Source organism: Phascolarctos cinereus, unplaced genomic scaffold, assembly GCF_003287225.1.
Source record: "Phascolarctos cinereus isolate Bilbo 61053 unplaced genomic scaffold, phaCin_HiC Scaffold_5;HRSCAF=322, whole genome shotgun sequence".
Classification (NCBI taxonomy): Eukaryota; Metazoa; Chordata; class Mammalia; order Diprotodontia; family Phascolarctidae; genus Phascolarctos; species Phascolarctos cinereus.
The window spans coordinates 242425903-242537372 of record NW_027555958.1 but is presented as its reverse complement, the minus strand read 5'-3'; the positions used below and the strand labels follow the sequence as shown (position 1 = coordinate 242537372).

The 111470-nt window shown below is 40.2% G+C and overlaps 3 protein-coding genes across 8 annotated transcripts in view; 2 read left to right on the top strand and 1 right to left on the bottom strand.

Moving 5' to 3' along the window:
• The first annotated feature begins 17259 nt into the window (after nt 1–17259).
• On the top strand, nt 17260–76579 carry BLTP3A (bridge-like lipid transfer protein family member 3A). 2 transcript variants are annotated; one of them, XM_020999657.2, is made up of 21 exons: nt 17260–17559; nt 39650–39812; nt 39915–39953; nt 42516–42607; nt 44329–44518; nt 45387–45527; nt 47894–48064; nt 48562–48751; nt 55971–56057; nt 61673–61843; nt 62198–62346; nt 63030–63171; nt 63506–63699; nt 64121–65589; nt 68273–68466; nt 69508–69662; nt 69757–69907; nt 70748–70995; nt 71604–71712; nt 71835–71941; nt 72486–76579. In XM_020999657.2, exons 1-21 carry the CDS (start codon nt 17516–17518, stop codon nt 72609–72611), a joined length of 4332 nt encoding a protein of 1443 aa, XP_020855316.1. In that variant the 5' UTR covers nt 17260–17515; the 3' UTR covers nt 72612–76579. The 2 variants fall into 2 exon arrangements, with proteins under 2 accessions (XP_020855316.1, XP_020855315.1); XM_020999656.2 differs by having other exon boundaries at nt 68270–68466.
• On the bottom strand, nt 73350–83458 carry TAF11 (TATA-box binding protein associated factor 11). Of its 5 annotated transcripts, none has more exons than XM_020999658.2 (5): nt 83163–83458; nt 79145–79287; nt 78656–78743; nt 78237–78333; nt 73350–74866 (listed from the first exon to the last, which is right to left on the bottom strand). In XM_020999658.2, exons 1-5 carry the CDS (start codon nt 83355–83357, stop codon nt 74640–74642), a joined length of 750 nt encoding a protein of 249 aa, XP_020855317.1. In that variant the 5' UTR covers nt 83358–83458; the 3' UTR covers nt 73350–74639. The 5 variants fall into 5 exon arrangements, with proteins under 5 accessions (XP_020855317.1, XP_020855318.1, XP_020855321.1 ...); XM_020999659.2 differs by having other exon boundaries at nt 73350–74843; XM_020999660.1 differs by lacking the exon at nt 73350–74866 and adding an exon at nt 76861–77586.
• A 12893-nt stretch (nt 83459–96351) lies between these two features.
• The window catches only part of ANKS1A (ankyrin repeat and sterile alpha motif domain containing 1A), a 244726-nt gene continuing 229607 nt past the window's right edge, over nt 96352–111470 (top strand). The window contains 1 exon segment of the mRNA XM_078155409.1: nt 96352–96581. Within this exon segment, the coding sequence (XP_078011535.1) occupies nt 96406–96581 (176 nt within the window). The 5' untranslated portion in view covers nt 96352–96405.

Sequence of the window (111470 nt, the reverse complement as noted above, 5' to 3'; positions counted from 1 at the left end):
GTATTGGCCGGCTGTGTTTGTGACCAGTGAGAGTATGATTAGAATTTTGCACATGTTTTGGTAGTAAATGAAATAGCAAGTGAAGATGTTTTCTGGAGTATTTTTCACCATCCTGATGTTCCATTTCAGAAGCAATAGCTAAGTGGATCTGTGCTTTCACCAAGGGTATAAGTCACAGTCCATTCATGCCTGCCCATCCTGTGCCAGTCTTGTCCTTGTCCTCCATCTCCTAGAGGAAATCTGTTCTAGGAGTTCCCCCTGACATGCTGGGTACATGACATCGGTACATACCTGTGAGGCCTGTGGGTGTCTATTGCTAATCTTGACCTTAAATTTTTTTTAAGTTTTTATCTTTTAGTACTGCAGGTCATTTCCTGATATAACAGCACCCCAGTTGAACCCTCCCTTATGATAAAAACAGTTAGGTGATACAATCCAGCTAATGCATCTGACAACACACGCAGTGTTCCACACCCATAGCCCCCTACCTCTCCTGAAAAGACAATAGATTTAAAACTCAAAGGGGCTTCAGAGCCCATAAAACCCGATCCTCTCCTTTTATGGGTGAGAAAATAGAGGCACAGGGAATTTAAATAAATTGTTCATGGTTACAGAAGTGTAAGTATCTAGGGCAGGATTTAAAGCCACATCCTCCGGGCTCAGAACCTAATGCATTGATCATATTATTTTTTTCTGGTTATACATTTCTTTAAAGGCATCTTTTATGCCACTTCTTCATAATTACTTGTTAATGCATGACAGTCTGCTTCCAATCACCATATGCCTCTCCATTGTCCTTTGGACAATCTTCAGCTTCAGTTCTTTGGAGGCTGGTATTCCATAACGTAGGTCTACAACATCACTGAAAAAATTGTGAAATTTTTTTGAACAGGCATTTGTCTCAGTTAGGAACTGGGAGTCATTAAATCACTTCATGATTTCCTAAATGCAAACTAGCCTACTCTCCTTTCAGATTCTGGGCTTAGCTCATTGTCTATTTGCAGTTTTCATTCAAGATGTATGTACTGATATGTGAACTCTATTCAACTGCTTGTTATGCTTTGTACAAAAAGTGATAATGGAAATTGACGAAAACAGGAAGGAAGCATCCTGGAAAAAAAAATTATGTGCCTTGATAAGATAACAAACAAGAGGATTCACAATGACCCAGAACAAGGAAATATGGAAAATGATATGTAGGTCCAAGGAGGTAGTGCAGCAGATAGAGTACTGGACCTGAAGTCAGAAAGATCTGAGTTCAAATCTAACCTCAGACACTAGCTGTGTGACACTGGGTAAGTCATTCAACCTTTGTCTTCTTCAGTTTCCTCAACTATAAAATGGTAATAATAGTATCACCTACCTCCCAGTGTTGTGAGTATCAAATGAGATACTGTTTGTAAAGCATTTAGCACAGGGCCTGGCACGTAGCAGGTGCTTATAAACGCTCATTCCCTTCCCTTCCCTTCTTGAGCTTAGCTATTTCTATGAGTATGTACTAACCGTGATAAATTGGAATTGTAACTGTTAACAAAGAAATATATTTTCTTTTTTTAAACTTTATTAATTTATTTTGATTTATCGACAATCACTTCCATAAACTTTTGAGTTTTACATTTTTCTCCCCCTCCCTCCCCAAGATGGTGTGCAATCTGATATAGGCTATATATATATATACATATATATATATATATACACACACACACACACACACACACATTCCTATTAAACATATTTTCACATTAGTGATGTTGTAAATAAGAAGTAGAGCCAATAGGAGGAACCATCAGAAGGGGAAACAAAACAAAACAGAAGAAAAAAATAGCAAATAGTATGCTAAAGAAATATATTTTTAACCCTTCATTATGAAGTACAGGACTGATTTATTGCCACTGAATTATGTTTATGAGTATAATTTTGATCCAAGAACAATAGATTGTAGTGTATGAAAAGAGAACTGTGATTTCAGTCTTAGGTACTTTAATGAAGATGTGATTTAGTCTTAAGTACTTTAATGAAGCAGCAGAAATTTAGAGGAACTTGTCTGCTTCCTTATTTGTGAATAAATAGCTTTAGCCACTGGCATACAGGGCATAAATAACCATTAGACTACCATTCCAGTTGCTAGTGCCTTTATAATCATTCAGGATCATTTACTTCTGAGCTGCCTGAGAAACAGGATGCCATGCATGCAAGCCTGACCTGATTTAGTGATTTTGTATGGAAAAAGTCTAGTGGTAATTAAATGTTTGACCTAGTTAACTGTACTTCTAAACAGTATCATTCAGGGTATATCTCCTTTTCATGGATAAATCTCCTAACATCTCACAGGAAAGAGTGGTGGATTTGGAGGGAAAGCACGTGGTTCAAATTGATTGTGGGCAGGTAACCTCATTTCTCTGGGTGTTGGTTGGTTTCTTCATCTGTAAAATTAGAGAGTTGTACTAGCTGAGCTCCCAAGTCTCTTCCAGTTATAAATCTTTGATCTTAGATATGCTTAGATATCTTTGGTGAGCATGAGGAAACAAGACTGGGCCTTTGTTGATTTGTACTTTTACCCAAGGTGCTTTTCCCTTTGTTTGTGATATATATGAAAATTCAATTCAACGAAAATTTATTAACACTAGGACCCTATGTGTCAGTTGATACAAAAATATAATTTCACTTTGAAATAAAATTTTTCATTCTATCATTTCTATTTTCTTTGCCTTATGGATAAAAAAAATGCACTTTGTCAAATGACATACCTTAGTTCTTTGATGTCTTCTTGCATATATGTTTTGTTTTGTTTTGTTTTTTGCAAGGAAGTTGGGGTTAAGTGACTAGCCCAGAATCACACAGCTAGTGTTATATGTGTGAGACTGGATTTGAACTCAGGTCTTCGTGACTCCAGGGCCAGTGCTCTATCCACTGTGACACCTAGCTGCCCCTTGATGTATTGTTAAATTTCAGTCCTTTCAGTGTAAACTTTTACTATGGGTAGAGCATTGGCACAGTGCTAAGTGCTAGGAGAACAAAGACCAAAAATTATGTGGTCCCTGAGCTCAAGGAGCTTACAATCTACTTGTAGGATAGGACCAATACACAGAAAAGTATGATACAAAGTAATTTGAAGAGGGAGGACAAGCAAATGGGGGGGGGAATGGGGAACAGGTCTAAGGGGAGAGGGGATTTAAAAAGTTGTGCTTTAGTTGAGCCTTGAAAGAAGGTAATGGTTCTAACAGGATTCTGAAGAAGTACATTTATAGAAACTTGTCTTAATAGAATACATCCCATTGATAACCTTTTTTACTTGTGTCCTTTACACTTAGAAGTTTAGTTTGTTTTTTCAGCAAGTTACAGATATATAAGATGTTCCAAAAATCTTACTGCAGCTCTAAGCTTTAAAAGCTTTAATAGATTAGAACTGAAACTTTTGGGACACCTAATATTAATACATCATTTTCTAATTGTTCCCAAGAGGCAGCATGGTGTAGTGGATATAGTCCTGGACTTAAGGCCAGAAGATCTACCTCTGAACCCTGCCTCTGATATATCATAGCTATGTAATCATAAGCAAGTCAAGACTCAATTTCCTCCTCTATAAAATGGGCATAACAATGCACTTACCTACTTCTCACAGGGTGGTTATGAGGAAAGCACAGTATAAATATGAGCTATATTGCTTCATAGTCAAAGGTCACCAGTAAGGGCAAATAGTGTTCCTGGAGCTTTTTGATAGATGAAAAACACAAGAAAGGAAAAAACAGAGAGGGAAAAGAAACAACAAGAATGATGCATAGGATAGAGTTGTAAAGATGGAAGCAGCGCTAGAAAAATTCCATTGTGGCCTTTCCTTCTCAAGCAATGCATCAAGGAAAGTCTGAGCCTTATTCCTCTTCTTCAGAAAGCCAGCAGAATGATAACTTCTCCACAGATTCTGGAATCAGGGTAGTGAGTTCTGTTCTCTACCTCCCCTGTCAATCATGTAACTTCTACAAAACACAAACCACTTGAACTAATTCTTTATTGGTACTGTTAAGCAATTGAATAATGATTAATGAATCAATATCAGATCAATATCAAACTGGAAGACTCTCTAGCACCCTATTCCTGTCTCTCCTACTCTTTTTTTTTTAATCATTGACTTGAAGTCATAAATACCATGTTTTATAAAATATGTGAATAATATGCAACTAAGAAGAATAATTAAACATAGATTATAGAATTAAGCTACCTTAAAAAATTCCAGTGAGCTAGAATGATGGGCTGAATCTAATAAATTGACATTTAACAATAATGGATTTAAAGTCTATGCAATTACAACAACACTAACCCACCACCTCACACAAACTATTGATGCCAAAAAAATGGAAAAGGTAAAGACAGTGACTTTGGTTATTACCATGTCTCACAAAAGTTTAGCCAATCTGAAGCAGTTTCCACAACAAGGAGGCCATCAGAGCCTGGAAACTATCTCAGCCAACCAATATTTAAATTGTCAATCAAACAGACAAAGACAAAACCAGATTAGTGTGCAAACTCACTGGTAAAATATTGTGGGGGAAGATGGCAGAAGACAAGGAGTGTTACTATGCAGAACAGTGAAGAGCAGTAGAGGAAAAAATAGGAATATGATCAGAGTAGTGTGAAATCCTACTAAGTTAGATCACACAAGAGCATTTTTATATGAAAAATCCTGGACTCCTCACTATCTCTCACTCCCCATATCTGATCTGTTGCCAAGGCTTGTCAATTTCACCTTTTCAACATCTCTTGAATATGGCCCCCTCTCCTCTAACACTGTCACCACTCTGGTGCAGGCCCACATCACCTCCCTCCTGTACTACTGCAGTAGCCTGTTGGCAGGTCTGCCTACCTCAAGTCTCTCCCCACACACCAGTCTATCCTCCATTCAGCCACTTAAGTGATTTTCCTAATGCTGTAGTCTGATATAGTGCTACCCTGCCCCTCCCCCCCACAAGCAATAAACTTCAGTGGCTTTGTATTGCACCCAGTAACAAATACAAAATACTCTCTTTGGCATCCAAAGCCCTTTATAACCTTGCCCCCTCCTACCTTTCCAGTTTTCTTATACCTTACTCCCTCACATATTTTCTTAAATCTAGTGACACTGGCTTCCTGGCTGTTGCAGAACCAAGACTCCATCTCTCGGCTCCCAGCATTTTCTCTGGCTATCCTCCATGCCTGGAATGCTTTTCTGCCTACTCTTCAACTACTAACCTCCCTAGCTTCCTTTAAATCCCATCTAAAATCCCAGCTTCTTAAGGAAGCCTCCCCTGATTCCTCTTAATTCCAGTGCCTTCCCTCTGTTAATTATCTTCTTTTTATCCTGTATATATCTTGCTTTTTATACATTTGTTTGCACATTGTCTCCCCCATTAGACTGTGAGTTCCTTGTGGGCAAGAGCTGTCTTTTTTGCCTCTTTTTTGAATCTCCAGCACTTAGCACAGTAGTAGGTGCTTACTAAATGTTGATTGATTGATTGAAACTAGGGGGACAATAAAGAAAATGGAACAGATTTATCAGTTCTAATAATCTAGTCATCAGTGATAAAAGTGTCACATTTTGTTGTGGTCTGAGATATTGAGAACCCTCAAAGACCAGAGTACAGGCCAGGTCATCTGGAATGAATTCACAGACTCAAGCATTCTTTAGGTCAAGGTGGCAAAGATTTATTGTTACGCTTTTCAGCAGGCAAGGATTCTTAAGGAACCTGCAAGAGACTGAGGATGGAGCTAGGGTTTATATGGAAAAGGGCAAGGGAAAGGGATGTCAGGGACACTGATGAGGTAATCTAAAGGTCCAGGTGTCTTTGGGAGCTATGGATGAGAAAGTACAGGGAGTATACTGGACAGGGAGGGAGATGACAGAGGTATGGATCTTGGGAGTTTAGCAGGAGAAGAGTCCTTGGGCTGGCCAAGGACAAAATTCCTTGGGCTGGGCAAGGCACCCCTCTCCCTCTGTCTTGATGAGAGAATGCTCTGCAACAAGGGAAAGCTTTCTCACAAGATAGGAAGTTACTAAAGAATTGGGAGGCTTCCAGAGACATGATCTGAGGGATGGGGCCTGAGCAGCCCAGCACTCTCTCACCCAGCTTTGTGTAGCTGTACCAGGGAGAGAGATAAGGGTAGTGCTGAGGCCCATGCATGAATAACTGCTAGGCACAGTGTCCTTGGGCTGGAAAGAAATTGTCAGAGACAGTGTTTCTGAGACTAGGGAGAAATTGGGGTCCAAGTACAAGCACAAGCACCCCATCAATTTGACTCTATTTTGAAGTATCTATGGTATCTATGATGATGTGGAAATCACACTTAGAAAATGAAGTTGGGGGGAAAAAATGCCTGGCCTAAACCAAATACACACAAGAAGAAATCCATGCTGAAGTCATCACAATTCTGAAATTGATGGTTTCAATTTTCATGATATCTCAAAAAGGGGAAGATGCCAAAAAATTTGGGAAAAAAATGGATAATATTATTATCAAAAATAAAGTTCTCAAAATGGCATCAGCTACCAATCTATGTGTTTACTTTCTCAAGTATACTTAATCTTTTATATCAAGGGTATCTTTTAGGAAAATGAGAAGGGAATAGGAAGTGGTTCAAAGATGATTTTTTATGGTAGAGCACATCTTCACATTTTGTTTTGTTTAGTCATTTCAGGCATGTCCAACTCTTCGTGAACCTATTTGGGGTTTCTTTGGCAAAGATACTAGGGTGGTTTGCCATTTCATTCTGCAGCTCATTTAGCAGTTGAGGAAACTGACGCAAACACAGTTAAATGAATTGCCCAGGGTCACTTAGCTAGTAATTGTATGAGGCCAGAGTTGAACTCAGGAATACGAATTGTCCTGACTCCAGGCCCAGTACTCTATCTACCCAGCTGCCTTATCTTCACATATACACAGCTAAAAGATGTAGTCATAATAAGATCCCAGCATATTCAATGTTTGTTGATTACTATCCCCAACCCAAATAAAAAAGACTCATTAATGTAAAATATAGCCTTAAAAGTCTTTCCTCCAATTAGCATTTTTCCATGTATGTTTTAAGATTCCTTAATAGATATAATATAACATAATATCACAGAGAAATCTTTGTTCAGGGACCCTCTGATTATCAATACCAAGTGAGGCATAAAACAGGAGTTTTCTCACCTTTGTACCTTTGCTCACAAATGTCCTCTTCACCTTCTGAATTACAGTCTTTGAGAGCGTGTCAGTAAGAATCAACAAGCATTTATTGAGCGTTTACTATGTGCCAGGAACTGCACTAAGCTCTGGGAATAAATGAGTGGGGGGAAGGAAGGGAAAGGGGAGAGGAGAAGAGGACAGGGAGACCAGAAGAAGAGAGAGAGAATATGCCCTCAAGGAGTTTACATGTTAATGGGGAAAGACAAAAAAAAAAAGGGAGCTGGAAAAACAAGGGAGGAAACTTGACTGGTGCCTGGTAGTCCCAAGGAATGTGTCACAATATAGCCTGGAGGGCACGTGCAGATATTCTCTACTTACTTCCAATCCAGCCATGCATGTGGGCTTGGTGAGCCTACTTCTAGCCGCGAGTGACTGAGTAGCTGGCACTGTGTGGTGGTAATGAGTGTCTCAGTTGGCTAAGGAGCCAGAAAGATTGATGACTCTTGAGTCACTGAGCCATAATTGAGTATACTTGCAAAATGAGTAGTCCTTTCAATGGACCATTTTTGCCTTTTTTTTTAAACCCTTTCTGGCTGAGAGTGAGCTGCCAGGTTTGGGGCGGCTGGGTGGGGTAGGGGGGAGGTGATGGTGCGGGAAGGATAGACCTATATCCACAGGTGTGCTGGTAAATATTTAACAATAAGCTCTCTAGAAAATGCATGTGATTTTGGTTATAGTTCCAAATTGCTTTCCAGAATTGCTGGGCCAGTTCATAACTCTACCAATAGTGCTCTACCAATATTGCAAAGTTTCATCTGCATTATTAACATTTTCTCCATCACTTTTTCAAGTCTAGACAATCAACAAAACAATAAATCAAGCCCTGAATTGTTTGCTACTAATTGATTTCCCAGGTGTAAATATTCACGTTGAAAATTTAGCAATTATCCAATATGGCTACATGATATCCTTAACTCTCTCCCACTCAGTTGCAATGTGTTCAGAGTATGTGTTGCTTCTTTTTCTTTTATGTTTGTTCTTTCTACATCTTAGGAGAATAAGTACCCTAAGAAGATTTTCTTGGCAAAGAGGGGTTTTCTTGGCAAAGATACTGCCATTTCCTTCTCCACTTCATTTTACAGATGAGGAAACTCAGGCAAACAGGATTAAGTGACTTACCCAGGGTCATACAACTAGTGTCTGATGCCAGATTTGAACTCAGGAAGCCTGGCACTCTGTCTACTGTGTCACCTAGCTGTCCTACTCCAAACTTTGGCTTTGCTTATATCCTTCTCTCCTTTCCCCCAAATTCTTGAGTTGTGGGTTGAGCACATATTCTTTATTCAGTTAACTTCAAGACTTCAATTAGAATTTAAGCCCATTGTGAGTATGGATTATTTCATTCTTTTTACTTATTTTTATTTATATCCCTGGCAAGTAATACATGCTTATTAAATGCTTGTTGATGGACAGATTGACCTGTGATCACATTGATGTGGCAACTCTCTTCACTGGGACAGACTAAAACCCATTTATGCATTCTCATCCTGTGCACCTCTGCCTGTGTCTGGCTCTAAATCTCCCATGGGGAAGACAGGTACAAATGCATGATCGGTAAACCTGTGAACTGTTCTAGCCATTCTGGAAAGCAGTCTGGAACTATAACCAAAATCACTAAACTGTACATACCCTTTGACCCATGGTTATTACTTCTAGGCTTAGACAACAGAGAGATCAAACACAAAGGGAAAGAACCCATTTGTGCAAAAATTTAGCCTTACTTTTTATTGCTGTAAAGAACAGGAAACAAATGGGGTTCCCATAAACTGGAGAATGGCTGAACAAATTATGCTATATTAATATAACGGAATATTATTATACCATAAGAAATGAGAGAGAGAAAGGAGAAACCTGATTAGAGAAACCTGAGGTTTGTATGAACTGATGCAGAATGAAATGAGAACAATTTAAACAGTAACTACAACATTATACCTCTTGTTGCACATAATTACTTGTGGATAATAGGTGGCAGCCTATTGATGATCATTTTTCTTTGGTTGACCTGAAATGTCAGTTGTGACATTTCATGACTTGCAGCCATCTAGTATCACTGGAAGAATATTGGTGTCATAGAGATGGGTTTTTCTTTCAGAGAAAAGCTTGGGACCATTAAAAGCAGTGCACCATCACTTTTCCTCTTTTTCCTATTCAATTCTGGGCCCACTATAAGACATGACAAAAGAGATAGTTTCAAAGAAACACAAGAAGACTTGTATGAACTGATGCAGAATGAATTGAGCAGAACCAAGAGAACAATTTATAAAATAACATTTTAAGGACAAGCAATTTTGAGAGAGATAAGAATTGTGATCAAGGCAATGACCAACTGTATTTCCATAGGAGTAATAATAAAGCATGCTACTTACCTTCTGACAAGTGATAGATTCAGGATGCAGACTAAGACATATATTTTTGGACCAATGTGGGGCTTTATTTTGCTAAACTATGTATATTTGTTACAAGGGTTTTGTTTTTCTTTTCTTCAATGAAGGGGGGTGGTGGAAAGAGAAAGGGGTAAATGATAGGGTTGCTAAAAAAAACAAAGAAAAGAACATCATTGTTTTTTTAATGCACAGAAGAGAATAGAAGGGAGGACAAGAAAAAACAGACAAGCAGGACAGCTTTGAAAGTTACATGTTTAATTTGTCATATAGGTAAAAAAGAAAGTCAAGATATACATAATAGAAATTTGTAGGTTTGTGTACATTCCTTTTCTATTTTGTATGTGGAAATGCTCATTTTATGTGGTATTTGAAAAATATAAATTTTCAATTAAAAAATATGTTTTCATTTCTATACTCTGCATAACTCAGCAACTCCTCCTTCTTTGAAGCTTATTCTGTCCAAATATGTCACCCAATCCAGATCCCAGTGGCTATTTCTTCTTTCACAAGGACTTCAGTACAAGGTTCGTTTTCCTCAATGCCCATATTTGTTCTTACCCCAACTCCTACCCTTATACTATACTATACTTTTATACTATACTATATACTTATGACTTCAGCATATATTTTGATATTCCCTCAAACACCCTAACCTCCCAGTTTCTTAAACCATTCACCTCCTTTCAACCATTCAAACCATTTCTCCTCTCCATCTCAATTACACACAAGGATGGGGATAAACTTCATCTTGCTATAGTCCCCCAAAAGTTCCATTTTCATGGTTAAGAACTCTGAAATTCCTTTATCTAGGTGTGACAGGGATTGGTGCACTTGTGGAGTATATTGGTGTCCTCAGCTAATGCAAATTCCCCACATGGAGAGTCTGAAGGTCCTGCTTCTGGGAAGCTAAAACCAATCCCAGGGGCATCTTTGTCTTGTCATATCATCACTTGGTGACAAGCTCTTAAAAATCTTCTAGAGGACTTTCCACCCTTTAAATGCTGAAAGAGCTTTTGTTGTTGTTTTGTTTTGTTTTTTGATGAGGCAGTGGGGTCACACAGCTAGTGAATGTTATGTGTCTGAGGCCAGATTTGAACTCAGGTCCTCCTGACTCCAAGGCCGGAGTTCTATCCACTGCACCACCTAGCTGCCCCTTAAAGGGCTTTTAATGGACAGTCCTCCTGGCATGGGCAGTACGATGGCAGGGAAGGAGAGAGGAGAAAAAAAAAAGTGGAGAACAAAAGCCAATAATCCTAACCCTTCCTCTATCTTTCCCTTCCCAGAAGGATCAAGTTTCAAATTTTTTACTGGACAGCCCTCCTAGCATGGACATTACAAAGGGGAAAAGGGAGAAGGTGATGCAGTGGATAAAGCACTGGCCCTAGAGTCAGGAGGAACTGAGTTCAGATCCGCCTCAGACACATAACACTCACTAGCTGTGTAGCTCTGCCAAGTCGCTGAACCCCAATTGCCTCACCAAAAAAAAAAAAAAAATAGAAACAAAATTAGCTTAGCCTTTCCTCCCTTCTTCAGAAAGACCAAATCTCAAGTCTCCCAGCCTGGCCCATATGACAGGTGATGTTACGTCTTTGCAGTTCACAGTGGGTCTCCTAATACAAGATAATAATAATAATGAACCAGAGGAGTACCAAGAACATCAGAGTCAAAGCACAGATAATGACACCTCTGATACAGTAACAGATTTCTTCTCCTGATGTGAAGTCGTGACAGTGAGCAGAAGCAGCTCCTGGAACAACAGGACCTTTACAGGAACACTTCTGACAGAGTCACTAATTCTTCATCCTTCAACAGGGTCATCTGTAGTAAAATGGTTGCGGTCATAAGTCTCTTGCACAAAGTCTGTCCCAAGATCTAAACTGATACCCAGTCAGTATTCCCTGGTCCACCTGCTAAACTGTCTTCCTCCCTGAAAGCCACATCAGAAAAACGATATAAAGTATGTACCTCCTTAGAGGCTTCTGTGGAGGGTCTGGCCCCTTCTTCCACTGTGGCTAAATAAGAACTCTCCTTCACCTGTATCTAGGGACTTAGAATTATCACCAAGTCAACTAAGGGATCCCTTTTATTCCAGGTAAATACACACCAACCATAGTTATATTGCAACAGTTTCATCTCCCCCATGCGATTGGAAAGTAAGACTCTTCCCAACAATAATTCTCTTAGTCCTGCCATGCTGTTTCTGGGACGGAGTTTCGCAAACTGTACTTGAGAAAAAGAATCCTAAACGTTGAGGGAGAGCTGCTTCTCCAAGGCGTATGGAGCTCTCTTAAGGTGGCAAGGCCAAGGCCAAGGCCTCTGTCCTAGCCAAGGAAAAAGACATAAGAAGAAAGAAAGAGTTAACCAGAACTATGTCTAAAAACAGTCCAGTGGCAGCTAGGTGGCACAATGGATAGAGTTCTGGCCTTGGAGTCAGGAGGACCTGAGTTCAAATCCTGCCTCTGATACTTACTAGCTCTGTGACCCTGGGCAAGTTACTTAACCCCAAATACCTCGCCAAAAAAAAAAAAGTCCATTCATATCAGGCAAGTCTTGCATTGATTCGTCATAGACATGTGACCCATAATCCTGGGAGGTAGGATACCTGACATGAGTAGTCAGGGACACAACGATGGAGTTGTTCATTAGTATGCATAGCCCTCTGGCTTTGAGGTGGAAGGGTGGCATTTGGCTATTTTGGGAGAGGTTGAGGGACACTTGGATTAGGAATAGAGGCCTTGTCCTTAGTGAAGGGGAATATATGGTCCTGTACTCAGTACAGCACGGTATCACCACTCAAATGTCCAAATTCACACTGGACTCATTCAGCCAATCTATTCTGTAATAGCTCCAACCTGATCGTTTAGCGTATGATATCTCTGATGTGTGTTAATGTTCCGCCCAAAACAACTGTATGTAGTTGGAGGCATCAGTAAAATTCTTCTATTGGTCTTGACCTCGTAGCCTTTGATTGTTCAGTCCTGTGCTCTCCAGGACTTGGCCAGACCCATGACCACTGCCCAGGAACTAGTTTAGTTGAAGATCTTCTCTGTCTCATTGCTCAAGACCCCATCCCTGTCACTTGTCTGCCAGGCAGCCTGGAGCTCGGTTGCCTGGAAGGACTTGCTACCATTCCCTAGGGTTTCCCCTGTTGCTAGATTAGTGGCTACTAATATCCATTTGAATATCTCTCCCTTGTAGAGGATCTAGTCATCAGTTATCTAGGCAAAATGATGTTCTTCAGGAGCTAGGTACTTATAGGTGGGAGCATTGGAGGAGGCAGAATTCCAGGGTCTAGAATGGAGGCCTCAATTTTTGATGTAATCATTACCTGTTTGTGAAGAGCATTAACAGCAGAGGGACCCAGGCAAGCATGATTTCGAATGGACTATTTCCATTTAGCAATAGAAGCCTCCTATGGCTTACTGATCTTGCTAGAGGGTCTATCTTGCATCACTCAACCCATAATAGACAACTATAGACAAAGGGTAATTGTATGACCCAGTGTCATGTATTCAGTAGCAACTAGGGCCCAGTAAGAGGCAAAAAACTGCTTTTCAAAAGTGGTACAAATGAGTAGCTGAGCTCTAGATAGCTAATAGTGGCTTCTTGTGGATACCCCTTGGTGCTGGCCAAGGCTCCACTCAGGCCGTCTTTGTGGACAGAGACCTACTGAAACATGGTCCTTTCAGGGTCATAAGGATAGAAGGGGTGAGATTGCTAGACAGCTTGCTTTAATCTTCCAGGGATGTAGCTTGTTCTGGGCTCCATTTGAAGAGGCAAACTTATGGATGACTTGGTAAATGGGAGCCATTAGGAATCCAAGTGGGGAATGTGGGTCCTATGAACCTAAAGAGTTTAATAGGTCTCTGGACTTCCTTCTCAGATCGTGGGGAAGCAAGTGTCAGTGGCTTATTCTGGACCGTGCCGGGAGGCTTCCTGGTTTTTCCTATCCACTGTATTCCCCAAAACTTGACCAAGCAGGCTGGACCCTAGATTTTCTTAGGGTTGATTTCCCACTTTGTCTCTCATATGGACTAGAGCTGATGGCATCAGAGAAGAGAGAAACCACATTTCCTCAGGGTACTGTAGAATCATGATCTTTATATGACCATAATCTTCTGTCATCTTATTTTTTCCTATACCTTACTCTTCTTAAAACTATTCTTTGTCCTCACCATGACCTCCATTCTCTCTCATTATTTCCTAGACTATCACCTTTGCTCTGACTTACTTTCCTCCTTCTCAAATTTGACCCTTTCATTAACCAGTTTGACTTTATACCTCTTTCTCAAATCCCTAGCTCCTCATCACGTGTCACACTGATCATGCCTTTCCAAACCTCAGCCCTCCATCTGCCTCTTGTCCTACTCACGTAGAGTCTTCTGAGCTCCTATTGATCTGATCAGCCACAGTTGGACACACTGTACCTTGATCCCAACATAGTGGTGTCATTTTGGTCTTCTTTGAGCAGGAAGGACAACAACAAACCAACTGGGTGGAGAAGTCACAATAGTGATGACTGGGTCTGCTACAGATTCTTGTTATGTAATCTCAATAGGGCCCTCCTTTTAATCCTAATTGATTCTGTCCTATTCCCCACAGAGACTGTTTTAAACCTCTTCTCTCCTTAAACCTCACGGGACAACCCTCTCTCCACCCTCATGGTTAAAACCTCTTCCTCCTACTTTACTGACAAAATAGAGGTAGTGAGTTGTGAGCAACTTTTCCTCATGTCTTCATTTCACAGCTTCTTGTTATCATCCCGTTTTCTCCTCCTCTACTCCAAGCTTTGATAAAGATGTGGTCCTTCTCTTTGCCAAGGCCAGGCCTTCTATGCTTAATACATCCTTTTCACTCTCCTCCTGCAGATTGTTTTCTCTCTAGGTTTTCAGAACCTTATCCTTTCCTGATCATTTCAAGTCAACAAGAATTTATTAAGCACCTAAGTGGCAGTCACTGTGCTAAGCACTGGGGTTAAAAAGAAAGGCTAGGGCAGCTAGGTGGCACTATGGAGAGACTGGCCCTGGAGTCAGGAGGACCTGAGTTCAAATCTGTTTTAGACACTTGACACTAGCTGTGGGACCCTGGGCAAGTCACTTAACCCTGATTGCCTCAGAGAGAGAGAGAGAGAGAGAGAGAGAGAGAGAGAGAGAGAGAGAGAGAGATATGCAAAAAACAGTTATGGTTCACCACCTGCCTCTATGACTGCTTCATCCCAGTCTCCTTTATTGGATGTCTCATAGACATCTTAAATTCAACATGTCTAGAACTGAACCTTCCCCTCCCAAAACTCTCTCTTTATCCTAACTTACCTACTGTGTTTGAGGGTACCATCATCCTCCCAGTCACCCAGGCTTACAGCTTAGATGTTATCCTTGGGTATCATATTCTCCATATTCTTCTCTGACACTGCTACCACCCTAGTACAGGCCCTTATCATCTCATGCCTGGACTATTAAAAGCTTTCCGATTAGCCTCCTTTTTCTCAAATCTCTTCCCACTCTAGTTCATCCCCTACTCAGCTATCAGAGTGATGTGACCATAACATTGCCCTGTTCAGTCTTCCACACCCCCCCACCCCACTTTAGTATCAAATATAAAGTTCTCACTTGCCTTTTAAAGTCTTTCACAACCTGGTCCCTTCCTAAATAGAGGCTTCGGAGTGGTCTATAAGCCTTTTTCATGTCTTATTGTGGGGTCATATTCTCTAACATATTTTTCACCATCTTTTCTGTACACATTTGCCCTAAGCTCAGAGTATTAAAGTATATATTGACTTAAATTGGAGGGTTTTTTTAGAAGTTCCATTCCCTTTAGAAAGGGGTTCTTAAACCAGGGTTGATGAGTTTACTTTTTCTTAAATGCTTTGATAATGTATTAAATATATTTGATTTTCTTTGTAATCCTAGGTGGTACAGTGGATAGAATGCTGGGCTTAGAATCAGGAGTAGACCTGAGTTCAAATCCAGTCTTAGACACTTACTAGCTGGGTTGATCCCTGGGCAAGTCACTTAATCTTTGTTTCAGTTTCTTTATCTGTAAAATGAGGATAATGATAGAGCCAATCTCCCAGGCTTGTTGTGAGGATCAAATGAGATAATTGTAAAGTGCTTAGCAAAGTGCTTGACATCTAGTAAATGTTATATATGTTTTAGCTATTTTTATGTATGTTATTTTATGCATTTAAAACCTTCTTCTGAGGAGAGGTCCATAGTCTTCCCCAGTCAGTGAGTCCATTGATAAGCATTTTTGAAGTGCCCCCTATATGCCAGGCACTGTGCTAAGTGCTGGGGGTACAAAGAAAGGGAAAAAAAGAACCCAAAACAAAGAAAGGCAAAAGATAGTCTCTATGACTCATCTTCTGCAACTGGTGTTGGCAAGTAAACTGTAATTGCCTTCCTAGTGATCTTTTTGCTTATTCTCATTGTGACCCTGGAAATGTGAGATGATCAATGTTTCTTGTCTTTGGACAGGTGATAAAACCAACTTTTTAATTTATTTATATTTGAACTGGACCTAGGATTTCAATGAGATGAGGAACTTCTTGTGGGGAAGCTCCCTCTATTATGTAGGTCAGTACCTGTTCTACCAGCTGACGTCTTAGAAAGTTACTGGGGCACTGAGAGATTAAGTGACTTTCCTAGCACCACCCAGTCAGTGACTATCAGAGCAAGGAATTGGGTCTAAGTCTTCCGGAGTCCAGAGCCTAGCTCTAGTTTCTACCTCTATCAGTGTTGATATGGACAGCCAGGTGGCACGGCGGATAGAGTGCAGCCCTGGAGTCAGGAAGACGTAAATTAAAAACCAGCCTCAGACAACAGCTGTGTAACCCTGGACAAGTCACTTAACTCTGTTTGCCTCAGTTTTCTCATGTGTAAAATGAGCTGGCAAAGGAAATGTCAAACCATTCCAGTATCTTTGCCAAGAACCCAAATAGTGTCACAAAGAGTTGGACATGACTGAACAACAACAGTATTATGATTCAGTTCAGCATCAAATAAAATTATATACACAAACACATACATCTATATAGCTGTATGCAAAACTTATATGCAAAAGTCTTAGTACAGTTTTAAGCTTTAATAGCTTAAATCTTAGAGCAAAACTGTAGCAAGATTTTGGGGACACCCTCTATAAACCTCAGTTGTTTTGTTGTTGTTATTGTGTGTGCTTGCTGGTCATTGGACATGGATCTCACAATTAAAATACCTACCATTAAAGTAATATTTACAGATCTAAAAATAATCCGATGTGATTCTTAGCCCCTTCTGCCTCTTTTTCAGCCACGCCCCCTTGGAAGTAGACGGTAGCCTGCTAGAAACTGAGAGATATTTTGCATTTTTTTCATTTCACAGGCTGCCGAAGAATAATTTATCACCAAGAAACCAACCTATACCTGGAACGAGTCTCTCTGGAACGAGTTAGGCTGGTTTTCAGAAAACAGTGTAGTCCGAACCGTACTGAAATCTCCTCCCTCTCCTCCCCTCCCCTCGCCTCCTAGCTCCCTCTGCCCCCTCCCTTCTCTTCTGCCCTCCCCTCCCCTCCCCCCTCCCTATTCCTTTCTCTCCTATCTCCTCCTTTCCCCTCTCCTCCCCTCTCGCGTCGCTGCAGGCGCGCGCCCTCCACCGCCCGCTAGGAGGCGCCTCTGGGCGCGGACCGGCTCGGCAGGACCGGGCGCGAGCTCGCTCGGGCCTCGCTCCCGTGCAGGTCGGCGCCGCGCGGGTGGGTGGGATCGTGGAGGAATCGCGGACGCCGGGGAAGCGAGGGTGAGGCGGTCGGGCTGGGAGAGCGGTCATGGCGACGACGGTGACGGCGGCGACAGCGGCGGTGGCGGCCGGTCTCCCCGGCAGCGGCGAGGCACGGAGGCCGCCTTCCCCTCGGGACTGAGGTCGGGGCCACCCAGGCCCTTCCCTCCGGCCCGGTCCCGGCCCCGGCATGGCTGGGATCATCAAGAAGCAGATCCTGAAGCACCTGTCCCGGTGAGAGCCCCGGGCCCGGGCCGCCCCCTCCCCGGGTCCCTTCGCGGGCCGGGAACCCCGGTGTGGGCGCACGGTGCTCCCCACCTGGCCCTCCTCCCGAGTGTGAGTGTGTGAGTGTGTGTGAGTGTGGGTGCATGGCAGATCCTGGCACCCACGGTCCAACCCCCCGCATTTTACAGAGGAGGAAACCGAGGCCCACAGAGGTGAAGTGACTTGCCCCATAGTCCCACACAGGTGGAAAGCAACAGATTCGTGATTTGAACCCAGGTCCTTCTTCCATTGCTTCTCATTACAAAGTCTTTCTAGGGGACTCCCCCGCCCCGAGCTGCTGAAGCTCCTCACCCCATTACGCCCAGTCTTTTTGTGGTCCCACCCCTACCCTTCCCTTCTTCTGCACTGCCCTTTCGGGGCTGGGTGGTACCATGGAAAAGTAAGGCAGATCTGAAGGTAGCGGGCCTGAATTCAAATGCTGAGTTTCTCCCCCCGCCCCCCCCATCCCCGGGTCCTGTTTCTCCGGGCGGTGCTCAGGATCTCTGTAAGACGAAGGGTTGAATTAGACGTCCTCTTTTAAAGCCCCTTCCAGCTCTAAATCTATAAATCTATGGTGCTATCTATGTATGTATGATTCTAATGCTCCTTCTCTGCGGCTTTCCTCCCCAGCAGCTAGGCTCTTGCTCTCCTCCCGGTCTTAGCGCCCGACTGTTTCACCCCTCGCATTTGAATTCCTGTCGTCCCAAATCTTCATGGATTTTTTTTTTTGCCATTCCCCCAGGCTTTCCTGCATCTGGTATTTATTCTGAGAAGCTGCCAACCTCTACTTCCACAACCCTGTTGCATCACCCTTGAAATAGAGGGTGTCCCAAATGTCTTAGTTTTAAGCTTTAGTAGTTCTGTATGATCCTGTCTACATGCTATTCCCCCTGTCCCCCTTCCTCTTTTACTCATTTGTTAGATTAATTAGAGGTAGATCTTGTGGGGTAGGGGACAAAGTTTGACAGCCTTGCCCTTGGAACTGGAACTCTTTCAAGACCCTTGTAAAAAGAAAATCTGATACAGTTTTGTAGCCATTTATCAAGCAATGATTTGTCCCTGGGAAATCTTGTGGTTGAGGAGAGGTGGCAAACACAACGGTATTTTGATAGGCAACTGTGGGTCTGTCCCAGCTGTTACATTTGAAGGTTGCCAGAACTTGTGGCAGACTTTAACTTCGATTCTCTAATTCATGTCAGACTTGATCTGACATTGATTTAATAATATCTTTAACTTTGGGTATCTGTTTATATTTGGAATATGGAAAGATTTGGTGACTGTCTTAGTTTGGTTCCAGAATGGTGAGTCTTATCCAAGAGGAAAAGTTAAACATTGTAACCAATACCAATCACTCAGGCCTAGCACTAAGACCGACCTTATTTTTCCACGTTTTACATTATGGGTTGTGATAAATTGGTTTGATGAAAATGGAGTGAGATTCTACCGTTGCCTGGAGCATCGTCTTCCCTGGTTGACGTGCTGGTCTGCTTGCTATTTTAGATTCGGATTAGTGGTGAAATCTGGTTCTAACTTTTGGTAATGGACCAAATAGGGAGGTGAGCTAGAGCTGGAAAGGCCTTTATTTAGATCACCATTTTCAGATTAATGGCCTATGTATCTTGGGAGAGGCAGAATCAGGAAGACCTGGGTTCAACTTCTGTTTCTGGCATAAACTGGTTTTATGATTTTGGGCAGATCACTAAACCTTTCAGTGTTCTAAGCAACTCTCTAAGACTTTATATTGCAGAACAATTTCAGATGTGCACTGGTGGTTTTTAGTATATCTGTGACATCAAAAGTCCAATCTCCTTCTACCCCTTCCAGCCCCAAAAATTGTTTTACCTAATCTTAATTTGGTTCAATTTGTTTAATTCTGCAAACAGTTATTAAGTATCTGCTATATAACGAGTACTTACTGTTCTAGGCACTGTGAGAAATACAAAGTTTATTTAATACACAGACTTCTGCTGTTGTGGAGTATTTTACAGTTTCAGAGGGTCAAATTGCCTTTGGAAAATTGTATCATTCTTTTAGTCCCCCTCAGCTTCTCCCTGAAATAAGGGAAAGATGAGCTCCTTAATACTAGTGTCCTTCCAGTGTTAAAAGACTGTGAGTCTTGAAACATTATAGCTTCTGAAGGACTGAAAATGAAACTCTCCCAAAGTACAATGGAGAAGCAAGCATATGGAGTGTATGAGCAGGCTTGCAGTAGATTACCAGCAGGGAATTGTGAAGAAGTAAAGTGAAGAATGTTATCAAAGAAATGTATAAGCATAGAAGACGATGGGCTAGTCACATGGGGGAGAGAGGAATGACAGGTGGACAGTTCATGTGCTCTCTGGTATGCTCCTGTTGTCAAGAGAAATGAGGACAGCCCCCAGGACATTTAGTAGATCCCTTGTGGTAAAACTATATGCTGCAGAGGTGCAGGTACCCGTATGTTTATTATGGGAAGAGGGTAGTGGAGGTAGGAATAGAAAAAAAAAGGCATGTTATGAAGGACTGAGAAGGTAGAATAAACAGAATAAAATCCAATTTTAGCTACTAGATGTGAGAAGTGAGGGAGAGAAAAGAAGTCATCAACAACAACAAGCATGGGGTTGAGGATACTAATAATAATAGCTCTCTTGTAAAGCATTCTACATATATTATCTCATTTGAGCCTCACAACAACCCTGTGAGGTCGGTGCTCTTATTATCCTCATTTTACAGATGAGGAAGTATCCAGTATCCAAGAATATTGAGGGTGAGAGAGGGCAAGTGACTTGCCCAGGATCAGACAGGAAGAGTCTGAGGTGGATTTAAACTCTTGCCTTCCTGACCTCAGGTCTACAACTGTGCCACCTAGTGGCCTCAAAGATAAAAATGAAACAGTACTTGCCCTCAAGAGAGCTGCTTATAGTCTATTAGAGACAACATACATACATAAAAAAATACTAGGGTTTTGGACATGGTAGACTGGGTGAATGGTGGTACTGTTATCATATAAGTAGTGAAGATATAAGGAAGAATTTGTTTAGGAGAAAAGATAATCTTAGTTTTGGACATGTCCAGTTTGTGCAGGTGGGACATCCAATTAGAAAGTGCTAGACCTGGAGTTGGGAAGACCTGAGTTCAAAGCCAATCTCAGATACTTACTGGGCAAGTCATTTACCCTCTATTTACCTTGTTTTCTGTATCTGTAAAATGAGGATAATAATGGCACCTAGCTCACAGGGTTATTGTGAGGCTAAAACTCAATATCTGCAAAAGCACTTTACAAGCCTTAATGAGCTATATAAGCAGTTGGGTTTTTAAAAAATCTTTAGAGAGAAGGTAGGCGGTGGAGAGGATCAAAAGAGTTACGTTTGTAAAATACTTTACAAATCTTAAAATGCTATATAAATATTATTACCATTATTGATATGGCAGTTGGAGATGTGCATCTTGAACTCAGAAGGGAGATCAAGACTGAAAATATTGATTTGGGAGTCACCTTTATGAATGTGATAGTTGAAACTGTGCAGTCAACAAAATTGCCAAGGACAAGAATATAGTGAGAGAAGAAGTTGAAAGACATGATGGACAGAACTTTTGTAAGGGGTTGGTAAGAGGCAGAGGAGCCAGAAAAGGATACTGAACAGAAACTTTTAGAGAATAAGTTGTGTGTTGTTTTTGAAGCCATGGAGAGAGTATATGACATAGGGAAGGGAGAATATGCAGTAGGCTGAAGTGGTTAACCTCATTAAATGCTGCTAATGTATTCTCGAGTGTCAGGTTTCTGGTTGCCTTAAGTTTGAGGATAAATGAAAGAGAATACTAATACTGAAAGGTTCAGCACAGGCCAAATTACAGAATCACAGAATTTTATTTTATTTTTACTTTTTAAATCATAGTCATTTCCAGACATGTTCCTTCCTCTTTACATTTTAAACCCTTTTTTCCCACAAACAGCTGAGCGAAAACAAGGGACATGGCGATCACATCTGACAACATGTAAAACATCCTGCCCTTATAATTGTTACTCTCGGGAGTGGTATGTTTCATTTCCTGTTCTCCAGGAGCATTTTTTTTTTGGTGATCATTTAATTTTTCATTGTTTTAGTCATTGGAATAAAAGAATTTTAGAACTTAGAGGTCATCCAGTCCAATGTATACATTTTTCAGATGAGGAAGCCGAGGCCTATGGAAGTTAATTGACAAATTTATACAGTTCATTAGTGGCTCAGGAGTAGAAGCCTTGACTCCACTACTAGCCATGTGCTCTTCTTATTATAGTAGAAATGAATTATTTTCCCTACTTTTTATGAAGAAAATGTTTTTTAGGGCAAATAATCAGTAGTGTAAATTGATTTGAATTCTCAAGAAACAAAATCCTTTGAACATAGTTGGCCTGGGTGTGTTGGGGATTAGAAAGGAGTTTTTGTCTCTTCGGCACTCAATCAGTTGTAGTAGCTGAGGAGGCTTTTCTCTGGGAACTGTTCTAGAAGTGGTACTGCTGTAGGTGCCTTGTAGGTAGGTCATGTTCCTGAAAATCATATGGTCCTGTTTGCTAGGCTGTAGCAGGAGTATAAGACAAAAATTGTCCAAGGATTCCCTGATAAGTACTACTTGTACCTTAACAGCCAGCGTGGTCCCAGTCCTTCCTGGTCCTCTTCCTTCCTGAGCAAAAGCTTTCCAGGGACTGCATCCCAGAAGCACCAGTGCTGCAGTGTGTTGAACTGCCAGTGCCAGGTACAATAGGCTCTAAACTGTCAGTGCAGGGCCAGAGAACTAAGGAACAGTGGGAGTGGGACAGACACATAAGTATGGGGGGCTGTGTAGCACTCCATGAAGCCTGAGGGAAAGAGCACAACACTCAGCTGGGACCAGTTCTGACCACCCAAAAGTGAGTTAAGGCAGAAAGACCTAGGCTGGTGAACCATGAGGAGGCTGAGATACTTTGAGATCCAGCACCCAAGGAAACCACAATCAGAGGGGATGGAGTTAGGAAGTGAGTGATAATGAAAATAAGGGAGGAAAAAGGACTTGAAAGTACCAAAGATTTCAGGAAGAAGAAATCTCAAAGACCTTGAACATAAACAGGTAAATAAACAGAAAAAATAGAAGGAAATATGGCCTACAAATCTAGTAAAGGAGTTCAGGCATCTGTGGATAAGTATTTCAGAATAAAGAGAAATGAGACAGAGGACTATGTGGAATTTGAAGAGAGCGTGGAACTGCAAATCACGATACACTGTTTCTGAGTAGTTTGAAAGAGAAATGAGAATTATGAGAGCAGAATTTATGTCCTGCACAGCAGAAATAATGAGCAGAACAGAAAAACTTGAATCTGATGGGAAATCTCACCAAAAAAAAAAACAACAAAGAAGAAACAGTAGATTGGGAATGTCTAGAAGAAAAAAGCAAAAAAATAATATTAAAAGAAAATATGTTCACTATTCAAGCAAAATATACTGAACTCAAAGACAGAATGCATGGAGACAACCTAAGGATCATGGATCTCTCAGAAGAACACGACAGGACCAAAAAACCTTAACACTATAATGAAAGAAATAATAGAACTGTCTAGAACTTCTGAACATAGAAAATTAAATTCCAACTGAAAGAATTCACAAATTACCTCCAGAAAAAACAACACAACTCAAGTCTACAAACAATAAGACACATAATGGTTAAACTTAACAATTCAATCCAGAAACCACATGTTCTGCAAGTCATCTGGAGAAAGACCCTCAATACAAAGAAAAGGACCTTTGAATAACATAAGACTCTTCTTCAGTCACTGGAATAGGAGGGAATAAAATGTGTGGCAGTGCCACTCAGCATGATTTATCCTGCAAATCTGTGTTTAACCTTATAGGACAAAAGATGGACATTCAGTAATAAAGAAGAGTTTGAAGTATTTTTAGAAAGAAAACCAGAACTGAAGAGATTATTTACTTCGCAAACACCTCAAAATAAAAAAGCAGCAAGCAAAGACAGCAACAGAGTGACAACAGAAAGACTGGTAAGAACCATCATTCTAAATGTATGCAAGGAGACAGGGGTGAAGTCTGGTAGAGCTGACAGTGAAGAGGTGAAGGTGACCTCTATGGTCCCAGAAAGAGAGGAGTCTCTGGAGGAGTGGATGAGGAGGAGGAGGGAAAAAATGAAAAGGGAAGGGAAAAGAAGGAGGTCTTACTTTAAAGATAGGAGGGGTTTCCATGGATGAATGCTATTAGGAGTGTAGGGCATGAGGACTTTACACTGGATGAGGCCTGAAGGATTTGGTGCTTGAAAAGTCTGTTTGTCTTGGGGGAGGGTGGAGGTAGATATGAAACCCCTGGGGGTAACCAGTACCCAGAGGATTTTATACAGCCTGAACACTGGGAGCTTTCCAGGTAAATGTAGAAAAAAGGTCAACAAAACTAGGTATAAATCATTGGTGGGAGAGGAGAGGTACCATGGGGCTATGTCCCCTCTGACATCTTGTTGGCATTGTTCTGAGAGTGAGGCACAATAAAACGGAGGAATCCATGGAGTAAGCCCTACCAGGCAGTGGCAGAAAGCAGCTAGAGGGGAGAGCCTAGAATGAATTCCTTGGAAGCTTTGATTATAGGAAGAATACAGAGAAAAGAGAGAGACCAGATTATTATAGTGGTCATGAATCAGAGAATGAAGATCTAGAGTAAACGGAAAGAAATGGATAATGATGAGAGTAAGAAATCCTTTTTGGAAAGGGGCACACAAAAAGAAATGTAAAAAAAAGCTGATGAACAGTACTAGCTGAAAGGGAGGACAGGAGTGGGAATTCTACTTGACTAAGAAAAAAGGAGGGACAAGAAATATATAACCAGATAAAAGCAAAAAAGAGAGAGAAACACAAAGGGTAGGGGGTAACAGATGAGAAGAAGGGATCAGAGGTGAGGGGAAGAGAGCCAGTGAGAACAGGGAAACTTTACCAAAAAAAAAAAAAGAGTGAAGTAACTGAAGGAACATAATATTCTGTTTACAGCAGAAGGGAAATTTAAATATGAATGGATTAAACATTCAATAAAATGAAAAAGAGTGACAGATTGAATAAGAAAATAAAACCTTACAATCTGTTCTTGTTTGTGCAAAAACTTTTCAATTTAATGTAATCAAAATTATTCATTTTGCATTTCATAATGTTCTCTATCTCCTGTTTGGTCATGAATTCTTCTGTTCCCCATAAATCTGATAGGTAAACTATTCCTTGCTCTCCCAGTCTGTTTATAGTATCAGCCTTTATATCTAAATCATGAACCCATTTTGACTTTATTTTGTTATGTGGTGTGAGATATTGGTCTATTTTACAGTCTGTTCTTACAAGAAACATTTAAAATACAAAGACATATACAAAATAAAACTGATGGGTTGGAAAAAAAATTTACTGTATTTCAAGTGAATAAAAAAAGGAGTTACCATCATACCATCAGACAAAGCAAAAACAAACATTCAAAAAATAGAAAGGGATAAAAAAGAAAATTATATTTTGATGAAAGGAACCATAGATAACAAACCAATATCAATAATAAGCATATATACTCCAAATACCTTAACATCACATTAACTGAGCTTCAAGAAGACCTAGACAATAACACAGTAATGACAAGAGACTTTAGTACTTCTCTATAAGTTTTGGATAAGTCCAACAGAAACAAGAGGGAAAACATGACTGAACAAATTTTTGGAGAAACTAGAATTAAAAGACTTACGGTCTTTTTAGTCTTTTAAGGTCTTTTAAGTCTTCTTAATGGGATAACAAATGAATGCACATATTTCTTTGCACAACATGGGTCTTTTACAAAAATTGACCCTGTACTAGGACACAGAGATATAAACAAATGAAAAAAGGCAGAAATAGTTAATATAGCCTTTACAAAAAGGAGAATTAATAGAATGTGTTTATTTTGCCTTTCCAGTCTTTTGCTTTTAATTTTTTCTACTTTAAAATATTTTATTTTTTTCCAATTACATCTAAAGATAGTTTTCAGCATTTATTTTTATAAGATTTTGAGTTCCAAATTTTTCTCCCTTCCTTCCCTCCCTGAGACAGTGGTAATCTGATATAGGTTATACAGATGCAGTCATGTTAAACATATTTCAACATTAATCATGTTGTGAAAGAAGAATCAGAACAAAAGGGAAAAATCACAAGAAAAAAAAACAAAAAAAGTGAAAATAGTATGCTTCAATCTGCATTCAGACTCCATAGCTCTTCTCTGGATGTGGATAGCATTTTCTATCATGGGTCTTTTAGAACTGTCTTTGATCATTGTATTGCTGAGAAGAACTAAGTCTATCATAGTTGAACATTGCACAATGTTGCTGTTACTGTGTACAATGTTCTGCTGGTTCTCCTCATTTGACTCAGCATCAGTCTTTCCAGGTTTTCTGAAATCTGCCTGCTCATCATTTCTTAGAGTGTGCATATATTTTTGAGGACTCTGGACAATAATGGCACTATCCTGCCCTTCCCTTCCCAAGAGTTATGGGTTTTCTACTTACCTGGTATACCATAGCCCTGTCCTTGAGAAAATTATCTGCCTGCATGATATGCCCTGTAAAAAAATTGTTTTGCAATGAGATAATAAAGGCAACATTTTTATTATATTAAAAGAATCACATTCAGATATATAAGAATCACATTCAGATATGTAAGAATAAGCAAACTCTGATAAATGGTCAAATGACCACTCTAAAGAAGAAATCCAAGCTATCAATAACCATATAAAAAATAGAAATCCAAATTAGAACAGCTTGTTTTTTGGCTAGGCACTGGGGTTAAGTGACTTACTCAGGGTCACACAGGTAATAAGTGTCAAGTGTCTGAGGCCTCATTTGAACTCAGGTCCTCCTGACACCAGGGCCAGCGCTCTATCCACTGTGCCACCTCACTGCCCCTAGAACAGTTTTAAAGTTCTACCCCACATACTATTTGGCAAAGTTCACTAAAAAGGAAAATGACAAGTTCTTAAGGACCTATGGAAAAAACAAGTTTATTAATACGCTATTGGTAGAGCTGTGAACTGCTCTGGCCATTCTGAGAGCAGTTTGGAACTATGCCCAAAAAGCTGTTAACTGCATATACCCTTTAACCCAGCAGTACCACCAATAGTTCTGTACTCCTAAGACATCAAAGAAAGAGGAAAAGATCCAAATGTTGTCATTCACTTGTTTTCAGTCATGTCCAATTCTTTGTGACCTCATTTAGGGTTTTCCTGGCAAAGATACTGGAGTGGTTTGCCATTTCCTTCTCCAAATGTGCAAAAATATTTATAGTAGCTGTTTTTGTAGTGGCAAAAAATTGGAAACTGAGGAGGTGCCTACCAATTGTAGAATGGCTAAACAAGTTATGTTATACAAAAATGATGCTTTGTGCTGTTAGAAGTGATTAAGGGGACACTTTTAGAGAAACCTGGGAAGATTTGTGTGAGCTGATTGAGACTAAGTTGAGCAGAACCAGAAGAAGAATGTATACAGTAACAACAATATTGTGAAGATGATCAAATTTGAAAGACTTTGGAGTCCTGACCAATACAGTAACCCACCATGGTTCCAGGGGACTCATGATGAAACACACCCACATCTGCTCTCAATCTGCACTAAGTCCATCACCTTTCTGCTCTGTAGTAGGTAGTGGTGATGAACTCAGTGCAGATTGATACACTTTTTTGGACATGGCCAATTTGAGAATGTGTTTTATTTTGTGACTTGTTTGTAGCAAGGGTTTCATTTTCTTATTTTCTCTTGGGTGGGGAGAAGGTCAAGGAGATGAGGCAGATCTTCACTTGAAAATAAAATACAGTTTGCGTTTTAAAAGATGAAATAGGGGCAGCTAAGTGGCATAATGGATAGAGCACCTCCTGGAGTCAGGAGGACCTGAATTCAAATGTGGCCTTAGACACTTGACACTAGCTGTGTGACCCTGGGCAAGTCACTTAACCCCATTGCCTAGCCAAAAAAAAAATGAAGTAAAACATCACTCTATTTTAAAAAAAGTCACTTTACCTTGCCATTTCTTCAAGTAGTCATCTATATTTTCTTCCTTTCACAACCGAACTGCTAGAAAGGGTTCCCTTCATTTATTGCCTCCATTTCTTCACCTCCTAATTATTTCCTAATCCCTTTTAATATGACTGTACTTGATTGAAACTGATCTTACAAGCCATTGTTCTCTTTTTAAAAGTTTTATTAATGCCTTTTGTTTTTTATATCATAGTCATTTCTGAAGATATCTGTTCTCCCCTCCCAACCTTAAGATTGGCCTTCAGTTTTAACAAAGAAAAAAAGTTATGCAAAACCAGGTGACAGATCTTCCCTGTGTGCCAGTTTGTACAGTATTATTAGCCTCTAAATGCAGTGGTCTTTTCTTAGTCTTCTTTCTAATTGACTTTTCTGCAGCTCCTGACAGTGTCAACCACCCTGTCTTTCTAGACATCCTCTTCTTTCTTGGCTTCTGTGACACTTTTCTCTTGATTGTCCTTTATCTGACTATTGCTTTTCAGCCTCCTTTGCTGTGTCATCCATCCTTCTACCACTGTGGAGGCATCCTTCAAGATTCTACTTTGTGCCCTCTTTTCTCTCTGTATTCTCTCCCTTGGTCATCTCATTAGCTTCCATGAGTTTGGTTATTGTCTCAATGCAAATGTCTCCCAAATCTCATGTCTGATTTCCACAATGGCATTGCCAACTGCTTGCTAGATAGCTTCATCTAAATTTCCCATAGGCATCTCAAATTCATCATGACCTAAAAGGAAAAAAAGGAAAAAGAAAATTTTTTTATCTATATTTTATTTAGTGTTAATAAACCTAGGAACATAAATTACTTGAGGGAGAACTCTATTTGACAGGAAGTTACTGCGAAAATTGAAAGGCAGTTTGGCGTAAATCAACTTTTAGACCAGTATTTTACACGGTACACCATATTTAGCTCAAGATGGATATGTGTAATGTAAAAGGTCATACTATCAAAAATGTTGGAGAAAAATAAAATTAGGTACCTTTCATAGCTATGGCTAAGAGGAGAATTCTTAAGGGAGAAGGGAATAAGCATTTATGTAGCTCTTACTCTGTGACCGGTGCCATGCTAAGTGCTTCACAAATATTGTTTCATTTTATCTTCACAACAACCCTAAGAGGTAGGTGCTATTATTATTCCCATTTTATAAAAATGGAATATTTTATAATGAGGAAATAGAAGCAAACAGGTTAAGTGACTTGACCAGGGTTATACAGATAGTAAGTGTCTGAAGCTTGATTTGAACTCGTCTTCCTCATTCAAGGTCCAACCCTCTATCCACTACACCACCAGCTGCCTCCCAACCAAACAAGGGATAAAAATGATCACAGCAGATAAAAGAGGAAATGATGATTACATTAAATTTAAAACAAGAACAAAATCAGTGCAACTAGGATAAGAAGGAAAAGTTTCTATTTAGGAAAAAAAATCTTTACATCAAATATTTCTGTTAAGGGTTTTATATTCAAGATATATAAGGAAATAACACAAGACAAAGAGTTCTGTTCCTCAGTAGATAAGTGGTCAAAGGCTATAAACAAATAGTTCTCAAAAGAATTTCAGGCTATTAGTGATTTTCAGCCTGAATAGAATTTCAGGCTGTTATGTGAAACATTGCCCCAGATCACTAATAAGAGAAATTCAAATCAAAAAAATTCTGAGATTTAACCTATATAAATTAGTAAAGATGACAAAAGCTAGAAATAGTCAATACTGGAGGGGTTGTGGGAAGACAAGCACAGTAATATACTGTTGATGGAGCTGTGATTTGGTCCAAACATTCTGGAGAGCAATTTGGAATTATACTTAAAAAACCAATTAAGAAGTATTTATTAAGGATGCACTATGCTTTAGGCACTGTGTTGGGGGCTGCAGATGCAAGGCCAAATATGAAATTGTTCCTCTTTCACATTCCATCAGGGAGGCAACGTGTGTGTGTGTGTGTGTGTGTGTGTGTGTGTGTGTGTGAGCACGCACAGATAAAATATCAGATGATTTAGAGAAAAGGAAGCACCCCTAGATGGAGAGATCAGAAAAGGCTTCTTGTGGCAGGGGGCTTGTGACTAAAATGTCCATACCTTTTAATCCAGTGATACCATAGTTAGGCATATAATTCCTTTTTAAAAATTTTTTTCAGTTAATAAGCATTCATTTTCTTTTCCCTCTCACCTCCTTCCTAGCCCCCATTGAATGAAAAAGAAAAAGAAAAACCTTAGTAACAGTTATCCATTTTATCTTTCCCTCTGCTTGATGACTCCTAACCCTGTTGTTCATCCTTACCATGACTGCTAATCCTGCTACCTCTCATTTCTTTCCCATGCCATCATCATCCCTTTATTGCTTATACTTTATTCTCTTCCCCGTCTCTGCACCTTAGTGAATTAGTTCAGTTCTACACTGTTCTCTTCACTCGTCCTTTGACCCCTTATCCTGTTGATTATCATGCCTTGTGATAACCCAACCTTGGATTATTCACACCGTCCACTGCCTTTGTTTATGTTCATGTACTGAAAAACAGAGCTGGATAAAATCATGAACCTGCTCTGACTAGTTCCACTACAAATTTGTTATATAACCTCAAAAGTGCCATCAGTGCAACAAGATAATCCTTTTATACTACTCTGATAGATTCACTTTACCACTCATCACTAGTTATTCCATACCTTTTCATTTCTCTTCAGGCATTCTATGGCATGCCCACTGTCTCAGCTAATTAAAAAAATGAGACCATTTGCTTCACTGCCATTATTTAGAATAAGGATTATCTATATATGACTACAGAAGAGTTAGAGTAACTTAGGTTTTATTTTATTAAAATTGTTAGCCTTGTATGTATATACTCAGGCTTAATAGTTTGCTCATTTCGAATGGACATCTGCTAAGAATGTGAAAAAAGTAGAGGGGACATGATGGATAGTATTACAAAAGTTTGTTTTTGAAGATAATTCTATCTTCATGCATTTTCCCTTAGAAACAAAGTTATGAGTAGTAGATAGTTTCCTAGGCAGGGCTGTAACAAGTAACCCATAATGTATTCAGCTCAACTGTAATGGTGATATCCTTAATTCTAAAAATAAAATAAAATAAAATAAAATAAAATAAAAATGAGTTTCCTATGATATAGGACCAGCTAAGGCAGAATTTTGAAGTCTACAGTTTCTCCTTGGAATCTTCCTACCCCTTGGTACTCCTCTTTGTAGACTCATAGAGCCTTCATGATGCTCTAAGCCTTCTAGTATTTCATTCCATTTAGATGCTCCATTTAAAAAAAAAGTTTCTTAATCTTTTTTCTCCCCTACTTAAAATTCCCATGAGCTTAGTGGATTGGCTCTTATCTGATGGGATAAATATTAGGAGACTTCTTAAATTAATTTATATTCGGTGAATGAATGTGAGCCCCTAACCCTTTTCAGAAATATTTACATTTTTGAAACAGTGATTTAACTGCCCCAAATAAATCTCCAATTTAGTGGCATTTCAGATTATATAACTAGGTGAAATGACAAAATTCAGGCAACTATAGTTGGAGGATTTTTCTAAGTAGAAAGACTCTTATATTGGCAGGCCAGCTGTGCCTTAGGGGAGCTGTCTCTGATGTCAGTACTTATAACTTATTTCTGTTGTTAATAGCTTATTCTCTTCCTTCACTCCTTAATTTGAAGATTCTTTAAAACTTGCAAGTTTTTCTATGATGATTTCTGTGAGAATGGTGAGGCAAGAGTTGTAGCTATCAGTATTTATAAATTTTATATCAGTTAAGGACTATTTGTTTATGGTTTCACAGGAGCAAAACTGCCTAGAGGGATAATCTTACCCAAGGCAAGCAGATGCTTCTTTCAGCTAATGTCAGTACTCTTCTAGCAATTGCTAGAGGTATACTTCCCAAGTTTCTCTTCAAGCTTTCTCTTATCAATATAGTAATACCTATTTTAAAAAACAATATGTTGTTAGAAGACTTTTCAGAGGTAGGAATTGATCTCAGAGATTTAGGGTTGCATTCTAGCATTTATATTCCATCCTTACTGCACCTCATTAGGACATTCTTCCTTAGAAATATAATGACCAGGGGGTGGAGCCAAGGTGGCAGAGAAGAGGTAGGGACTCATTTGAGCTCTTCCCAAAACTCTTCCACACACTTTTAAATAATTCCCTAAAACAAATTCTGGGGCGGCAGAACCCACAGAAAGACAGGTGAAACAGTTTTCCAGCCCAAGACAACTTACAAGGTCAGCAGGAAAGGTCTGTCACACAGGTGAAAGTGGAGCACAGGCCAGCACAGGCTGCACTAGTGCTGACTGAGCCCCAGCAAGCCAGGAGCAGGCCTTGGGAGAAACTGAATCAGCAGCAGCAGTGGCTGTTTCTGGAGCACTCATCCCACAGACAATAAAGGGGTTGAACAACTTCTCAGAAGGAGATTATAGGATCTCTTTGCTGAAACTGGGGGCAGGATTCTGTGGCTTTGCCCATACTTGGATTTGAATCATAGACCTGGGTCTTAGTCCCAGGGTGAGGAGGAGTACTAGCACACCAGAGCTTGCAGCAGCAGTGGAACAGAGGCTCTCTTCACAGTTCCAGAGCAGACAAGAGTGCTTCTGGTTGTTCATAGACCAGAGTTCAGGCCAGGAGAGTAGTATCTCTCTTTAGATCATACCACCTTGGAAAAACTGAAAACTTAGAAGTATTTCTGAAAACAGCTGCACAAAACCCCAGAAGCTTGGAATAGTATGCCCTCTACCTGGAAGCGGAACCCTACTTTAGCAAAGAGTTAGAAGCCAAGAAATAGGCTGTAAAAAATGAGCAAACAACATAAAAAAAATCTGACTATAGAAAGTTACTGTGGTGACAAGAAGCTCTGAACACATACTCAGAAGAAGACAACAAAGTCAAAACTCCTATGTCTGAAGCCTCAAAGAAAAATATGACTTGGTCTTAGGCCATGGAAGAGCTCAAAAAGGATTTTTAAAATCAAGTAAGAGAGGTAGATGAAAAATTGGGAAGAGAAATGAGAGTGATACAAGAAAATCATGAAAAAAGAGTCAATAGCTTGGTAAAGGAGGCACCAAAAAAAAAACTGAAGAAAATAACACCTTAAAAAACAGAATAGGCCAAATGGTAAAAGAGGTACAAAAATCCAATGAGGAGAAGAATGTCTTGAAAGCAAAATTGGCTAACTAGAAAAATATACAAAAATTCACTGAAAGAAAAGAGCTCTTTAAAAAGTAGAATTGGCCAAATGGAAAAAGAAGTACAAAAGCTCACTGAAGAAAATAATTCCTTAAAAATTAGAATTGAGATACCCTTTGACCCAGCAATACTACTTCTAGGGTTGTATCCCAAAGAGATTATGCAAATGGGAAAAGGACCCACATGTACAAAAATATTTATAGCAGCTCTTTTTTGTGGTGGCCAAGAATTGAAAATTGAGGGGATGCCCATCAACTAGGTATTGGCTGAACAAGTTGTGGTATATGAATGTAATGGAATACTATTGTGCTATAAGAAATGATGAGCAGGTGGACTTCAGAAAAGCCTGGAAAGACTTATATGAACTGATGCTGAGTGAAATGAACAGAACGAGAACATCATACACAGTAAGTCACATAACACGGTGATTAACTTTCACAGACTTATCTCTTCTCAATGATACGAGGATCTAAGACAACTCCAAAAGACTCATGATGGAAAATGCTATCCACATCCAGAGAAAGAACTATGGAGTCTGAATGCAGATCTGAAGCATACTATTTGCTCTCTCTCTCTCTTTTTTGTTTTGTTTCTTCTTTCTTGTGGTTCTTGCCATTTGTTGTAATTCTTCTTTACAACATGACTAATGTGAAAATATTTTAATAAGAATGTATATATACAGCCTATATCAGATTGCATGCCATCTTGAGGAGGGGGGAGGGGAAGGAGGTGGAGAAAATTTAAAACTCAAAAGTTTATGGAAGTGAATGTTGAAAATTAAAAATAAATAAACTAATTTAAAAATTATATTGGCCTTACATATCCATGAACAATAAATATTACTTCAGTTATTTAGATCTGAATTTATTTGTATAAAAAGTGTTTTATATTTATGTTCATATAGTTCCTATGTCTGTTTTGGCAGGTATACTCTCAGGTATTTTATACTGTCTAGTTATTTTAAATGGTCTAAAACAATATTGAATAATATTGCTGACACAGTGTCATTTCCTATTTTTCTCTTTTGATTAAATCTCTTTTAGCTTTAACTTTGTCTTAGATCATGATTGCTACTACTGCTTTTTTTACATGATATATTTGACTCCTTCCCTTTATTTTATTTTTGTGTGTATCTCTCATTTTTATAGCATTTCCTGACAGCAACATACTGTTGAATTCAAAATTTTAATCTGCTATCAGTTTCCATTTTATGGGTAAATTCATCCCATTCACATTCTAAGCTATAGTTAACTTGTTGTGTATTTTCCTCCTTCCTGTTTTTCCTCACTGTCCTTCTCACTCCATTCCTATCCTTCCTGGCTTCTCCACTTTATTTTTACCTGCCACCTTGCCCTCCTGTTCCTTAACCTGTGGACCTCTCCAACAGTCCCTCTTTTTCACTCCTCCCACCCTATCCCCTCGTCCTCTTGTTTCTTTCTGAATTTAGAAGACTTTTATACCTTTCTAGATATATATGTTGTCCCCTCTTTAACCCATCTTGATGAGAGTAAGGTTCCAGTACTCCCCCCCCATTAGTTTCTTCTGTTTCAATTTTTCCTTTTGTGCCTCTTTTGTTTGAGATAATTACTCCTTTTTATCTCTCCCTACAGTTTAATTTTTTTAGAATCACCCCGTCATACTCAGCTCAGCCCAAGCCTTTCTTTCAAACTATCCAAATGAGAATAACAGTCATAAAAGAACTAATAACATTTTCATATATAAGATGTAAATGATTTGACCTTATTGAACCCCTTATAATTGGTCCTCAATGTTTTCTTTATATTTCTTCTGGATGTTATATGTCAAATTTCCCTTAAGTTCTGCTGTTTTTGTCAGCATGTTTTCTTTTAATGTAATTACTTCTTGCTTCTCTTCTTCTGCATTGTTCTGTCCTCCACTTCTGTGTATTTGAATTCCCAATCAGTTTGTCTTCTCTTCTGTTTCTTTGGTAAGATGTGTCATTGCAGATTCAAGTTTTTCTATTCTGTCAGTTATTTCTGTTGTGCAGGCCATATATTCTGCTCTTATAATTTCTCATTTCTCTTTTAAACCACTCAGGAACAACATGTCATGTTTCTATGTTCTCAAATTCCACAGGATCCTCTGTCTCATCAAATATTGAGTCGTTTTCCTTTGTCTTTACAATATTTCTTCACAGAGGTCTGAACTATTTACTACATCTGGAGATTATATTTTCTTCTGTTGTTAATGTTTTCTTTGTTGTTTATCTGCTTATGTTCTAGGTCTTTGTCTTTTCTTCCTCCTGAAATGTTTTGTAATTTCTGTTTTTTCCCCTATTTTTCTCTATTGCTCACTTTCTGGCTCCCTCCTCTCTAATGGTGATTTCCTTAGGGACTGCATCTCAGAACATTTTATTCTCCTTCCACTCTAGGAAAATTATAGTTTAGCCTAGGTCTCGGCTCCAAGTGACTTTTAGGGTGACATAACTGATCCCAGCTGGATGCTGTGCTCTTTAACTAGGCTTAGTGGAGTGCCTCATAGCTACATACAGTGTCCTGTCCTATTAGCTTTGTTCCTCAGTTCCCAGCACTAACAATTCAGAGCACTGTCACTGTCATGCTATTGCAGCTGGGGTTGATTTCTGTCACTTAGAATTTGGATCTAGGGCCCTGGGAGAGGATAGGGTTGAGGTGTATGGTTGAGCTCTTATTTCTAGCCCAGGTACATATTCTGCTTCTTTCGTTCTGTTCCTCTGCTCTCATACAGACATTTTTTTTTTGTGAGGGCAATTAGGGTTAAGTGACTTGCCCAGAATCACACAGCTAGTGAGTGTTATGTGTCTGAGGCCGGATTTGAACTCAGGTCCTCCTAACTCTAGAGCTGGTACTCTATCCACTGTGCCACCTACCTGCTCCGTTACAGACATTTTTTGCAACAGCCAGTGTGAGGACATTGGCTGTCATGGCCTCGGCAAACTTCTGCACTTTGGAGTTTAGGCCAACACAACACCGTAAAGAGGGAGGGGGAGCAAAGTGTATTTTATTGTAAGCCCATGGTTCAGATCAGTGCAGAGGGTTGCTGATCAAGCTCCTAGGGTTTTTTTTTTAACCTACTTTTGGGTCCCTGGTGTCTTGGACCATAGAGATAGTTGAAGTTGCTTCATCTTTAGTGTTTAATTTCTGTTTTGGAGAAGTTTGAAAGGTTATCAAGATAGAGAAGATGTCTAGTCCTCCATCTTGTTGGTCACATGAACCTGGGTCAAGTTGCATCGATAGCAATTCTCTCTCTTGTCTAGTCTGTTCTACTGATCCACTTTTCTATTTTTAAATCAGTACCAAATGAAGATTGCTGCTTTATAATATAATTTTGAGTTCTAGAAATGCTATTCTCCCTTCATCCATACCTTTTTTCATTATCTTCTTTGATATTCTAGATTTTTTGTTTCTTGAAATGAATTTTGTTATTCAGTTCTATAAACTATCACATTGGCATATAAATTATCTTATTGGCAGAGCCAACCATGAGCACTCAATATTCCTTAAGCTATATATAAATGTGTGTGTATGTATACATGTATACATACACATATAACCTACATATGTAATATATATCTATATATGTTATCTCATTTGATTGTCATACTAGATTTCTGAATAAGTGCTACAGAAATTATAATCTCCATTTTACAGATAAGGAGTCTGAGAAAAGTTAAGCGATTTGTCCAGGATCATCACATAGCTAGTAAGTGTGTGAGGTTGGATTTTTTGCTCTATCTATTCTATACCATATACTCACAGACCCAGTAGAGCATAAAATCTGCTAAGTCTTAACATGTAAAAAAGTCTTTTAAGTATGTGTCTAACAACAGACCAGTTATCTGCCTAACCACATTCAGAGTGGCTTATTACCAGAAATTTGGCCACCAGATGGCTAATTTTGGGGCCATGGCAACTCATGAAATGTTGAGGGGATTGCCAACTGTGTTGTTGAAGGGAGCTTCCATAATGATTAAATTATAGACCTTTCAAAGTATCAAAATAAAAATCAGCTGAAGCTCATAAGATCTCCATGGTAGGTCATGGTAATGAAGGAAGCCAGGGAAGCTAAGAGGTAGAAATAAAAGGGCAGAACATTCCAGGCAAAGGGGTAGACACTCAAAAGTCATGGGGACTGGAAAATGAGTGACATATTTAAGGAACTATGATTAAGCCAGTGTGGGTAGAAAGTAGAGTGTTTGAAGGGGAGTGGGGAATGGTGAATTAGATGTTAGAAGGTTGAAAAGGTAAGATGGGGTCAGTGGATTGAGGAACTGAGATGTTAGGATATTTGAGAGAGTATCAGTATGTATATTGCACTCCGCTAGAATGAAAGCAGGAGAGTGAAGAGAAAGAAAGACTTTGAGCAAGGCACTGAAATCATTGAGCCAAGAATAACAATGTCCTGGGAGGCTATAGACTAAGATCTTGATTGGGTGATAAAATATGGGTAGTTAAACTCAGAGCTGGAGAGGTTGCTTAATGAAGGTGGTCTTGGAGCATCTGGAATTGGCCATAGAAAGCAAGGAATATTCTAACTGCCCTGCTATGATAAGTTCATTGGGGTTTTGTGAGAATAAATTTAATTGGTACTAGAAAGGGTGGTAAGAGAAGTGATGTCATTGGGCAAAAGCCACTTCTCATTGAGGGCCAGAAGATAGAAGGAATGAGAAAGAAAAAAGTCTTTGTTTTGGACCAGACATTCTAGAGGGTACAGTGGAAGGAGCATGTAGGTTTGGAGTGAGATATTAGGAGCAGAATTTAGGTGGACAGGCATGAAGGAGCCCTGAGTTGAGGTTGGGGGAATGGGGTTTGACAACTGGTGGTTCAGGATTTCTGGGATAGGGTGAGTAGGGATAGGAGTAGGTTAACTATCAATCAGTGAATCCAGTAAAGATGGTTAGCATATCATAAGCAACAGATGACTGAACCATTGTGGTACACGAATGTAGTGGAATAGTTTTCTTTTTTTTTCTTTCTTTTTTTTTAATCTCTGGCATTTAGTACAGTGCCTGCACTTAATGAATGCTTGTTGATTGGTTGGTGGATTGATTTGAAGTATAGAATTGAAGTAAGAGGGAGTTTACCACTGATGGCTTCCATTTTTGTAGTAAAATCTGAGGACTTTTACTGAGAGGGTATTGTGGTAGCATAGGTTGCTCAAGGAGAAAGGGGATTTACAACAGATGTTAATGCAGATGAGGATAGCAAGGCAATTTGAAAAGAATGTAAGTGATGAGAGCCTATAGAATTTATTTCCTATTTTGTATGTGAGTGACATTCTGTTGTAATAAACTTGGTAGACAATCTGACCCTTTCCATTCTCTCTCCTCCAAAACACACACACACACACACACACACACACACACACAGCGTCAGTTGCAGAATATGTGATCTGGAAAGTCCTCTAGAGTAATTCTTATTTTGTGTAACCCCCTTGTTATATAGATGAGAAAGCTGAAGCCAAGAGAGGGAAAGTAGTTTGCTTCAAGGTCACAGCCAGTGATCTTGGCACTTCAGATTGGCCGAACTAGATTAGAATTGAGATCTCGTTCCTGTACTCTTCTCATATACCACATTGTTGCAGTTCAAGTTTTTAAAAAATGCTAAAATCTAATTCTCATTTTGTAGGACTTGAAGTAGCTAACATTCATTCTCCTCGTAAATGTGTTGTCTGTTCACATGTATTTACCACTTGACCAGTGGAGGCTTGGTTTGAAAATTAATACTCTCTAAGATCTATAAGTCAAGCAAGCTATTATCCATCAATTGTCATGAATATAGCAGTTTCATTTGTTTTCCTTTTAGACTCAATATTTCTGCTTTTCATCATGCCAACTTAATCACTTTTCTATAATTGAATTCATTAAACTTGTACCTCATAATTTCTTTAATAGTTGATAATTTATCTCCTTTCCTATATGTGGGCTTTTATTGAGTGATTAGGAAGTGGTGAGATGGTGGGGCATCCATAGCAACTAAAAATGTGACTCTTGGAGAGCTGTCATGATAAGCTGGGGGATTCTGATCAGGGAGAAGGAATGCCATGTAAAGAGAAATCAAACCAGATGGCTATATTTTCTTGATGCATCAGGAACTAGGCCCTGGTTTAAATTGGCTGACTTTTGGCTTTCTTCTCCTCTCACTCTAACTTACCCTGCCTCTATACCTTTCATTTTCTCTATTAGTAATATTATGATAACAACTGCTGTATAATATTGTTTACTTATATAGCATGAATAGAACAGTAAGCTGTTTAGTTCTGCTAAGGCTTGAGTAATGCTTATTAATTATCACCACTTCACAGGTAACTTGAACCAGACTCTTATCTGACTTGGAGGGTAGTAAGTGAAAGGAAATTGATGCCCTCTTTCTTCTTTCCTTATTCTCCACAGCTAATATTACTGTGTCGCTATTTTTGTCCTCATCTCTTCTTAGTAACTGATATACCCTGCTACTTTACTGGCATTACCTGCTCACTTATTTTTTATAATTTTAAGCAAAATATTTTAACTTTATTATACTGTTGATGTAAATGTTTGATTTTATGATAGCATGACTAGAAAATGAATGAAAATTTTGGAGGGAACAGTAATGAGAATTGCTCATACTGACAGTCTTCCAAACATGTTTTATTCAGAGTTTTTAAGAACTAAACTTGTGAAGACTTCAGTTTTTCTGAACTGTTGGAGTTTCCATGGGCCTTGAGTTCAGGAAACAGGTGATAAACACTCGAAGAAAATATGTATAGGTTTATTGTTAAATATCTTAATCAGAGGCAGGATTTTGCCTTGAGCACTGAAACATTCTGGGCTGGAGTCCATTTAGCTGATAACCAGAGGAAATAATTGATCCTCATTTTCACTTTCATCAGGTTTACTAAGAATTTGTCTCCTGACAAAATCAACCTGAGTACTCTGAAAGGGGAGGGCCAACTGACTAACCTGGAGCTGGATGAAGAGGTTCTGCAAAATGTACTAGAACTTCCCACATGGTTAGCTATCACTCGGGTCTTCTGCAACAAGGCCTCCATCAGGGTGAGCATGGGCATTAGACAGCTGGCTACTTAAGTAGTTGGGTAGTTCGGCTTGGAAGGGAAACATTATTAATTCCTTCCTCTTTTTTTCCATTTTTTTCAGATCCAATGGACAAAGCTGAAGACACACCCAATCTGTTTGGTAATAATAATGATGGCAATAATAGTAATAATAACAATTGATGTAATGTGTAAGGCTTTTAAAGCATTCTTCCTCATAGTAACTCTGTGGCTAGAGACAATGTAGGTTTTATACCAGTTTTATAGATGAGGAAATATGGGGAAATGGATAGGTGAAAAGCCTTGCCAGTGGTCATATAGCTGGATCATATCAGATCTAGAATTTGAGCTCTTGTCTTCCAACTCCCAAGTCCAATGCCCTTTCCATTACACCATGTTGCAAGTCCACAGCCTTTCCTCTGGAAATGGAGTTCTTTTATTTTATCTAATCAAATAAGGCTTGTCACTTAACTTTCGGAAAGAGCTGGTTAAAGATGGACAGGCAAGGTACATTTGATAATTTCGTGATGCCCTAGTTCTTTTAATGCTGACCAGTTAAATACCTAAGATAGGCTAAGCTTAGATCTTTCCCTGGGTGAATAGGCCTCTTTCTGGTTTAAATTCCCCCCAGACTTAGTTGGCTTCTCATTAAATGCTAGGTGGCACAATGGATAGAACACTGATCAGAAAGACTCATCTTCATGAGTTCAAATCCAGCCTCACACACTTACTAGCTGTGTGACCCTGAGCAAGTCACTTCACCCTGTTTGCCTCAGTTCCTCAACTATAAAATGGGCTGGAGAAGGAAATGGCAAACCACTCCAGTATCTCTGTCAAGAAAATCCCGAAAGGGGTAATGAAGAGTCGGACACAACTGAAACAACACAACAATAACAATGGCTCCCAGGGCTTGAGGGATTTGGTTTGACTTTCTGTGCTACCATCAGGTCTGATCTTTCATTTGGATTTCTTATCACTCAGGTGTCTGTGCAGAATGGGAAATAGATTTGACATGACTTTCTGTCCCACCTGACTATCTCTGAAACAAATACATGACAGTTCCTTTAAGTTTATTTTTTTTTGTTTTTTTGCAAGGCAGTGGGGTGAAGTGACTTGGCCAAGGTCACACAGCTAGTAAATGTCAAATGTCTGAGGCCAGATTTGAACTCAGGTCGTCCTGAATCCAGGGCCGGTGCTTTATCCACTGCACCATCTAGCTGCCCCAAGTTTTTATTTTTTAAACTAGATTTTTTTCTACCAGTTACTACAAAGAAGCAAACAAGACTTAAAAATAACAAGCATAGATGGAAAGTTATAGTGAATCTTAAATACCTCTTAAAATCTAAAAGGAACTGACCAGGTCAGTTAGCTCTTTGTTAGTCTGTTAGTTTTGAAGCCCCTTCTCAGAACTTTCTCTTGGGTATTCTCTTTGGAATCAGTTCATTTCCAAAAGCATTTATTAAATGCCAGCTACTGCAAGGCACCCTAAAAGATGCTAGGGATGTAAAGACAAAAGTGAAAAACAGTACCTTTCCTCAAGGCACTTATAGTCTCCTTGGAGGATTCAATGTTTAAACATATATATACATACACACAAAATAATTTGAGCAGAAACAGAACACAAGGGGGATCAGTAAACATTCCCCTTAAGAAGTGGTAACTTAATTGAACCTGGAAGGAAACTTAAGTTAAGACTTAGAGGTGAGGAGGGGGCATATTACAGGCATTTGAGATGCAAAAGCCTGGAGATGGAAGATGAAATGCTGACTTCAGGGAACAGTAAATAAGTTGGTTTGGCTGAAACAGAGTATTTGAAGGGGAATAACATTAAATAGTTCTGAAAATTAGGCTGGAGCTACCCTTCAACTTCCATACCTTTTTTATTCTTAGGACCAAGCTTTTTTCTTTCTTTGACAAAGAGGCCAAACCCATTCTTAGTTGCCCTTAGTTACCATAATTTTTATTCTTTGTAGGTCCCATGGTGAGATGATAGCTATTAAATGGTAGCATATTGGCCCACAGAGGCACAAATAAAAGTCATTTACACTTCTGAGGAAACTTCAGGCTTATGTCTTAGTCTTTGTTTCTTCCTTTGGGAAATGGTAGGCTGCTGCTGCTTCTTGTCTTTTGGGTTTTTCTGAAGACGCTGTGACTGTTGCTTCATTAGCCCTAGAGGTCTTTGTGGTGCAGTGGCTATAGATACAGAACAGAAACTTTACCCTTAGAATACATTGTTCTTTCCAAGAATCGTTCAGGCAGGGATCTCAGTTCATTATGAAGTGGAAGAAGCACTGAGTTGAGTTTAGGAGATCCTGTTTCAGCCACTCGTGTGTGACCTTGGGCAAGACATTTAACATCTCTCAGCTACAGTTTGCTTATTTATAAAAAATGAGCTTAATGCATCTGAGTGAGAGAAAGGAAGATAGAATTGGGTAATGCTGGGAATAATTAAGAAACAGTGTGATATCATAGAAAGAACACTGGAATTGGAGTCAGATGACTGGGATGAGATCCTAGCCATGTTACTACCTTGTGGCCTTGGACAAGTTGTTTACTCTCCTGAATTTCTTGATTTGTAAGATGTGGTAGTTGTATGAGATGATCTCTAAAATCCCTTCCAGCGCCAAGTCTGGGGAATCCCAAGATCTTTTTATGCTACCATGTGCTTTGCTGAGCATTTACTTTTCAATGGCTTTTCTTGCAGTGTCTGGATAAAGTAGAAGTAGAGATGAGAACATGTGAGGAGCCTCGGTCCCCCAATGGACAGTCTCCCATTGCCCTGGCTTCAGGACAGAGGTCAGTTGCTCTGATCCCATTTATATCTTTAAGATATTTATTTCTGTGGTTAGAAGTAGTATGATAGATAAGCCAGGAGTACCCAGTGTCAACTTTAATAAACATTAAGTAACTATTATGTTCAGAGCACTATGCTTGGTTCTCCTGGGAGAGGTACAGAGGTATGATCCCTACCCTCATGGAGTTGACAACATATTTTGATGATATGACATATGAGTAATTATAGTGAAAAATGTTACAAACCAATACTTGTTAATAATTGATAATACTTGATATTGACAATAATACTTTATAAATGAATCAGAGAAATCTAAATCAAGTGCTTTGTATTATCCAGGCAAGAAGTGGGGAAGATTTTTTTTTTTGACATGGAAGAGTTTGCATATGAGCTGAGCCTTAAAGGATGCGCAGGTTTTCAATAGTTGAAGATGTCAAGGGAGAACATTCCTTGCATGAATAAAGAAATGGAGGCAGGAAAGTACAGAATCAAAAGTAGTCCAGTTTGGTTAGAGCACAGTACACACATGGAGATAAGAGTCATGTTAGATTGCAATGGAGAAGCTTTCCTAATAAATAAAGTAAGGATGCTCCCATTTCTGACTATTAGTTGTAAATTCCATAAAACAAGGGAAAGAAATTAAAGGCAAAAACATTGACTTCTCTCAGTAGGAAGTAGGTGTTGGTCAGATGTGGTTGCAGTTTTGGTTGGTTGGCTTAACTATTTTTTGTTTTTATGAGAGAGAACTAAATGTGTGTGTGTGTGTATGTGTGTGTGTATTTGGGCATGTGTGCATACACAGGCACAATGAAAAACAGGAGTATGCAGAAATGATGATGCTGTAAAAACAGAAGGCATCAATAGATCTATTTTTTTTTTAAAGAAAGACAGATCATATCAGATTGTGGAGGACCTTATTGTACAGGCCAAGGACTGTGAACTTTATTTGGTAGGTAATAGGAAATCATTGAAGAGTTTTGAGCAAAGGAGTCATATTATCAAATTTTTATGTAAAAGGAGATAAATCTCATGGAAACACCTTTTAGTACTTACTTTAAAAATCTAGATGAGTGGTAATGTGGGCCTAGGGCACAGTGATGGCAATGGAAATAAAAAAAGGCACATATGTAAGAGTTTGAGAAGTTAAGATCAGCGGGATTAAATATGGGATGTATGGTAGTAGAAGAATAAAAAAAGCATTAATATTTGGAAAAGAGGTGGGGAGGGTTATTCCTCACATTTCAGAGTATCAAACCTCTCTGATGTCTGTTGTTTAAGCTCTTCTCCCTTCCATCTCCTAGTATAGTAGACTAAGTGAAGAAATAGGGAGATCAGAAGCAATAAAGGTAACTTATTCTGAACAGGTTTGAGACCAAGCATATGTAAGGCAGAGTTACGCGCTGAGACCCTTACAGCATTATTTCTTCTACTTCCTTTGAACTTTTAGCCTTTCACTATGGAAGTATAGAAATGTTCTGGTGTCTGTATGCTTAAAGAGAATGTATTTTTTTTAATATTCTATGGAAACCTAATGCTTCCTTCTTTTTATTGGTTTCTCCCTCAGTCCTTTGATGCTTATTATCCAACAATATCTAGTTTATTATTGAAGGAACAGTGCTTTAAAGACTGGAATTAGCCTCTTTTAATTCATTCATCTTTTGGGTTGGAGGAAATGCCTTCAGGTTATCTTGATCCTTTGACTCTTCTGTCTCATTGTTTACAGTGAGTATGGCTTTGCTGAGAAGGTGGTGGAAGGAATGCTCATTATCGTTAATTCTATTACCATCAAGATTCACTCCAAGGCCTTTCATGCCTCTTTCGAGTTGTGGCAGCTCCAGGGCTACAGCGTTAACCCTAATTGGCAGCAGAGTGACCTCCGCCTCACCCGTATCACAGACCCTCACAGAGGAGAGGTAACAGCCAGAAAGGGGAATGGGGAGAGAATTCAAATATGAGTAATTCTTGTTTATTTTTTGTTTTGTCTTGTTTTTTTTGTGAAGCAATTGGGGTTAAGCCAGTAAGTGTTATGTGTCTGAGGTGGATTTGAACTCAGGTCCTCCTGACTCCAGGGCCAGTGCTCTGTCCACTGAGCTACCTAGCTGCCCCATCCTTGTTTATTTTTAAGGATAATAGTCCTTTTAAATCTTAAAATTCCCTTAAGTGTTCTTCAGATTTATAAACCTCTGAAACTTTTTTCCTTAAAAAAATTTAAAAAAAAATTTTTTAACATAGTAACTACCACCAAAACACGTTTATCTTTCTTTCATGGACTACAGTGGTTTAAGAATTCAGCATTTTAGGACATATTTATTGGTGAAAAGCCCCTGTATACTTGGCTAGTAGATCTATGGATAATGACTGTCTCAAAAGGTCCTCTAGCAGGGTAGTAGCCTTTGCCAGTTCAAGTAGTCCATTGACAAAGTCCTCCAGAACCTAAGGTCACTTCCACCTCATCATTCATGAGGCATCAAAATAGGACTTTTGTAAAGAAAACAAAAACTTTAAAATCTAAAATGGTCTTACATAAACGTATCCGTTCCAAATTATTTTTTAAAAATGTTTACAATGTAAATATCAACCTCAACCTTCACACCAGTAAATAGTGCTATACCTTTTCCTGGAATTTGGGTGCTCCGATCCAGTTGCCTTCTGGAGCTCTGCTCAGCTGAAGGTGGTGGGAACTTTTATTCCTTGTATGCTTTATGGCCTTAGTCTTACTGCCCCCTTTTGGTCAGTTCAGTCATCGTCAGCATTCTGAGGAAATGTTTTCTCTCCTGCCAGGTTCTGACATTTAAGGAGATAACATGGCAGACTCTTCGGATTGAGGCAGATGCCACGGACAATGGCGATCAGGATCCAGTCACTACTCCACTGAGGCTCATTACCAACCAAGGCAGGATCCAAATAGCTCTTAAGAGAAGAGTGAGTGTCCTTATCCACTTAATAGTTTCCTTTTCCCATTCTCCTCGACAGCCTGAAAGTGGGTACTTTCTACTGGCAGAAGAGAAACTTGGGTTTGACATCTAGGATGACACTGAGAGGGAGGGCCTGTTGTGCAGTGTTATGGAGTCCATCAGAGGGAAAAGGGCATAGACCATGTTCTGGAAGTGTGATACAGCAGGGCTTCTTGATCTGTGTTCTGTGAACTTGTTTTTTAATGCTTCAATAACTATTTCAATATAACTGGTTTCCTTTGTAGTCCTCTGTATTTTATTTTCTGAATTTAAAAACATTACTTTGAGAAGGGGTTCATGGATTTCACCGGATTGTTAAAGAGGTCCATGACCCAAAAAAATGTTCAGAAGCACTGCTGTAGGACTTAATCACTGAGAACTTCAGCTTTAGTACTTCTTAGTACAGAAAACGTTAGAGAATTCCAGAATTATATAATCACAGAATTTGAGAGTTAGAAGGGACCTCAGCAGCCAGCTAGTCCCATACACAAAAACAGTTCCCACTATATACCTGACAAATGTTTATCCAGCCTCAGCTTAAAGATATCCAAGGAAAAGGAACCTACCACCTTTCATGAAAGTTTATTCCACTTTTAGCTCTAATTGTTAGGAAATTTTTCCTGACATCAAGTCTAAATTGGCCTCTTTGCGACTTCCATACATCGCTCCTGCTTTAGCCTTCTGAGGCTAACCAGAACAAGCCTACTACCTCTTCCGTGACAGCCCTTTAAACACTTGAAAGCAGTTATTGTGGATCCCCGAGTCTTCTTTTCTTCAGGCTAAACACCCATTTCCTTCAGTTGATCCTCATATAACATGGTCCTAAGTCCCTTCACCATCGTTTGGACACTCTAGTTTACCAGTGTCTTTATTAAACTGTATGATGTCCTGAACTGAACATAGGAGCCTAGATGAGGTTCTGACCAGTGTGGAACATGTGGGACTATCTGTTACCTCCCTATTCCTGGAAGCTATGCTTCTCTTAATGCAATTCAAGATCAGATTAGCTTTTTTGGCTGCTGTAGCACGCCACTGACTCACATTAAATTTGAGTCTGTAACACCACACCACACCCCCGGATTTTTTTTTAACAGCTGCTACCTGGCTATGCTTCCCCCATTTTTTACTTGTGCAGTTGATTTTTTTATACCTCCGTGCAAGACTTTATATTTATTTCTACTGAGTTTCATCTTCTAGAGTGGGCCCAATGCTCTAGTCTATCAAGATCCTTTTGGATCCTGACTCTGTTATCCACTGTGTTAGCTGTCCTTCCCAGCTTTGTGTCATCAACAAATTTGATGAGAACATATCATCTGTGAGAATATGTCATCTATGCAAGCTGTTGATTAAAATGTAGCTTTCATGATTGCTGCTTTATAATACAATTTAAGATCTGAAATGGCTAGGCCACCTTCCCTAGTATTTCTTTTCATTAATTCCCTTGATATTCTGGACCTTTTTTTTTTTCAAGGACTCAGTAGGCCGGGAAGAGGGAAACTCACCTCAAACAATCCCTCTTTTATTCTTCCACATACTGTCACCAAGATCCCACCAACAACAGTAATCTTCCTAGCCAAATATATCCCTCTTGTGACTCTATTAATGTTCAAAGAAACTCAATTTTTACCACAGGGGAGGTAATAATTTGCCTTGGGCTTTGCCTAGAGAGAAGTGGATAGTGAGTTTCCCATCTTCAGAAATCTTCCATATCATTTATGTGGATAGCTCTGGTTATGATTTTTAAATAAATTTTAACCATCCCCTTGACTTTATCCCCAAAGTTAAAGTCAATGTAAAACTTCCCTGGGAAAATTCTGAATCTGGTTAGCAAATATCTGTAATCCATGGATTTTTTTTAGACAGTATCGTCTAAATACTAATTTTTAGAACTAATTTTTAGACACTATTGTCTACTGCCAACAGCCAAATATGTACTTTTTATGCAAAGGCATATTCCAACAATGAAACTTGTGCTATATACCTGTATATAACTTGGATAGGGCATCTGAAGAACAATATCCTGAAGAACAATCACTAAAACACTTGGGAAATATTTATTTGTATATCACTGTTAACTTTTTTCAATGGTTGGGGCAGTGATCATAGGAGAAAATAGGTCACTAAGATGAAGTTAGCAAAAAAAAAATTGTTAACTAATTTTGCATGTGTAAATGAAACCAAATGTTAAGGATGAAACCAAGCCACTTAATAACCAAAACAAAATCCTGGGGGGGGGGGTTGAGGAGCCATTTCTTAGGTTGACCTGGTGAAGTTGATTTTGGGGAGTTGAAACTATGCAAGATGGTGAATTCCACACTGTCTCTCCCCTGTCAGACCAAAGACTGCAATGTGATAGCCTCCAAGCTGATGTTCCTGCTGGATGACCTGCTGTGGGTACTGACTGACTCGCAGCTCAAGGCCATGATGAAGTATGCAGAGTCTTTGAGTGAGGCCATGGAGAAGTCAGCTCTACAGAGAAAGAGCTTGGCACCTGAGCCCATACAAGTGAGTTGGTACAATGGACTTCCATGATGGAGGAAGGAAGAGTACAGGGGGTAGGGAGAATATAAGAAGGGAATAAGAGAAGATTATGTTGGTAGGATGACCAGTTCTTCAGTGTGATTTATTAACAGATCTGCCATCTGTCTTTTCTCTTAGGCTTTTCTGGAATCTAACTAATAGTAACATTTAAATTTTAATGGATGGAGCCTGGACAAATGTGTTAGTGATTCCTTTGCAGTCTGACTGACTAGTTCTACTCTCGTTGTGGAGTTGTTGTTTTAAAGGGTGGAACCAGCCCAAAGTGAGCAGCCAAATTTATGAGTATAGAGAGGGGGGATATCTTGCCCTGGAACAGTGTAGTGTATGGTGTTTGTTGGCTTTCCCCAGCATTATTATATGCTTTGTCTACTTTAAGAAAGCCTATAGGAAGAGTATTGGTGTTTTACACAATATTCTTTATGTTACAGATGTTCTTTCTTACCACATTCCTTACATTACAGAGTACTTCACCTGCTGCTCCTAGTGCCCATCATTCTTGGGGCCAGACATTTGGTAGTGGTCAGAGCAACGTTAGCAACAGCCGTATCAGCCAGTACTTTGAGAAGTTTGATGTGAAGGAGTCATCTTATCATCTGCTTATTTCACGCTTGGATCTACACATTTGTGATGACAGTCAGTCCCAGGAACCAGGTGGGATGTGGCACTAGGCATAAAACTCCAAATTATATAGATACCTTTAGTTCAGAGGAAATCATCAGACAGAGCTTAAGGATAAGTCCTCTGGGGCCACAGAGGAGTACTTTATTAAGACTTCTTGTGTTTAGGTTCTATTTCCGATAAAAGAGCAGTTTTCCTGGATATAGAATATAGTTCTAGCTAAGTTGATTTTATTTGTTTGTGTGTGGCATAAAATACTCCTGTTCACATTTTGGTTCCTGTATGCTGTTAGCCCCAAGTTGTCCCTTGGAAGTATCTCCCATCTGCTCACTCAAAACTTTTCCTTTCCTTTTACTCCTAACCCATAAGAGTAGGATTTGGGGAGGGGAGTGGATTAGGTGTTTAGGAGAGGAGGAAGGAGAGGGTTGGCTCCCACATTTCAAAATAGAAAACCCCTCTCATTCTTCTTTTCTAAGCCCTACTCCTCACCTTACACCTCTCTTCCCCCCATCCCAAACCACCAAGCTCAATACCCCATGCTATTCTGACCACCTGAAGGTTCCTGTTTCAGCACTTCTTTGCTTTCCTACAGTACTCCATGCTTCAAAATTCTCTTTGCCACCATAAAATAACAACAGAAACAAACATTTGTTAAGTGCCTGTTGTGTACAGAACACTATCTTAGGTCCTGGGAGAGATTTTTTTTTTAATCTGGTCCTGATTTCATTGGTGTAGGGAAGTCTTTTTGAGGAAGGTCCCTTTATCTGTGGAAAAATCTTCTGCAACTTCTAGTCTTCCCCCACCCCACTAGGCAGTGGGATTAAGTGGCTTGCTGTGGGTCACACAGCTATTAAATATCAAGTGTCTGAGGCCGGATTTGAACTCAGGTCCTCCTAACTCCAGGGCTGATGCTCTATCCACTGTACCATCTAGCTGCACCCCAATTTTTTTATACCTCATATATTCAAACAGATCTCATCACAGATCTGTTTGATCTCCCTATTGATTTGGGGAGTTCCCACCATTAAAAAGATTGGGACCTATCCGACTGCCCATTCTGAAATATTTTTGTCGTGAGCTCATCATAGGGAGACACTCCCTCTCCCTCGAAGTGCAGCGGCTTTCCTCAGTATTTCTCCTGACATTCCACCGGTCATCTCTTATCTTCACCATGTGATTGAACCTGTCTCCCTACTCTGATTACATTCCCTTGTGACATCTTTTTTTTCCTTCTCTGCAGGATCCTTGTTGGTTATATGTTGCAGTGTGCTTACATCCTCTATATGTCTCCTCCACCTTGCCTTTTGTATGACACTCATTGTTTCTCATGCTGTAGGAAAAGTGTTCCTGTTTTTATGCCCTGCTGCTGCTTCAGTTTGCTTTGTTCGCTTCCATGTAGCTGTGTGCTGTTTGAGAAAAGCCATAAACCTCTTGGGCATGGGGGGAAACTCAGAGCTCTGAATCAAAATTCTTTGTATCTCTTATCTTTTCCACTCTAAAGAAACATTTTTTTTATTTTTAATTTTTTTTTAAAGGCAGTTGGGGTTAATTGACTTGCCCAGGGTCACACAGCTACTGATCAAGAGTTTTTTAAAAAATCCTCTTCCTAATTTTCCCAAAATGTCAGACTTCCTGGTAAGGGAAATAGGATGGAGGAGTTTTGTTATATCTGGAGTTCAGCAAAAACTCAAATTCAGTTTTTCAGGAGGATTTACTGTAAGTAGATTTTTTTTCATGATTTACTTTCCTTAGCTAGTTTCTCGTTCAGTAGAGGAGAGAATGATCAATAGTGTCAAAGCCAGAAGAGAGGTCAAGGAGAATACAGATTGAAGAAAGGCCTTTAGATCTGGCAACTAAGAGATCGTTGATAACTTTGGAGAGAGCAGTTTCAGTGGAATTGATAAAGTTGGAAGCCAGATTGTAAGCAGTTAAGAAAACAGTGAGAGGAGAGAAAGTGGAGGCACCTGTTACAGTTGGCTTTTAGCTACAAAGGGCAGAAGAGATATAGGACAATAGTTAGTGAGTGTGGGAGGATTAAGTGAGGGTTTTTTCAGAATAGAGACGACATGACCCCAAGCATTATTAGAGACCAGTGTATACCGAAATATCAGGGCCTGCTTGTTTAAGATGGAATAGTATTGTCTCCTAAGGTCAGCCCTAGTATTCAAGCATCTGGTAGAAGCTGGTGGAAGGAGAAGTGGAGCAAAAGTTACTTCTTCCTAGTTTCTTCTTCAGATTTCTTCCTGTTTCAATCTTGCCTTCAGCTGCCAAAGTGATTTTTCTAATGTGTGGGTCTGACCATGTCACCACCCTGCTCAAAACCTTCTAATAGTTCCTTGTTACCTCTGTAAGCTCTTCTGGCATTCAGAGCCTGACAACCTGACCCCCAACCCATCTTTCCAGCCTTATTATACATTATTCCTCCTTCACATACTCTTTGGTCCAATTAAATTCTTCTTCTTCTTTTTTTTGTGAGGCAGTTGGGGTTAAGTGACTTGCCCAGAGTCACACAGCTAGTGAGTGTTTTGTGTCTGAGGCCAGATTTGAACTCAGGTCCTCCTGACTCCAGGGCCAGTGCTCTATCGACTGCACCACCTAGCTGCCCCTAAATTATTCTTCTTACTGTTCTTAATACACTACTGTCTCTTTATAGTCTCTAGGTCATTGCACTGACTGTTGTGTTTGCAATGCCCTCTCTCCTCATTTCTGTTCTCATTTTTGTTTGTGTACCCCATGCCTAGAACAGCGCCTGACACAAAGTAAGCACTTAACAAATGTTTCTTGATTGATTGATGTAGGACTGGAATTGGAGGAAAGGAGCATCCTTTTTCTCTCTCCCTCTCTCTCTCTCTTTCCCAGGGCCATACTTTCCTTGAACCTAAAATTCTTGATTTATATCATTTATTTGAGCTTCTTACCACAAAATCATGGAATTTCAGAGTTGGAAAGGATCTCAGTGTTCAAACAATCTACTCCATACCTGAAAAAGAATATCTTCCATAATTTACCCCAACATAATCATCAAACCTTTGATTAAACATCTATAATGAGGAGAGCAGCCAGTTACGCATTTGGAAAGCTGTAATTGTTGGGAAGTTTTTTCCCTCACATAGAGCCAAATTTACCTCTTTTCAGCTTGATCCTAATTCTTCCTTCCGAGGTCAAATAGAACAAATCTAATTATTCTTCCATATGCCAAACCTTCTAAATATTTGAAGGGAGATGTCATATTCCTTTGAGCCTTCTCTTCTCCAGGCTTAACATATCCAGCTCCTTCAAACAGCCCTTATATGGCATGAACTTAAGGCCCTTCACCATTCTGGTTGACCTCTGGATATTTTCCACCTTATTATTGCCCTTCCTAATATGTGATTCCCCCAAATGGAAACTAATACTCCAGATGTAGTACCTTGAACCAAAAAAGGGCACTTCCATGATACATAGCATAACACAAAAAAAGACTGTATATTTCATACTTGTTTTAAAAAAAGTATATATTAAATTCTGCATGTTATTTTTATACTTGTTCTGCTCACCTGCTTCCTTCTAAATCTCTTCCTTTTTTCTTTTGTGCTTTTACAAAAATGCTTCAATGGTGCCCCTCTGTTGGCATCACTGGTTTTGGGAATCCTTTCTTCTCTAATCTCCAATTCATAATTGAGGTGGGAGGGGAGCTTGTTTTTAACAAATAAGCAGTCAAGCAAATGAATCCACATTGTGGACATGTCCAAAAGTGTAAATCTGTTAGGAGGTGAGTGACACCTTTTATCATAGGTTCTCTGAAGACATGGTTGTCATTGCATTAATCAGAATTAAGTCTTTCAAAGTTGCTTCTTAAAAAAAATTAAAAATAAAAATAACAAAGTTGTTTCTTTACCTTTCTGCTGTTGTATAAATTGTTCAACTTGGTCTGTTCACTCTGCATCAATTCATATTACTCAGAGTTTGCTGAAATCACCTCTTTCATCATTCTTATGACATAGTGATATTCTTTTACATTCTTATGCCATAATTTATTTTACCATTCCACAGTTTTTAAACATGCCTTTAGATTCTAGTTATTTTCTTTTCTGTTCCCCGCTGCCTTTGATTCTTCCTTCAGAATCAGTAAAGTTTGTTGTTTTGGGTTTTTTTTGCTTGTGGCCATTCCCTCCATTTTTTCATCCTTCCTTCTATCACTCCTTACTTATCCCTGATTGTTGTTTCCCTGTTGAGTTTGATGTATTTCTGTACCAAAACTGTGTGTTCAGCCATCCTTTGTTTCAGATATGACTGAGATTCATCTTGTGCCTGATCTTCTTACTCTTTATTCCATATTTTATGTTCTTCTTTGTGCACCTTTATTATTTATAATAGGAAGTTCCACTCCTTCTTCCTTTCTACCCTAGTGTATTCCTTTTATCCTCTCTTCTCTTTCCCCTTTTAAAACCCTCAGAATAGTACTAGTCTAACCCCAGGTCCTGTATTTTTCTTATTTAATTCTTGGACTCTCTGATGACATTAAGGTTCTGAAAGAATATTCTGTCTCTTCTCCCCATATTAGAATGGTTGTACTACATAGCATCATGCAGCTGCTTCCATTCACTCAAATAAATTAACGTTTTAGATTTCTCTGGATCCTTATAATTGTATTTAAAATTTTCTAGTCAATGCTAGGCTTTTCATCAGAAATACTTGAAAGTCCTCTGTTCCACTGAAGGTCCATCCCTCTCTATTTGCCCCCCCCTTCTCCCCCTCCCTTGCCACCATAGGATTATACTCAACTTTGTAAGGTGAGTTATTCTTGGTTGTAAGCCTGTATCTTTTGCTTTTTGGAATAGTATATTCCAAGATTTCCTCTCATTTATGGTAAGGGCCTCCAGGTCTAATGTGAATCTGACTTGTTCTTTGGTACTTGAACTGTTTTTCTTTATTGATGCTTGTATTGATGCAGGAGCTCTGGATTTTGACTATGATACGCTTAGGGACTTTTCCTTTTGATGTTCCTTTCAGGAGGTGATTTGTGGATTCTTTACCTTGTCCTTTTGTTCTAATAGATCTGAGCAGTTTTCATTTATGATTTCTTGAACCAGTATCCAGGCTTTTAGAAAAATAATCATGGATTTCAGAGAATTTGCTGATTCTTTAAATATTTCTCCTTGACTTGCTTCCCAGGTTAACTATTTCTGATGTCATATACCTCACATTTTCCTCTATTTTTCTAATCTTTTGATTTTGTTCTATTATTTCTTGCTGTCTCGTGGAGTGATTGATTTTCCTCCCAGATCAAATTTAAAATCCTCTGTTTGATTTTTTAAGTCTTTCATAATCTGGCCACTGTTTTCCTTGTCTTCTTATACTTTTTTCTGATCCCCTCCCTCCCCACTATGTTCTGTGATTCAGTCATGCTGGCCTCCTTGCTTTTCCCTTGTGTAAAACACTCAGTCTCCCAACTCCATGCATGCCTGGAATTCTCTCATTTCTGTGTCTTGATTTTTTAACTTCCATCAGGCCCCAGCCAAAATGCTACCTTCTGTAAAAAGCCTTTCCCTTTTAGTTAGATAGCACAGTGGATAGAATGCTAGGCCTAGAGTCAAATCACTAGGCCTTGAGTTCAAATCACTTATTAGCTGTGTGACCTTGGCAAATTACTCAACGTCTGTTGTTTCACCATCCATCTCACAGGGTTGTTGTGAGGATCAAATGAGATAATTTTTATAAAGCACTTCAGTAGAGTACCTAGCACTCGGTAGGTGGTTGTTTCCTTTCTTCCTTCCTAATTCCCTTTATAATGTTAATGCCTTCCTTCTGAAATTATTTTGTCTCTATCCCGTTCCACATAGTTGCATACACACCAGGACTTTTCTCTTTGGCTTTTCTTTGTATCTCCATTGCTTAGCACCGTGCCTGGCACATGGTAGGTGTTTCATAAATGCCTGTTGCCTTGACCTTACTTTCCTTCACATACTCTGTGATCCAGTGATATTGGCCTCATTTTTGTTTCTCTTACTTGGCATCTCATCTGCCAACTTTGCTTATTTTCACTGACTGTACTCCATACCTTCAGGTCTTTCCTTCCTCATCTCTTGTCTTCCCCCGCTTCCCTTGATTCCTTCAAGTTTCAACAAAACCCCCATCTTCTGTAAGAAGCCTTTTCTGATCTCCCTTAATGCCTTCTTTCTAAAATTATCTCCAATTTATTCTGTGCATATCTTGTTTAGATGTAATTGTTTAGATGTTGTCTCCCTCATTAGATTGTAAGTTCCTTAAGAGCAGATACTGTTTTTACCTTTTTTATCCCTAGCACTTAGCATAGTGCTTAGCACATAGAAGACAATAAATATTTGTTGATTTTTTTTCCTGAGTGTTTGGTTCTAGTGGGAGTTAGAATAGCACAGTGAAAAAGTGCTAGATTTGAAGATAAAGGATCTGGGTTCCAATATCAGTTTTTCCACTCACTTGTCATTTTCTTAGGACCTCACTTTCTTTATCTGTAAATGAATTAGATAGCTATTAAGGCCCTTTCCAGCTCTAAATTTGTGATTGTTATTTGTTTATAGAATTACTCATCACTGCAGACAATTGGAGGCCCAAAGCTAAAGGGAAATAAATGAGAGTTAGCTCTAAATTTCTTGGACTTTGGGTTATTCCTATACTTCCAATACCAGGGTATTGTGACAAGACAGTATGACTAGCACTTTTGCAATTTGGGGAAATGATTTTCGTTAAAAAAAAAAAAACAAAGAAAAAAATTTATTAGCCACTGTCACAGAGTGTCAGTTGAAAGACCTGAGATTAGAATTATCCTTGAGTTGACAGTTTTTCTTGTCTGGGATCCCTTTGCAGAAGGAATTAAATGGAATGGAACTTTTTTATTCTTCAGCAATGTGCCTCAAAAGGCCAGTGTCTCAATTTTTGCAAGTGATCTACAGATGTTTCCTTTAATCTGCCCTGAGTTTAGGACAGGGGTGGGGAACCTGCATCCTTGTGGCCCTCTGGGTCCTCAAGTGTGGCCCTTTGACTGAATAAACTTCACAGAACAAATCCCCTTAATAAAAGGATTTGTTCTATAAAACTTGGACTCAGTCAAAAGGCTGTACCCAAGGATCTAGAAGGCCACATGTGGTCCCAGGATTGCAGTTTCCCCACCCGTGGCCTAGGATGTCAGTAGGATATTGAACTTGTGCCTTGAATGGGCTTTGAATCTCCTTCAAGTAGCATTTTGGGCTCTTTGTGACATCTTAAGCTAATAATCTATAATTTTCTCTTCTAGGGGACTCAGCAAACAGAGTGATGGGTGGTGCCATGCAACTTACTTTCCGGAAAATGGCCTTTGACTACTATCCTTTCCACTGGGCAGGTATGAACATCTTGAACAGTGAAGGAATTACGACATTATAGTGGCATTGCTCTAGGGCCAGAGGATGGAGCCTCAGTTTCTAGGTTTCAGCGCCTGATATTTGGGAGAATCAGAGTTAGATAATTTTTATTGCTTTCAGGGGTGTTTTAAGACTTCCTCCTCAAGGAAGCATTTTCCTGTTCTAGAGATTTTGGTGTAAATTGTCCATTAGGAGCAATGAAAAGTGAGAATGGTGAGGACTGTGCTATGATGCTTCAGCTAGACTTTATTGCCCATCAAGACAAGATCTTAGCAGGGGCCTGGGGATGAGCATCTTGAATGCTATGAGCCTTGGACAGATTCATGAAAACAAATTTAGCAAAGTTTCATCCATTATTATAACTTTGTACAGAGCTCCTTAGGCTCTGCTGAGGAAGGTGGAACGGTTAGATAAGACATAGTCCTTGACAGCCTCTGACTTTGTGGATTTTGCATAAGGGGAGATCACAAATACACAGTAAGTCATGATAAGTACGTTAAAGAGGTACCAAGAAAGTATCATGCGAAATATGAAGTGAAAGGAAAGACATTGTCTATTGAGTAGATCAGAGATGATTTCATGGAGTAGGTAGTACTCCAGTTGGGCTTCAAAGACCAGCTTAGAGACTTCCAGTAGTCCAGTTAAGTAAAAGTTTGCATCTAGCTTTCTCTATCACTTCAAGAATAAGGAATGCATCAAATTAAGTAAAAGAACAACAGTTAAGAGGAAAAGAAAGTCTACAAAGTTTATCCTCACATAAAACAAAAAAGTAAAAGCCCAGTCTTCCACCTTTGTCCCTGGCCTAGTTCTGTAAGCTCCATGTAGGGGCTGCTACAAAAACAAAAGGAGCCTGGCACTAACAACAGGTAGACAGTTGGTAGCCACAGCAAAGGCTTTCATCAGTTACAGTGATGTAAGTTCCTTGTTTCAGTCCTTGCTAAGTACACGTTTTCCTTGACCTCATTTGGAATAAGTGGGGAGAAACTATTCCACCCTTCAGGCAGAACCATAGGAGTTAAGTCCCTGTAAGAAAAAAAGACCCGTGGAGATAATGAGGAAATGAGCAAAAAAGGAAAAAACTCTTAGTAACAATGAAGAAATATCATGGCGGGGGGAGGGGGGAGAGCCAAGATGGTGGAGTAAAAACAGTGATTTGCTTGAGCTCTCCCCCAAACCTCTCCTAATACCTGTAAAAATGACTCTAAAACAAATTCTAGAGCAGCAGAACCCACAAAAAGAGTAAAACAAATTTCCAGCCCAAGACAACTTGGATAGTTGATGGGAAAGTTCTGTTGTGCTGGGCTGGGAGAGGAGCACAGTTCAGCATGGTCTGCACAGGCAAAGAGAGCTAGAGCAAATCTGGAGCAGGCTTCAGGGGACTGAATCACTGGCAGCTGTGGTGTTTCCAGGCTTCTCAACCCACAAACACCAAAGACAACTTTAGAACGTGAGTAGGAGAGGTCTCTCATACCTGGGTGAGAGAGGAGTGTGGTCTGTCCCCACCTTTAGGGGGGCAGCAGCAGCTGTTTCCAGAGCTCTCGGGCCACAGACAGTGGGGGGATCGAGTGGCTGATCAGAGGAGGATTGCAGGGATCTCTTTGCTGGTGCTGAGGTAGGATTCTCTTGCTTTGCCTGTGCTTGGATCTGGGTCACAGTTCTGAGTGGCAGTCCTGGGGCAAGGAGGAGCACTGGTGTGGTGGAGCTTGTGGCAGTGGTGGAGAGGAATCTTCCTCACAGTTCCAAGGTAGAAAAGAGTGCTTCTAGTCACTCATAGACAAGAACTTAGGCCAGGAGAGGAGTAAACACCTCTCCTTTGATCATACCATCTTGGAAGAACTGAAAATTTACAGGTCCCTAAAGTATCTCTGAAAACAGCCGCACAAAACCCCTGAAGCTTGGGACAGTACACCTTCCACACTGGAAGCAGAACCCTACCTTAACAAAGAGTTAAAAAGTCAAGTAATTGGCTGGGAACATGAGCAAACAGTAGCCAAAAAATTCAGACTATAGAATCTTACTTTGGTGACAAAGAAGATCAAAACATACAACCAGAAGAAGACAAGTCAAAGCTCCTATATCCAGAGCCTTCAAGAAAAATATGAATTGTTCTTAGGCCATGGAAGAGCTCAAAAAAGGATTTTGAGAAGGAAGTAAAAAAAGGTAGAGGAAAAATTGGGAAGAGAAATGAGAGTGATCCAAGAAAATCATGAAAAATGAGTCAGCAGCTTGCTAAAGGAAATACTGAAAATACTGAAAGAAAAAATACTGAAGAAAATAAGACCTTAAAAAACAGAGTAACCCTAATGGCAAAAGAGGTCCAAAAAGCCAATGAGAAGAATGCCTTAAAAAGCAGAATTGTCCAAATGAAAAAGGAGGTCCAAAAGCTCACTGAAGAAAATAATTCCTTAAAAATTAGAGTGGAGGAAATGGAAGCTTATGACTCTACAAGAAATTATAAAACAAAACCAAAAGGATGAAAAAATAGAAGGCAATGTGAGATATCTCACTGGAAAAACAACTGACCTGGAAAATAGATCCAGGAGAGATAATTTAAAAATCATTGGATAATCTGAAGGCCATGATCAAAAAAAGAGCCTAGACATCATCTTTCAAGAAATTGTCAAGGAAAACTGCCCTGATGTTCTAGAACCAGAGGGTAAAACAGAAATTGAAAGAATCCACCAGTTACCTCCTGAAAGAGATCCCAAAAGGAAAACTCCTAGGAATATTGTGGCCAAATTCCATAGTTCCCAGGTCAAGGAGAAAATATTGCAAACAGACAGAAAATTCAAGTACTGTGGAAACACAGGATAACACAAGATTTAGCAGCTTCTACATTAAAGGATTGAGGGCTTGGAATATGATATTCCTGAGGTCAGAGGAGCTAAGGATTACAACCAAGAGTTACCTACCCTGCAAAAGTGAGTATAATCCTTCAGGGGGGAAAATGAATATTCATTGGAATAGAGGACTTTCAAGCATTCTTGATGAAAAGACCAGAGCTGAATAGAAAATTTGACTTTCAAATACAACTCCTGAGAAGCATGAAAAGGTAAACAGGAAAGACAAATCACAAAGGACTTATTAAAGTTGAACTGTTTACATTCCTGAATTGAAAGATGATATTTGTAACTCATGAGACCTTTCCCACTATTAGGGTAGTTGGAGGGAATGTGTGTGTGTGTGTGTGTGTGTGTGTGTGTGTGTGTGTGTGTGTGTGTGGACAGAGGGCACAGGATGAGTTGGATATGAAGGGACGATATCTAAAAAATTAAGGGGTGAGAGAGGATTGTACTGGGAGGAGAAAAGGAGAGGTAGAATGGGGTAAATTATCTCACATAAAAGAGGCAAGAAAAAGCTTTTACAGTGGAAGGAAAGAGGGGGGAGGTGGGAGGGAATGAGTGAATCTTATTCTCATCAGATTTGGCTTAAGGAGGGAATAACATACACACTCAATTGGGTATGGAAATCTAACTACAGCAAAATAGGGGGGAACGGGACAAAAGACGGGGGGATGATAGAAGAGAGGGCAGATACGGGGAGGGGTAATCAGAAGCAAATACTTTTGAGGAGGGACAGGAGAGCAAATAGTATGCTTCCATCTGCACTCAGACTCCATAGTTCTTTCTCTGGATGTGGATAGCACTTTCCATTGTGAGTCTTTTAGAGTTGTCTTAAGATTCTTGCACTGCTGTGAAGAGCCACGTCTATCAAAGTCAGTCATCACACAGTGTGGCACAGTGTTCTGGTTCTGCTCATTTCATTCTACATCAGTTCATGTAAGTCTTTCCAGGTTTTTTTGAAGTCTGCTTGCTCATCATGTCTTATAACACAGTAGTATTCCATTACATTCATATACCACAGCTTGCTCAGCCATTCCCCAGTTGATGGGCATCCCCTCAATTTCCAATTCTTTGCCACCACAAAAAGAGCTGCTATGAATATTTTCATACATGTGGATCCTTTTCCTATTCTAATGATCTCTTTAGGATACAGACCTAGAAGTGCTATTGCTGAGTCAAAGGCTGGCTCATTCTTGAGGTTAACTTTAATGAGTCTTCACTGAGGTCTAAGTTCTTTGTTCATGTTTCATTTATCAGTTATAATTTTTATTGTATTATGTCTATAAAAGCTGTTTTTTAATAATTCTGCTTTGCTAAATGTATGAGTTCTTTATGCCTTAGAACGTGATCAATTTTTGTAAATATGTCGCATAATTCTGAATACATAAATACATAAAAATTCCTTTTCAATAATCACTAAGACCAGTCATAGCTAAATTTTGTAATATTCTGTTCAATTTTTATTTTGCATGCCATCTTGGTGGGGGGAATTTAAAACTCAAAATTTTATGGAAGTGAATGTTGAAAGCTAGAAATAAATTATCAAGAAAAAAAATAAAAACTCCAGAATAAAAAAAATGAGTCAGAAAACAAGTCATAGAACTAAATTTTAGAAATCATCACAATGAGACAACATATCAAGATTTGTGGGGTGTGGTTAAAGAAATATTTGGGAAAATTTATGTCTCTAAATGCATTAATAAGAGAGGAAAAGTACTAATAATTATGTACAATATGCAATAATTACACCTCTTTAATTGAGTGTGTTCTCCAAGGCTCTGTCCTGTGTCCTTTCCTCAGCTTCGTATCCAAAATTGAACTCATTATCTTTCCTTCTTTACCATTCCTTCTTCCTAATTTCCCCATTACTATTAAGGGTACCACCATCCTTCCAGTTATCCAGCCTTGCAACTCATGTTTTAAGGGGAGATTTCATAACCAACCACAGAAGAGGGAATCACAAAATATTTCTTTAAAATTGGTAGGAATTCAATTGATAAGGGGAAGAGAGAACAGAATAGGTATAGCAAACAGCACAAGCTAAGTTGTAAAAACAAGAAAAACACTTGGACTTAAGTAGATGCAAGTAGTATGAGAGAATGGGGGAAAGATATTTTACTGCCTGATTGTGAAGGGCCATGAAATCAGCCACAGGAATTTGTTTTATTTGAGAGGCAATAGGAAATCACCAAAAAGGTTCAGTGTGGCAGAGTAATGTGACCAGATCTTTACATAACTGACTTTACATAACTTTACCTAACTGACAGTGGCATGAAGCATGGTTTAGATGGGGAGAGAGGAAATGGGAAAAAGTGTAAGGGGAGGGCGGGGCAAGTAGGAAGAGAAGACAAATTCAAGAGATAATTGCAAATTGAATCAATAGTACTTGTAAACTGATGGGATATGGAGAGATGAAGGAATAGAGTCAAAAATAACTTTAAGGCTTTGTGCATGGAAAATTTTTTGATTCTACTCACTGAAATAGTGAAGTTGGTTGTGGGGGGTGGAAGGGAAGTGATAGGTTTTTGTCTTGGTTTGGGAGTAGGGTAGTGGAGAAAGAACCACACACAGCACCTATAAAGCAATTTGAGCACTTATTGGCTAGTAATTGATTGCAAGGAGTGGAGATGGCTGGGGGTGTTGGAGAACAGATTTTTGTACTAGGTCTATCTAAGTAGCTTGGAAGTAAAAGGAAATAAAGATTCCTTGACCTGGATGATTTACTGAAAGCTTCTTGCTTGTCTGTTTTATAGGAGAGAATTGTAGGCACTGGGTAAGACACTGTGATGCCATGGAGACCCGAGGCCAGTGGGCTCAGAAGCTAGTGACAGAATTTCAAAGCAAGATAGAAAAATGGAATGAAGAGTCAGATCTGAAATCTTCCTTGCATCTGGGGACAGACTTACCTTTCCACAAGAAATCAGGTGGGTTGTGAAGATAATTGCCTTAGCCTATTTGTTTGCCTTTACATAGCTAATGGAGATGGAGAAATAAGTTGCCTGACTTCTGGAAAGTTGCCTCCAACTTAATGCCCATAGAAGAATCACTAAAGCTTCATCCCTCTTCAAAAAGAGCTGTAATAGTAAAAGGAAGATTACCATTACTTTTCATCAGGTTGATTGTCTTGGTCTTCAGTGGAATGATTTCTTTGATGCTTTGGTGGAGGTTTTCTCTTCCACACCCACCATGAAAACCTTTTCAGGATTTTAACTTCTTACAGCATTTATCATTTCCCTCTCCTTCAATCTGTCCCCAAACTTCCTGTTGCTATTTTGTAGGATCTTTCTCCAGTCCTCAGAAGACCCCTCTAGAGAAGAGCTCATTACACAGCTGCCAGGCTGTCCCCACTCCGCTTTGGCCCCCTGCCTGGAACCGATTGCGCTCTAGTTGTTTGGTGGTGCGCGTGGATGACTTAGATGTCTATCAGGTAAGGAGTGAGAGATAGTCTGTGCCATTGCTTCTAGACAGTTATCATATTTACAGATGGGCACGGGGAGGTGCCTGGAAGAGGGTAGTGTGAAGAAGGTTTTGGAATTTAATGTTTTGCCTGTCCTTTAGGAAGTTGGGTATCTTTCTGAATCTTATTGCTAAAGCTTGTCCAGTTTTAGGAATGTGTTCAGGGAATGCTGATGGATTTCTCCATATACCTTGCTGCTATGCATTTACTGAGACAAAGAATTGACTGATTAGATTATCATTAGTAAACACTCAACACTTGTATTGGATTTGATTAAATTGAAATCAAATTGGAATAGTGAAAACTGATTTACATATCATTCCTGTGAGAGTTTATCTAAGGGCAGCTAGGTGACGCAGTAGATAGAGCTCTGGCCTTGGAGTCAGGACAACCTGAGTTCAAATCCAGCCTCAGACAATGACATTTACTAGCTGTGTGATATTGGACAAGTCACTTAACCCTGATTATCTCACCCAAAAGTGGGGGGGAGAATGAAAAAATGAAGGAGAGTATATCTAAAATATTGCTTTCTATGGCAGACTCTTGTCTTTCACAGACAAGGGTGACAGAGATATTTACTTTGTTTCCCAAACCAAGCTGAGTTTTCTTTTGAATTTTGCTGTCAACATTAATATTAGCTCCTGATGGCTTAGGTTTCTACAGCTGGGCAGCCAAGGAAGAAGCCATCTACCCTCCTTTCATGCAACCGAAAACTCTACAATCTTCCCACTCGGGTCTCTGCCATTCATATTGAATTTACAGAGTATTACTTCCCAGATAATCAGGAACTCCCAGGTAAGCAGTTCAACATGAAGATGAAGGGTCATCTTCTAAGAATAGACTTGGTCCCTTTCTCCTTTTATGTCTTTGTGTTATACCTCAACTCTGTCAGTGTCTTATATTCTGTCTCTTCACATCTGTCAGAGCTATATCCATTGTACACATTATCTTGTTTTCTGGCTGCAAATAGTTTCCTGAGTTAAGGTTGATTTCTATATCTTGGGTTCCAGATTTGTAATCTTGACCTGGGTAGCCTCTCTTCTTCTAATTCCAAATTGGATGTTGTCTTTAATGAACCATATCTGACTATATCTGTGTTGTTGAAAGTTGTTTCTTCCCTGCTTTCCAGTTCCCTGTCCCAATCTCTATGTGCAGCTGAATGGCCTAACCTTCACCCTGGATCCTATCAGTTTGCTTTGGGGGAACCTCTTCTTGCTGGATTTATATCGAAGCCTGGAACAGTTCAAGGCCATCTACAAACTTGAGCATTCAAGCCAGCAGGATGAACACATGGATGTCCTAATGGATACCTTCCAGTTGAAGGTAGAAAGAAAAGTAAAATTTCAGTCACTTATTCTCAGCTACTACTCCCCATTGACCACAGATTTGGGTTCATTCTGGCCTGCTCGCCTAGTAAAAGAGGCAATATATATAGCATACTGGAGAAGAGCGCTAGATTTGGAATCAGAGGATGGGTTCTGCTATTTATTACTTGGATGATCTTGGATGAAGTAGACCCTTCTGGGCCCAAGATTCTTCATTTATCAAGTGAAGGGGGTGGACTAGATGATCTTTCAGGTCCCTTTTAATTCTAGTAGTTCATTGTCTATTTATGATCCTGGGAAAAACAGGTAAATAAACAAAGCCACCTGACAGCATGGATGACCTCTTTCTATTTAGTCTTGCTCGGGGGCTAAGTTGCCTAGATGGCCATTGTGAAATATATCTCACTCTCTTCCTGCAGTTGAGCCTCCCTCTGGAGAAAAAAGACTTGGCTTCCTTGCATCGTCCCCAGGCCCTCGTTATCTCCACTTCTGCCATGACTGTTACTAATACACGCCATGCCCTGCATTGTAGTTGTACAGACCTCCAGAACATCTTTCGTAGCTTTGCTGCTACTGAGTTCTTTCATTCCAACTATTCTCATTTTCCCAAAGCCCCAGATGGATTCAGCCTCCTCCACATGCTTTTCCTGCATCATGCCTTCCAAATGGACTCCCCTGTCCCTCACGTCAGTCCTCTCTTTCCTCAGAGGGATCAGGCCTCCCAAGACCTCTGGTCAATCTACTTCACCCAAATATCCCTGGACTTCGAAGGGACGGAGAACGTTAAAGGACATACGTTGAACTTTGTGGCTCCTTTCCCCTTATCCGTATGGGTGTGTCTGCCTATCTGCTGGCAGCAAGCCCAGGCTCGGAAACTGCTATTGGTCAGGGAGGGAAAGATGAAGCCATCGGCCAGTTTTGGCAGTCCTGTCCAGCCTGTGTTCCTTGCCCCAGAGTCTGGGTCTCATCAGAGGTCAAAGACAGAGTGTGATCTGAGGAGTCTTTCTGGACTTCCTGAGGTCACTGATACCCTGAGAGAAGGGAATCGAGGTGTGGATAGCAAAGGGCCCACAATGGAAATGGAGGCTACAGCAGATATCCATGTGTTAGTACACTCTTCTTCCCGTGTTCGAGTGAGGCTGAACCACTACCAGTACTTGGCTCTGCTCCGACTACAGGAGGTACTTCAGACTCTTCAGGAGCAGTTGGCTCAGGAAACCCAAGCGATGACTGGGCCTCCCTTGCCAAGCCGGACGGCTTGCATAGGGATCCTGGTCCCTAGTGCTGAGATAGCCTTACTCATGCACCCAGCCACTCCAACTGCAGAGGCTGGTTCTGCAGGCTCAGAGACCACTAGCCTTATAGATTCAGAGCTGTCTCCTTCAGAGGACAGGGAGCTGAAGTCTGATGCTTCCTCAGATAGGGGTCCATTAAGTCCAATAAAGGTCCTGGAAGACAATAGCATTGAGAATTTGGGTACTTTACAGGACAGAACAGATCTCTGCCATAGTAACGGAGTACTGCTGGACCAGGACCCCTCTTCACAGCTGGGAGACAAAGCCCATGAAGAGGAGACCCATAAATGCATGGAATCCTTACAGACTAAAAAACTGAGCAAAACCCAGGTATCTCACCTATCTGGCACACTGCAACAGGTGGTGAGTAGGGACACAGTTCTGAGTGATCAGGGTGAGGTAAACCCCATAAAGGACATTGAGGAAGAGTTGGCCAGTGCTATACATTTGACCAAGGATGCAACCAAGGAGGCCCTTCATGCTACCATGGACCTCACCAAGGAAGCCATGTCATTGACCAAAGATGCCTTTAGCCTAGGCAGGGATCGGATGACCTCTACGATGCACAAAATGTTATTCCTTCCTCCAGCCAAGTGAGTATCTTTGTCTGCTTCCTATGTGAGCCCACATACTCCCTCCCTTTCCTCTAAATCTTAGGCTCCAGAAATACCTTTGTATGCACCTTTAAAATGTGAAGCAACAGATATGTCATGCGGAAGGTTGCATCGTAGTACAAGGTAAGGGGTTAATTTTTAGACTACTCATGTTGTTAACCAGTAGTAATGGGCAAACTGCAAAATGTATATCCAGTTGGAGAGCTTATCTTTAGGGCCACATTTAGTTCTGTAAAGCAGGAGAAGCATGAGTATTTTCTGCATACAAAATAGCACAAAGGTTGCCTATGCTTTATGTCATTTCATAGAGTACAATTATTTTAAAAATAATTTATTTTTTTGTTATTCTGAATTGGACAAGCACTAATAATATAAGCTATTTCATATACTAAGGAGAATAAAAAAGGATTGTACATGAAACCATGAACCTCCATCGTGTACATCAATTCTGTACAGATTTTTAAAGTCTGTAATAATTCAACCTAAGCTGTCCTGGTTGTCTGTGCTTCCCTCTGAACCTTCCTTTTTAGCCCTGGGTGTGCCTTAGTCTGGCATCATTCTAATATCTTATATGTATTTAGCACTTTACAGTTTTCAGAGTAAGTGCTTTCATGTACATTATCTTGCACCAGATCTTCTCTAGGCTTAGCTGACCAAGGTGCCACAGCAAGTGATAAGAGCCTTGGCCTCTTGACCCAGCTGTGCCACCAACTGTCCAGGTAAACTTGGAGTCACTTGTCCTCCCTGGACAGACTCTTCATTAAGGGAGTTAGAGTAAATAATCTCTGAAGTTGATTCCAACTCTAAAAAAGGATGAATTTCTGCTTTATCTTTCTAGCCTCTTCATCCACTCTTCTACATCTACCATATGTCTTAACTGAAGTAGAATATTCACCAATCCTTAAACGTGCCCTTTGCTTTTCTACCTTCTTGCCTTTGCTCAAAGCATTTCCTCTTCCTAGAATTCTGATTTCCTCTCAACTCCACTTGTTTAAATCCTACATATCTTTCAAGACCTAGCTCAGAAGCCACCTTTTTCATTGATCCTTTGGGACAAAAGTGAACTCTTCCCTCCTTTGAAATCTGATAGCTCTTTGTATCTCTCATAATACTGATTACATATCACCTTTAGTTCTTCAGGAAATATTTGTTGAATTGAATATCCTAAGCTCATTGGGAGGTTATAAATTTTACTCAGCAAATAGTTGTTAAATGAATGATTGTTGCCATTTGCTACTCAATGGAGCAAGGGTCATAGATTGCCAGGTTTTTTTTTTATAAATACTGTCACTTAATAAAATAACTTTTTTTTTTAATTTTTAGGCAATTGGGGTTAAGTGACTTGCCCAGGGTCATATAGCTAGTAAGTGTCAAGTGGATGGTCTGAGGCTGGATTTGAATTCAGTTCCTCCTGACTTCAGGGCCAGTGCTCTATCCACTGCGCTACCTAGCAGCCCCTAGAATAACTTCTGTAAGCCTTTCAGATTAATGTTTAAGAGTACAGTCCCAAAAGTGAGGCTAAGGGGGAAAAAAGCTTATAAATATATATTTTTTTTAATTTCCCAATTATATTATTTTATTTTATCTGTTACATTTTGAGTTCTGAGTTGTCTCCTTCCCTCCCAGCCCTTCATTAGAAGAGGCCAACATTTGATATAGGTATATATATAATACATACTTCTGTTTATCAGTTCTTTCTTTGAAGGTAGATAACATTTTCCTTCATAAGTCTTTCACAGTTGATTTCAGTGATTGTATTATTCAAAATAGCTTAGTCATTCGCAGTTACTCTTCAAATAATATTGCTGTTACCACAATATGATGTTCTCTTGGTTCTGCTCATTTCATTCTGCATTACTTCATGCAAATTTTTCCATGTTTTTCTAAAACCGAACTGCTTGTCATTTCTTATAGCACAGTAGTATTCTATCACAATCATATACCACAGCTCATTCAGGCATTTCCCAATTGATGGGCATCCCCTCACTTTCCAGTTCTTTGCCACCACAAAGAGAGCTGCCATGAATATTTTAAAACATATAAGTTCTTTTCCTTTTTCCCCAATCTCCTTGGGAAACAGACCTAATAGTGGTATTGCTGGGTCAAAGGATAAACACAGTTTTTTTTAACTCTTTGGGTATAATTCCAAATTGCTCTCCAAAGTGGTTGGATTAGTTCACAATTTCACCAACAGTGTATTAGTGATCTATTTCTTAAAATATCATAGTCATTTATGGATATCTACTCTCCCTTCCCCATCCCCTTAACTATCCCCCACTCCACATCCCACAAGTCTCTTTGTAACAAAGAAAAAAGAGTTAAATAAAACCAACACAGCCCCACTGACAACATATGCACCATTTTTTACCCACAGTCCCTCACTACTTCAGCAAATAAGAGGGAGTGATATCATTTCTTCTATGGGACTGAGACCAGCTAAAAGTGTGAGAGGTGATACAGAAGGTGGTTTTAGGGGTAGGGTGAGAAAAATACATAAGTTCTGGGCTAGACTAGGTGAATTCAAGTTGGCAGCTATTGAAGAAAACCTTGATCTCTATTGTGTTGTATTGGGTGCTACATGAAGTCTAGTTCTTGTCACTGTAGATGGCTTTGAGAGGAATAAATATATTGTCTTGCCCTGTATGTTTTATTTTTGAAGCAGGGAGCTCATGGCCAAGGCGGAGGAGGGAGGAACCTCAGCAAGTGGAGGAGCTGCCAAGCTTCGTTATTTCTCAATGAAGAGGACAGTGTCCCAGCAATCACTTGATGGTCTCTCTCAGGATGGTGGTGGCCCTGAAGATAGGCTTTCAGTGGATAGTGATGGAAGTGATAGCTTCGTAATGCTTTTGGAGTCTGGTAAGTAAAAGCAGGTTAGGGGAATCCGTGTCCTCACTAGTGCCTAGATGCATCTCTGACAGATCATCCTATGTGACTTCAAGACAGCAGCATTCAAGAGTTAAAACTTCATAAAACATGTAAATTTTCTTAACTTAAAAAATGGCAGCTCTTTTTGGTGAAGGTATCGCCCCTGCAGCCGCATGGAGCTGGCAGTCCCTCCCTCTCCTCCTCCTGACTCACCACTGTTCACTTGCACCGAGGAATCAGTCGGTCAGGAAGCCGCGCCACTGCCATGGCATTCAAAGACACCGGCAGGACCCTTGTGGAGCCCGAGTGGCCATTCACCAGATCCGGATCACCCTCACCAGCTGCAGTGTGAAATCCTTGAGAAAGTGTGCTCTGACCTAATTAGAGGAGCTGAAGAAAAGAACTTGAAAGTGAAGGGACCTGTTCAAATGCCCACTAAGCCTTCAAATCACAGCTAGAAAAACTCCTTGTGGCGAAGGTTCAAAGACTTAGGATCAGTTCCAGATGAGAATTCACAAACGTCTTATTGATTTGCAAAGTCCTTCTGAAATTGTTAAACAGATCACTTCTAAGTGGAAGTCACCATTGCAAATGCCTAACCAATCATCTCTTTTAATAAATTGATTGCAGCTATTAAAAAAAATGGCAGTGGCAGATTTTTAACTTAGTAGTGGAACAAGACTGAAATTATACCTCAGAGGGGCAACTAGGTGGCACAGTTGATAGAGCATCAGCCCTGAAGTCAGGAGGACCTGAGGTCAAATCCAGCCTCAGACTAAACACTTGATACTTACTGTGTGACCCTGGGCAAGTCACTTAGCCCCATTTGCCTTAAAAAAAAATTATACCTCAGACTTTATCTTTACACCATCATAAATGTGTTTGTTAGTATTTTGTTCTTGTTACTAAGAGAAAATCTGGGACTTATGGAGAGAGGGCACCAGTCATTCAATTATTTAGCAACTCAGGTTATGGATTGTATCTTTTGACTTCTGGGCCCCAGGCCACTTCCCAAATATTTTTTTTTTTCAGAGTCTGGATTGGAATTAATACCCCCAGAACAACTCCCACCAGCACTGGATGATAGTAGTAATCAAGAGAGCCCCAGAGTGAATGATGATGGCCTAATATCTCCAGAGGTGAATAGCTCAGTTTCACCTAGCAAGAGAGACCCTATTCTTCAGCCGGTTAGTTGTCCTTCATTTCTTCTTCAGGGGTAAGGAATAGGCCATTAGCACTGGTGGCTGTAAGTCACAGGCCTCGATGATCTTCTCTTTACAGGTATCAGTTCTGGTCCTAAAGGTAAGCCAGGTGGCTCTTGGTATTGAAGCACGAGATCAGGACTTTGCTGTGGCCCTGCAGTCAGAGGAACTAACCCTCCATCAGCCTGGCATTGTGAGGCTTTGGCAGTTCCTGCATGAGCAGTGCCCAGGTAAGAGTGACTCCTGCTCTAAGAAGAATTTGTCTGGTGGGTCATTAGTGCAATTTTCCTCTGAGATAGGTTAGTAAAAAGGGCATTTGAATAGGTTCTAGATCTGGCCTCAGTTCAGTTCTTTGATATCCATGTTTCTTGTCTACAAAATTGGGACAATAGAACCCACTCTGGCTGCCTTTTAGGGTGATTATATCAAATGAGCTAATGAATACAAAAGCCAAATTATTCTATCATTGTATGTACATGGTGATGTATTGTGATCTGTCCTTACGGGAAGTGTGTTCCCATGGCATCATACTCAGTACTAAGCCTTCTCATTCTCTCTGGAAGCCCCCCAGGGGAGGAAGAATCTCATGGAAACCTCTTTTTAGCTGGAAAATGATGGCGTATTTCTGTGGCAGAAGCAGATCTGAATTTTTAATGGGTTTCCCCTTTCATTCCTTTCCCATGTTTTTCTTTCACCTTGAAGATTTAGAACACACACCAGATGTAGACTTGTTTTAGTCTGCATTTCTATCAACATCTGCATCTGCATTCTCAACTTTATCAGCATCTAGGATCCATCCCTAAATATTCATTGTCCTTTTTTTTTTTTAAAAAAAAAAAAGGGGGGGGCGGGGAGGAACTTACAAAAATTTAGAATAGGTGAGGATATGTTGGTTTCTCTGTGGGGGTATGTTTATACTGATGAGGAAACCAGAGTCCTGAGAAAGCAAGAGATCTCATTGAGCAGAAGGTCTTGTGTCTTAAGCATTGCTCCTAAGTTATTCATTCTTGTCCTGAGCATAGGTCTTAGCAGGGTCATCAGAGTGATTTGCCTTCTGTGTTCTCTGCCAGAGTCCCCAGCTCTGAAGACTTGCCAAACCAAGCCAGGTGTGGGCCTCCGATTCGAGGTAGGACCCTGTGCTGCTGTTCACTCTCCTCTGGCTTCAAAGAGTGGTTTCCTTCGTCTCTTGCTCCATGGTGGCAGTGTGGAATTGTTGACTTCAGTGCTCACTGGCCTGGGGCCCTTCTTGGAGGATGAGGAGCTTCCTGTGATTATCCCTATGCAAATTGAACTGTTGAACATGAGTATCACCTTGAAGGTGAGGAAAAACTTTTCATCTTCCTTGGCTCTGGGGCCTTTGTTGATAGTGTGCCTAGATGATTCAAGCTACCACAACCTACCTCAGGTGTCACATAGCACTGTTTAGTAAGTATACTTGTCATGTAATATTATGTATTATAATTATCCCTATTGGTGTCTTATATCCCTACTAGACTATAAGCTTCATGAGGGTAGGGACCATGACTTAAATGTTTAGTTTTCCTTAGGGATACTGTGATTTGCACAGAGTAAGTGCTTAATATGTTTGTTGAATGAGGGAGAATGGGTTGTGTGAAAAATTTGTCTGGCAGTGGAAGTTATTCATCAAATCTCCTTTCTCTTGGCAAAGCACCCTGGCCCTCAGAATCAAAAAACTTTGTTTCTCATTCTAGCTGTCATGAATTTATTGTGTGACCGTAGATCCTCCTGTAAAATAGGAGAGAATCATTCTTGCTCCTTGTACATGATGAGAATGTTGTAAGAAATGAATAGATGTGAAAGCTCCAGCTTCATGGGAAGAAGATGCTCCAGAGGGTCAAGGCAATATTATCTAGCTTGCCAGGTGCTGGCTGGGGACATCAGGAGGTTGTTTCTCCTCTTCTATAGGATGATAGCCCCCCAATTTACCCCACATCCCCAGGACCTATCCCTGTCACTCTGGCTTTGGAGCATATTGTGGTGAAGCGGGATGATGATGGTGTCTTCCACATAGTAGGTAAGTAGATCTTGCTTCTTCTTGAGTATGTCCTCCCCCCCTTCCCTTTTTTTTTCATTGTAAAGACTCTGGAATCCTTAGAGGTCACAGTTTGACACTATGCCATTGCTTTTTTTATCCAGCTGCTACCCAGGAGAAGCCATCATCAGAAGGACCTCAGTATGACAAAAAGCAACACTCAGAAGAACAGGTTGTTGGATTACCGACAGGAATGCTTTTTGGACAGCAGGTAAAGACCTGGTTGGGCAGGCTGTGGCCCCCACAAACTCACAGGTGTATGTAATCTAGGCATTGAAGCCCTCTGAAGGCTGGTACATGTTGCTTTGTTGCAGCTTTGTAGTTTGATCACTTCTTATCTGGTAGCATGAGCTTCAAATAGGATTAAGTAGCACATAGTCACATTCATTCAAATGAATGGCTGCTGATCACACATTACAGTTGTCCCAGATGTGTTGATATATAGTCTTTGGGAGGCTTAGATCTTGGTATATAAATCCTAATTAAATATTTCCTTGGGATGAAGTATGGTAATGTTGAAGGGAATAATGATAGTAATACAGTGTTCATAGATCGTAAATTTAAAGTTGGAAAGTACCTTAGTGATCATCTAGTCCATGTCCTTCTTTTACTGCTGAGGAAACTGAAGGCCAAAGAAGTTAAATGACTTGTCTGTTGTCAGTAAATGGAAGAACCAGAATTTGAATCCAGGCCCAATGACTACAAATTGAATCTTCTTTCTGCTATACCATAACCTTTGATTTCTTGTTACTCAGATGAAGGAGCTGTCCACCCTACAGAAGGAACTTTTAGCCATGAAGCAAGCATTAGCCTGTGCTAATAATGACAAAGAGAAGCTTCTACAAGAAATCAGGAAGTATAATCCTCTATTCCAGCTTTGACAGCAGTAACACCAGCTGCCTCTGCCCCCGGGAAATAACACCAGCAGCAGCACCAGAAGGAAGAAAGCTCCATCTAATGTGGAATGTGTCTGTTTGATTACACTGGAGGGAAAACAGGAATTCCTGAATCTGCCCTTTGGGGCATTTTTCATTTCTGCCAGCTGTTCTAGACAAAGACAGGGCAGCTACATCCAGCCCCAGGAGTGTAGGAACCTTTATGTGTGGTTCTCACTGTTCCAGTGCCATTCATAACCTGTCTAAAGCTCCACTTGCCCAATGGGCTGGAGTCTTTCCGTGTGCAGGACCATTTCACCTCCTGGTGTCTTTGCAAAAATATTTGCTCCCTCCTTAACATGAGTTTGTATAAGGGAGAAGACCTTGCCCCTTCCAGTATCCTCAGAAAGAGCCACCAAAGATCACATGTCCCAGAGCTTCCTGTAGCGAAACTGAACCAACCTGGCCTTGAGCCCCAACTGAGGAAGTTGCAGCTCCATAGGGAGTAGGACAACGTGGTGATGGGTGCAGAGGGATGGATGGAGCTCAAGAGGATCCAGATATAACACCTTAGGTATGGTAAGAGAAAGGGACAGTTCCCTACCATTCTTGGAAAAGGAGCTAGCATATTTCATCTTTGCATATACTGCTATCAGATTTTTCAGGAAGATTTGTTAGCTATAAGAAGAAACCAAACTCATTGTGGTAATGCAATAGTAGTAAACAAGGGGTGTAATGCCAATATTGTCTCTTCCTTCTATATCAGTTTATTTAAAATTCATAACAACAAAAATGGTAAACCCAGAGCTGCTGAAGGTCTGATCTGGTAGAAGTGGGATCCAGATGAGTGGCATTCTTAGTTTTGAGCCCTGGTACTCTTGACCTTCTGAGGATCTTGGACTTTCTCTACAATTCCAGTCCCAACCCTCATCAGTTCTTCCCTTCTCCCTCCTTTCTTATATATTCCCCCTGTAGATGAGAGTGTGACTCAGCAACTGTCTCTTAATATTTACCAGGGTGGAAGCGAATAGTGTTTTTTAGCCGTCAGTATAAATATCCAACATGGTCAAGCCTCGCTTCATTTGTAATTGTGACTTTTTTTGGGGGGGGAACAAACCCTTTTGCCCATGTATTGCCTCTTCTCCCACACAAGAACTTGCTTTTCCTCCATGATGTGCAGACCCAGGAAGTGTATCAGTTGGCTAACTGTAACCAGGCAAGCTGGTAAAAATCGATACTAGATAGAATAATTTAAGAGTTTTATATCCATTACCCACTGGGGAAAGGTTAACAGTCTTTTCTTGACTTGTAGCTAAGTTAGACTTTAAAAAAGTTTAGCAAGGTTCCACACCAAATTTTTCTAAAGTTACTGTGGATCGGGGGAATATATATGTCCTGCCTGGTACAGGCAGAGAGTATAAGTAGGTTGCTTATATAGATAGGTCTTAAGATTAATTCACATATGATAGCTTGCTAATCATTTATTGGAGGAAGTTAGAGCTTTGGGGGTATACATCACAATGGGCAATGTTCTCCATTGAGAGAACCATCCTTTGTAGTAATTTTGAAACAGACCAAGTGGAATGGACTTTTGGTCTGACCAAGTGAGCATTTCTTATGTTAAGGGGATTGAAAAAAGAACCATAAACTTGAAAATGAGGTTGTTAAACCTCATGCTCACTAGATGGAGTACATATCTCATAGCTAAGTGTTTTTTTCTTCCCCTACAAAGAAAATGGGGGAAAGTTTCCTATAGATGTCATCTGGCAAAAATTGACAATGGACCACAGCTGGATAAATAAAAGTGCCAAATTATGACTAGGGCTATCACCTTAATAACTATCCTGCCAACTCCTAGGGTTTGTTGAAGTTTTGTGAACAACTGTAAAAGGCAGGGCAAAGTGGCATTCAAAGACCTTGAGCTTTTTGGCTTCCTTCTACTGGGCGGCTTCTGCCATTGTGTCTTGGATTTTTCCCTTGGGAAAGGTAGTACAGATCATCTCCCTCTAGGTTTACTAGGATGACACCATCTAATCACTGTCTTCCATGGCTTCTCCAATGCCCTGTGTTAAGGGAGGAAAGAAGACTTTTTCTTAATGAAGAAAATGTGAAAATTCGGTAGTCCACTGCTTGGTGTGCTGCTGAAAATGATGAGGGGAGAGTTGCAATGTCTCTCTGTCCACTTCTTCTCTGGTTCCTTGGGCTTGGAAGGGCTCTGCCTTTGAGTAGCTTGACCTCCTGTACATGAAATGGTGAAGAAGCTGTGAACAAGACAAATGCAGACAATCCTCAGCAGCTCTGTCTTTGTCCAAACTGCAGCTCTGCTGTCCTTCAACATGTCTGGACATTCTACTCTCATGACCGATTTGAATATGAAGTCCTTAAAGTTGTACCATCTGAATCTGTCATGCGGACTTCTTGTTTACATTGCTGCACATAGAGACTAAAACATGGGACCTTCTCCAGAGTCAGTGAGATGCTGTGCAAATGTGGTAGTTACTGCTGCTTCCATGTCCTGAGAGGTTGAATTGGACACCAGAATGCTTTTGTAACTCAGCCTTTGCTAGGGTTCAGTCATTCTGACCTATGGCAAATAGAGGAGTGTATTCTTTGCATGATATGACTAACTTTTCCTGACTCATAGTTTGACCCTGGAATTGTCACGGATCTCACTGTATGCCTTGCTTTTTACATATCTCTATAAAGAATGGTCTTGGTATATGGAATTTGAATGCCGGTGCTAGACACTCCTATAGGTGCTTATAGGTAATCTATTTAAACTGGATAAAACTGGGGTTGAATATGTTGTGAATTGGAAAGAAGGCAACTTGAAATGTTAAGTGATGCAGGGATTCTTTGCATTTATAAAGAAACGTAAAAGCTGTGCCACATTACCCAGTGGTCACAGCCCCAAAGACAAAGGCCTTGATCACTTTTCAGTTAATGTATTGTCACTGTTTGCTGAAAGACCTGCCTGGATATTGGCATTATACTTTCAGGCAACTTCAACATGGCATCTAGTTACCTCTTCTGCTCTCCGATTAGTCATCAAGGATTGATCCCATTAATCAGGTTTGGGTAGCAGTCACTGTCATCTACTGAATAATTTCCCCTTCTTCCACTATATGGATAGTGGGAAGCAACTAACACTCCAGCAACAGCTGAAGCTCCATAAGACCTTTAGATTTTGAAAAGAGACATAGAATAAGCCCTTTAATTTTGGAAGCTAAACTCTTCCATAAGTCTCTTCACTGTGACACTGTTTGCTAAGTGGCAAATACATAAATGTGTTCTTTCCAAATTACTTAGAAATCACTGCAGCCCTAACTGTGAGCCCTACCGGGCACCATTGACAGTGGTGTGTCAGTTGTGACCTATCAGCCCTATGAAATGCCCATAAGTATAGTTGGAGCAGAGGTTCCTGTTTTTATACATTCCCAATAAAAGTTGATTTGGTTTAATTTATTGAATTTTGATCAAGACTTAAATGTAGTCTTGAATCTTTTCCTTGTGAAAACCACTAAAGCATCTTATGTGTAGACTGAGGGAACCTGATTTGGAAAACCCTTTGTTTTAGTAGTAGATATTCAAAATCAGGCTAGCAGATAAATCTCTTCTAATAATTCCTTTTCATATTTATAGGTAGAGCTTCTGCCTTAGTAAGAAAAATTAAGAACCATTCTGCTTGAATTGTATTGAAAACAATGCCTTCCCTTTCTCCCAATGATACACAACAGAAAGGAAACAACTTCTGGGAATTCCCAAAGTTTTCAGTTGGCCTTATTACTGCTGATCACTGTCCATAAAAAGTCACTTCACTCTCCTCTGTCTGAGGAAACAGTGTGGATGTATCTGCTGAACCAGAATCCTAGAAAGTATTAGGAATTTTAATGTTGCAATATCTAATATTTCCATGCTTGTACTGGTTCTGTGAACCACCTGGAAAAATGGTAAATTAAACTTACTGAACAGCATTGGCTACAGGTCTGTCTGTCTGTCTGTCTGAGAGGAAATGAAAGCAGCCTTTTAATCCTGCTTCAAATTCATTTATGAATCCTTTCTATGTGAGATGAATCAGATTAATAGTAATGCCAGATAAAGTACTTTCAAATGTTTACATTGAGAAGGCTAAGGAAAAATTATCCATATCCTGGACAGAAAACTATGGAAGGTGAGAACAGGAACCATTTTTCCACACCCCAATCATCCTTGCTGAGGACTTCAAGTTTTGAATACCCAAGTCAAAGTACATATGTCCCAAGTTAGAAAACAGTTTAATGATCATACACCTAAAACCACATGATAATGTTTAATTTTTTACAGAGTAATAAAACTGTTCTGTCATTCCATCAGTTGCTAACATTGTAAACTGAACTGTCACATTATACAAGTTAGAAATTTCTAACCTGTTATCAAGTTCAAACCAGATCTGAAACCCTGAGGGTAGCAGTTTAGGGTTCCAATGTGAACCTTGCAAAATAAAGTACTCTTGAGATTAATCAAGAAGATTGATCCTTAGAAGAGTTTTATCCATTGGAAAGCAGCACTCTTGTATGCTTTGTACAAGGGGTCTATATATAAGGACACTTCTGCTTTTCAGTTAGCCAATTAAGAGTTATCACCAATCACAACCTGACCTAAATGGTCCTACAAAGATACGAAACAAATCTGAAAGTGGCTGCACTTCTCTACCAGGTAACTTTGAGCTTGAAGATTTGGGGGCGGATGTCCGATCACAGTGTCCCTAAAGGACTGGGACATCTGAGCAACAGTGTATAATGCCTCAATGGGAGAAAGTATGGAAGTCTGTCCTTCCATTTTCAATAGTACAGCTTAAGAAGCTCCTAGACCTAATGAAAGATGATTTTTTTGTGCTTTGAGTTAGGAATCTGCCCCTTTGACTTCAGTCTTCGAACAGCTTCCCTCATGTGTTTAGGCTGTAATGGTGGCAGCTCTCCCCATTTCTCACACACATCCATAGCTAGAAAAAAATCCAAGAGAAAAGCATTTCTACATATTAACTTACAATCTGATTTCTTTTGAGCCCTCTAACTTTTCCTTTACCTCTTGAGCTAGCTATGGAAACAGGTAAGAGGTGCTTGTTTCTATAGCAGAATGTTGCTTCTTACCTCACAGTAGGAGATTTAATCCTAAATGGCTATTTAAAGCATACCTCCATTTAAAAGTGACTCAATTTATGAGAGTAACTTCACTTGCTAGAGATTTTATCTAGAGGTAGTTGATGAAGATTCACTACTCTGTGTGTGTGCATGTGTGTGTAACCACTGTTGCCATTTCTTCCAACAGGTGTGCCCCCCTGCACAAGGATCAAAGCATCAGTTTCACTTCTCTGGCCTAAGGAGCCAGAGTTTTCCTACACACCTTTAGCCACTTAAGATAAGGGTCTGGAGAGAATTAGAAGACATGGAGGCCATGCTTACATGAATATGCAGTGCTCCCCTTTTGTCCCAACACAGTGCAAACAGGGGAACCTACACTGCTTAGAGAGCTCACTAGTATTTAAAGTGCAAGTGAAAAATGAACACATATGGTCCCTCAATATTTTTTCTTGAAAATAAAAGCATTAAGGATTTAACCCAATGTTTAAACACCTAGTTTATCAGGCCTTACCTTCTTCTACTACTTCCCCGACGAATACCTTAGAAATGCCTGACATAGCAATGACGACATTCTGAGATACTGAGGTGCCAGTAATAGACTGGATCAGCTTGAAAAACAAAGCATTTTTAAGATTAGATGATGTATGATCAATAAGTCTTTGGAACTTAGCATACTCAAAAGACAGTATGTTTGGTGATTAGGATAACTCAGGTAGCTCTAAGGTTTACAAAGCACTTTTAATGACTATCTGCTTTTATCACCTGAAATATCATCAGAAACAAAACTGCTATTACCCACATAATTGAGGGAAAAGTAGTTTTTCCACCTGTATTATCTAGGTTTTTATCTTTGCTTCTCAGTGCTAACCTCTCACTCTGGCTTCATCCCCTAATAGGGGATGACAGTAAAGGCCAGTGGTTCATCCTTACCCGTTTAATAGCGGCTTTAGGGAATGCTGATCGACGATACATTTCATAGCGGTTTAGCTGTTCTTCAGAAAAGGAAGAAACCAGGATTCTGAGAAAAGAATAAGAGAAATAGTTCAGTTCCTTTGATGTACATGGAAAAATAGTATGAGGTGGGAGATTCAGAAAACAGTTCTGTGTCCCAGTGAGCTTGCATCAAATCAGAGTGAACCATACTTCTCACTTCAAGAGAAGCAGCAGTGAAATAGGAAAATGGATTTTAGCCTGGCCACCAATGTGTCCCAGAGTTATAGGATGTACTCTACATGCCTTCAAAGGACAATGCTTCTAGAAGCCAACTTTGCCTCTTGGCATTTTAATCTTTTAATACTTTAGATTTATGGTAAAAGTTAAATTTTGTGAATTGTACCTAAACCAATACAGAAGTTACCAGGATTAAACTTTTTTTGTGGACAAATCTGAGCTTTAAGATGACATGGGAAGGTAACTCACTGCATCTTCTGAATTTCATCTTCATCTACTTTGTGGTTTTTCTCTTTCCTCTCTTTAGTTTCTATCTTCATCTTCTTGGCTGAAGGAGGAAGTAATGATGAGTCCTTCCTTCCAGTTCCTGTTAAATCTGATTCTTCCTGGCCCTTGAGCAGATAGGACAAATTAAAGAAACCAGCTTATTTAATTGGCTGGCTTTCCAGGCTGACTGGATTTGATGGCATCATTAAAAAATAAGAAGAAACCATTTATTGAGCACCTGTTGTGTTGAGTAGGTTGCTTCCCTCAAAGAGCTAATGGTCTCTTAGGGGAAATGTTTAACATATGAAGAAGTTATATTACATTATATCCGAACTATTATACAGTTTTATTTCTTAATCATGTATTACTGTGGATAATGGAATGATATAATTAAAATCCACAGGCAGCAATCAAATTTCAGCCTTCATTCCAACCCACCCCTCAGCAAACTAATAATTTTTTAAGCAGCAAATAATTTAACCTTCATAGAGGGCTTTAAAGTCAGGCTTATGTTTTAAAACTGCCTACCATGGTATACAGAACTACCAATTTGTTGCATACAAGGTGAATCTGGACTTTTTTGATCCCCCTGCTACCTTAGGTCTCAGATGTCTAACTGTGGTCCTGGGAAATAGGAATGGGGTATCATAATTCCAGGATTAATCCTGTAGATACTCCAGGACCAATATGAGGTAGAGAAAGTCCCATGACTCCAGGCACAGAAACCAATTACATGTTGTGTGAGAGTAAAAGGCACATCTGGTATATCGACCTTGCCACTTCAGTATGAATTCAGCCAGTAGCATTTGGTTGTGACTACTGAGCTTGCCCCACCCACATCATACTTACATTCCCTGAAAAAATATAGTTGTGATCCAGGTAGTGAAGAGGAATGGCTTTGGAGTCAAAAAGACCCAGGGTCAAGTCCTGCCTGTGACAAGTGGATGTGTGACATCTCAGTGCTTCAGGCAACTCTTATGTTTGAAAGGTCTTAAATATTTGACCTCTTTATGTTCCTTTCAGCTTTAAATCTGACCTCAAAAGTAAGTGATGGAGATAAATGAGTAGGCAACCAATTCTGAATAGCCTATAGTTCCTGCTTGTGATTCAGATATGATTGTTTTAGGAACTCTTTAATTTCTAATAATATATTCCCAACTGCCTATTTAACACCTTGGCTGGATGTTACTCAAAATCAAATTTATTTTTTTCTCTTCCCCAACTTACCAGCTCCCTTGCTAAAGTTTCTGAGACATAGTGTCTCAAAAAATGGGGTTAGATGAATACTAAAAGGGTAAGCTTATTTCATAGGTATGATTACCAATGGAGAATGAGATTGCATGAGGGTTTGGTATTAAGTATTTAATAAATTGTAACGTATTAATAGAAAGTAGGTCAGGGTACCATGTAGGGGTAAGCCTGTATCACCTAGTCACCCAGGCTTAAAACCTCGGAATGATAGGGGTCACTGAACTAGTAGATATGAGGAAGCTATAAAGTGTAACCTAGATTTCAGCAAAGATCTTAAAAAGTATCTCATTCACATGGAGGAGAGATGTGGACTAGATGAAAACAGTGAGATAGACTTGGCACTGGTTGAACAGTTAGACTCAAAGAGTAGTTCTTAATAATTCAATGTCAACTTGACAGTAGGTCTCCAGTAGAATGCTCCAAAGATATGTGCTTGATTCTGTACTGTTCATATAAGCTCTTGATAAAGATGTTAAAGGCACAAATATCAAGATCATAAATTTTCTTATAATCCAAAAGGGGTGGGGGGAGGAAGCTAACATGCTAAATGACAGAATCAGTATTAAAAACATCTTGACAAGGTAGGGCAGTGGGCCAAACTTAATAAGGAAATGTCAAGTCTTACATTGGGTTAAGGAAATCAACTTCTCAAGTAAGGCTGGTGAGGATTATTTAGAGTAGTTTGAAAAAAACAATCTGTCGGTTTTAGTGTATTGGAAGCTCATTATGTGTCACCAGTGTCGTTTCAGCCAATTATTCAGTCTGCCAATTAAGCCCTTCTTGCTCTGGCTTCTCACCCACCTTTCTAGCCTTACTTCCTACTGATTCTGTTATATATAATATATTTCTACCAATTTGGTCTATTCTTACCACCCTTAGCTTTCCTACCATCTTATCTCAACTTTCCCTTTTCTGAAATGCTTATATCCTGCATCAGCCTTTCAAAATTCTATTGTTTTATATCTACTTCAAATGCCATTTCTTTCATGAAACCTTTTATGAGATCACCAAATGGATGTAATCACACCCTTGTCTGAAGCCTCAAACATCTATACCTTGTGATTTGTGTATTTGTATTATTTCTATCTCTTATGCTTATCCCCCATATCCTAAGCAGGCTAATAGGATATAAGCTTCTTGAGTGTGGTGACTTTGAATTATCTTTGTATACATTGCAGTGCCTCTCAAGGTCCTTTGTATGTGGTGGACACTCAGTAATGCCTCAACATGGTATAGATGTGACCTTGGGGGTTTAGATTGCCGTTTAGATTATAAATTCATTTGTAAAATCTCAAGGTGCAAGGAAATGGAAGATTATAAACAGTATCACTCCATAGAAAAGGAAAGCAGGAAGGGTAAATCCTGTTTTAAAAGAGACTCAATTATAAGATGAGTTATTCCAGGGCATTTAAGGATGAAACTGAAGAGCAAGTAGATGGAAAAGACTTGCAAAGATTTATATAATGAACTCTTTTCACCATCAAGGAAAATGGAGCTACCTCATTCAGATTCTTAATATCATAGTCCTGAATATGCTTTATAGAAGAGGTTCTAACTAAGGAGAATGAAAGGAGAAATGCAGCTGTATTAGCTCAAGTGTACACTGAGGGGATCCATGCAGAAGACAAGGTTGTGAAGGCACCTGACTTTCAAAGCCCTTTGTAATCTGGCCCCGGCCTAGCTTTCCAAATGGACTTCCCTTTACTCCCCCTTCGTGTATTCTTCCTCCTCACCTCTGCCTCTTGCAACTGGAGCTTTCAAGGATCAGCTCAAGTGCCATCTGCTTTCAAAAGGCATTTCAGTTGTTAGCTTCTTCCTACTCACTCAGCCTTTATTTTTCCATGAACATGTATTTCTCTTCCCTCCACAGAATGTAAGCTCTTTGAGGGCAAGGACTGTTTTGTTTTTGTCTGTATCCTTAGTGTTCAATACCTAGTCTAGCAGATTGTAGGTGAGCAGTAAGTGCTTGTTGAGTGAATGAATGAAATCACCCATCCGTGAGTTTTTATACACAGAAAAGACTTACAAAGATTCACTCAAAGCACATATATCCATAACAAGTTTGCTCTTAGGATTTACAAAGTAGTTTCTTCTTTAAGAAATAGTGCTGTAGGTGGTGAAAGTATTTCCATTTAACAGATGAAGTAAATCAGGCTGAGAGAGGTCAAGTGACTCGTCCACGGGTTACACAGCTATAGAGTTACGGCTCTCAAGGGAGGGGGAAAAGGAGAGCAATATGTGGAAAAAGCAAATGATAGCAATACAAATTTAAAAATAAATTTATTTTAATATTTTTATTATAATATGTGTATGTCTATGTACAAGGATTTGAACCCAAATCAAGCCTACGGCCCTTTCAGTGAATGAGAAAATGATGTGTCTTAGATGGAAAAGAGGAGAGCAAGTATAGAAATGTCAAGACAGCAAAAACATAGAGTCTGTCTTTAGTCAGGAATAAAACCAAAGAAGAAATGAAGAAAATGTTAATTCTTATTCGAGGCCATTCGCCAACTCCCCGTTTAACATCCACCCCACTGCTCTAATTTTGCCTCCTGGGTGCAAGCAGAGCACCACCTCGACTCTCTTCCAGCCTCGCTAAGGGCTCTCCTCCCCATCCCTGGCTCCAAACCCCAATGCACTCGGGTCCGCAGCCCTCGATCCACCGACGAGATGGGGGGCGGGCTGGGGGAGCTCTCCAGGGGGCCGAAGCGGGGTCAGGGCGAGGTGCGAGGCCCGCGGGGAGGCTCACCTCGGCGTCTTCGGCCGCAGCCTCCGTGGAGGCCCCATTCCCCTCCCCGTCCGCTGCCTCCGGGGCCGCGTTGGGGGGCTGGGCAGCTCCCAGAACGGGCCCAGGGGTCGCGGCAGCGGCAAAGAGCGGCACCTCGTCTGACGCGGAGTCCCTTCCTGCCTTCTCCGGGGACGACCCTTCACCGGGCTCGTCCATCGCGGGGATGGAATAAAGTGCGGAGACCTTGCCCTAGCGCAGGGGAAAGCCGCCAGAGCTAGTCCGGACCGCCAGAACAGACCTCCTGCGGGCGCACAGCAGTGACGACACCGCGCCGAGCGTCGGAGCAGCCAATCCGCTCCGGGGAGCGGGACGGGGGCGGGGCGGAGGGAAGGAAGAGGGCGGTTAAGCGTCCTGCAGATTTCCTCCCCTAGAGAACGTACCCTGGTCTTAATTTAGGGCTGGACATGCCCACCTGGAGGCATCTCGGACCCGGCGGTTTGGGCTGGAATCATTCCCTTTCCCAGCAATGTGCATTCATCAAGCGCTTACCCTGTGCCTGGCACTGTGCCCAGCGGGGTATACAAATAAAAGCTAAAAAAAAGGCAGTCCACTGACTCCTGCCTTAAATTCTAATTTCTCACCAAACCCACCCTAACTTGCCTGTATCAATCCAGAAGGCTCCTATCTTTCCAATCACCCAGGTTGACAGCTGTCATTGTCGCCTACTCTGTTTCTCTCCCAGCATCCAAACAATTAGTTGACAAATCTTGATTCAATTAATCAATAAATATTCCTTAACCGCCTACAAGGTGTCAGACGCTGTGCTAAGCCCTGGGGATTCAAAAGGAAGCAAAGAACAGCCTCTGTCCTCAGGAAACCTACTTACAATCTAATGGGGAGACAATGTGCAAATAAATATTTACAAAGCAAGCTATATACGGGATAAATGGGAAATAATTAATAGAGTAAAACAAATAGAGGTTGAGAAGAGCGTCCAGTCAAAGATGGGATTTTATTTAGGACTTAAAGGAAACCAGGGAGATCAGTAGCTGGGAGAGGAGAAGGAAGAACATTCCAGGTATGGGGGGGCAGCCAGAGGGAATGCCTAGAGTGGAGGGATGGAGTGTCTTGTTCCAGCTACAGCCAGGAGGAAGGTGACACTGGACCGAAGAAAAAGTGTCAGGAAGTAAGGAATAAAAAGACTGGAAAAGTAGGAGGGGGCTACGTTATGAAGGATTTGAGGCAATAGGAAGTCATTGGAATTTATTGAGTAGGGGATAGACTTGGTCAGACCTGAGCTTTAGGAAAGTCACTTTGGTGGCTGGAGGGTGTATTGGAGTGGGGTGAGACAAGGCAGCCAGACCCAACAGCACGCTATTGCAATAATCAAGGTGTGAGGTGATGAAAGCCTGTACCAGAGTGGTGGCAGTAGTGTCAGAAGAAAGAAGAGAGATGTTGCAGAAGTGAAATTAATAACTCCTAGGTTTCAAGCTTGAAGGCCTGGGAGGAGGATGTTGGCCTCTATAGTAACAGGGAAGGTAGAAAGGGGAATAGTTTGGGGAAAAGATAACGAATTCTGTTTTGGACACATTTAGTTTACGATGTCTGCTGGACATTCAGTTTGAGATGTCTAATAGGCAGTTGGAGATTCGAGATTGGAAGTCAGTAGAGAGATTGGGGCAGGAAAGGTAGATTTGAGAATCATCAGCATAGACATGGTAACTAAATCCATGGAAGCTGATGAGATCACCAAGTGAAGTAGTATAGAGGAAGAGGAGAAGAGGGTCCATGACAGAACCCTGAGGGACACCTACAGTTAGAAGGCATGATCTGGAGGAGGATGCAGCAAAAGAGACTGAGGAGTAGTGAGATAGGTTGTAGGAGACCAGGAGAGAGTGGTGTCCTGAAAACCTAGAGAGAAGAGAATATCAAGGAAGAGAGAGTGATCGGTAGTGTCAAAGGCTGCAGAGAGGTCCAGGAGAATGAGGATAAAGAAAAGGCCACTGGATTTGGCAACTAAGAGATTATTGGTAACTTTAGAAAGAGCAGTTTCACTGGAAAGATAACATTTACAAGCTGGATTATAAAGGGTTAAGAAGAGAACAAGAGTAGAGAAAGTGGAAGCGCCTTTTGTAGATGGTATTTTTGAGGAGTTTAGCCACCAAGGGCAAAAGAGGTAGAAGATGATAGCATGGATGGAAGGATCAAGTGAGGTGTTTGGTTTTGGGTTGTTTTTTTTTTCAGTATGGGGAAGATATAGACATGTTTGTAGACAGTAGGGAATGGAATTAACCAAAAGACAGGGAGGCACTGAAAATAAGTGATAGAATGGAATGACAAAGGAGACAATCTAGAGACAGGACAGAATGGAATCACTTGAACAAGAAGAGGGGTTAGCCTTAGGTAACTTGTGAGGCCACTTCATCATGTGAGACAGGCGTGAAGGAGGAAGTAGTGCTGCAGAAGGCATATGAGTGAGATGAGATAAGGAAGGGGTAGAGCTAAGCACAAATGGCCACAATTGTTTTCCTGCAAAATATGAGGCAAGTTTCTCAGCTGAGATAGATGGTAGAGGGAGGGGAAATCTTGGGAAGTTTGAGAAGGGGTGAAGAGATTTAGAAGAGCCACTGTGGAGAGTGGGATGGTGATAAGGGAGATAGAGTAAGATTGCCCAATAGCTGTTAGGGTCCAGCTGATGTTGTGTTATATAACTTGTAGTGGATCCAGTTGGAATGGTTGCATGATTTTTTTCATCCTTCAGCAGCATGTGTGTAGGAGTGAAGGCAGCAAATGTCAGAAGTGATCCAGGGCCAAGGCGGGGCATAATTGGTGATATGATACAGGGGCTAGGGATTCAAGAATGGAGGAAAGTGTAGAGTTGACTTGGTTCACCAAAAGGTCAAGATAGGGAGAGGAAGAGAGAGTGGCTAGTACAGGAGAGATGGTCTGGGAGAGAATTGAGGAGTCAAGGGACTGGAAGTCATGGTATGCACAAATAGTAGGGTTTTACAAGGGAAGGGAGAGGGAGAGGTAAAAAGCCAATAGGTTGTGTGAGGCTAAGCAGATTTTGGAATTCTTGAAGATGAAGGTGGTACGTTTGTGGGTGATGGTAAGATCAAGATATGATTGTCTTTGTGTATGGCTGAGGTGGGGTAGATGAGCAGCTCATGGAGAGTGAGTAGGTTTGAGGAACTGAGTAGTTAGGGAGTTTGAGGGAGAGTCAAATGTTGTTGAAGTCTCCTAGTATGAGGACAGGAGATGAGGAAGAGAGAAAATTGTGAGCCAGGTATGGTACTCATTGAAGAAGGAAGAGGAGTAACTTGGGGGGCTGTTGATAACAGCCACCAGGATTTTGATTGGAGGTAGATATGAGTAACATAGACCTCAAACAAAGAGAGGTTACTGGGTTGCAGAGATAGGGGAAGAACCTGGAAGGGGAAAGGAGTATTCTAACTCCACCACTTTGAAGTCATGGATAATGAGTGTAGGTACAGTCAGTACTGGAAAGGATGGCCAGGGAGACTGGGTCATCTATTTTCACAACATCCATCCCTTTCTCTTTACTGACACTGCCACCAACCTAGTTCAGGTTCTCATCATTTCTCACCTGGACTATTATAACTGTCCTCCCTGCCTCAAGTCTCTGCCTAATCTGACCCATCCCTCTGTTAACCAGTTAGTCCAGGGGTGGGGAACCTGAGGCCTCAAGGCCACATGTGGCCTTTACTCCAAGTTAGTCAATAAACATTTATTAAGCACCTCCTATGTGCCAAGGACTGTGTTAAGTGCTGGAGCTACAAAGAAAGGCAAAAGACACTTCTTGCTTTTAAGGAGCTCACAGTTTAATAGGGGAGACAATGTGCAAACAACTATTTACAAACAAAACATAAATACAGATACACACACATCTACTAAAATAGTCTTTCTAAGATCATCTGGGGGCAGCTAGGTGGCGCAGTGGACAGAGCACCAGCCCTGAAGTCAGGAGGCCCTGAGTTCAAATTCGACCTCAGACCAGACACTTGACACTTACTGGCTGTGTGACCCTGGGCAAGTCACTTAACCCCAACTGCCTTTAAAAAAAAAAAAGATCATCTGACATGTCATTTGCCTACTCAAAAATCTTCCATGGCTCCCTATTGCCTCTACGATAAAATACACATTCCTCAGCCATCATAACATTCTAGGTCCTTCACAATCTGTCTCTCATCAACCTTTATAGCCTCATTTCACTTTCCAGCCCTCATCCAGCAAAACTGGACTGCTAGGTAGCTGTTCACAGAACTCAACACGCCACAGCCTGCTTCCTTGCATTTCCTAGACCATCTCCCTTTCCTGCAATGTCTGTCCTCCCTCCTTATCTTCACTCCTCAGAATTCATGACTTCCTTCAAAGTCCGGTTCAGTTACCACCGCCTCAGGCTGTGGTTTAAAAACTTATGTGGTAACCCCCATTAAAAAGACAAAAACAAAAACAAGAATGTTGTGTTACTCTCCTAACACTTTTTATAAATTGAATTTTCTTAGGTCTATTTTATTGAAATAAAGTTATTCATTACCACAATTTTTATTTATTTATTTTTTTAGTGAGGCAATTGGGGTTCAGTGACTTGCCCAGGGTCACACAGCTAGTAAGTGTCAAGTGTTTGTTCTGAGGCTGGGTTTGAACTCAGGTCCCCCTCGCTCCAGGGCCGGTGCTCTATCCACTGCGCCCCCTAGCTGCCCCAGTTACCACAATTTTTATAACAGCACACAAACCTTAAACTTCCAATAAAACTATGGAATGTTCAGATGTTTGTTGACAAAATCCTTGACATAATTTTTATACCTACATCTTAAAAAATAACTCTTGCTGACTCTGAACTTTGTTTTTGCTGGGAAAAAAGTGAACTATTTATTCAGAAATTGTATTAGAAAATACCTTACAAGTTTAGCCATAGGTTTGCCTACCCCCTGAAAGGCAAGAACCTTTCTTTTTAGAACCTCCAGAATTTGGAAAACTGTACCTTGGTAAACTTTTCAGTATCTACCTAGTTGTCAATGCCTTCTTTCTCTCTTCATAGTCCTAATTTTCTTACCTATGTATAAGTAACATTCATTGACTCCAGCTACAAAATAAATGCCTTGAGGTCAAGGACTCTGTTTTTGTAACCCCAGAGCCCAGTATAGTGTCTGAAATGTAGTAGGCATTTAATAAAAGTTGTTGGATTGAATTAAGGGAGGAGAGAGACAAGAATAGAAAAAAAGAGATTAGAAAGAGTTAGAGGGAAGGAGGAAGAAAGAAGAGAGAAACCGAAGAGAAAAGAGTATGGGGAAGGGATGTAAAGAGGAGGGTGGATAAAGGATGGGAAGGAAGGGAGGACAGTGACAGGAAGAAGAAGGAGGAGAGCTCAGCCAGAGGAAGCACCAGATAAGAGTGATTGTGGAGGGGTACTGTTCTGGTTTCAGGAAAAGAATCTTCTCCATACCCTCTATTCTAAACATTCAGTTTCAACCAATTTCCCACAATAAATACACTAGCTTCTTGCTGGCACATTACATAAGCTATTGGTATTAGGTATTGTGTTTTTGTTCAATATTTGAATGGAAATATTGAACGTTCTTCCTTGTAAAAGGGACAGGAGAAAATAAAAACTTTGTTTGATTATCTGAATTAAAGTTACCTTGAGTTCCATAAGAGCATAAATTTAGAGACTACATATTTTATTAGAACTATATCCAAAAAACACAGACAATTAAGATGACTTATTTAATATTTTTATTACGTAAACTGCATTATGCTTAGCTTATGAAAAATATATATACACATACACACATATATGTATGTCAATATATATATATACACATATGACAAGAGGTATTTTGTTAACACTTACAGTGCGTTTAATGAAGCATCGTGTTGCTGCTGGGAATACAAAGGCAAAAAAACAGAATAAAAGAAAACAAATAGCTGTCTCTGTCTTCAAGGACCTTATATTCTATTCAGGGATACAGCATTTACAGATACAGTCTTGTCTTTGGCTATTCCTCAACTTGCACTGAATGTTTGGGTCCCCAGAAAGCAACTGTTAATTCAAGGTTCAAAGAATATACCCACTCCTAAAACTAGATAGCTTATAAGCCTCCATTAGTGTACTTCCTAATAATATTTAGCCAGAAGACACAATTAGCTCTTAGCAAAGGTATTTACTAAAATGGCAATTTGGCTATATTGTGTCTGTTAGATGAACCACTCAGTTGGGGTCCCAGGGTCTGAAAAGAGAAACTACAAAATACTCTCCCCATAAATCTGGTGTGATATGATTAAAATCCAGCAAGTATTTCCCTATAAGATGAGTTAGACCCAGTCCTCCTTTTTTTCTTCCTGTGATGTAGATTAGTTTTCCCTAAAAGAAGGGAAAGTGGTCCTGGACCTGATTGGCACCTCTGTCCCTGATCATTTATGGGAATAAGAAGTCCAGGCTAGGTGGAATCTGAGCCTCTAAGACTTCATAGGTGCCTGAGACCACATGAATTGCCATGCCCTTCCCTATCTTGTCCTGTTGACCTCCTGACCAGGCATGTTTTCATATCCTTGGTGCATATCCTTGCTATGTTAAGGCAAAGTGAATCTTGTTTTTGTTAACTGTTCAGTGATTTACAAGTACATAATTTCATTCCAAAACAGAACCTGAACTAAGAGAATGTTGGAATGAGGCCTGCCTCTAACATGTGGGGTACTTTCTCCCACAAATATAGAGTCCACAGGAAGATTACAGATTCAGAGTACAATGGTAGTGAGGCACATGTGTGTGGTAGATTTGTGGCAAAAGCAATTCACAACTACTTATGCTGAATATCCTTTCCCTTTTTATAGAGTTCTCAGGAAGTTCCCTTTGGCTAGATTGTGTCTGATAGATGGGCCACTCAGCTGGAGTCCCAGGGTCTGGTCCTCTCCAGAGCTTGCTCTCTCCTTTACTATGAGAGGTACCATTGTCAAAGTTGCTTCTTCCCTGTAGTCTTTTGGTATTTATTTCTGTCTAGAGTACCTATCTCTGTTCCCTCAATTGTGCTTCAAACTCTCAAGAATAACCAATCTTGGAAAAAAAAAAAGAATCACCGATCTTCCCTTTGCCCCTTCTACTTTCTTCCCCCACACACTCCTACTCGTGGTCCCCCTCTCTCTCTCTCTTCAGGGATCTCTTCCCCAAAGCTGCTCCAGACTCTACCTGTAACTCTCCAGGGCTTGGTAATTTAAAGCCTCAGGGGTGTGTGGCTAATTTGTTAGTTCAGCCAATTGAGTTGTTCCTTTCTGATTCATTCATGAGACTTCATACCTCATAAAATTGGGGTGGAGATTTTACAGTTAGTTTAACTCCATGTTATTACATGAAAAGCCTTACTATCAGTGACTACATCCTGTGACTCTATCAGCTGAGTTACACAAATCTAAGGACAATAAATAAGTACAAAATAATCTAAAGAGGAAGGAAGTACTAATAACTATGGAGATCAAGAAAGGTTTCTCTGCTTGAGTTGAGCCTGGCAGAAGCTAAGGATCCTAAGAGGCAGAAGTGAAGAAAGTTTGGTGCATGGAGAGGGAGACAGTCTGTGCAAAGGAGTGGGAGGAGTTGACATACTGTTTGGGGAACAGGTCAGTCAATAGGCTCTTTTGGTGGGATTATGGAATTAGGGAAGAGGAATAATATAAATAAGTCTGGACTAATATAAATAAAGTAGACTAGAGCCAGACTATAAGGGGTCTTAAATGCCAAGCTGAGAAGATTGTATTTTGTCCTAGGGATAATAAGAATAATAAAGGACATATGAGTGTTTGGGAAGGGCTAGCACCTCTGATGTGAGGCTGTTTATCCACCTTTGATGTTCACCAGTCACCCAATTCTCATCTGTGGATCCAAGAAGCTGTTGTATAGCATTCCTAGCACCCACACCTTGGTAAAATCTTCAGGGCAGATGGACTAAACCAGATTGAAGGTAACCAACAGGCCTCAAACCCACAGGTGAGTTGGGGGAGGGCGGTGTCTGTGCACATGTAAAGACTTTGCCTCAGTGGAATGGGCAGATGGGAACAATTTGTTCCAATGGCCATGAAAAAGGCTGAAGCAGGTATTGTAAAGGGCTTAGAGCTTGGTCAGACACTGAAGATGCCACTGCATCCCTGGCCATCACCAGTCATTCTGACGTTTATCTCACTACTGGACTTCAACGACTCTGGAAGAACAAGTGAAGTTAACAACTTTGTGAAGCTGTGCCTCAATTAAATCCAATCCATGCACGAGTCATCAGCTGTGATGTCACTGGTCCTCTTTGAAAACAAAAGATGAACAGCAACAAAAAGGAATGAGTGAAGATACCCGTGGAGGGGACTGACAATCACACCTGTGCTTATATCAGTTGGGTAGGTGGTGCCTAGAGCACTGGGCCTGTAGTTAGGAGGACCTGAATTCAAATCTAACCTTGGATACTTACTAGGTATGACCTTGATAAGTCACTTAAACTGTCTGCCTCAGTTTCCTCATGTGTAAAATGAGAATAAGAATAGCACCTTCCTCAAAGAGTTGTTGTGAGGATAAAATGAGATCTTTTTAAAGCTTAGCATAGTAACTGGTACATAGTAGGCACTTAATAAATGCTTGTTCCCTCTCTACCTTCCCTCTGTCTTTTAGGAAGATTATTTTGGTAGCTATGTGATAGCATGTGGAAAAAGGACTGGAAATGAGTTGAGGTTCTAAGCACTGAGACAAATTCTGAAGTATGCAAAGTCAAATCAGGTCAATAAGCATTTTTCAAGCATTTACCATTGTGCCAGGCACTGTGCCAAGTTCTGGGAAGACAACTAGAAGCTAAAGGAAAGACAATCTCTACTCTCAAGGATCTTACATTTTTTTTTGGCAGTTGGGGTTAAATGACTTGCCCAGAGTCACACAGCTAGTAAGTGTCAAGTGTTTGGTCTGAGGTTGGATTTGAACTCAGGTCCTCCTGACTTCAGGGCTGGTGCTCTATTCACTGCATCACCTAGCTGCCCCAAGGATCTTATATTCTAATGGAGGAAGACAACTCAGAAAAAGAAGCTGAAAACTCAGGTGGGGCAGAAGAGCATAACTAGAGCATAAGTCTGGAGAGTTAGGAGCAGAGCCTGGAAGGGAATGAAGACACGGCTGGCCTAAGCAATTTCCTTAAAAATGAAGATTCTAGGAGGACCCAACCATTCAGAGGAGGCCTCTATGGTATAGAGTGAACTTTCAGGGTGAATAGGCTGCTGGCTGCCTACAGGCAGCTGGGTAGTACAGTGGATAAAGCACTGGGCCTGGAATCAGGAAGACCTGTGTTCAAATCTGAGCTGATACTTACTAGCTGTGTGACCCTGAGTGAATCACTTAACCTCAGTTTCCTCAAATGTAATGGGGATAATAACAGGTTGTTGTGAGGATCAAATGAAAAAATATTTGTAAGGTGCTTGGTATATAACAGGTATTCTATAAATGCCTATTCCCTTCCCTGTGCCATAGTAGAAAATTCTGGACAGTCAAAAATGCAAAGCACCTTAAATATATTATTTCAGATGGATGTCACAACAATTCTGCTTTATGTGTTACTGTATTATTATTATTATGCTATAGGCACATCATTAGTCTTATTTTACAGAGGAAGAAACTGAAACTGAGAAAGTTTGGGGTGGCTTTTTATCAGTCACAGAGCTAGTGTCAGAGGATTTAAACACAGGTCTTCGTTGGTCCAAATCCAACAGTTTATCTACTACAACACACTGATTCTCCAACAAAAGTATCACCATCTGGAAAGTTGTACTCCTTATTCTGCAAAATACTTATTACATATACTGGACAAACCAGCCTACAGCTGTAGAACTTCAGAGTTAGAAAGAATGTGTCAGGGGCAGCTAGGTGGCGCAGTGGATAGAGCACCAGCCCTGAAGTCAGGATGACCTGAGTTCAAATGTGACCTCAGATCAAACACTTGACTCGTACTAGCTGTGTGACCCTGGGCAAGTCACGTAATCCCAATTGCCTAAAAAAAAAAGTGTCAAAAAAATTTAAGTTTGAATATTTTTAAATTTTAGAAGTCTGCCAGAAGCAATTTTTAAAAATTAATTTAACATTATTCTAAGTCTAAGCATTTCTAGTTTAAAGAGAGAAAGATCCAATTTGGCATAGATTCTCCCCTTTACCCCATTCCCTTGGACATGTCCCTGTAAACCAAGGCAAGTTGAGGCAACATGTATAGAATTCTTTAATAAGGAAAGTCACAGTATGCCACAAAGCTACTAATATTCCAGAACAATAGTCACTCAACCTTCAGCTAGAACCTCTCAACTCTTTGCTTGACCACTCCCATCCAGGACTGAGAGGGTTCCTTCCTGTGATCAATATCATAATTCTTAATGAATGAGAAGAGGACATTTTCTGAAAGGAAAATAGAGTGCTTCTTTTGAGTGCATCACAGACCAATGACTGTGGGCAATGGGGAAAACTAGGATCTTCTCAAGAGGTAGAAAACAGGTAAGTTAAGGCAAACTGTTGGCGGAACTGTGAACTGGTCCAGCCATTCTGGAAAGTAATTTGGAACTATGCCTAAAATAGCTACTGAAGTATGCATATCTTCTGACCCAGTAACATCACTACTAGGGTCTATACCTAGAGATCATGTAAAGAGGAAAAGGATGCGTATGTAAAAAATATTTATAGCGATTTTTTTTTAGTGGCAGCAAAGAATTGGAAAGCAAGGGTTGCCCATCCATCAGGGAATAATGGAACAAGTTATGATATTTGAATGTGATGGAAGAAATGTGCTATTGTGTTGTAAGAAATGATGGTGACAGTATAATAAATCTGGAAAGACATAAACCAATGCAGAGTGAGGTAAAATGAATGAGAACAATTTATACAATAATAATAATAATACTGTAAAGACAAACGACTTTGAAAGACTTAGGAACTCTGATCAGCATAATGACCAACCACAATTCCAGAGTACTTATGATGAAATGTGCGATAGACTCAAACCACAGATTAAGACATTTTTATGGAGATGGTCAATCAGGAATTTGTTTTGCTAGACTCCACATGTTTATAATAGAGGGAAGGTTAAAGGGAGGTGGAAGGGATAGAAAGTGGATTTTCCTTTGAAAATGAAATAAAATTTAATTATAAAAAAAAAGACAAGAGGTACCTTGGTCCCAAATTTGATTAGTACCCTTAATCTAGTTTCTTGGAAATAGGCCATTTGTTCTTGACTCAACCTACCTGTCAAAGAGGAGTACTCTGGAAAGACTTTTAAGCTGGAGAAAAATTTATTTTTAAAATATCTTTAGAAAGCTTTTAAAAAAGGTTAATATACTTCTACAGATATCAATGAACATACAGTAAAACCTATATCTGAATAGAATCTTTTCTACAACATTGCTTTTTATTTGTCTCCCATTTGGTTCCTGATTCTGGTTTTGGCTTTCTTTCTTTTTTCTAGTTCCCAAAGAGAGTGGTCAGAGGATAAGCACCGGACAGTAGTATTTTGTGAGGTCAAATCAGAGGAACTAGGAAATGAAAGTTAAATTTATTTCTATTGTTCATCTATTTGATAAATCACCAAACCAGAACCCATCAAGATCTCTATCCAAAAAAAACCAAACCAACCTTCTTTCAGGGCCTTTTCTACTCAAAGATTACAGGACAACCAGATCCTTTGTCACAAGATCTGTCTGGTTCAGAGTCCTGTGATTCTGGACAGTTCATTTAATCTGAACTGTTTCCTCAATTACACAATGGTAGTAATAAAACTTGTTACTACTCACCTCACAGGATTATTGTAAGGAAACGTTAAAGTGTCATACAAATGTGAGTTCTTATTAATACTGCCTGAGGCAGAACTAAAACTCCAACCCACATCTTCTGACTCTTTCAAGGCCATTTAATTCTCTCCCTGAATGCCCTTTCCGATTCATAGCCTCTAGGGAAGGAACACACTAGGTCATTTTACTAGCCGACATTGATTTCCCAGGTCCCTGAAACTCAGTTCAGCACAACAGGAGAAAGAAAGCTCATCCAATCCCAACAGCTAGTAGCAGTAGGAGCATTTCCTAATAGTAGCTAGCATTTATATAGGCCTTGAAGGTTTGCAAAGTGCTTTACAAATATGATCTCAGTTTATTCTCACAGCATCCCAGGGGGAGGTGCGATTATTACCCCCATTTTACAGATGAGAAAACTGAAACAGACAGAAGGTAAATGAGTTGCACAGAATCAAACAACTAGTAAGTATCTGATAAGTCAAATTTAATCTCAGCTCTTCCTCTCTCCAGGTCTAGCATTGTTTCCACCTAGCTTCTAGATAGCTTTCATGAGCGGCCAGGTGTTTCAACCAGAATTAAAAAAAAAACTTAGCTGGGTGTGAACTCAGGTTCTATCATCCACTAACTTCCTCCGTGGTCAAATTATTTCCCCTCCAGGAGCCTCAGTTTCTTCATCTGTAAAATTAGTTTGGACCAGATGATTCCTTTCCAGCTCTAAATACTAGGACTTACTTCTGTTATGTTCTTGGCGGTCCATCTGGTCCAATTCCATTTCAATCCAACAAACATTTATTAAGAAACTTATTATAAAAGCATTTAATACAAAAAAAAATTTATTAAGCGCCTACTATGCACCAGGCACTGGGCTACAAAGAAGGAAACTGAGGACCATAGGAGTGCCAAGGTCGCGCAGGTAAAAAGCGGCAGAGCTGGGGTTTGGTACCCCGATTTCCCGTCTGCGAGTTTTTGAGACCCAAGCTTGGGGAAGGTAAAGGAGTATCCCCCAAAGTGCCTCCCAGGTGCGCCCCGGACCAGCAGAGAGAGAGAAAGCTCACACAGCTTCTGCAGTATACGGCAAAAATCTTAGGCCTGGGTCCGCTTGCTTCCCACTCCGAAGCCACGCCCCCAGCTCCGGGCCAGCGTGAGCCAGCTACACTCTGATCTCTGGTATTGTACTTTCGCGCTTAGGTAGGAAAAGGGGCGGGACGTCGGAGAGGGCCGGGATTGGGGAGAAGGAGGGAGGGGCGCGGTGACGCGATACGCCGGATGCCGGAAGTGACGCGCTCTCAGGAGGCGGGGTGGGGGAAGGGGAGGGAACGGCACGGGGCGGGGGGGGGGTGGCGTCCCCGGCCGGTTGGGGGGTGCGTTGCCCGGAGACAGAAAGTTTGGGATCCGGAGCGGGCGCAGTGGCCCCGGGGCGGGGTGCGGGGGGTCCGGGGAGGAGGACGGCGGCCCCGGTAGAATGGGGAAGGAGCAGGAGTTGCTGGAGGCGGCCCGCACCGGGCACCTCCCGGCGGTGGAGAAGCTGCTGTCCGGGAAGCGGCTCTCTTCGGGCTTCGGCGGCGGCGGCTCCGGCGGCGGCTCCGGAGGCGGCGGCGGCCTGGGCTCCTCCAGTCACCCCCTCTCCAGTCTCCTCAGGTGGGTGTGAGCCTCGCAGGAAGGGGGGGGTGGCGCGCGGCGGGCCTCCCCCCTCCCCCGCGCGCCAGAGGGAGGGGGAACCCCAGGGAGGCCCGAGCACCTGGGGCGTGGGGCAGGAGGAAGGCGGAGGTTCCCACCCCCACCCCCGCACCTTCCTGCACGCACGCACTTTCCAGGGAGCCGAGGCTCCGGAGCCCAGCGGGGCAGGCTGAGAGCAGCGGGCTCGGGTCCGGCCCTGGAAGCTGCGTGGTCCAGTGCATGCCCCCTGGAGCGTCAGCCAGGGTCCTCCCGGGTGTGTGCCTGGAGAGGGGATGCACTTCATTCCTGGGTGACCTTGGGCAAGTTACTCAGTCTTTGGGCATGGGGACTCATTTTCCTCAACTGTCATGTAACTGAGTTGCACCAGGCAGTCTGAGGTCCGTCTCTCTCTGCTCTAAACCCTGTGGCGGCTGATTTGGGTCAAGTCTCCGAGCCTCACTTTTCTCATCTGGGGAAATCGATGATAATTGAGTTACCTCTACTCGATGGGTCGTTGTGAGGAAAGGGCTTTGGAAACCTTAAAACACCATAGCAATGTGAGCGCTTACTGTATGCCATGTGCTTACTGCCAGGTTTATCAGTCTGTCGGCAGTTGTGAGGTTGAGGCTGTGCCCGAGTGGCACCCTCCACCTCATGGCACGGCTTCCTCTATGTCCGTTATGGGTCATCAGCTGTCACATTTATCAAGCTGCTTCCTTTGCTACCCAGATGCAGAATCTACTCTTTCCTCCCAGTGGGAATTTTGTTGATTCTGTTCTCTTAGGAAGACCTAACCGCCTACCTCCTCATCTTGCTCAATATGATCTGTCTCTTGTTGCATGCTTATGCGAAGATTGTTGAATTGTCTTTGAGTCCATCAAGTTTAGTGTGTTTTTCTTTTAACTCACTGTAAATATAAAACATTTTGAATTCTCCACACTGAACCACACTAGGGTATTGTACCTTTAAGGATTAATCACTGAGCTCGCTTATCAAAGGAGAGAAATTGAAAGACATTCAGAAAAATAGGGAAGTTAAACTTTCACTGAGACTTTTTAAGTATGAGTAGATGATAGCTGAAACGATTATTTAAAAAAAAGCTTTTTTTGTGACTAGAAGACAATTTGGGGTGCTTTGTCATTGTGTGCAAAATTTGATAGTGATTCAGCAGCTTTCTTTTGTAGCCTGGGTTCTTTTCCTTCCCCGTTTTTTTTTTTTTGAGGTTTTAAGAAGTGGAAGTTCATTTAGAAATGGCTTTGTTAGCTTGTGTTTCCTCATTAGTCTTTTTGTTGTAGTTGTTTTCACTTGTTTCAAATGTGCCCAATTTAATTTAATCTACAAGTATTTATTGAATACCTTCTGTGCCTAGCATTTTACTAGGTACTTTGGGGGTATAAAAGTATAATTGCCCTACCTCTTCGTCCCCTTTCAGAGACAAGATTAAAATGGAACAGATGAACTAAAAGAGTACTACATAAAACTCCATTGACTCCCAATTGCCTTTAGTATGGAATAAACTCCATTTGTATTTAAAGCTCTTTACAATCTGGCTTCAGCCGGCCTTTCCAAACTCACTACACATTACTCTTTCATACGTTTATCTTCCAGCTAAACGTTCTGTTCTCATGCATGGCATTCCATCTGCTGCCTCCATCCTTTACCTGTGCATCCTTTCTGCCTTCCTCATTCTTGCCTCTTTGAATCTCTTGTTATTGTTTGGTCTTTCAATCCCCAGTGCCTAGCAGTGTCTGGAATGTAATTTAAGTACGATAGGATGTCAAAAGAGGAAAAGTTGTGCTGAGCAAGTTGGTCAGGGAAATCTTCCTAGGAGATGAGGGTCTTAGGTTGAACCTTAATGGATAGGTAGGATTTGGATAGTTGATGGGGAGAGAGATTGTGGCATTCCAGATGCTATTGGGAAAATAGTAGTAAAAATAGGGAAGTCTTAGTTGGTGATTGTAGGGCAGCTAGATGGCCCAGTGGATTGAGTTTGAGACCTGGAATCAGGAAGACTCTTCTTCCTGAGTTCAAATCTGGCCTCAGACACATAGTAGCTGTAGGACCCTGGGAAGTCGTTTAACCCTGTTTGCCTCAGTTTTCTCATCTGGAAAATGAGCTAAAGAAGGAAATGGCAGAGTATTCCAGTATCTTTGCCAAGAAAACCCCAGATGGTGTCATGAAGAGTCAGACACAATACCAACAACAGTTGGTGATAGTGTGAGCCAGGGGGCATTAAAGAGAGGTCTTGGGGCAGCTAGGTGGCTCAGTGGATAGAGCACTGGCCCTGAAGTCAGGACCTGAGTTCAAATCTGGCCTCAGACCAAACACTTGACACTTACTAGCTCTGTGACCCTGGGCAAGTCACTTAACCCCAGTTGCCTAAAAATAAAAAAAAAAATTAAAGAGACAGGCCTAGTTGTATTAGAAGGTATGATTTGTGTTGTAGAAAACAAAGTTGGATAGGTAGGTGTCCAAGGTGGGTGAACTTTTACTCCAGAAGAATTGTGAAGTATTGAGATATTTGGCAATGATACCATAATTCCCTAGAATTATTTATTAGTATGAGATGTAGCAGAATCTCATAAATTTCTCAGATTCAAGTACAGATACAGTCACATGCCAGTCACAGACAGATACCACTCTGGTTTGTGGTATTTTATGAGAATTCACCTTCCAAATGATACAACAAGACTATGAAATTACAGTTGAGCTCATTTTGTGCTATTGTGGTTGGCATTTTGTCTTCTTGTTAAAGGGTGGGTGTTGTCTTCATTCCTCCAGACTAAGATAGGGCTTACTTGCTCATTCCTCTGTTGATATGATAATAGAGATACTTAAGTGTTGCTCCAGACTCTTCCCATGGCTCCTAGGGGCAGAGATGATGATGCTTTAGTTACTAGTTATGCCAGGTGTATCATTAATTATGACCTTCTTAAAGATGTCTCTGATTAAAAGTATTGAAAGATTTCTTACCAAATGAGAATGTAAACTTAAATATTACCTAGGTCAGTGATTCTTTCTCCCTTTTGTGTAGAAATGTTAGAGGGTATGCTTTTTCAAAACCCTTGCATTTGCCCTACCACATAATCAAAGAACTGTCAAGTCCACTTTGCTTTGTTTTTTCATAACTCCTTTCTTTTCCATCCTCTTTTATCACTTCTCTACTCCCACATTCCACTGCCCCCTTACATCACTTCTCCCCCAACCTCTAATTGCAACTTGGTTCTTTTACTTTTGGAACTGTGATTTCATCTGTTTATCTACACCTGGCTATGTATCTGTGTATCTATCTGCTTATCTATCTATCTATATATATATACAGATATACATACATGAGCACACGCGCGTACACACACACACACACACACACATATGTTGATAAAATCCTAGTGAGGAAACTCCCTTTTCTCAGGCAAATTGCAATTTATAGTCTTTGGGAGTTGCCTATGGGCACTGAGAAGTTAAGTGACTTGCCCAGAGTCACTGAGCTACTATGAGGCGGAAGTCATACTTGAACCCAGGTCTTCTTGACCTTGAGTTTGGCTTTCTGTCCACTCTGCCATGCTGCCTCATACATAAACAATATGTTTTTCAGTCTGAAATAAGACTTTGCAGACCTGGCTTGAATCTATGATTACACATATGTGAATTTGACCTAGCTCATGCTTTGGGCACACTTGAGTTTATTAGTCTGTGTTCCAACCTCTAACCCTTTGTCTGTATACTTACTGTCAAATCTCATCTAATCCTAGAAGACTCCAGGGTGACATTGATACTGTCTTTAACTTTTTTTTTGCACATCTTTGCTACAGTATCACTTCCCACCTGCACTTTTTTTTATCCTTTTAGATTCTAATTGTGCTACACAATTTAGCACTTTATAACATCAGTATGTAATTCTGATATACAGTAACACTTTACTCTAGATGTAGCTAAGGATCAGGAAGAAAAGCAGCCAAAAATAAATGTGAAGTATTAAAGTCCACTCTCTTTACTCATAGGGGAGCCCCTCAGAATCTTGCCAGAAGTCTCTTTACTCTCATTTTACACTCAGCTCTGACAAACTTGTTTATGTGGTTTCCAAGTACATAGCAGATTAAAATAACAACTTAGAAACTGGAAAGGGGCTGCCATAGGCAGCCATACAAGCAACAGCAAGAAATAACTATTCTAAATTTAACAGAAAAACATTTAAAAAAAGTAGATGCAGGCATTCAAGAAGTACAATGCTTTGGGGACATTTAGTGTTGGGGGAAATAGTCTGTATATAACAGTGTTCATAAAAATCCTGAGTCTTCAAGAAAAGGTTAAATTCAAGTCACTGTATTTTGCTTAAAAATATTTATATTCAAATTGATTACACTTTTAAACAAGTCTTCTTTTAAAGGGATAAACTCTTTGCTGTCTAGAAAAGGGGTTTGTTTTTTATCAAGGAGATCGTATTCCGTATGGATTTGGTGTAGCTCAGATTTTACTATTTATAAAATACTAATTGTTTTACAAATATCACCATTTACTCCTTAGTTGTATTGGACAGTTTGGTAGGTAGAGGCTGTGGATTGTAATAATTTTGATTTCAAAGTGTCTGACTGATTACTTGGTACATAGCAGGCACACATTTGATCCTTATTTGGAGAGCTTTATTAATTGTCTAGTCAGACTACTGAATTTATAGAAAAATGGAATGCAAATGCAGAAAGATTTGGGTTTAACTGAAAAGTGGCCAGGTGAAAAAGAGAAAAACTCTGGCTATGAAAAAAACTAAAATCATAAATCAAGACGTTGATGTGAGTAAGGGAATGATAGGTAAAATAAAGTAAACTTTAAGATTCCAGAAGCAGGGAGAAGTTAAATCAAACATAGGAGTTCAGGAAGGCTGACAAGAAGATTGTTATAATAGCCTATGAAAGGATTGGATCTGAAACATTTAACCCGACATTTTTTTTAAAGGCCTTCAATGTTTAGAGCCAAATACTGAGAGAAGTATAAAGCAAAAATAAGTTGCATTTCTTGGTTCTAGTGACCTTATAGACTGATAGTGCAAGGGGAAGATGACACAAATAATTAAACTATAAAATAATATATAATTATACTCAAAGAATGTAAAACACAGTACTTACTGAAGTACATATGGGGAGAAAGTCTTTAAAGATTGATGGGAGATTAGGGAAGGTTTCATGGAGGAGGCTTTTGAGCTAATTTTTAAAAGGATAGCAGTTCTACAGACAAGGAGGAGGACATTCTGAGCAATAGCATGGAGGCTGGAGTGCATTGGGAGACAGAGTCTAGTTTGGCTGGTAGGGAGTAATATCAGGTAATATAGGATGTTGCCAGATTGCAGAGCACCTAAGATGCCAGGTAAAAGAGTTTTAACTTCATTCTGTAGCACCAAGGAACATTGAAGATTTCTGTTTGTAGTAGAATGTGTTGGGTTTGGGATGGGGTTGGTCAGAGTGAGGGTAGGAAGCTTTTGGGGGGGGTGTTGAATTAAGTATTGTGAGTGCTAATGAGAACCTATGCTAGAGTAGTGACATACAGAGTAGACAGAAAGGAAAGACATGAGGGGGATATTGTGCAAATATATCTATAGAACGTGGCAACCATCAGATATGAGAGGTGAAGGAGAAGAAAGAGTTAAGGCAACATTAAAATTTCGGACTTGGGAAACTGGGTGGCCACACTGAAAGAAACATGAAGAGTTGGAAGGGTAAGACAATTCCTAGAAAAAGAACTTGAGTTACAGAGTGTAGAGGTAAATGTGACTTACAGCAACTTATTTTTTACTTTAACATTTATAAAGGAGAACAATAACTAGAAACAAAAACAATTATCCCAGATGTGCAAATGTTCTAGAAGAAATCTGCATTGTGCTACTGGCTGCACTTTCACTCAAACCCCTTTTCTTTTTCCTTCCCCCACTGGTTATGGTAGGGGACTTTGCCAATTCCAGATTCTCTCTTTTATATCCATTGCTCAGCAGTTTCTCCTTTGAGATTTATGCAATCCATATTTATCACTCAATCGAGATTCTGGTAGCTATTATCTACTAACCCTTCAGGATATTTTCCTTACTTTCTCAATGAATTCAGTGCCAACATCAGAATCTTCCCATTTTCCCTTTCTTCTGACCCACTTCCTGTCCTTATATGAAGGGATTTCAGCATATAGGTTGCTATTTCCCTTTATATCCTAACTTCCCAGTTCCTAAATTACTCAACTCCCATGACCTGCTGTACCCCTCCACCACTGCTACACACGTCTTCTATTTTCGTGTTCAAGAACTCTGAATTTCCTTTATCTGTTTTATAGTCTTGAGTCTTCCATCTCTCCTTATGCCTTAAACCTACTCATTGTCCTCATCCTGACTCCCAATCCCTCCATCCCTAAGGACTGTCTTGGTCTATCTGTCACCCTCTCTCTGGCTCCATTCGCCTCCCTTCTGCATTTCAGTTTCTTGGTGAACAAGTTCAAATTTGCACACTATTCTTTACCTTGGAACATCCTGTTCCTTTTCCTTTTCTGTCTCCTCTGCTGATTCCTTCTCCAGATCGTGTCCTTGGCCTTCTTGTCCCTCTATACTACTTCACTTGATAATCTCAACAGCTCCTGTGGATTAAGTCACCATCTCTATGCTGATGATTCTTAAATCTGTCTATCTTGCCCCAAACTCTGCTGACTTCCAATCTTGATCCTCTAGCTGCCTTTCAGACATTTAAAAGTGGATGTCCAGTGGATATCTTAAACTCACTATTTCCAAAATGGAATTCATTATCTTTCCCCCTAAATTCTCCCCCCACCCTTCCTTGCCACCGTAGAGGGCAACACCATCCTCCCAGTCCTTCAGGCTCACAACCTAAGGAGATATCCTGAACACCTTACTCTCTCACCCCCCCCATATCCAATTTGTTGCCAAAGCCTGTCAATTTTACCTTTCCAACATCTGTCCTATCCCTTCCCTCCTCTGATATTGCCACCACTCTAGTGCAGGCCCTGGCTATTGGAATAGCTTGCTGGTGGGTCCTCTGCCACAAATCTGTCTCCATGCCATCCCATCATCCATTCAGCCACCAAAGTGATATTCCTTAAGTACTGGTTTGACCATGTAACCCTCCCACCCCCCTTCCCAACACCCTACTCAGTAAACTTCAGTGTTTCTCTTTTGCCTCCAGGATCAAATACAGAATGCTTTGTCTGGCATTCAAAGCCCTTCATAAACTAACCCCCTTCTACCCTTCCACTCTTCTTATACTTTGCTCCCTGACATGTACTTTCTGATCCAGTGACACTGGCCTCCTGGCTGTTCCACAGACAAGACACTCCATCTCTTGGCTCTTGGCATTTTCTCTGCCCCCATGCCTGGAATAGTCACCCTCCTCTGCTCCAGCTGCTGATCTCCCTGGATTCCTTTTAAGTCCCAACTAAAATCTGATCTTTTACTGGAAGTCTTTCCCAGTCCCTCTTAATTGTAGTGACTTCCTCCATTAATTAATTTCCTGTTTATTCTGTATATAGCTTTTTTGGTCTATATTTGTTTGCATTATCTTGTAAGCTCCTTGAGGGCAGGGACTATCTTTTACCTCTTTTTGAATCCCCATTGCTTAGCACAGTGCCTGATACACTGTAGGTGCTTAATAAATGTATATTGATCTATTGATTGGTTGTTTTCTTATCCCAGCAATGGTGATATCTTGCCAAATCTTGACCCACTATCTCCTTCCTTTACTCTTACCCTTCTCTGACTGATCCTTAATCTCTTTGCTACATCTTCATTCTGATTATACCCACTAACAATGTGTGTCTCCCCAGGGCTCTGTCCTGGGTCCTCTTCTTCCTTATAGTGGCTATTCCAAAACTTCTTCTTCTTATTGAACCTCCCATGCCACTTTACCCTATTTAACCCACTCTCTCAGCTGAGGAATTTACCTCAAACTCCCCCCCCCCAATTGAATAATAAACTTTTTTTTGCATTTTTTTTAGGCAATCAGGGTTAAGTGACTTGCCCAGGGTCACTCAGCTAGTAAGTATCAAGTTTGGTCTGAGGTCAGATTTGAACTCAGGTCCTCCTGACTTCAGGGCTTGTGCTCTATCCACTGTGCCACCTAGCTGCCCCCCCCCAAATTGAGGGCATTCCTTGAGAGTGCTTTCTTGTTCCCTCTTTATCTCACATCCCTCACATCCTTCTGATGTCATCTCCCACTATCTGCTTCTTCAGTCCAGTGTCTGAAGAAGAGATGACCTTTTTCCTTTATGCCAAGGACAACCCCAGCTCTTCTACATGAATCCTTCATTATGTCCCCTCCTCTCTTTTTTTCTTAAGCATTTTCCCTCCACCATTGGTCCCACACTCATTAATCTGTTTCTTCCTTACTACAAACATTGTTCAGCTCTCCTCTACGTTACACACACACACACACACACACACACACACACACACACACACACACACAAACCTCCTCACTAAATCCTACTAGGCATAGTAGGTATCATCTTATATCTTTCTTCTTTTTTTAGCTAAATACCTTTCAGAACTCTACAGTCATTGCCTGTAGTTCCTTTCAAGCCCTCAGTATCTTCTGTAACCTCTGTAAGCTACCATCTGACTTCATATTTAACTGAAACTGCCTTTTCCAAAGTTACCAATGATCTTTAAAATTTTTTTTAATCATCAAAAATCTTTCTTCTCTTCCTCCCACCTTAGTCCCAATTGAAAAAGAAAGAAAAATAAAACTCCTGTTACAAACATGTATAATAAAGCAAAATATATACATATATATAAATTCCCTAATTGGTCCTCTTAGAAGAAAATATGTCTCTTTCTGCAGTCTTGAATCTTTCCCCTTGCTTGAGTTGTTTTTCTTTATATTATTATTGTCATTTTGTTTGTATTTTTGTTTTTCTTGGGTGAGGGCAGTTGGGGTTAAGTGACTTGCCAGGGTCATATGGCTAGTGAGTGTTATGTGTCTGAAGCCAGATTTGAACTCAGGTCCTCCTGACTCCAGGGCATGTGCTCTATCCAGTGCACCACCTAGCTGCCCCCTATTGTTGTCATTGTATGAGCTGTTCTCTTGGTTCTGCTCATTTCACTGCATCAGTTTGTACAGGTCTTTCCAGGTTTCTCAGAAATCATCCCCTTTATCATTTTTTATACCACATTAGTATTGCATCACATTTATATACCATACTTTGTTTTTTTAAATTAAATTTTGTTTTTAGATTTTAAAACAAAGATCAGCCTTTTCTCTCTCCCTTACCTCGAGAAAGCAAGAAAAGCAAAATCCCTGTTACAAACATGTATATTTAAGCAAAACAAAATTTTTCATTAGCCATGTCTAAAAATAATATGGTTCAAAATGTGCTGAGTCCATCACCTCTCCGTCAGGAGGTAAGCAGCATATTTCATCAGGAGTCCTCAGGAATTGTGGTTGTTCGTTTCGTTGAGCAGAATTTCCAAGTTTTCTCTTCTTTAAAAAAACATTTTTTTTTGTTTTATTTAGCCAAGATCCGTCTTCTCTTCCCCCTCAACCAAACTTTCCCTCTATCCCCACCCCTTGGGAACACAAGCAAAACAAAACCCATTACAAACATGTTTAGTCATTCAAAACAAATTTCCACATTGCCCATGTCCTAAAAAAAATGTTTGTCTCATTCTGCATTCTGAGTCCTTCATGTCTTTTTCAGGAGGTTGTTAGCATGTAAGCATTAGTCCTTTGGAATCCTGATAGGTCATTACACTGATAAGAATTTAGCACAATAGTATTCCATCAGGTCCATATACTATAACTTGTTCATCCATTCCATAATTTATAGGCACTTCTTCAGATTCTCATTCTTTATCACTGTAAAAAGAGCTATAAATGTTTTTGTACATCTTAGAATTTGTTTTGCTCAGGGCTAATCCATCCCTCTAATTCCCTTTCCCTCCTATTTCATTATTGAGTGAAATGTATTTCTTTACCTGACTCTGTGTGTGTATGTGTATGCATGTGTGTATTCTTCCTTATATTTGTTATATTGTTTTATTTTAATATATTTATTATTTATTTTTAATATTCATAAAATTTTTTGAGTTCTGAATTCTCTCCCTTCCTCCTTCCCCTACCCTACCCATTGAGAAGGCAATGTGATATCAATTATACATATGAAATAATGCAAAACATAATTCTACATTAGCCATGTTGCAAAACAAAAAAGTCAAGAAAAATGAGGAAAGCGGAAAAAATTACACTCCAGTCTGTATTCAGAGTTGATCAGTTCTCTTTCTGGAGGTGGATAACATTTTTTCATTATGGGTCCTTTGGAATTGTCTTGGATCATTGTCTTTATTAGAGATCATCAAAATATTGCTGTTAACTGTGTACAATGTTTTCCTGGTTCTGCTCACTTTGTTTTACATTAGTTCATATAAGTCTTTGCAGGTTTTTCTGAAAGCATCCTGTTTGTCATTTCTTGTAGTACAATAGTGTTCTATCATGATTACATGCCACAACTTGTTCAGACATTCCCCAGTCGATGGACAGTCCCTCAGTTTCTAGTTCTTTGCCCCCACAAAGAGTCACTATAAATATTTTTGTATATATAGATCCTTTTCCTTTTTCTTTATTCTTCCTTCTTTTAACCAGTTCACATGAGAATGAGGTTCAAATGTCAGCAGCTCTCCTTTATGTCCTCCTCTTTGTTTAGGTGTCTACTTGTACACCATCATGTGGGATTATTTCTCCTAATTTTCCCTTCCCCCAACATCTGTGTATTTCTCTTCTCTTTGCATTCTTTTCTTAAGACCATCAAGACATAAGAGAACAACTCCTAGCCCTTCTGTCTAATTGGACTCCCTCTATGAACCCTGATGATAGTAGAGTTCAGAGAGGATATTTATTATCTCCTCATATTTTAATATAAGCAAATTATTCCCTGTTTATTCTCTGATGCTTCTTACCTTTTTATATTTCTCTTGACTTCTGTGTTTGAACTTCAAAGTTTCCACTCTGTTCTTTTCAACAGAAATGCTTGGAAGTCTTCTATTTCAATAAAGATCTATGTTTTTTTTCACTGTAGAATTATGCTCAGTTTTCGTAGGTATGTTATTCTTGGCTCCAAATCTATATCCTTTGCCTTTTGGAATAGCATATTCTAAGCTCTCTGCTACTTTATATTGGTGACTGCTAAGTTGTGTGTGAGCCTGATTATGACTCCTTAAGAAGTTGAATTCATTCTGGATGCTTATGGTATTTTTTTTCCCCTTTGACCAAGAGGCTCTGGATTTTGGCTATAATGTTCCCTGGGAGTGTGTTGTGATTCCATGTTCTCCTTATGTTCCCACAGGGTCTTCTGTCTTCATCAAGCATTGTATCATTTTCCTTTGTTTTGCAGCATTTATTCATAGGTACCTGAACTTGTTTGCTAAATTTGGAGACCATATTTCCTTTGTTGTTAGTGTTTTCCCTGTTGATTTATCCACTTAGGTTCAAGGTCTTTGAATTTTTTTCTTTCTGAAATTTTTGGTAACTTCAGCCTCCTTCCTTTATTTTCACCTATCACTCACTTTCTGACTCCCTCCCCTCTGATGGTAGTTTCCTTGGAGGCATGATCTCAAAGCTTATCAGCTTCCTCCCCCCATGGGCAATTTACAGTTCACCTGCCTACCTCTCTGCCCCAAGTGACTTTTGGGTCATCAGAACTGACCCCAGCTGGATGCTATGGCCTTTCCCTCAAGCTTAGTGGAGTGCTGAACATCACCTGCACATACATGCATATATAGTGTCCTCTGTTTGTTAGTTCTTTGATCTGGTACCAGCAGTTTGGAGCTTAGCAGCTCTGATGATATGAGATTGTGGTGTCTGAAGGACTGTCTGTCATGTCAGGACACATGTCTGCAGCCTGGAGCTGGGATTTCCATGGCACTAAAAAGTGGGAGGGAGGCTGGGTTGTGGATGTGGATTTTGTTGTAAGCCTGTTTCCTGTCCTTGGTGGCCTTGTTACCTGTAGGTTGGGAGGTGGGAACAGGGTGTTAAGTGAGCTCAGGGTCAGTAAGCATCAGTTCATAGGGTTTTTTCCCTTTAAATTTTCTTTTGGATTTTGAGTGTCCTAGACTACGTATATCTACGTAGTCTGAAGTTGCTTTATCTTTGATGCATAACTTCTGTTTTGGAGAAGTTTGAAAGGTTGGGATCAGAGAAAATGTTTAGTCCTTCATCTTGTTGCTCACTTGATCCAGACCCCAGTGATCTCTTAATTGAAAAATCTACTGGTCTTTTCTCAGTCCTCATCCTTCTTAATGTCTATAGTAGTTTTTGACACAGTTGGCCATTTCCTGAATATTCTCTTCTCTGAGTTTTCACGACTCTTCCCTTTCAGTTTTCCTCCTACCTATCTGATTGCTTCTTTTTAGTCTTCTTTGTTGGATCTTCATCTGGTTCATTCTGCTGTTAATTGTGTATGGTCCTCTATGGCTCTATTCATAGGCCTACTTTTCTCTCTGCATTCTCTCATTTGAGAAGCTCAACAGTTTCCATTGATTCAGTTATTTCTTTGCAGATGATGCTCAGGTATATTTATCCAACCCTAATCTCTCTGCTGAGTTTCCAGTCCTATCTCACAAACTGCCTGTTGGATAGCTTAAGCATCCCATAGGTATCTTAAGCTTAACATATCCAAAACAAACTCATCACCTTTCCTTACTAAACACTTCCCCTCTTCTGAACTTCCCTATTATTGTTGTGGGTGCTGCCATCCTTTCATTCACCCAGCTTCGCAATCCCATTGTTCTCTTTAGTTCCTCTCTCACTCACCTTATCATATCCAGTCAACTGCTAAATCCTATAACACATCTCTCTACCATATCTCTCATATCCTTCTCCTATTCATCATTCACACAAGCATCACCTAATTCATTCCTTCAATAACCTCTTGTAGTCTGGACTATTCCATTAACTTTCTAGTTGCTCTTCCTGACCCACATCACTCCTCAGTCTAGTTCACTCTCCAATCAGCAGCAGTTATTTAACACATTTAATACATAAATACTTTCGCACACTCTATGGTCCAGCCAGTAATGTTACTCCCAAAGGACATACCGTCTCCAACTTCCCTGTGCTTTGACTAGCTGTACACCATACCTGGAATGCTCTCTCAGTGTGCTTTTGCCTCTTAGTTTTTCTGGCTTCTTTTAAAGACAGCTCAAGTGCCATCCCTTCTGTCAGGCCTTTCCCACTTCCCCCAGCAGCAATGCTCATGACTCTCCTTCTAAGGCTACTTTCCATCTATTTTTTTTTAACCTCCTAGGTTCCTGTTTATGTATACGTTAACCTTCTCCACTAGAATGTAAGTTCCTTGAGGTCAGGGGCTGTTTTTACTTTTTCTTCAAATACCCAGTGCTTTGCACCATGCCTGACAGTATTTGATACATGCTGAAATAAGATTGGAAGAATTAACAGTTTAGAAAAATGGGCTCATTCTGGGGATTGTATTAAGTTCTCTCAGTTCTCAGAAGATTCAACAAATAGGCTAACCTAAAATTCTGTTTGGGAAATTTAAAACTAACTGTTATGAACAAAAATATTGATTTTTGTCTCACTCAGAGTTCAGAATGGACACAGGCACAATATAATTGAATACCAATTTTAAAAAATCCACTACCTTTCAATTCAACAAGCATTAATTAAGTTACCATGTATTTAGTACTGGGGACACAGACAAAAATGAAACACTCTTTTCCCAGATTGAGCTTTTATTTTAGGGGACTGAGGAGGTGGTGGGGCAGACCTAGAATATATAAACAGAATAGTAAATATAAGGTAGATTATGGAAGAATTATTGTGCTAGATTCTTTTGGAGAAGTGTATTTTGGTGCAAATATATTTAATATCATGAATAAAAATAGAACACATCATTAAAAAAATTGATATGGTGGAATATCCTGGGAACAATGATATGAATAGCAATTGTGAGCTTTTTGGGTTTAACATTTCTTACCTCCCAAAACTTCAAAGACAATCATGCCTACAGCCTCCTGGATCTTCCAGTTGACTTAACACTGCTAAAAAATGTTTTGAAGAACTTACTAAAATATTTTTGGTACAATTTTGCTGAATTGGCAGTTATTTTCCTTCACTTTACAGTTGCTGTAGATTTTTGCTTTCTTAAAAATTTTTGCTTTCATTTCCTCTTTTTTTTTGTTGTGCTAATGGAAATGGCTCTTGTGTAGTTATTTTATATGTAAAAATATAAATGTCTAATATTAAATAGATGCTCTGTTTTTCATGAAAGGAAACCCAAGCAGCGTGTATGGTTTTTTATTTTTTGGCTAAATACCGTAACTGAAATTTAGAATTTTTTTGCCTTAGTTATAAATTCAGAAGTAGGAAACAGTGAAACAATATTGTAATCTGAAGAATTTTACTTGTATGAAGTTAACTTCAGCATGTTCACTTATTTAGGGGTGATTATGGTTACTTTTCCAGTGAAAGTTGCATCCTTGACCAAAAAATGAAAACAAAACCAAAAAATCCAGCATTCCTCCCCCTCAAACTCATTCTTCTTGGCATATCCACACCAAATATCTGTTAAGATTAGTTTGCAAAAAAGAAAGTAAAATTTATTTCTGTTTGGAGTATAGAAAACAAATTCGTAGGTTTTATACCCCAAAGACACGTAGAAAACCCTGGATATAGACAGAACTTCTTTCTTGGACACAGTGGATCTTATTGTGGGTATTTCCCTGCCAACAATGCAACAGCAAGTGTTTTCCTCTATAATTTCCAAAAGATTACTGAGACTTTTTGTTGGTATGGGAATTATTACATGGTGAATAGCTTGCTATGCTTGGAGTCAGGAAGATGAATTCAAACCCCACCTCTGATGTTCTCTAAACTGGTT

Coding starts and splice junctions, on each gene's coding strand:
- BLTP3A (XM_020999656.2), top strand. CDS start 17,516: ATGGCTGGGATCATCAAGAAGCAGATCCTGAAGCACCTGTCCCG. Junction 61,844..62,197: donor ACCTTTCCACAAGAAATCAG/GTGGGTTGTGAA, acceptor GCTATTTTGTAG/GATCTTTCTCCAGTCCTCAG. Junction 69,663..69,756: donor GAGACCCTATTCTTCAGCCG/GTTAGTTGTCCT, acceptor TTCTCTTTACAG/GTATCAGTTCTGGTCCTAAA.
- TAF11 (XM_020999658.2), bottom strand. CDS start 83,357: ATGGACGAGCCCGGTGAAGGGTCGTCCCCGGAGAAGGCAGGAAGGGAC. Junction 79,288..83,162: donor CTGCGGCCGAAGACGCCGAG/GTGAGCCTCCCC, acceptor TATCTGCTCAAG/GGCCAGGAAGAATCAGATTT. Junction 78,334..78,655: donor CTAAAGCCGCTATTAAACGG/GTAAGGATGAAC, acceptor TTGTTTTTCAAG/CTGATCCAGTCTATTACTGG.